General features: G+C 57.7%; 1 protein-coding gene across 1 annotated transcript; it reads left to right on the top strand.

Annotated features, from left to right (window-relative positions):
* The first annotated feature begins 8,261 nt into the window (after nt 1-8,261).
* On the top strand, nt 8,262-88,238 carry PKD1L1 (polycystin 1 like 1, transient receptor potential channel interacting). Its single transcript, XM_072775765.1, has 58 exons — nt 8,262-8,404; nt 8,494-8,554; nt 9,360-9,448; nt 12,186-12,274; nt 12,445-12,565; nt 13,044-13,240; nt 14,046-14,329; nt 17,178-17,351; nt 18,612-18,731; nt 19,213-19,381; nt 19,843-20,082; nt 21,251-21,383; nt 25,285-25,491; nt 28,348-28,529; nt 30,404-30,625; nt 33,049-33,551; nt 34,062-34,376; nt 34,978-35,050; nt 36,490-36,647; nt 37,530-37,607; nt 38,755-38,897; nt 39,468-39,588; nt 41,368-41,479; nt 43,682-43,877; nt 44,597-44,653; nt 49,102-49,314; nt 50,487-50,726; nt 52,434-52,544; nt 52,655-52,809; nt 53,884-53,984; nt 54,798-54,990; nt 56,146-56,229; nt 57,975-58,182; nt 59,101-59,207; nt 59,857-60,079; nt 60,809-61,071; nt 61,307-61,983; nt 62,220-62,266; nt 62,953-63,192; nt 63,595-63,876; nt 64,077-64,164; nt 64,395-64,779; nt 65,702-65,786; nt 66,172-66,324; nt 67,194-67,312; nt 70,533-70,643; nt 71,561-71,684; nt 72,780-72,863; nt 73,112-73,260; nt 73,783-74,017; nt 74,576-74,680; nt 74,918-75,184; nt 75,371-75,491; nt 75,656-76,071; nt 77,701-77,874; nt 81,589-81,750; nt 82,613-82,783; nt 86,571-88,238. The coding sequence occupies exons 7-57, from the start codon at nt 14,116-14,118 to the stop codon at nt 82,769-82,771; spliced, it is 9,498 nt and encodes a 3,165-aa protein (XP_072631866.1). The 5' UTR covers nt 8,262-8,404; nt 8,494-8,554; nt 9,360-9,448; nt 12,186-12,274; nt 12,445-12,565; nt 13,044-13,240; nt 14,046-14,115; the 3' UTR covers nt 82,772-82,783; nt 86,571-88,238.
* Nucleotides 88,239-109,195: the final 20,957 nt, after the last annotated feature.

Below are 109,195 nucleotides of genomic sequence, written 5' to 3'. Positions count from 1 at the left end.
ACCCCACTGTCGCACCTGCCGCCCCCCAGGGCGCTTTGAGGGTGAACGGGATCCCTGTCCTCAGCCGGAGCTCACCAGGAGCAGGCTGGGCCTCGGCTCCCTGAGCCTGTCTTGTTACCGCCTGTTTACGGGAGCAGCTGGTTCCGGGGGGCCAGTTCCTCGCTGTGTCCCCACGCTGCCCGCTGCGGCCATCACCTGGTTTTCTGGCTGTTATCACCTCACTCTGCTTTGATCCCAAATAGCTCCCATCAGCTCCCGGAGCCTTGCCGTTGGCACTTGGTGGTCCCTGTGTCACTCTGCAGGACCACCTCTTTGTCCCCAGAAGGATGGGAAACAGGGCTTGGGGATGTCACCGTCACTTTTTACCTACACCTCCGGATCTTGTGAGAAATTCCACCGACGCAGGGCCCCTTGGCACAGTACCGAGCCCTGTGTCCGAAGCAGTGGAGTCACAGCCGCGGCGGCTGTCCGTGGAGGCACGGGAGGTCTCCTGGCTGTTGTGCCCACCCCAGCGCCGAGCTGGCCTTCCACTGTGTGCCTGTCCTCAGTGTGTGTGCTGGCGTGTCTGCGAGTATGCAGAGGCGGGAGTGCCTGTGTCTGCGTGTGTGCGCGTGCGCTCCGTAAGTGCCTGTGTGAGCCCGCGGCGTGTGGACACGTCTGAGCCCCCTGGACCTGAGGTCCCCTTACAGCCACAGAGGCCCAGGCGTCCCCGGAGGGTCTGTGCTGCGTAGCCTTACCTGGGAGGTGGCGCAGGGGGAGCTGCTGCCCCCGGAGGACCTGAGTGGGGACATGCCCAGAGCACACGGTGGCAGTGGCCTCTAAGGACAAGCCCCAGGACAGAGAAGGCAGAACAGCTCCCCCTCCAGGCCTGCCAGGGGGATTCCTCTGCCCTCCCCTGCATCTGTTCACATGGGGGTCCCCACCCTCACCCTGGTGGGTCTGTTCACATGGGAGGTCCCTGCTTCCCCCTGATGCATATGTTCACATGGGGGTCCCCGCCCTCCCCTGCTGGGTCTGTTCACATGGGGGGTCCCCGCCCTCCCCCGATGCATCTGTTCACATGGGGGTCCCCGCCCTCCCCTGCTGGGTCTGTTCACATGGGAGGTCCCTGCTTCCCCCTGATGCATATGTTCACATGGGGGTCCCCACCCTCCCCTGCTGGGTCTGTTCACATGGGAGGTCCCTGCTTCCCCCTGATGCATATGTTCACATGGGGGTCCCCGCCCTCCCCTGCTGGGTCTGTTCACATGGGAGGTCCCTGCTTCCCCCTGATGCATATGTTCACATGGGGGTCCCCGCCCTCCCCTGCTGGGTCTGTTCACATGGGAGGTCCCTGCTTCCCCCTGATGCATATGTTCACATGGGGGTCCCCGCCCTCCCCTGCTGGGTCTGTTCACATGGGGGGTCCCTGCCTCCCCCCCTGATGAATCTGTTCACATGAGGGGTCGGTTCCTGCCCTCCCCTGGTGGGTCTCTTCACATGGCAGGTCCCCACCCTCCCCCTGGTGCATCTGTTCACATGGGGGTCCCTACCCTCCCCCTGGTGCGTCTGTTCACATGGGGGTCCCCACCCTCCCCCTGGTGCGTCTGTTCACATGGGGGTCCCCGCCCTCCCCCTGATGGGTCTGTTCACATGGGGGTCTTAGCGACTTAGGTGCAGGTTTCCCTTGATGGGGCTGAGCCCCAGGTAGTGCCCCCCATACCACCTACCATGAAGCCGTGGCCCTGAGGAGGGTGTCCTGAGTCCCTCCAGTGCTCTGCGTCCCCCAGTCTCAGGGAAAGAAGAAGGTGCCGGCAAGTGTGGGGGAGCATCGGGGTCCTTCCTGGGCTCAGCTGGGCCCACCTGGCCCTGGAGAGGAAAGTCTCGTTCTTGGTGCTGGAAATACTGAGGTGCCCGTCGGCACCCCCGGGTGCACAGGAACCCTGTCCCTCCCTGGAGTGTGAGCAGTGCCGTCCCACGGGGAGTGGGGGGCAGCTTCAGGAACACATCTTCTGGGAGCGTGGCCAGAGCCAGGTGGGGGCCCCCGGGCCGGGTGAGTCTCTCCCACGTTTACATCATCCTCTCTACACCCCACCCCATTGTTTGTTGTAGAAAGGGTTTTTGCCTCGTCGGGCACCTGCACCTGCGTGGTCTGCACCCTGAGAGCACTGCTCAGGAGGGCTGCTGCCGTCACACGTCGTCCAGGCGCAGCTCTTGGCTCTGGCCTCGGGTGGGGGCAGGCCTGGGGTCCCAGGGGCCTTGCCCATGTGACCTGCCCCTGGCCCTGCAGAAATGCCTGTAGCTGTGCCCTGTGATGTGTGCGATTCCAGCTGGTCTCTTGCCCGTGCTTTCACTCCTCATGGCCCTGGCCTGTGGGAGCCCGTGAGGCTGAGGCTGGGAGGGAGACGCTGGGATGGCTCACGGGGCGGCTGGCAGAGGCCCCAGCCCAGACTGTCCCCCCGTCAGCCCCCGTTCTGCAGAGGGTGCTCGGCGGCCCCGGGCGGCCCCGGCTGCGCCCTCGCCTCCAGAAGACAGTTTTGAGAAGACCGCGTCTCTCTCAGCAGGAGGCTGCCCGGCCTCACAGGCACACCCGGAGGTAGGAGACCCGCTGGCGAGCCTGCGTGTGTGCGTGCATCCTCGCGGGGAGGCGAGCCCAGCCTCGGGGCGCAGTTCACACCCGCCGGACACACCGCAGCCTGGTACCCTGAAGGGCGCCCCTCGTCTGCTCAAGACCCGGACTCCACACCTCGGTTCAGGCCTATTTGAGTCACTGCACATGGATCTTTCTGGGTGGCTGGCGGCCCCCTGGACACAGGCGTGGGTGCCCCTGGCCCCGAGAGGCCAGAGCGTGTAGGGGGGTGACCAGTGCCTCCCCCAGCCCCCACTGGGCAGCAGAGCAGAGGTCGGTGGGCCCAGAGAGCCCCGAGGGTCACGTACCACCGCTGTACGCAGGGCCCCAGAGCCACGTCCTGAGCTCGGTGGGCGCCCTCGGGGAATGTGGGAAGGCGCCGTGGACGGTTGGCGCTGGAAACATCACCTTCAAGGTCAAGCCAGGCCAAGCTGCTTGTTCTCCCCCGTCTCCCTGACCTGGCCTGGGGCGTAGCTGCACTGCCCCCGCCCTGCTCCGCGGTGGGGGCACACGGGAAAGACCCCTGGCACCGCGTCGCTGCTGGTCCGGCCTTTCCCTTCCCCGTGGGTCAGGTCCCCGGAGAGGTGAACGTGGCCGGGGGACGGGGGCATGACGGGGAGGGGGGCGCGAGCCTGACCTGCTCTGCTCCCCGAGCTGAATGAAGCCAGAGAGCTTACTTAACAGTCAGACGAGGAATCCGTTTCAAGTCATGATTTGAGAACTGGCCCCGTGCTTACGTCCGTGTGTGGCCCCGACGTGCTTGTCTACTGGATGCGGGGCACACAGACCCGGAGGGAAGAGTGGGCCTAGGGTGGCTGTGACTAAAACCATGGGACTTCCTGCGGCACCCGTGGCCGACTCCCACCCTGCAGGAGCCAGGGACGCAGGGGCTTCGGCCTCGGGCGGGGTGCTCCTTGAGGGCCTGGGAAGACAGCTGGCCCCCGAGGGCCCGGTGGCGCCACCTCCAGAGGGGCCATCCTAACCCTGTGGCCAGGTGAGGGCAGGGAATGAAAACACTCGGCAGCTGGCCCCAGGCTTGCCCGTCAGCGAGGCTTTCGGCTTTGGAAGCCCCGTGTGGCCCAGAGCCTTCCCACCACCCCTCCTGGAGTCTCCTCACTCCAGGGTATCGGCCCCCCGGGGGCTCACTGAGATCCTGGGGCCGCCCCAGCCATTATGCCTCAGGGGCCCTGGGGGCTGCTGCTTGTGCAGGGGCTGCACCTTGAGAACCCCCGAGTCTGGGGGCCACCCCGGAGCTAGGAGACAGGGTGCCCAGGTTACGGGGGCTGCTTCACGGCCACAGGGCTGAGGTTTCCTTGCACCAACGCAGGAAGGGATGTCCATTATTGATCCTAGAAAATAGAAATCCCACAGGGTTGCTTAATTTCCAGTGTTCCTTTGCAGGGGAGGCGTATCTGAGCTCCCACCCGGCTCCCACCCACCCGGTGCACCCGGCCTGCAGACGCCAGGAGGCGCACGTGTGGGGTGGGTTCTGCATCTGGACTGAACCCAAGGCCAAAGCAGCGCTCCCATTCCTCTGTGAAGGTCATGGGGAATGATGTCCCTCATCCAGCCCATTTCTCCCCTAGCGATTTCTGTTGATGTGATTCTGTGACCACGTGTCTTCAAGATTTTTTCATATAATTTTTGCTGCCCGGGACATTTCCACTGCGTTTCCTTCTCATAGCCTGAGCGCAGCAACTCTGGGACTCGCTTGCTTTCAGAGAACAGAAGTCGCTTTATCACCCTAGCTCATTCGCAGACATTTCCGGGGACATATTAGTTGGGGAGTCACCTCATACCCAGGTTGGCATATTGCTCCATGGGTGGCAGGTTGCCACACTCACAGCATTATTTTAAAGGACCCTCGGGAACATGGTTGTGGGTTAATTTGGGTCACCTTTTATTGGCATGATTCGAATCCAGTGGTGTTGACTCAAAATATTTAAATCAGGCTGGACGTTGTCCTGGGTTGGGGGAGGCGGAGGCCAGTGTCACGGGCTGGGCGGTGCTAGTCCTGGGGATCCTGGCTTCTGGCCTCCAGGAGAGGCTGCGGCAGCCCCTGGAGCAGAGCTGGGTATGGGAGGAGCCCGAGGGAATCCAACTAGAGCACCGCCTCTTCCTACCTGTGCATCTGGGCACCGCCCTGGGGACCTGCCCGGGGGCCGCACCTTTACCAGCATCTCCAGGACTAGAGAAAAGGGCATCACAAACACCCTCGAACCGGCACCAGCTTCTACGGCTTTAAACCGTGTGCAATTCTTAAAAATCAAACTTCCAGGGATGCCTGGGTGGCTTGGTTGTTGAGCGGCTGCCTTCGGCGCAGGGCGTGACCTCGGGGTCCCGGAATCGAGTCCCGCGTCGGGCTCCCCGCAGGGAGCCTGCTTCTCCCTCTGCCTGTGTTTCTGCCTCTCAGGAATAAATAAATAAAATCTTAAAAAAAAAAAAAAATCAAACTTCCAGGGCGCCTGGCTGTCTCGGTCAGTGGAGCGGCGACTCTTGGTATCGGGGTTGTGAGTTCGAGCCCTATGTTGGGCGTAGAGATCACTTAAAAAAAAATCCACTGAGTAAGTTCAATTCATGCTTCGGCAGGTAGAGTTACGCTCTCGGGAGTTGCGCAAAATGGAAGATTTTTACAGGAAGGCAGGACACGGAAATTATAGGAAGAGAAAAGAAAGGCTTGTTCCAGGCAAGGTCACCTTCCCTGAGGGGAAGAGCAGAGGTCTCACTAGTGGGTCTCCCCACCTCCCTTTCGGGGGGAAACAGAGTCCGTCACTGATGCTCACCCAGAAATTCCTCACTGGGGGTTTCTGGGCGAGGCTGGAAGATGGTCAGTTTACGTGCGGAGCCCTGGTTTGCCGACGTGGCGGAGGGTCCCCTTTGCGGCCTGTGGCTTTCCTTCGGATGCATGTTCCGTCTAACCCCCATCAGCCGAGGCAGGTGGAAGCTGGCCTGGCCGTGCCGGGGGCGGGGCGGGGGCCTCCGGAGGGAGGCTTTGTGTGGGAACGTCCTGGCTTTGAGACTTTGGCGCATCTTATTGGTCTTCACGTTTGCCCAGCAAATCCTCGCCCAGACTTTAGGGCTGGGGCTCCCCCGCTTTGTGTCCCATGTTCCTGATGGAGAAGCCCCGGAAGAGGGAGGACAGCCCTCCGGGCCAGGTGGGAGCGTGGGCTCCGTCCTCGGGGCTCCCGGCATCGCCTAGCGCGGACTTATCTCCGAGACACCTCACTAGTGAGTCAAAAGCCACACCAGGCGCAGACACGGCCCTCTCAGAGGCGGGTCCCACGGGCACCGGCGCCGTGACCCGCCCGGGAGGGCTGTTCACCTGGGTGGACTTCTGCTCACGGCTCCTAGGATCCCCTCTCTCCTGGTCTTCAGGCCTTATTTTTCCCTTTTTCCCTAGAGCTCCACGCTAATCCTGTGCCTTTTACGAGCCCCGCGAAGGTGAGCCATCCTCCAGGTGCATTGACATTTGGGGAAGAAGCCCAGGTTCTGGAGAACCCGCCCCCACTGGCGTCCTGGGACCAGGTACGTCCTGAGAGCAGCCACCCCCACGTGTCTGGGGAGCTCGAGCTTTGCTTCCAGAAGATGTAGGCATGGCCCGTGCAGCCCGGGAAAGCCTGCCTAGTCCGGCAGGAGCGGATCACACTTGCTTTCAGCCTGGTGCTGCGTCCCTGAGGCCCGGTTCACTTGCAAAGCCCGAATCTGCTGTGGGAAGCCGGGGTGCAGACCAGAGGCATGAGTGCGGGCGGCCTGCACCCCGGGGGCTCCCACGCCGGCAAGGCTTCCGGCGGCCCAGGGAACGGAAATCCTATTTTGGGGCATCGAGGAGCTCTTGGAAGGCCTTGGTTAATAAGACTGGACTGCCGGGCGTCGGAGCAAAGGCGTCTGTGTGTGGCCATCAGAACAGCCGACAGCGGGGGGGATGGAGGGGGGGGACAGGTGTCTCGGTGGCTCGAGGAGCAAGGCAGAGTGTTAGCGAGCTGCGGGGGTAATTGGGGGGCAGGGTCCCAAGAACAGAGCTGCCTGCGCGTGACACTGCTGCGAAGGAAGAGCTCCGACTCCGCGTGCACAAGTGCGGTCAGGCCAGATTGTGCGTCCTGGTCCTGATACGAAGGAGCCAGTCCTGTGGAGGCTTCTGGAACCTCTCCACCCCTGGCAGAAATTATCCTGCAGCTCAACTTCCAGTACTTGTGGGGGTCCTCAGTACTCCCCAGTACTCCCCATGGGGTTCTCAGTACTCCTCATGGGGTCCTCAGTACTCCTCATGGGATCCCCAGTACTCCTCATGGGGTCCTCAGTACTCCTCAGGGGGTCCTCAGTACTCCTCATGGGCTCCCCAGTACTCCTCATGGGGTCCTCAGTACTCCTCATAGGATCCCCAGGACTCCTCATGGGGTCCTCAGTACTCCCCATGGGGGTCCTCAGTACTCCTCATGGGCTCCCCAGTACTCCTCATGGGGTCCCCAGTACTCCTCATGGGGGTCCTCAGTACTCCTCATGGGGTCCTCAGTACTCATAGGATCCCCAGGACTCCTCATGGGGTCCTCAGTACTCCTTATAGGATCCCCAGTACTCCTCATGGGGTCCCCAGTACTCCTCATGGGGGTCCTCAGTACTCCTCATGGGGTCCTCAGTACTCCTCATAGGAACCCCAGGACTCCTCATGGGGTCCTCAGTACTCCTCATGGGCTCCCCAGTACTCCTCATGGGGTCCTCAGTACTCCTCATGGGCTCCCCAGTACTCCTCATGGGGTCCTCAGTACTCCTCATGGGCTCCCCAGTACTCCTCATGGGGTCCTCAGTACTCCTCATGGGCTCCCCAGTACTCCTCATGGGGTCCTCAGTACTCCTTCCTCATAGGGGTCCATAGTACTTGTCACGGGGGTCCCCAGTACTCCTCACAGGTGTTCCCATATTCCCCACAGACGTCCCCAGTTGTGCACACAGTACCTCAGGGCATTTGTGTCTGAGGATTAACGGGATCTCCCTGTCCAGCCTGCTCCTGTCGGAAGCTCTTTGAGGCTCACGCGCCACTTTAGGAAAGTTCAAAGTTGGGGGGGTTTCCAGGTTAACGAGAAAGGCTGTCAGCCAAGGTGCCCTTGTGATGATCTGGGAGCAGGGGTGGCCAGGGGTTCACGTGGGGCTGCATTCCCAGACCCCTGCTGCCCTGGGGCTGTGGGCTGCCCACCCCATCGGCACCTGCTCGGTGACCCATCCTCCTCAGGGGGCTCTGCGGTCTGCACAGGCGGAGGGTGTGTATTCAGCCTTGCGTCCCCGAGGCCTTGGACCTCCTGCCGCCCCCCAGGGCCCTGCTCCCTGGAGCCCCCCCGCCCCCCCCATGGCCACCTGGGGCTACAAACCAGGGCCCTGGCAGCTTCGATGAGGAGGCGTTTGTGTAGTATCGCGTTGGGCAAACTCCAGACTCTTCGTTTTGTAAAATGCTTTTGCTGCCCGGGAAGGAGGGCAGGCCTGACTTGAGGAGGATAGGCCGGTGGAGCCGACTACACCCCATTTGGTAAAAGTCACCTGCCACATTGGGATTTAGAAGAAATGCACATTTGGTTGTGGGGACGCCCACACTGAACTTCCCACGTGGGTGCGGTCATGGTCCAGGGCTAGTGGCGCACAGCTCTGGGGACCCTAGGACTTGCCGGCAGTAAAGGGCCAGGGGGTGTCTTTTGTTATGTTTTGTTATGGAGACTTTGGAACCCTCCCCAGGGCTGGGGGCGCCGGTTGCCAGGGGAACTGACCTGGGATCACAGAGCTCCTGGGGCAGGTGCTCACGTGCAGACTGGGGTCGGTGGGCCCCGTGGGGCGTGGGAGCTCCAGGCGCCGCTCCCTCCCGTCTGGCCCTAGACTCGCATCCTTTATCACATCCCTTCCAGGTGAAGGTGGCTGTGGGCTTCCTCCTAAGGAGGAGAGTGTTGGAACCTGCCGTCTGTAGTGGTAGGTAGGTCAGAAGCAGAGGGAACAGCCTGGGGCTCACGGCTAGGGCCTGAAGTGTGGGGGGACCCAAGGCCGTCACCTGCGGGGTCTGACGCTGCCTTGGGCAGAAGGTGCCAGAAGTCAGTTGAATTCTTGCTGGTATCTGAGAATTGCTTGGTGTTAAAACAAAAATTAAAAAAAAAAAAAAAAAAAAAAAACATTGCTTGATGTTGCAGGGAGGATCCCACCCCCCCATTCCAGAGTTGGGTCTGGGAGCCATAAAAGATCACAGTTGGTAGATTAAATGTTACATAAAAAGTTGATAACCAAATTGGTTTTCCTAGAACAAACACAAATGAGTAAGTACAGCTCCTTACCCCAAGTGAATCTTAGGGGTGGTTAAGATCATAAAACGCACTCCTGTAGTTCAGCTGGCAGATTGGGGGTGATTTTCGGCAAACAGACCTGGAGATCTTGAGTTTAGAGTGACAGGACGGGACGCGCTGGGGGGCTGAGCCGCGTCCTCACCCTGCCCCGACCCCTGGTGAATCCCGGGTCTTTGAGGAGGGGAAGGCACCCACTGTCTCGGCTCAGAACATAAGAGCTAGCTTGGCGCTTTCTGTTCTCAGGATGCCCCGTTCTCTGAAAAACTGTTCCCCGATGGGAATTATGTTTTTGTGACTGCCAGGTAAAATATTTGGGGCTTTTAGTAACGTCTGTCAGGTAGTCAGCACTGCCTCCTGCAGCCTTGGGGGCGCAGGTGCGGGCGGCCCTGGGGTCACGGGAGGAGGGTGGCCATCGCCCCCCACGTGGTCCCGTCTTGCAGGCCAGCCCCAGCAGCCGGAGGCCTCCCCATCTGCTTCCCTGTTGTTCTTCGCTGTCTCGGGCTCAGCATCAGCACGGCCGTTTGAACAGGTCATTGTGTCCCCAGCCCTAGTCCCCCCCAGAAAACCCTTCGGGTCCGGTAGAGAGCGTGGCGGGTGAATGATCGCCGTGACCCACGCTCTGGGGAGAGACGGGCAGCCGGGCCTTCTCGGGCGAGCCACGGTAGGAGGCCGCCCTGCCACACACCGGACGTTCCTGCGCATCTCACGCTGCTCAGAGGCGGGCAGCGTTCAGAGCTGCACCTGCTGGATTACTCTGTGGTCTGTCGGTACTTGCTCGAATGACGTATCTTCAGCAAGTTGACCACGTTTCTAGAATATCGCTTCCCAAATTTCCTTAGCTGCAGCTGCATTTTCCTGGGTCGGCTGTGGTTTCCTTTCGGCAGCGGCATCAGCTGCTGTGGGAGGACCCGAGGACAGCGGGTGGGGTTCTCCTGAATTCTCCGTCTGGAGGGTGCTTGAGAGCTGCCCCCCCGGCTGGATGCTAGGACGCCCGGCACTAGCGTCCCTGTGACCCTAGCATTGCCGACGCTCGCTGGGCATCCGTGGGCCTGGCCTTGCCCCCCCGGCCCGTGGGATACGCGTGTCCTGGGCTCCTGCTTGTCCTCAGTCCTGCTGGTTGAAGGTGAGCACTCCCTGCCCCAGCTGGGTGCCTGGGCCGTGAGGCCTGGCGGGGAGGGTAGGCCGCCTCCCGGGAGCAGCGATGCCGACCCAGATGCCAACCCAGGTGCCGGGGAGCTTGGGGGAGGCTTTATGGGCAAGACGTGAAGCTGCAGGGCTTTATGGGCAAGACGTGAAGCTGCAGGGCGCTGATAGAGGGCGGAATGGAATGTGCGTGGTGGTGGGCGGAGGGCAGAGGTGAGGAAGGAGCAGTGGGGTGTGCGGGGTGAGCGGTCTCCGCGACAGGAGTGCTCATGGGAGGGAGGCCCCGGGGCTGGTGGTCGCGGGGGATCCTTGGGGACAGGGCCCGGGGCTTCATCCCTGCCCCCGTCCCATTGCCTCTGGGTGCTCACGGCTCACAGCACCTGCCAGGGCTCAGGAGAGGGGCTGCCTTAGCGCGGGTTTCCTATCCTCCAGAGGGGATGGGGGCAGTGGAGGGCAGCGGGGCCAGGCGTCTGTCGGGCTGCTCTGCAGCCTTTTCAGGCCCTCGAGGGGCCTTCCTCTGGGGGGTGAGCGCCTAACCCGGCCCTCAGAGCAGGAGGGGGGTGCACGTGGGCAGTCCCACGAGTGCCCATGAGTGGGTCCCCCAGAGGGGATGGGCCCTTGTTCATCATTGGCTGAAACCACTGACGCTGAAATGGATGTCGAGCACCAGCTAACGCGTGGACCCTCCTCCACCCGAGGGTGCTGGCTCCTTTAAGGCACACACGCATAGGGGAGCACTGTTGGGGGCGCTGGGGGCTCGTGCATGTGGGACGAGGCGGTGGCCGCCCCGGAGAGTTGTGACGCACCCTCCACCTCCACTGCCAGCTGCTCCCTCCTGTTTGTCTCAGGGGCTGGATTTTGTCGCGGAAGCCACAGCTGTAGGGCACAGCCGAGGTGGGTGACGGCCTCAAGGTCGGGTCCCCTCCAGGCGCCCTGCCTGCACTCACCCAGGCCCTTGGCATTGTCCCCTGGTTCGCAGGCCCTGCCCCGCGGCTCCAGGAGGTAGGGGACTCCGTGGGGCCGACAGAGACCCTTGAATCCCTGAGCTCATCCTTCCTTTCCCCACTCTGTCCAGCACACTTAGGAGCAGCACGGTCTTGCACAGACAGTCCTGACTTGACGATCGCTCATCTTACAACTTTTCGACGGTGTCATGAAAATAATACACGTTCAGTAGAAAACGTACTTGGAGCTTTGAATGGAGATCCCTTCCCATTGCTGGCGACGTGCGGTTCATCCTCTTGCGGGTGCTGGGTAGCAGCTCCCAGGCAGGTTCGCGGTCGCAAGTGTCCGCAGCCGATGCCCCGACGGCCCTTCTGTGCCCACACAGCTACTCCGTTTCCTCCTGTCTGCACAGCATCCAATCCGTTACAGGAGGGAGTCAGCACTTTAGTTTAAAATAGGCTTCGTATGTGAGGGTTTTGCCCGGCGTAGGCTCCTGGAAGTGCCCTGCGCACATTTGAGGCAGGCCAAGCTGAGTTCTGACGTTCGGGAGGTTGGGAGTGTCAAATGCATTTGCCACTTAACAGTATTTTTGACTTACGATGGGTCCATCTGGACACAGCCCCGTCATAAATCAAGGGAGACGTGTGGTGTTCGGCTGGACAGAAACGTCCTACGGAGCCCTGCCTCTGTGCGGGTTCCCTCAGGGGTACCGGGGCTGCTCCGTGGCCACGGCAGTGCTGGAAACAGAGCTGCTCGAGTCGGTAGAGCCAATCCAGTGTCTGAATTGAGAGCCAGTTCAGAGTATCCACTTTGGGATCCTAGTCTCCTGCAGATGCTTCCAGTGTGGCAGCCAGGCCGGTGCTTCCAAAACAGTGGCCAGGCTGTGCCCTCTGGTGCCCACACCCCTGCGCCCTTCAGAGGGACATGCAAAGGCCCAGGTCGGAAGACCCTGACTGACCTCCCTGCCTCCCACCCACCCCCTGCCCTCCAGCTTGCCCCCCGTGGCCCCAAGGACGTGGCCCCGTGGGGACGGGAGGTTAGCCTGCTTTATCTGGTGCCGGGGCTCTGCGGCCCAGCGGGGCCAGCTGCCATCCTGTGAATGAAACAGTCTTACTTTCCCAAATGTACTGGGGTTTTGTGAGCAGCTCTCAAACTAGCACTGTTTGTCCCACTCGCAGGACATTGTGAAAGCCACCAGCAGAGCACCACTAAGTGCCGCCAGCAGGAGGTCGCAGGCCGCTTGGGACCCGGGCGACCACACCGACAGGTATGTCAGCGAGCCCCCACGGAGCCCCTGCATACGGGCCTCCGGGGACCTGCCTGGGCCGGGGTGCGCTCAGGAGTGCCGTCTGGGGAGGCAGTCCTGGGCCCACGGGCCACGTGAGCCGCGAGTGCCACCAGCCCCCCTGTCCTGCGCCTTTCCCCCTTCATCTTCAGAGAATCCTGGGGACCTTCCGTCACAATCACGAGCTTCTGGAACAGCAGTGGCCCGGACCCCTGTCACCCACGGAAATGTGCGGTCGGGCCAGGGAGCAGTGTGCCCTGTGGCCTTCTCCAGGTGGGTGCCCGCCCGGCACGGGTGAGCGTGGCCAGAGCGCCACTGGGGTCAGGTGGCCCTGGAGCCCATGGCTGAGGCCCGTTCCCAGGACGCTGCTTGGGCGGCCCGAGAGCAGGCCATGACTCGGGGCCTCCGTAAAGGACCAAGGACACCGAATCGTTGACGTCTGCAGGAGCACCACGGCCCGGCTGGGCGCTCTGGTGTGTAGCTGACCCTGTAAACGTGCTCATGCAGAGCAGCTGAGCCGGGGAGCAGTGTGATCGGGGAACGACGGCGGCCCCCAAGCTCCTGGTGCTGGCTGCTGATCTCCCTTGGCGCCCCCACAGCCCATCTGCAGCGCACAGGCCCCCTGCACCTGCAGCCCCGGAGGAGGGAGCCTCAGCCCCGCTGGGCCCCAGGGCTTCCTGACGGTGCAGAAACCAGTGCCGACCCTGGCCTCGGCCCTGTCGCAACCCCTCCTCCACTTCTTGAATTGCAGCGCAGCTGTCCCCCGGCAGGGCCCTGCCGCCTGAGGGTGCGGATCCCCTCCTGCCCGTCTGCAGATGATGTGCCCTCAGACGTGCTTCCAGGGACTGACGTCGCCTCGACCGCTGCGTCCCCGGGGGTCCCCGTGAGGCCGGCTGTGTCCGCCCCGACCAGCTCTCCGACTGCACATCCTCCCACCTTGCCCAGAAGGTAGGGTGAGGGTGGCGGGGAGGCCGGCTTCCACCCTGCACCCCGATCCCGGAGCCACGGCTGGTGAGCTGGCCACGTCACTCGTGGTGGTTGTGTGTGTGGCCAGTGCCTAGGCCCCTGGGAGCCCGACTGCGCAGCCGGCCACTGCTTCCCACCGGAGCCCACGCTACTGCGGGTGCTTTGTGTCTCGGATCAGTCCTCCAGCCGCCCAGCCTGGAGCTGTGATGACTGCGTGTTCCTGGCAGGCGCGCGGGGCGCACGGCAGGGCAGGGACACCACAGGGAGCGAGGACGTGGGCACTGGCACCTCGACATTTCCACGTTGTCAGAGTTTTCTCTCTGCACTTGGCGGGCTTTCTGCCCTGGTTTACGGGCCCAGTCACCGAGGCAAACGATGATCACCCAAGACGTCCTGCGAGCTGGCAGCCGCCGCCCCAGCTGTGGGAAGTGGCGCCATCCGTGTTGAGCGTTTCCTCAGAAACATCCGAGGGACACACGTGTGGGCCTCACTTCAGCGACGAGGCAGGGGCTTCCGCGGCTGCTGGGACTAAGGGCCAGAGCAGTGGCTCTGAGATGTTGGCGGCCGTCAGTGTCCCCGTGGGCTCCTGGCCTGCCTTGCACTTGGCGCCAGTGCCCACATGATGCTGGCGCCACGGGCCCCGGGACCCCACGTTGGGCACCAGGGAGAGTAGCCCCGCCATCAAGTCCTGCCACGCTTGCTTTTGGGGTGGGCAGCCCCGCTCCTGCCTCCGCCCCTGCGGGCCGCACCCCTGTACTCCCTGAAGCTGTCCTGCCTCTCCCCACAGCTCCCTCGGCCACGGTGGCTCAGCATCCTGGCCTCGTCCCCCCACTCGCTGTCACCCCGGGGCCGTGTCCATGCACAGTCCTCCTGATGCACTGGATGCCGCCGACCATGGCTTCCCCGACACGGACGCTCGGGCCCCTCTGAGTCTGGGCTTCCGGGTCCGGGCATCTCCCAAGGCAGCTCTGTGTCTACGGGTGGATTTCGGGGACAGCTCCGGGGTCCAGGTGACGATCTACAATGTGTCCCGGGGAATCGCAGTCACCGCCTACCACCAGTTCAGGAAAGGTAGGGGGCTCAGCGGGGAGGATCAGAACACGGGTGCGGGGCGCAGGGAGGCAGACCCCAGAGGGAGCGCCGGCCACCCTGGGGCGGGCAGGAGACCCCCCGCAGCCCCGCGGCGCCTGCCGGGTTGAGATGTCTCAGGAGCCTGCGCCGCACCGCTCCCCATATGCCCTTCCTCGCTCACTCCCACCAGGGGCCCTGGGGTGCACCCCCAGTCCGGGGGGCAGGGGGTGTGCTGAGGCCACGCGCCTGCGGAGCCACGTGACTCTGCCACAGGGAGGGCTTGAGCTCCGCTGAGAATCGCACGCACGCACCTTGCACGCTTCGTCACTTGCATGAAATGTCCAACGCTTGCGTTCCGGCCAAGTGGCGCCAAACGTCTTAGTCCGGGCATCTCGGTGCTGGAGCCACTTGCTTGGACAAGGCCCCGGGCCTAGGGCCGCCGGCGGGGGCGGGGGCGGGGGCGAATCCGGACCCTTCCCTGCTCTCCAGCCGCAGCTCACGGCTTTCCTTTCATTGTTTTACATCATGTTTTGAGCGTGGTTCGTTCTCAAAGGTGCGACTCCTACCTCGGGCGACGCCGCTTCTACCTCCGCGATGCCCCGTGCGCCCTACGAGCAGGATCCCGGCCGAGGGCAGCACCCGGCCCCGCTCCCCGCCGCCGCCCGCGTCCGCACACGGGGTCCTGGCGGCCGAGCCTGCCCTCCAGGTGCACGGCGGCCCTCAGCGCCACGGATCGGGACACGCCGTCACCAAGCCCCCACCTGCCACTGTCCTTTCCTTGTGTCCCTGCTCAGCGGGGCTGCGGCTGACCATGGTCGGCGGCGGCTTCGTCTTGAGACACTTCAGTGGCGCCCACTGCAGTTGGTACCAGCTTTGAGGTTGATAGAACTTGCCGGATGTTGAGGAACTTCTCATCTTTCCCCTTTTATCAGGACTGACTTTCTTACTTAATTGATTTGAAAGAGACAGAGAGGGAGCATGAGCAGGGGGAGGGACAGAGGGAGAGACTCTGTGACAGGCTCGACTCCAGGACCCTGAGGCCACGACGGGAGCTGACATCAAGAGCCAGGCACTCACACTCCATGTGTCCCAGGATTTTTTTTTTTTTTTTTTTTAAATATCCGGAGACATGGGGCACCTCGCTGGTTTATTCAGTGGAGCACGTGGTTCTTGACCATGGGGTCCTGAGTCAAGCCCCACATTGGGCTTAGAGCTGACTAATGATGTGCTTTCTCCACTTTTTTCATTGGTTTAGTTAAAGAACCGGTGTTTGGGGCACCTGGGGGCTCAGTGAGTGAAGTATCTGCCTTCAGCTCAGGTCAGGGTCCTGGGGTCCCGGGATCAAGTCCCTTGTCAGGCTCCCTGCTCCCTGCTCCCCGCGCTGTTGTCGGGGCTGATCCTGGCCGTCCGAGTCCTCGTGCCTGTGCTTCCCACACGCGCTCCCCGGATGCGTAACCTGAGCATCCCGCCGTGTGCTGCTCCCAGTCCCTGTTTCCCTGGGTGACGCGTGTCCGTGCCGTGACTAGTCAGGCCACCCGCTAGCGTGTGGGGTGAGTGCCAAGAGCCTTCCTGTGTTTGGGGCAGTTGTTACCAGATGGTCTTTTGTAACAAATGCATCAGGAAGATGCAGGGAATAAGATCGTCACTTCTCACGGTTCTCAGAGGTGCTGTCCTTCAACGACAGTTTCTGGCCGTGGTTGCGCGTTCCCATCTCGAGGAGCGGAGCTGCTCCGCTCTAGTGCGGCCCTGGTGCACCTTGCACGGCTCTCACCCACCTCTGACGTGTGGACCGAGTGCAGGTGCACGGCGGAGTCCTCCGTGCTTCGGGAGCCGTCCGCGCGATCCTCCACACGTCCCTGCTGGGGGGCCCTGCGGTCGCTTCCCTTTTCCTCCTTAGAGCTGACTTGATGCTTTTGTGTGGCTCAGAGTGATTATACTTGGGATCCCGTAGCTTTCCGGGCCTGAGCCTCAGTGCTGGTGGCCCCGAGTCCACTCTCTCCGGCCCGCGGTGCGCCTTTCCAGTAGGGAGACACGGTTCGTCTTCCTTCATTTCAGCAAAGATTTGTTTTTTTTTTAATTATGTCTTGAAATACGCGTCCTTGCTGGCATTTCCACTCTCTCTCTGGGAGACAGGCCACGCACGTGCTGGGGGCCTTTGTGTCTCGAGTCCGCTCATTTCATCTGCTCACGCCCCTCGCTTCGGCTCCAAATGCCTCCTGTCCTGCTCTGTCGCTTCTGCTTCCTGTGATTCTCTTTGCAATGTCGTCCTCCTTTCTTGCATTTCTGCCCTGTGGTCTTGTGTCATGGAAGCTCCTGATTCTTTCACATGAAATCCCAGAGATCTTTTCCCGTGGGTGGTGTCCTTCGTGGGTTATGACTTGGTACTGAACTTCCCGTCCTAAGCGTGGTGTGTTTCGCGAGCTGGGGTCTCCCTCGCTCCTGCCAGCCGGCTCACCCCACCCCTCGTGGCACCCCCCACGTCATAGAAGGGCGTTGTGTGCGCGTGTCGCATGCGTGTTGTGATGGTCACAGCCACGGCAGTCCGCCTCGCTGCGGCACGGCCAGGGTGTGTTCCAGCCTCGTGAGTGTGCACGACTGCATCCCCTCGGGCCCAGGGCAATGTCAGAACGCGGCGCCCTTTGTGAACAAGAATTATCAGACGCTCGGGACCGTGGAGCATCACAGAGATGCTGCACCCTGCCAGCGTCATGTGCCTGGCCCCGGCCCACAGAGTGGCCCCCCGCAAGACAGGGCCACCTCCGCCGTGTCGGTTCCCAGCAGCCTCACCCATCATCGTCCTCCCGCTGGTAACGGCTCACCACCCGGCCATTCTTGCTTCCTTTTCCAGAAGGAGTCTATGTGCTCAAGGCACTTATTTACAACGACCTTTGTGGACCCGGAAGGGAGCTCGGGCCTTATTACGTGGAGATGGGCCCCGCGACCATGTCAGTGTTCATGAATTCTAGCAGCATCCGCAGGGATGAGCTTCTGGTCTTTGCTGGCTCCCACGCGGATCAGAAAAGTAAGCGACCCATCCGGAGTCTGAGGGCCCACACCGGCCTGCTGGCGGTGAGCGTCCAGGCCGTAGCGATTCTCAGCTCAGATGCGCGCTCGCCTACCTGCCTCATCTGGGACACGATCATTGCCTGGTCCTGTGCCCTGAGGGGCATGTGAGGGTGAAGTCGTGTGACATCCTGGTCCTGGGATTGGCCGCCTAGCAAGGGCCTCGGGTGTGCATCTGAAGAGCAGGAGCTGGGGTGGCCTCTCCTGGGCGTGGCCAGGGCCCCGGGGATTCGGGGGGTGTGGCTGCAGGATGAGGAAGCTCTAAGGGGGTCCCCACGGACCCTGGGGACTGGGTCCAGACCAAGCACAGACCGCAGCTCGGCTGGCGGGCACCGGGGATGGAGGAGCACTCACGGGGCGCTGGGGGCTCCGCTCACGCATCGCTGCATCAGGCCCCACAGCAACCATGAGGGGCCCCCCTTGTGCTCAGCATCGTAGAGAGGAACCCGCCTCGGGGGCCGGTGGGGCTGACGGAGAACCCCAGCTGGATATCCGCAGCGGTGGAAGGAAAGAGCACCCAAGTGCTTGGTCTGAGGGACGGGGTTACGGGCTTCACTTCCCAGGACTGGGAGAGGGGAAGGCGCTGGGGGCCGTGTCCGGAGGCTCCCACGCAGCTCGTTCCACGCACTGACGCACACTTCGCAGGCAGTCGGTCTCCCGGAGCCTCCTGTCCGAGAAGTCAGAAAGCACGGCTGGGAGGGTATTTTAGCCGTTGCCCTTGGGTTCTGTGCCGGGAGTGGGAGGCGGAAGCTCGGGCACAGGCAGGAAAGCGGGGAGTCCCGTGCAAATCAAACACAAGCTTCCGCCCGCGGTCACTGCCGCATCGCAGCCACGATGAAGCTTCAGGTTCTCTTAGTGGGATGACATCACTGAGTCATGGGATACTTATTTTGCAGAAATTCCAAAGCACCAATGAACGAAACACCCACTGACTCTTATCACTGTTATAAATGAGCATTTTCTCGCTATAAATGGAGAAAGTGCACAGAACAGCAGTACTTGGGAAAGAAAAAAAAAAAAAGAGGAGATCCGCCTCCTTTCCCCATAAAGATGGGTGAGCTGTTGGGAGTCTTCCCTGCACGACAGCCCTCGGGGACCCAGCAGGACCTTGGGGTTCAGAGAGGGAACGCAACGGATGGGAGACACTGGTCACCCGCCGCGAGAGACGAAGGAGCGACTGCAGGGCCCTTGCACAGGTTTCGTTCTGTCTTCTGTTCAGGCACCGTTGTCACACATCACTTTGCAGCCGGTCCCCCATGTAACGTGTCCTTCACATGTCAGAGCTGTGCGGCCGGTGGCCAGGCTTGGCCCAGCGTGACTGTCCAGTATCGGATGCAGCGTACGTCTCCACTCTGACCCTGCACTGCTGGGTCCGTCGAGGTCACGGGGGCCCCGGCACGCCCCGGAATCTGTGACTCGCTCTGCTGAGATTCATATTTGCCCTTGAAGCAGCCCTGTGTTCACCTGCAGGTCGTTCTAGGGCTTTCTAGAAGCCACACGCGTGGCGCCTCCGACCTGAAGGCATGGGGTGGGTCCAGGAGCAGGACCCCTCTGCAAGCCCCCGGGCCTGTCCCATGGCCTTTCAAGGAGAAGTCACGGGGATGCTTGTGCATTGGCCCTGTCACTTGATGAGCTGTGGCTTTGGTGGCCTTTGGTCTGCAGCCAGAACCACCCAGCTGGGCTGTCATCGCAGCCGTACGTGCGGGTGGGCAGGCTGGGGATCCCGCTCCCGGCCCCAGGGCACGGGAGGTGAGGATGCTGCGTCCCTGGACGGCCCCCGCCCTCCGCGCCAAAGCTCTGTGCCTCCCCTGCTCTCACAGCCGTCTCTGTCTACACAAACGGAACCATGTTTGCCACTGACATCGACATCACTTTCCTGGCTGTCACGGAGGAAACGGCCCCCTTGGAGTTCGTGTGGTCCTTTGGAGAAGGTCCAGCCCTGAGGACAACATCCAGGAGCATTAAGAGAAGACTCAGCATCCCCCAGTGGTGAGTGAACGAGGGTGGTGACGGGCTGGCGGCCTAGTCATGTGTTGGTCCCCCGGCTGCCCTAGGATGATCTCTGGAGCGCTTTGGCGAGTGGGGGGGACTCACATTCAATGTTATAGGACGAGGAGGTCCCTCTGCCTGAACTAGGGGCGGGCCTGGGGCTTTGGAACCAAGCGGTCCTGGGTTCAGATCCAACCCCCTCCACCTAAATCAATCCCCATCCAAGCAGGGGTCACAGTGCTGACCCTGCTGCTCTGCCAGTGACTGACACGATGACAGGGGCGGGCCCAGCGTCCCTGCCACCTGTCCTGGTAAGTGGGAACCACGGGGTCGGGGAGGCCCTTTTCTGTGGACGAAAGGCACCCCCTGCCCTTCTCTGGGGTGAGAGGGCCGCTCCCTACCTCTGACCTCTCTGACCTGCTCTTGTCACCCCCCGGCCCTGTCCATGGTTCTCACTGCAGGTACAGCGTGACGGTGCAGGCGGCCAGCAGGCTGGGCAGGGTGGCCTCGGAGCCCCGCCGCATCAGGACGCAGAGGAGAATCGTCGCCAACCGGCTGGTGTCTCCCCTCTCAGCTCTGCTGAATGCCAGCGTCACCTTCACGTGCAGACTCAACTTTGGCACCAACGTGGCTTTCCTGTGGGACTTTGGGGATGGCACCGTGGGCCCGGGGGGCAGCTCTGCCCATCACACCTACCAAAGGTGAGCTGTGCAGGCGCAGGTGCAGGTGCAGCCCTGTGGGTGGTGCTGGAGACGTGAGCCCCAGCTCTGCACAGCCCACCTAGCAGCACATGCAGTTGATGGATACTGGGAAGACTCAGATGAACCCCCTGCTCTCCAGGAGCTCACGGCCTGGGGCCCGGGCATGGCAGGAAGGAAAACTGACCCCCTCAGTGCCAGATGCACGGGTAGGGCGGGGAGACAAGAGGTAGGACCACCAGGGGCTCACCATCCTCCCGAGAGTGTCCAGCATGAGTGAGCGCCTCCTGTTTGGAGAAGGACTGGAGCATTATGGACGCCCCGGCATAGCGGGACCGCTGGGGGGAGGCAGGCGTGCCCAAGGGAGGCCAGGGGTGTGCGCTACAGGGCTCGCCCTGGCACGGGTGCCCAGGTGCTGAGGCCAGGGAGGCCTCCGGGTGGAGCTGAGCCTCGGCTGGCACGACGCTGGGGCGCCAGCAGCAGCAGGGACAGGTTGCAGTCCTTCCTCCGGGCAGGACTTCCTCAAGAGCCCCTGGCCTTGCCGTGCGCAAGGACATACCCGAAGGGCCGCGTCACTAGCTCTCGATGTACCGGTGCCTTCTCCTCTGGAGGTGGGTGTTCACATAGCAAAGGAGTGGGCAACAGTGCCCAGGTGGGCCCGCCCGATGGGCACCCGGCCCAGGCTCCTGGCAGTGTGCTTCTGCCCCGCGCCCTACCTGTTGTCTAGCTCCCCAGGCTCCCCGACCCCCGGCACCCCGAGCAGGACCCCGAGCAGTGTTCCATACTGACACCGCGAAGGCAGGGGGCTCCGGCCCTGTGGGTCGGGGAGCTGGGTAGGAATACTGTGCCCAGACATCCCGGTCGGGGGCCCGCGGTGCCCATCGCATGGAGGTCAGCCCATGGCACGTAGAGGGGCCAGGCCGTGGCTGCCGGGGGTCCCCATGCGAACGGCTACTTCTCCGTCAGCGGGTGACGTCGGTCTGGGAGCCGGGCACCTGGCTCCCCCCCGCCCTGCACGGCAGGTGGCCCACGTGGACATTTGTCCTCACGGATGCGCTGTCAGTCCGTCGAGTCCTGTCCTCACGCGGGTGGAGGGTGTTCTGGAGGAAGAGGGAGCGGCAGACGTCTGCCAGGCCGCATGTGTTCACTCCCGTGGCTGCGGCCCTTCCAGGGAAGGACAGTTCACCGTCCAGGTCCGAGCCTTCAACGACGTCAGTGCTGTCTCCCTGGCAAAGCAGCTGTTCGTCGTGCGGGAGCCGTGCCAGCCGCCCCCCGTGAAGAACATGGGGCCGGGGAAGGTGCAGGTAGGGCCAGGCCTGGTGGTCATCGTGGCATGGGGAACCGGGGGCGGAGAGGAGCTCTGGCACCTGGAGCTGCTGCAGCGGACGTGGAGGGCGCGTCTCGGGGCTTCTGGGGCCTGGTGCCTCGGCCGAGGGAGGGCCCATCCTGGCCCCCGTGTGCCTGCTCTCAGGGGCTTGGAGAGGTTGCTTGTGCAGGGGTGTCTGCGGGGCTCAGTCAGTTGAGCCTGCCTTCTCAGGGTCCTGGGTTTGAGCTCCACGTGGGGCTCCCTGGGCAGTGGGGACTCTGTCTCCCAAATCAATCAATCACTAAGGCATGGCTGCGCGAAGATGTGAGCATTTTCAGGAGAAAGGGATGTTTGGATTCACGTGATGTCAACACCCAGGGACACGGTCGCTCCTTCCCAAGCGCTTACCAGGGCTTAGGAAGCACCGGGCAGCTTTCTGCTTCTTCTGTTCCTTCGAGCCTCCGGGTTGGAGCGGATTTCCCTCCCTGGGGCCGAAGTGCCCAGTGACACAGGCAACCCACGGCCCGAGGCGCTGCTGCATTCGCCCGTGAGTTCTGTGGCTCTCCGGCCCCAGAGACACCTGCTGGGCCTCTGACCGGGGTGTGGGGTCGGGCGTGGAGACCGGGGGGACACACAGAGCGTCCCTAGGGCAAGGCCCTGGTGGTCCTGGCACGTGGGTCCTGCGGGACGTGACGGCCACCCATGGGCGAGACGCAGGCGCCGCTAGGCCAGCACGCACCCACGCGGTCGGCATTCTGCATGGGCGGTGGGCTGAGTCGGGGAGAGGGACAAAGCGTTCAGGGGGACCCCAGTGTGGAGACTGGAAGCGGCCAGAGCCAGGGCGACAGGGGTCTGGGCCTAAATCCTGACCGTGGGTGCACCCAGGGCTCGGGGCTTCTCCCCCATGAGCCTGGTCCAGGGAGGCATCCGCAGCCCCAGGTCCACACGGTACTGGCTGTGCGACCCGGGTTCTGGTCTAAAAAGAGGTACTTAGGGGTTTTTCACATTTGAAGCAAAGGAAACAACACCGATGAGTCCATTTTTTTCTTTATTTTGTTTTTCTTGGACACATTTTCTAAAAGGATAAAGGAAAAGAGAGAATCACCTAAAATGCAGCAAGAGCGCGCTCCTGTGTCTCACACGGCAGGAAGGCCAAAGGTCGATTCCCACCTAGAAGGAATCGCGTATTTCTTAAAATCCCACTTCCCAACTCCTCCTAGAAGTTTACCCTTTTCTCCACTTTTGTGGGAGTTTTTCATTAACAAGTCCTGCAGGGGAGCTTGTGTGCTCACTGTCTACCCCGAGGGGGGTCCTGCCAGTGGGGCAAAGTCTTCATCCCTTGGTCCTCATCCCTCCTCCACCCTTATCTGTCACCCCTGGGCCTCAGCCCTCTTCCATCCTCCACCCTCCACCCTCATCCCTTCTGCACCCTCCTCCCTCATCCCTCTGCCCTCCTCCATCCTCCACCCTCCACCCTCGTTCCTCATCCCTCCTGCACCCTCCTCTCTCATCCCTGGGCCCTCAGTCCTCCTCCCTCCATCCCGCAGCCCTCAGTCCTCCTCCATCCTCCACCCTCCATCCTCCACCCTCCACCTTCCACCCTCACCCTTCATCCCTCAGCCCTCCTTCATCCTCCATGGTCATTCCTCATCCCCCCCTCCAACCTCATCCCACCTCCACCTTCATCCCTTACCCCTGGGCCCTCGGTCATCCTCCATCCTCCATCCTCCACCCTCTACCCTCCACCCTCCACACTCCTCCCTTCCGCACCTCCTCCCTCCTCCCTCCTCCATCCTCCACCCTCCACCTTCCACCCTGACCCCTCAGCCCTCAGCCCTCCTCCGCCCTCAGCCCTCATCCCTGGGCCCTCAGTCCTCCTCCCTCCATCCCGCAGCCCTCAGTCCTCCTCCATCCTCCACCCTCCATCCTGTTCCTGGAGAAAAAAAAGAGGCAGAGACACAGGCAGGGGAGAAGCAGGCTCCCTGCGGGGAGCCCGATGCGAGACTCGATCTCAGGACCCCGGGGTCATGCCCTGAGCTGAGTGGAAGGCAGATGCTCAACTGTTGAGCCCCCAGGTGCTCCGGCAGTGATCTCTAAAGGTAACCTAACCCTAGCTCATTATCCCACTGCTCTGTCTCCAGAATTTCTTAATGCAATTGTTTGATGTGGGATGCACAAAGATTTCTTATTTAAAAAAAATAGAGAGAGAATAGGGGAAAAAAAAGCTTTTCTTCATCAGCTAGATCTGTAATTTCCCTAAAATATTGTTAGTTCAAAAAAGCGAGAAAATAGCGCTGGAATCTTTCCCTTAATTCTCAGCCTTCGGAGAGGGAGGGTGAGCACCGGCCTCTTCTGATGGTGGTGCTCTTCTGATGGCTGAGCTGTGGGGGCTTCGTGGGAGGACGGGGGCAGGGGCCGCTGATTCTCCGCGTGATCGACGTCGTGTTAGCTCTTCCGTCATTGCAGACATGGTCTGTGAAAGGCTCGGGGTGGCCTGTCTGGGGCCCGTCGGGTTCGCTCTGGGCTCGGGCCTTCTGCCTCCCCGACTGGTCTTGGAAAGCTCCTGCCGTGCCCACGGGCAGCTGCCTTCGCCTGGAAGTGGCATCTCTCGACGGAGCCCCAGGCTTTCGCATAGGGTGACGGGGGGCGGAAATCTGGTGCAGGGGGTGCTCGGTGTTCCTGGGGCGTCATCGTGTGCCAGCTCCGTAGAGCACATGGCAGGGAGTCACACATTCAGCATAAAGTAGGCCATGATTTCACCTGCTGTTTCCCATCCAGAAACATTACGTATGCAGAATTTACATGTTTTTGAGACATTTTATGCTTGAATTCTCTCCTATTAAAAGCTCTGCGTCTATAACATCAACATCATTAATTATTAGCACTTTTCCTAATATATATGGGAAATGTTTTCAAAGTAACAATATCAGAAGTGAAACCTCTTTGTGAGTTTTCAGATTTATCTGTGGTTCGTTCTTTGGCCCTTAGAATATATCCTCAAGACGCTGTACATTGAAGTAACTTGAAACATTTCTCTTTTCTCTCTTGCTTCCTTGAAATATGGTTGCATTCCTTCGTTTGGGTTCCCGGTTAGCAAATAAATTTTTGGTTTCTTTTGGCTTTGTTTTTGCATTTTGACTTGATTTTTGAATATATACAACATTTATGTAATTTCATAGCCAAAAGCCTACAATGAAATGTAAGTGTAAATTTCATTTTGTGATTTGCCCACGTATGTCTTTGCCCATTTTTCTATTGGAGATGTTGAAAATGTCTTACTGACTTTAAACAAAATTAACTGTCATGTATTTTGCAAATGCTTTTCTTTTTTCTCTGTTGATTGCTTTTTAAAATGATTTTTTAAAAAAGAAAAAAAAAGATTTATTTTTTTAGGGAGGGAGACGAGAACACGAGCAGAGGAGGGGAAGAGGGGGAGACTCTCCGGCAGACTCCCCCGCTGAGTGGGGCTTGATGTGGGGCTCGGTCTCATGGTCTGAGCCAAAATCAAGAATTTGATTCAGTCACTCAACCCTCAACCCGTGAGCCACCCAGGCACCCCTAAAATGAGTTTTGACGTTCAAGTTATTTTTTAACGGAATCAAATCTCTTAACTCTCTCCTTTTGTATTTTCCCATTAACGTTATGCTTAGGATTTTTTCTCATGATCATTTAAGTATAAATAGTCACTTATTCTTCTTGTTTTTATATCAACTTGTTAACTTTTGTCTGTAGAAATGACATACATTTGTTTCCGTGCTTTATATTACAACTGTAAGGATCCCACCTGTGATGGTGCAAATGTGTATAATTTGCGTACCCTGCTGAGAGTAAGCGTTGGTGCTTCTCTGTGGCGTTAGACGTAATGGACGTTTCGAGATCTCTTTCTCCTTAACCCGCAGGTGTGGAGGTCTCAGCCTGTGACTCTGGGCGTCACGTTCGAGTCTGCGATCCTCTGTGACATCTCCCAAGGCCTCTCCTACACCTGGACCATCCGGACCTCCGAGGGGTGGCCAGTGCCCCTGCCCCCTGGTGTCAGCACACGCAGGCAGACCATCACTGTCCCCGGCTACTTCCTGGAGCTTGGGAACTACACCGCTCTCGCCAGGGTGCGTGACCGGCTCACAGGCTTCCCGCCAGCCTCAGAGCAAGAGCTCAGCCCCTGTCCCCCCAGCCTGCTCTATCCAAGACAAAGAGGGTTACACAAGTGTGGCTGGGCTCCTGAGAAATGCTTCAGTTCCCCTGAGAGAGCAAATTTCATGTCTGAACCCGGGCAAAGTAATTGTGAAAATCTTGTTCTTCTAACAAAAGCCTCCTGTGCATCCGCTTTGACGGTGTCTCTGAGGTAGTCCCGGGATGTCAGGGGAATAGCTGTGTCATCACAGAGCTTCTGCCTGGAAAGGGAGGGGATGTTGTCAGAGAACTGAGGTCATGAGGGCACCCTGGTGACAGGGCCGCTGTTGGCACTTGGTGTATTGTGGCTGGAAAAATGGTGAAAATGTGTCATGATCCCTTCTAGGAGAGTCGGCTTCATGGAACAGAGTCTGTTCGCAGGCAGACACTGGGGCTCGTGCCCGGGGTGCAGGCTGGCAAAGCAGGCAGGGAGCAGAGGCTGGAGGGGGCGTCCGGAACCCCCTGCCACGTGGGCTCTGCAGTGGCAGCGTGGGTGGACGTAGGTGGACTTGGCCTTAGCCACCTGCCCTGCTGACTGCTTGTAAAAAATGACCTGGGAAATTCAAAGGAAGTTCTGAGGCTGAGCGCGTGGAGCGGAGCAAGGCCACTCCCTGTTTTCCTGGTGACAAGAGGCTGTCTGCGCCTGGCTCTGCTCCAGGGAGATAAGGATGCAGGGAGGACCATGTAGCCTTAGCCCCCCGGAGCTCGACAGCTCCTGGGGAAGGGAGAGCATGAGACAGGGAGCCCGGGGTGGGCTGTGAGCCAGGTCAGGAGAGGACCCGGGGTGGCCCAGGCTGTGGATGGCCCCATGGAAGCTCTTGGGCTCTGAGAGGGTGGGCAACGGAATATGGGTCTGAGCACAAGAGTGTGGGTTTCTTCTGAAGACTAGGGGAAGGCAGAAATGAAGGGGTCGGGCTTCAGTGCTTAGTGGGCCATGTTGGAAATGGTGGAGGGAGTTCAGGTGGATGTGGGGGGCTAGGGGATTGTGCTGGGGTCCCTGAGCAGGAGGGCAGAGCAGTGGGGGAGGAGGGTAGATTGCAGCTGGGCTGCCGGGGCCCAGAGCAGACCCTGTGGCTGCAGTGGCCGCCCTCCCAGCCTGACTCCAGGTGTCCCTAGGGGGGCAGGAATGAGGTGCAGGCATAATCCCACACTGGGTGGCTGTCCCGCTCCTGAGAGGCCAGGTGTCTATGGTGGTTCTCCGGCCCGAGACTATGCAGACCACACATACTGTTGGAGGTTAGTGGGGGGTCATTGTGCAGGTCCTGGTTCCTACTGTGTAAGGACACAATGACGACCTGGCAAAGAGAGGAGGGGACAGGACAGTGTGCCCGCGAGGTCCCCTCTCCCTCCGTGGCTCTGAGCAAGTGCATAGCTGTGTAAGGTGCGCGGTGACAGGCACTGCAATGCTGAGGGGACCAAGCGCCGTGGGCTGGTGTGTCCGGGGCTGCGAGACGTCCTTTCCCCAGGCTCCGGCCGGCGGGGTCACGGCACCACTCCTGCCCACGAGGGACGGCTTAAGGGAGGGGTGAAGCCACCACGCTCAAGGGCCCCCGTTGCCTGGCACACTTACTCATGGGCCACTTCGTTGCCGGGGAGCAGGCTCCGGCCACGTCTCCCTCCAGGTCCTGCCTCGATGAGGTGCTTTGAGGTGCTTTCGTTCGAATCTGAGCTGCTCGTTGCATGGCTCGGGGGTCGCACCCTCAGAGGTCCCGCCATCCCACCATGCTGATGGGCAGCTCCCGCACCTGCACGTCCCCATCCTGGGACAGCGCAACACTCCTTGGGCGGGCCTGGCTGAGCCGGCAGACATGGGAGTGTGATCCCAGGGGGCTCGACGGCCGCCAGGTCGCCCTAGGGGAGCCACCAGCAGGGAGCCGCAGCGCCTCTGAAGGAGACTGAGGACCAGGCGCAGCCCACGAAGCGAGCAGCAAGTGTCATGCTCTCATTTGCTTTGGTTTCCAAATTGCGTCAAAGTCCTCAAAGAGCCCTTTGGGACGTCCTGTTTATCGAACGTTCCAGGATTCCCGAGGTTCCAAGTATGTGTCTTGAAGTTCATTTACGTTGCTTCAAGACCATCACGTGGAGGCCACAAGTGTAGGTTGATTTTTTAAGATTTCATTTATTTACTTATACATTTATTTGAGAGAATGAGAGGGTGGGAGGGTGGGAGAGGTAGGAAGCATCTCCAGCGGACTTTGCACTGAGCGCGGAGCCCCAAACGCGGCTGGATCTCATGACCCTGAGATCGTGAGCTGAGCGGAAACCGGGAGTTGAATGCTCACGCAGCCACCCTAGGAATGCAATTTAGGACAAGCCAGCTCTGCCAGCCAAGACTGTGGACAGGCTTCCCGTCGTAGGGCAGGCTCGGCTCAGGACCGTGTGCAGATGATGGGGAGCTGAGTCACGGAGGCGGGAGCTGTGCCCACTCGCCCCTGCCCTCCTGCACTCCGGCCACCGTGGCTCTACTCGGGGCACAGCTGGCTGTTCCTCTGACACAGGTGACGTGCTAGGTTCCCGGTACCCGGGCCGCTCTGGAGCTGCTGCGGGACCCGGTGGCACGTTTACACTCACCAGCTTCCTTCCAATTTTGTCTTATTTTTTAAAAACTTGATTTATCTAAGTCATCTCTGCACCCAAGGTGGGGCGTGAACTCATGCCCCAAGTTCAAGAGTCTCACATTCCACTCAGAGCCGGTGGGCACCCCAATGTCCTTCCAGCGGTAGAGGGCGGTCCGGCTCCAGCGAGCATGCTGCCCAGGCCCCGAGTGACGCCCCCTTGTCGTCACGTTGCAGGTTCAGGTGGATGGCAGCGTCGTGCACAGCAACTACAGCGTCGGGGTGGAGGTGCGGGCCAGGGCCCCCGTCAGCGTCATCTCCGAGGGCACGCAACTGTTCATCTCCAGGGCCCCCTCAGTCACCATCATCCTCAGTGGCTCCCAGTCCTATGACCCAGACAACCCCGGGGCCACCCTCAGGTGAGCACGGGAAGGCCGTGGGACCGCTGGCGAGGTGGGGGCAGCCTTTCTGCTCGCCCGTGGCCCCCTCCCAGCCAGGGCTCAGAACGCCGGCACGGGTGGCTGTAGAATCCCGCTGGCATCATCTGCACCCTATTGGGACCTCTGCCTTTATCTGTTGAGCTAACGTCTCACTCAGGACCCTCGCGTGGGGAGCGTGGGGGAGGGGCAGGAGGAAACCCGGAGCAGCATTGGAAGTTGGCATTTATGGCACATTTTGAAAAATGAAGCTTAAATATCGTCTCTGTCTGTGCAGGCTGCCTAACAAACCCCACAGCCTGTGAGCTTGTAAACAGTGGACACTTCTCTGTGTGGACGTGAGGCCGGAAGGCCAGATGGACGTGCCGGCCGCTTTGGTGTCTGGGGAGGACCTGGTTCCCAGCTGGTCCTCACAGGGCGGAAGGGGCTCGGGGGCTCTCGATGGGTTCTGCTATAGGAGCACCAGGTGTCCCTGCCTGAGACAGCCCCCTTCCCCTGCCGTCATCCTGGGCGTTAGGTTTCCCCATCTTATAGGGCATTCAGTGCTCAGCAAGTAGGCTCTTCTGGTATTCCTTGCTTTGGTGTCTGGGGAGGACCTGGTTCCTAGCTGGTCCTCACAGGGCGGAAGGGGTTCGCATGACCTGGAACACGCATCCTCCACGGATGCCACCCAATGCCCATGACCTAGAACACGCATCCTCCATGGACACCATCCATGTGCCGGTCACCTGGAGCATGCATCCTTTGTCCAGACGGCTCTTGGCCTTCAGGTTGGGTGTCCTGCCATCTCCTGGCCTGGTCCCTCTGCGGCCTTTCCATCTCTGCCGACGGAGGCATCCTTCCAGTCTTTCAGGCCAAAAACCTTAAGCAGTTCTCTTTTTCTCTCCCGCTTCCTGGCCAGTCTGTTGGGAAAACTCACTGGCCCCATCCGGGCCGAGTGGCATCTTGGGCTCCTTTCAGGGGTCTCCTCCCCAGCCCCCATGTTCCCTGTGACCATCATCAGACCATGCCTCACAGAGCAGGTGGACGGAGTCTTGTCAAGCTCTGCTCCAACCCTGTGGCTCTCAGCAAGAGCACAGAGGCTCCGTGCCTCAGCGTCCACCATCACCTGCGCCCCGAGTCCTCACCCTGCCCTGCGGTTCCCGCCTGCCCTCAGACGCCCAGCTATGCTTCTCCCTTGGTGCCTTGGCAGTGGGGTCGCCTTCTGCATCTTGCCTCAGTTTGCCCCTGAACTGTCACCACCCATCTCCTCCGTCAGACATCGTGTGCCCAGGGAGGCTTCCAATGACCTCATCCACAGGGATGACGGTCCCGTGTTGAGTCTGCGGTTTGTCCATAGCTCCTTCTGCCTGTGACATCCCATATTCACTCACTCGCTGCAGGCACCGTCAGTGCTCTGTCCCTGCTGCAATCCACTCCAGGAGGGCAGGGCTGTGGCTGGCACAGCGTGGGTCCTCCACGACTATTCCTGAACAGCTAGAAGAGTCACTTTGTCTCTTCACCCCGTGAGCGGGGACGTTTGCTGCGTCCCAAGTGTGGGCTTTGGTGGAGGCGAGAGGCGGCCACTGGGCTCCCCAATCACACGCTTGTGTTCTGGGTACGTCCGGCGCCCGGCCTCAGGAGACATGCTTCTTGTTCACTCTGTGCCCCCCCGTGTGAGCCCCGCGTGGTGCCCACGAGCTGGAGTCCAGCGTGCGTCTGCTCCCTGGGTGCGGGGACCACGCCCACCAGGCCTGGAGGAGGAGGAGCGCTCCCCCCAGGGCCTCCCCCCCCCCCCCCCCCCCCGCCTGCTCCCGGGCCCAGGGAAGCCCGTTTAGTGAGCCGGCGCGGTCGCCCCACGGCAGCTTCTCCCACAGGTACCACTGGACGTGCACCGCGGCCGGCGCCCCCGGGGAGCCCTGCTTCACCGCCTCCTCTCCGCACAGCCTGCGTGCCGGGGCCCCCTCCCTTTCTTTTCCTGCCAGCTCTCTCAGCAACAGCTACGACCAGTTTCTCGTGACGCTGACCGTGTCCAGCGCCGGCCGGAACTCTTCAGAGGCGCAGGTGTTCCTGTCCCCGCGCCCCGACACGGCACTCAGGTACTGTGTGCCCCGTGCCCCCTGTGTGCTGGGCCCGGGGGTGATGGGGGGTCGCCGGGACCTGGGGCCACACAGGACCCCTGTGCTGAGGGCCAAGGGGCCCGACTGACGAGGGCTGGGGCCTGGGGACGCGCGTACAGGCTACTGCTGACGTGGGGGGCTCCTAGGAGGAGGCGCCCCTCCAGCCCAGCAGCTGCCCCGAGACAGAGGCCTGTGCTGGGGCTCGGGGCTGAGGCACCCGGGGCCTCGCCTCAGGGCCTTGCAGGCATCACGGGGCTGGGCCACGTGTGACGTTGAGGCAGCACAGGGCGCAAGGGTAGGGAAGCGCTCCATCGGCAGCTGGGTCTGCAACGAGGAGGCCAGACCCCGGATGCATGAGCCGCAGCTGCTCCCGTCACCCCCGGGGGCCTGGGTCATCAGGGAGCGGGCCGGGGGCACGCAGGTCACCTGGACGGGCCCAGACGGGCAGGCCGCTTCCGTACACGGACCTGCGAGGGACCTGGGCAGTCACCACCTCGACGTGAAGACAGCCCGTAGTTAAAAGTGTGCAGAACTGGGTGGGTCCTGGGAGGCTTCCTGGAGGAGGAAGCAAATTAGCTGTGCTGGCAGGACCGACGCTAGGGAGAGGACGTGAGCTGTGGCACCGAGCTCAGACCGCTCTGAAGGAGATGCCCCCCAGGAGCTCAGGCCTGAGGCCATGAAAAATAAGGTGGACAAGATGGGGCACCTGCCCACGGTCCACACAGGCCAGGCCACCTGCCTTTCTCAGGAGTCCTGACGTGTAGTCAAACTGGGGGAATCAGGGCGCCCACTGGCGCGGTCGGTACAGGCTGTGACTCCTGATCTCACCGTCCTGAGTTCAAGCCCCACGTTGGGTATGGGACCTACTTAAAAAAAAAATTAGAGACAGAAGGTGAAGGGACGTACAGGGTCACAAGCCTCGGGCCGTAAATCGGAAGATCATATGTAATAAATAAGACACTTTTGTTCTAAAAAATACAAAGCACTATGTAATTCTGCTCCTTGCAAGATACCAAATGTACTAATTGTCAATATTTTATTTTTGTATTAGAGAGAGAGAGAGAGAGAGAGAGAGAGAACGCATGGGGGGAGGGGCAGGGGCGGAGGGAGCAATGGTCGCCCTGCTGAGCAGGGAGCCCATCGGGACTCGATCCCCGGACCCCGGGACCTGGACCTGAGCCGAGGCAGCCACCTGAGGGCCCTGAGACAAAGCGCTGACTCTGAAACCCTCCTGGACTGTGTTGTGAGGGAGGAGGGTGGACACTGCCAGCTGCGAGGCCCGGGCTGGGCCGGGTGGGCCCCTCCTGGCCCGACTACACCCCTGCGGGAGACGTGTGAGCACTTAGGGGCGGACGCACACACAGGGACGGGCCAGCCTGAGCCCCGGGGAGCCTGTGCACCGTGCTCTCCCCACGCCCCCACCCCTCCTGCGCCGGGAGCTGCACCTACGGGCTGCAGTCTGAGACCCGCGCGGACCGGCACCTTCACGTGGGAGATGCCGGCACCACGCACCCACTCGGGGGCCTCCCCCACCCTGACCTGCTGAGGGCCCCGCGTCCACAAGCAAACACCCCACTGGAGCGGGCCTGGGGGCCAGGGCACTGCATCATGTCCCGCAGGACGGCGAGTGAGCCTGGGTGGCAGCAGGGCCTGGAGGAGGGGAGGAGGCTCGGCCCGCAGGCCTGAGGGAGCTGGGGTACCACGTGTAGGGTAGGGGCAGCAGGCGGCCGAGAGTGGACGGGGCCGTGGGCATGAAGGATGCACCTGGCAATGGGGGCACCCAGGTCAGGCTCCGGGTGGCAGGGGGGGTCCGAGGTGAGGGGAGCAGGGGTGGGGGAAGGCAGCCTCCCTGGGTGGGGAGGGCGGGGTGCGTGGCCTGAGGGGGGTCAGGGTGTCATCCTGGCCCTGCCTGAGCTCTGTGCAGCGTGGGGAGGGGGACGTGCGGCCTCCCTGGCAGTGTGCATGGCCCTGGGTGGGGGTCAGGGTGCCGGCCCGGCCCTGCCTGAGCTCTGTGTAGCGTGGGGGGGGGGTTGCGCGGCCTCCCGGGCAGGGTGCACGGCCCAGGGTGGGGGTCAGGGTGCCGGCCCGGCCCTGCCTGAGCTCTGTGCAGCGTGGGGGGGGGGGTCGCGCGGCCTCCCGGGCAGGGTGCACGGCCCAGGGTGGGGGTCAGGGTGCCGGCCTGGCCCTGCCTGAGCTCCGTGCAGCATGGGGGGTCGCACGGCCACCCGGGCAGGGTGCGCGGCCTGAGGCGCGAGGCAGTCGGTGCTGGGGGAGTGTGTGCAGGCTCGGTCAGCCCGTAGGCTCCGTCGTGCCGGCCTTGCCGGTGCCACACGCCCCCGAGAGAGCGAGGCCGAAGCCCCCCGGCTGCCCCTAACGCCCCACCCGGGGTCTGCGCGGTGCAGGTTTGTCCACATCTCCCGGGGCAGCTTCAAGGACGCGCTTGTCAACTGGAACGAAGAGCTTTCCCTGCGTGCTGAGTGCGACGCGTGTGCCGCGGGGCCCCGCCTGTCTTACTCCTGGGACCTGTTCCTGGTCAATGCCACGGAAGGGACCCGAACAGACGGTACAGCCCCAGCCGCTTTGGCCTCGCCCACCCGGGGAGGCAGAGGCCTCAGGTCCCGGGGCAGACGCGGACTTGCCCAGACCCATGTTCCGGCTGTGCCCTCCGGCGGGCGTGACCACGCGGGCGCCCCTCCTGCAGGGCCCTTCCCACGCCCTGTGGGCTTTTCAGAACCAAAGTCGGGGGGACGCGGAGGGGCTGACGAGCAAATAGCCGGCGCACGGGTTGCAGCACAGCAGCGAGTATCTCCCTCTATCGCCCGACAGTCTCGCTGTGACGGCAGCGAGGAGTCCCGGAGCGACCCCGTAGAAATCCTTTCTCGTAACTCAAGGCAGCGCTGCTTAGATTGACCACACGGGGGGGGGGGGGGGGGGGCACAGGTGAGCGTGTCTAGAGGAGGCAGGACTAACCTGCGCCAGGTGTGCGAGGGAGGGCAGGTGCAGGCGGACCAACGCGAACACTAGCTCTGCTCCTCCACCTACCTCCCTGCTTCCCCCCGGGGAACCAAGCTCCCCGCCACTTCCTGCACGAGTCCTTCCCAGGTAGGGGTCACGTGTGTGAAGGTGGCATGCTGATGACGTCCGTACGCGGTTTTGTTTCTTTTTATTTGTTTGTTTAAAAAGATTTTCTATGTAATCATTTGAGAGAGAGCAAACGTGAGCAGGGGGAGGGGGAGGGAGAAGCAAACGCCCGCTGAGCACGGGGCCCCACACGGGACTCGATCCCAGGACCTGGGATCGCGACCCGAGACAGAATGAAGAGTCAGATGCTCAGGCCCCTGGGGCCCAGTGCCCGCAGGGTGACACGTGTACTGCTCCTGCCCCAATGTCTGACCCTGGTGCCCGTCTGGTCCAGGTCCCTTTTGCAGGGCGGTGGGGCTGCTGGGCGCTGCCGGCCTGGGGGCCGATTCCATGCAGCTGCCGTCCAGCGCACCGTCCACGGCGGCGAGCTGCCCGGAGCCCCGTGGGACGGGTGTGGCGTCCTCACAGAAGCAGTCACCACAGCCCCGGGTGCAGCCAGGACCGTCACTCCCGGGGACACCATCCTTGGGGCCCGTCGACACGCACCCGCTTCCTGATGCGGGCGACGCCGCGTTCCCTGGACTGGCTCGCCGGTTCGCGGGGTCCCCTGGGACTTGGTCGCCCTGGAGCCCGTCGCCGTCCCCCTCTGGTAAGTGCTGAGCTTGCAGGACGCTCGTGCTCAGGTCCCTTCTCCCCAGCGAGGCCGTGTCGGGCTCAGGGCCGTCCTGTCCCCCACTCCGTCCCGGTGCCCCGGCCCTTCCCTTTCCCCCCAGTTTCCAGGCTGCACCCGAACCATTTCTGTGCCTCCCAAGTGGAGAGGGGACCCTTTGTCGGGGAGCACCGTCCCCTCGTGATGTCACCGACGTGCACCTTCCTTGGGCAGCAGCCTGGCAGATGTCCCCGCCCCAGGGGCCCCGGGCCTCAGGCCAGCGGGTGGGGGGCCTCTGCACCCCCAGCCCCCGGGACAGGACAGCCGCGGGGATGTATCTACCTCTGTCCTGCTGAGGGGAAGGGGCACGAGGCTCTCTGAAGGGACAGGGGAGCCTGGGGGGAGCGAGAGCTTGGCTTCGGCCCTGTACCCACGGCGGCTCATCCCGGGGAGCCAGGCACCCAGCCGCCTGCCCCTCCACGGCCCCAGCAATGGGGTGACGCTGCCGAGCCGTGGGTGGACCCTGCACGAGGTCTGGGCGGCCGTGGGCGCCTCGGGAGGCCTGTGCACGTCACGGGCAGTGCTGTGCTCCTCCCCATAGACTTCGAAGCCGACTACGGGGACATCCAGGAGGCGGTGCCACCCACAGGGAGACAGCCGGCCCACTGTGAGTCGTCACCGTCACCGTGCTGGGGCTCTCCGTGTCCCCCTGTCCCCACGCCAGCCCAGGCACCAAGGTGTCTTCTCTCTCTGGGGCTCCCCGTGTCCCCACTCCAGCCCAGGCTCTGAAGTCTCTGAAGTCGAGAGCTCCCCTTCTGCCCCGGCATCACGAGCACTGAGAGCTCCCAGAGGCACAGGGAAAAGCTGAGACTCCTTTGCAGGGCACTGTCCACCCCGATCTTCTGGCTCAGCCTCCTCTGTACTCGGGGTCCCTTGCTCCAGAGCCCCAGGTAGCCCCAGGCCCCCAGAGGCGCCGTCCATGGCCCCCACCTTGGTCCACGGGTGTTGGCGGCCGGAGCCCCGAGGTGTCCCCGTGGAGCCCGGCCTCCTTCCCGCCGGTGCTTTCCTCCTGCTGGGCCGTCCCGCCTCCGTCTCCGCCAGCTCTGCTCCTGTGAGAGCCCCGTGTCCTTGCCGCTGCTGAAGCTCTCGGTGCTTGCCAGCTCTCCCCCCGTGGCCCTGCTCCTGCCCTCGGGCGCGCTTCCACGGCCAGCGTGGACCCTCGATCCAGATGATCACGGTGCCTGGACTCTGGCTCGAGGGACAGATAGTGCTTGGTGGAGGACGTATCCATCACTGGACGGGATGGCTGGAAGCTCAGGGGGCGACATGTCCCTCTGTGTCAGGACAGCCAGATGGTCATGGCGGATTTGTCCATCTGTCCAGCCTGGCGTCGTCGGCGCCCTCCTCCCCTGCCTCCACGGTGTCATTAGGCCTGTCCCGGCTCCACCCCGTGTCCACGCAGGTGTGTGAGGGCTCACCCGGGCTCACAGCAGGTGCCCCGTAAATAAGGCTGAATGAAGGGAAAGCACAGTATTGATGGAATCGCCTTCGTGCCTGTGAGTCGGTTCCGAGCCCCACGCGGGTCGTGTTCTCATGGCATCTCCTCCCGGCGACTGTGAGTCTGCAGTCAGTCTGTCCGTCCTCCGTGGCATCCTGGCACCGCCGCGTGCCCGGGCACCCGTGAGCTCTTCCTCCGTCTCCGCCTCCCTTCCCGCCGCCTGGACAGCCCGCGCCCGGGTGCTTTCAGGGTGCAGCCGGGCCCCCCGCAGGCCATCCTCAGTGGCTTTCTGGCACTTTCTCCCACCTCGTTTCCTGCTTCCTCACCCCCTCAAGTCGCATTTCCCCCCCTCCTCCGGGTGCTCACTGCAGAGCTGGCTCCGGCCTGTGTCTGCACCTGCCCCAGACGATGGCCTGGCCATGGCCCACCTGCTGGGTCCCCTCCACTCCCCGCCGTGTCTGTCCTCACTCGCCCTGGCTTGGCCTGTAGGACGGCAGTGGCCAGCGTTGTCTGCTCTGCTGGGCTCAGCTGGGGCACTGGCCTTCTGGGACGTCACTGGGACTTGTCCCTTGACCATCCGTCGCCTTGGCTTGTCTTCCTAGGGTCCGGCGCCAGCCTCCCGGGAGCAGACCCGAGTTCGAGTCCTGGTGGGGGCCAGGGGGATGGGGACAACCTGCTGGGCCCCCTGCGCCCCGCGGCCAGGCCGGCCCTCATGGTGGACTGGCCCAAGGCCCCGGTGGGCCGCGCCCTCTTCCGCAGCTACACGGCCTCTGGTAGGAGCACTCGCTTCACGTCTGGGGATTCGCAGCTGGTCAGGGGTTGGGGACCAGACCTCAGTTTCCTCTGCAAGTTTTCCTTTCAAGAGAGCAGCCCGAGGGCTCATTGTGCCTTTTCTCCTCGCGTGTCCCTCTGTGGACAGGGTGCAGAGGCTCCACTCCAAGGTGGGGGGCTCCTCTGTGGCCCACCGGGAGCCCTGTCTGCAGGCTGTGGGGTGCAGGGGCCACCAAGCCTGTGCCAGGCAGCCCCCCGAAGCCGGGGACCCGGATGTCCTCCCTGTGGGTGGCCAACACGTGACGTGGGCACGGGGGTTCTGCTGGCGGTGCTGCGCGTGGGACTGCACTCCCGCCCTGGAGCCCCGGGGTTCCCCTGACATCACATGGCTGTCTCCTCCCCATCCCCTGCCACATTTCGGGAAACCAGGGTTTCCCTGCTGAGACCACCAGCCCGTGCTTGGGGTCAGCCTCTGGCCGCTAAGGAGGGGACCCGTCACCAGTGGGCAGTAGTCATACCCAGATTTAAGAAATGCTTCCCAGTCGGTGCCCTTGGAGATGAGAACATCGCTTTGAAACGCCTTAATCATGCGCCGTGGGCAGACCCCATGTGTCCCGTGGGACCCCGTGGATGCCCCAGCTGGCACAAGTGTGATGTGGGCTCCCGCCAGGGTCCGCTCGCTGCCAGAGCCGAGTGCGATCCAGATGTGACCCCAGGCCCCCGCTCAGGGTGCTCGGGCAGGGGGGGCTGCAGGGGGCTCCCAGGCCCGCAGCCAGGCGGGTCGCACCCTGAGGGCGGTGGCGGAGGCAGCGATCACGCTCCGCAGGCGGCTCCGGGGCCGGGTTCTGTGTGTCCGCAGCCTGCTGACGCCCCCTTGTCCGCAGGCATCACGGGACACGCAGTGACAATAAAGCCGTTCTCGCTGAGCCCCGGGGAGACATACGTCGTGCAAGCCTCCGTGGGTACGTCCCACTGCCCGCCAGCCCTGCTGCGGGGACCATCAGGGTTTGCTTTTTCTTAAAGATTTTCGTATTAGAGCGAGAGAAAGCGAGCAGGAGCGGGGAGAGGCAGGTCGGGGAGACCTGAGCCCCCAGGCGCCCGGGGAAGCGGGTTGTCATGATTCATGGCGCTTCTGGAAGCTGCAGCCACGTCCATCCCCTCGCTCCGGAGCGCGCTGAGCTCCCTCCGCCCCTTGAACCTCCCCCCCGTGCTTCTGGGCCGTATGGGGTCAGCAGCGTGTTTAGGTCACGGTAAAGGTGGAGATGTTTGCCTCTAGGAAGACAGAAAATGACATGTGCATTAGGTTTTTTTCCCCCAAGACAACTGTGTAAATTGGTTCTCTCCCCGCAAATTGACTGATGACTTGTACGCCTGTTGAGCCCCGAGGAGGTGACGGTGGTTCTGCGCAGCCTGGGTTGTGAGCCGCCTGTTCGCACGGCGCCTGCTCTGCACCCTTCTGGCTGCTCCATAACCCGCTCTCACATCTCCCTTCAGGGGCAGTTTTACATTTTCTGCCACATTTCCCGAGGCTTTTGGTTCCATATGACCTGATGGCTTATGCGTGTGCACGGGTTAGAGTCACAGTCCGCCGCTTGGGCCGAGTCCCCAGCCCCGTAGCCCGATGGGCCTCCCTTCCCGAAGCCCGAGGGGTCCCCAGCCATCACTCCCATGCCCCGTCTCTGCCTGACGACTTTGCAAACGTCCTGCAGCCCCTCACTCGGTGCGTCCAGAAATGCACCCCCGGGTGCCTGCGTCAAGCACGTGGGAGACCTTTGCTTTTGCGGCCACGAAGGCGCCAAGCAAACCTGTGGGCACACCTCACTCCCACTGCCACTGCCATTTGTCCAAGTGCGGACACGGGGGCTGCTGGCTTTGGCCGGTCACTGCCTCGGGGTGGGGAGACTCAGAGCCTGAGCGCTGAGGCCTGGGTCGTCCCTGCTGTCCCGCTCGTGTCCCTGTGCGCCCCAGCAGCCCTCCCCCCGCCCCCCCCCCCGCTCCCACACTCGCCAGGCCGGCCTCGGCCTTGGGATGGGCTGCGAGGCTGTGTCTCTGCCCCTCACACACGGCACCATGGGGGGTGCGGCCCTCACGCCTCATCCTCCGCTGTAGCCTCCACGCGCGGCCTGCTGGGGAGGGCGCAGCTGTACCTGACCCTGCATCCAGCCCCGCGGGACGTGGCCTGCCAGGTGCAGCCACACCGCGGCCTCGAGGCTCACACCGTCTTCAGCATCTTCTGCATGGCGATGAGACCGGTACGCGTGGCCACGCGGGTCCGTCCCAGAGGCCGGGGTAGAGGAGGCGCTCGGGGAAGTGCTGTGGGTGTGAAGCTCGGCGCCGGGGTTGGCGCAGGGGTGCTGTGGGGATGCCCTCCAGCCTCTCGGGTGCCAGGCCTGCTCCTCCCACAAACCCACCACGCGCGGCCCCAGGGCTCAGATCCTGGCCTCCTGCAGGTCCCAAGTGCCCTGCTCTTCTTTTTTTTCCTTATTAAGTCCTATTTATTTTTAAGATTTTATTTATTCATTTGAAAGAGACAGAACTTACCCCCAGGAGGCCCAGATATCTGTGTCTCTGTGGCTTTTGGGGTTCCCAGGCTCGGGGAGCGCGCCGCCCTGAGTGACAGCACAGCATGGGGCCCTCTTGGCGCCAGGCAAGGGGCCCCGGAGGTTGGTGGTCACCCCCGTGCAAGCAGCCCCTGCCCGGCCCCAGACCGTCTACCAACAAGGGTCCTGGGTGGAGTGAGGGACTCAGGGCTGTATGTTTACTGGGGATCTAATTCGGTTTGTTCAACATTGTGTTTTGCCCCCGTATGGAACGGATCCTAGGACTTTCGTTACAAATTTAGTTACCGGATAGGAAATGCCTCCAAACACACTTTGTACCACGGGAGAGACACCCAGTATTACTTCGTGCTGCCGGCGGGCGAACCCTCGGACAATTACAAAGGTGAGTCGGGCGTGGGCCTGGACGGCTGGCGGTGCTCGTTGACGGCCCTAGACCTTCCCCTGCCTCCCTAACCTAGGAAGTCTTCAAACTATGTGTCTAGAAATTACCATTGTTAAAACATCTTGTGCTTCTTAGATTATCTGGATCCCCTATTTTTTTTTAGCTCGAAACAGAGCATTAGCAATATTAACTGTAAGTCGATTCATTTCTTGTACCTGGAGGTTGTAACTGAACTATATGCAAGGGCCACAATGCCCAAGAACACTTGCATTCATGAATTCAGCCTTTGAGACCAGCCGCCTGTACTCACGAAGCACAGGGCATGAGGTGGCCCTGCGTGGGACCCAGGTCAGTGACGCTGGGCAAGGGCGTTCCGACCGCAGGGGCCTCTGTGCGTGGCCTGGGTCATGAATTCCTCCACAGTGAAGCTGCGCACGCCCCGTGTCTCCTTGAAACGGTCCTGCATGCGGATGCTCCCCCGCCTCCCCCACCCGCTGGCGTTGGCCCTGCAGCCCTCGCTGGTCCGCAGCCCACAGGCCCCTCACCCACGCCCCCCTGTGGCCACATGGGACCCCATCTGAAGGCCTACAGACCCCAGGGCCGGGGAGACGCCCGCAGGATGTCGGGCAGGGCCTCGGCTCCGTGTCGGACGAAAGGGCTTCTTGATGTGAATCTGCAGACCTAGACTTCAGGCCACGGCCACTGAGCGGGTCGGGGGGGGGGTGGTGATGTCACTCAGCCCTCCCCCCCACCCTGAGGAGCACAGGAGGCTTGTGCACACCAGGGTGATGGATGCCTGTGAAGAGCTGACTTCCAGGGTCATGGGGGCAGGGGCACATGAGCGGAACAGGTGCAGCGCGTCTCTTGCGGGTGGCTTCCCCAGGCTGCGGGTTGGGTACAGCCTGCCCACCTGCCCGCTGGTGCTCTCACCTTCTCCACCTCCCGGGGGGCCCCGTGCTCTGCCCTGGAAGCCCCGCGTCCCTGTGGCACCAGCCCTCTCGCCGCGGGACCAGCCCCCTTGCCTGTGGGCTCAGTGTCCTGCTGGGCATGTGCCTGGACTGTTTGGGTGGCCCGGGGTCCAGGGGCCACGTCTGGAGAAACGCCGATGGTCAAAATCAAGTGCCAGACCCTTGGCTTTGTGTTTCCGGTTGCGAAGGCTTTTACGCGGCCACCTGCATCTGGTCTGTGCCTCGGTGAAGCTCCGGGCTGGCCCTGTGGCCTCCATGGCAGCAGCGCCCGCTCGGGTCCGCCCGCAAAGCCCTGGTCACGGGCCTGTAGCCGGGCCTGCTCAGCCGTTGGCCGGGCCGCTCCCAGGGCTGCGTAAGGAAGTCCCGGCTTTGCCCCCAGACCTGCCCTCTCCGTGCATTGCTCAGGAGCTGCTTCGAACGATCACTGTGCCCTTGATCCTCGAGGTCGGGTGGCCCCTGTCTCCCGGGGGGCCGGGCCCGTCACCGCTGTGTCGTGCTGCTGCTGGCGTGCCGGGCTTGCAGGCCGGACGAGGGAGTGCCTGGGTGCGTGAGTGACACTGCCGGGCTCCTGAGGCCCGTGGCGGCCACGTCTGTGGCTCCGGGCCCACGGCCAATCTTGCCGGACGCTCTCCAGTGCCCAGGGCCCCATACTGCCGCGTGGCACTGTTGGAACCCCTGCGGGGTGGCCCCCCGCTTAGGCCCAGGCCTGCTGTGTTGTGATGTCACCTCCTGGGCGCATGGATCTGCCCAGAGACTCTGGATGCTGGGCATGTGGTCTCCACAGTGACCCTCCTCCCACGTTCCCTTCCAGTCATGGTGTCCACGGAGATCACGGACGGCGTGGGCTCCCGGACGCTCCCATGCGCGGTGGCAGTGACCGTGCTGCCCCACTTCCACGGGAGCCTCTGCCTGGACGAGGACACGTGAGTGTGCTGTGCGGGGACACCCTCGGGCCGGCCCGCGCCTCCTCGGGAGCAGGGTGTCCCCCGATAGCCACAGGCGGGGTCTGTGGTGGCTCCCGGGGACCCGTCCTCTGGGGACGAGAACAGAAACAGCCAGGGCTCTGCCTCTGCGGCCCTGACTCAGGTGTGTGCGATGCGCCCAGGTGGCCGCGGCCTGCAGGGCGCCCACCGTGCCGGGATCCCACCTGCGTGCGCTTGGCCCCTTGGGTTCTGTGCACGACACAGCCGAGCGCCAGCATCACAACCCCTAGCTTTGGGGCTTTGCCATTGTCCCCTACACCCTCGGGCTTGCTCGCCGTCCCCCTCCTTCCCCGACCACGCGGCTCCCTCCTGCAGCCCCGACAGCTCCCCTACGTACGTCCTCCCACAGATTTGCCCGTCCTGGACGTGGCTGCAAGCAGGGTCACGCCCCGTGTGCTCCTTTGTGTCTGGCCCTTTGCTTGAGCGGCGTCTTTGAGGTCCATCCACGTTGCGGGGCTGTCGCGACCCCGCCTCTGTGAGGCCAGGTGGCGCTCGGCTGTGGGCCTGCCACCTGTTCATCTGTTCATCAGTTGGTGGACGTGTGATGTGTTTCTGCTTCTGACTGTTAGGAATAATGCTGTTAGGAACAGAGATGCGGGGTGTGGCGGATGCCTGAGGGGGAGCTGCTGGGCCGCAGGGCCGCCCGGTGATCCCCTCTGGGCCAGTGTGCGTGTGGCGTGAGGTAAGGCTCCAAGTTCATTTTTCTGCAGGTATATTTAGTTCTTTCGGCATCGTGCATCAGAAAGGCCAATCTCTCCCCATTAACCTGTCCCAGGCCCTTGGTCAAAATCAATTGGCCAGGAATGCCACGGAGCCTCAGTGCAGCTCCGTCTGCCGCGTCCCCCTCACCCCGAGCCACGCCGTCTTCCCTCCTGCAACTTCCTAGCGTATTTTGGAATTGGGAAACACGAACCCACCGGCCTTGTTCTTCTTGTTCAAGCCCATTCTGGTTATTCTGGGTCTCCTGGGGGTTATTTTGGCAACGTCAGCACAAAGCCCCCCGGGGATCTCGACAGGCACTGCCTGGAGTCTGTAGATCGCTCTGCGAAGATCGTCATCTTGAGAACATGAAGTCCACCCATCTGCGGTTTTCCCTTTATTAGATTTTAATTTCTTTCAGCAATGTTTCATAGTTTCCAGGGTACAGGTATCGAATTTTTTTGGTGGAGTGTAATTATAAGCATCCTATTATTTTTAATGCTATTGTAAATGGAGTTGTTTTTCCTAAATTCTGCTTTTGGATTCTTATTGCTACTGTGTAGCTATACAATCGGTGTTTATGTTATCGATCCTGTTTCCTGCGGCCTTGCACACTCATTTATTTGTTCTCATAGCTTCTTAGTGCGTTCTTGGGGATTTTTCACGTCGTTTTTCCATTCTGCAAACAGAGCTTTACTCCTTCCTTTCCAACCTGGATAACTTTTTCTTTTCCCCCTAGCTGACTCACCTGGGCTGGACTCTTCCAGTCAAAGGTGAATAGAAGTGGCCAGTATGGAGATGTGGGCGCTCTCTTCCAGTCTAAGCCGGGAAGCCTTTCATCGTTCACCACTTAGTGTCGTGTTCGCTGTAGGTTCTCCATAGGTGTGTTTGTTTTGAGGTTGAAGAAGTTCCCTTGCATTCCTAGATTTATGGTATTTTTTTATCATGAAAGGGTGTTGGATTTTGTCAGCGGTTCGCTGGCTCCATGGAGAGGATGATGTGGGTTGTGTCCCTCGGTCCGTTACCATGGGCTATCATCCTGACTGATTATCATACTTGGGCTGCTCTTGCGTTCCTGGCACAAACCCCACATAACCAGGGTGCGGGGTTCAGATGCTTGGGGACCTCCAGCCAGCTGTGGCCACGTTGCTGTCTCCGTCTAGTTCAGGCCGGTCCTGCGTTGTGCGCCGCAATGCAGCTCTGCCATTGTGCTTGGCACTGGGCCCGTTTCAGCTCTGCTCAGGGGTCTTTCGGAGTTCTGATGTTAGGCCTCACGGCCTTTTCTGAGTTTCTCTTGCACCGACTGCCTGTCCTCCGAGCCATTCCCCGTCTGCCCTGACCCCCCAAGGAGTTTTCTATACCAGGTAGAAGTCCTCCGGGCCGCAGGTGGGGCAGGCTTGCAGCAGGCTGGAGCAATCCCGACAAGTCTTCCGTTTCCTTCAGATATAACTCCAGCCTGAAGCACCTGTCCACCCTTCAGCTGATGGGCAGTTACACCGAGATCAGGAACTATATCACCACGATCACCAGGGTCCTGAGTCGCTGGGCCGCGGAGGACCGAAGTCCCTCGTGTGGCCAGTGGTCGCGGATACAGGATGCGCTGATTTCTTCTGCGTGTGGACTGCCTGTGGCAGATCAGGTGCGGTGGGAGCAGGGTGGGCTCCGTGTCCCCAGTGGCATCCCTGTGGCAGGCCCGTGGCCAGCGGGCTCACCAGCACACCGTCTAGCTTGTGAAACATGGTCAAGGAGGGAGGTCGGGAGGCCAGCCCGCCTGGCCCGGGTGTGCGCCCCAGTATCACTGCAGATCTCTCTGCTCGTGTTTCTCTAAGCCAAGGGGGGTGAATCCCGCCTGACTTGACTTGTCAACCACGAAATGACCGAGTCAAGTGTATGATGATCTGGGCTTGGAAGGAAATGGGCGCATGTGCAAATGCCTCTGGGCCCGATGAGCACACGTCTGCGTCTCCCGCCGCCGGCAGCCACCCGAGGGTGCTTGCGTCTCAGAACATGCCCAGGGCCCTGTGACGCTGAAGCCCCAACCCAAGAACCGCACAGTTCTGTTTCTCCCCCCTCGGCACCTCTCACCCTTTTCCCGAACTTCCCCAAGCTCCGGCCTTCTCTCTGGCCCTTCTGGTCACACCCCGCTGGGCTGGGGGAGGCCAGAGGCCAGGGGACGCCCGGAGGACACAGGGCCCTAGCCGGCCAGGTGGGTCCAGGGGACGGTGCCTCCACTGTCTCGGCTCAGAGACCAGGATGTGCTCTGCGTGCGGGAGGATGCTGGGAGCGACGCCACTTGGGACCGTGACGAACTTTCCTTCTCTCTCCGTCCCCGTGTGTTTGCTTGTTTGTCCCGGTCAGGAAGACATGACCCACTCCGTCCTCATGCTGAGGGGCCTCCTACGCTTCCCTCGTAAGGTGAGTCGTCTCCTCCCAAGTGTGCTTTCCTATGTTGTTGTTTGTTTTTGCATAATTGGGAGGCCCTCGGTCAGTTGTTAAAGGACCCACAGTGCAGGCTATGGTTTGACACTTAAACTAGATGCGGGACTTGCCCTGAGAATTCGCGTGAATAGGGCCACCCATCCCAGATCACCGGGGATGAGCTCGTTCCCCAATACAGAGGCCAGGAAACCCCAAGTAGAGAGGTTCCGGCGGTATCACCCGTGAGACACATGCTCCGGGTAAGGGGGTGGCTCTCTGTTACGAACCTGGGTACAGGGTTTCCAGCCTCCTCTTCTTTCTTTCAAGTTTTTATTTGAATTCCAGTGTAACCAGCCTGCAGGGTACTGTTAGCCTCAGGTGCTCCGTGCAGCGGCTCCGCCTCCCATACGGCCAGGTGATCCTCACGACAGGCACCCTTCGTCCCTGTCACCTGCGCCCTGCCCCCTGCTCACCAGCAGCCTGTTCTCTAGAGTGCAGAGTCTGTTCCTTGGTTCCTTCCCCTTCGCTTGCTTGCTCTGGTCCTTAAATTCCACACGGGGGCGCAACCACACGGTGCTAGTCTTCCTCTCACTGACTTACTTCGCTTCACGTAATAAGCTCTAGGCGCATCCGCACCGCTGCCCGTGGCAGGATTTCATTCCTTTTTATGGCTGAGTAACCTTCCACCGCGTGCACAGCACCGCTCCCCGACCCATTCCTTGGCCGGTGGACACCTGGGCTCCTTCCACGGTGGGGCTGTGGAGGACCTTGCTGCTGTGAGCACTGCCGTGCACGGGCCTTGGAATCAGTGTCCTGTATACCCTGGGTAAGCACCTGGCAGTGCTACTGCTGGGTCCTAGGGTAGCTCCAATGGAACTTTCCGAGGGCCGTCCACGCTGTTCTCCAGAGCGGCTGCGCCAGCTTGCGTCCCCGCCAGCAGTGGGGCGCCCCTTTCTCATCCTCACCAACACCTGTTGTTCCCGTGTTAATTTTAGCCATTTTGACAGGTGTCAGGTGGGACCTCATCGGGGTCTGCTCTGCATTTCCCTGATGACCAGTGATGTCGAGTATCTCTCCATGTCTCTGCTGTTTGAGTGGGTTTTTTTTTTTTTTTTGAGAAATGTCTTTGTGAGTGAGAGAGAGAGAGAGAGAGAGAGAGAGCGGGCATAGGGGAGCGCTGGAGGGAGAGAGAGAATGTCAGGCAGACTCCCCACTGAGCACAATGGGCTCGATCTCACAACCTCGAGATCATGACCTGAGCTGAAATCAAGAGTTTGAGGCTCAATCGACTGAGCTGAGCCACCCAGGCGCCCCTCTTCTGCCCATTTTTAACTTGATTATTTGTTTTATGGGTGTTCAGTTTTATAAGTTGTTTATAGATTTCTCCTTCCTCTCTTCCTCCCTCCCACCTTCCCTCCTTCCTCCTTCTTCCCTCCCTCCTTCTTCCTTCCTTCCTTCCTTCCTTCCTTCCTTCCTTCCTTCCTTCCTTCCTTCCTTCCTTCCTTCCTTCCTTCCTTCCAAGATTTTATTTATTTATTTGAAAGACAGAGCCCACAGTGGGAAGGGGGGAGAGCATCTCCAGCAGACTCCCTGCCAAGCTCAGACCCCAACATGGGGCTTGATTCCACAACCCCGAGATGTCGATCTGAGCCCACACTGACCCCCTACCCCCACCCTTCTTTCTTGTCAACCCTCCCAGCTCCAGGTCGGAGCTCTTGGCTGCCTTTCCCATTTCTCCCTCTCTGCGGGATGATCCCCTGCTTGCTCAGAATGTCACTTATTTACAATCCCTCTGGACGTCACCCCATTTCTGGCTCCTCTTCAGAGCCGGGCCTGCAGGAAGCTGGCTCTTGCCTGTGGCACCTGCACACTTTAGCTGAGGGGATCTGGCTGCTGTCCCGCCTTAGCAGGGAGCCTGTCCTGTCCCAGCGCTGGCCAACTCCCGTCCTGTCGGGAACCCCCCCCCCCCCCCGCCAGGACAGTCTCCTGGCTGTGACCGCTGTGGGCTCCTCCCTTCTTTGCTCGGTGCCCCATGCCCCAGGGCAGCGTCCCTGGCCCTATGCTCTCTGCACCTCCTCCCCGGGAGGGGGACGGGGGTCTCACCACCACCTTCTCCGTTATGTCTGCATGACGGTGACACTGACCTGGGGCCTCCACTCGGGCCTCCTCAGGGCTCAGGCGCGTCACTGCAGCCGCCCACTGGTTCCCACACCCGCACCTCCTCCCCCGCCCTCGCATCCACTTCCTGCCTGTCGTCCCTGCCCTGCGACTATGCTCCCTGCCCCTGACTGTGCTCCCTGTCCCTGACTGTACTCCCTGCCCCTGACTGTCCTCCTTTCCCCGCGACTGTCCTCCCTGCCCTCTACTGTGCTCCTTGACCCCTACTGTCCTCTCTGACCCCAACTGAGCTCCCTGCCCCCCAACTGTCCTCTCTGCCCTCAACTGTCCTCTCTGCCCCCGATTGTGCTCCCTTCTCCCTGACTATGCTCCCTGTCCCCTGACTGTCTCCCTGCCCTCTGTCTCCCTGCCTCCCGACTGTCTGCCTGACCCCTGACTGTGCTCCCTGCCTCCTGACTGTCCTCTCTGCCCCCAACTGTCCTCTCTGCCCCAATTGTGCTCCCTATCCCCCAAATGTGCTCTCTGCCCCCAACTGTGCTCTCTGCCCCTGACTGTGCTCCCTGCCTCCCGACTGTCCTCCTTTTCCCCGACTGTGCTCCCTGCCCCTGACTGTGCCCCGACAAACCTGACCGTGGCTCTCATTTCCAGAAACTGCTTCCGATAGTTTTGGTTGAAAAACATCCAGTATGACAAATGGTCGTAGTGTGTTCTTTAAAACACTGAAAACATGGATGATGAGTTCCTTCCTGTATGGTGCCGTTCATAGTGGTTTCTGGGTATTTCCAGACTAGCTAATTTTACTGCTGGTGAAAGAGTTTGATTTCAGGAAGTATTTCTGAAACATTAACATTTTGGTTAACCAAGCATGCTGTCAGAAAGGAGAATCTTAATTCCATTTCATCAATATGCATTTATTAGCAATTCCCGGGAGCTGCTAAGGCACAAGGCAGGAGGACATTTGGTTTTGTCTTTTAGGCCGGATGACCGAAGCTAAATGTGGGACCAGACTTGCTTCAGTAAACATGTGGGGTCCTTTAAGGAGGAGGGTGCCCAAGTGTCCCAGAAAGGCAGTGTGGAGAGCACTCTGCCCGGTGGGCATTTGAAATTGGCTCTAAAAGCTACGTGGGAAAGAACCATGATTCATCTTGTTCGGTGCGACCAGAGCGTCATGGACAGGTCTTTAGAAAGACTTCTCATCTCTCAGCAATGCACACTGATGTGTGGTGGATAAAAATGATGCTTGAGATTTCCTTTAAAACATTGTCCTAGAAATCCGAGGGGGGAAGGGCGCCTGGGTGGCTCATGGTTGAGCCCGTGACTCTTGGATTCGGCTCAAGTCATGATCTCAGGGTTGTGAGATCCAGCCCTGCGTTGGGCTCTGTGTTCAGCAAGGAGTCTGCCGAAGGTTTTCCCTCTCCCTCTGCCCCTCCTCCACCTCTCTCTCATATAAATGGATAAATCATTTAAAAAAAAAAAAAAAGAAATCCAAGGAGGGATAGAAAATCTGTTGCCAATGAGTAAGGGCCACAGCTGGGAGGGGGGCATGTTGGAACACTGTATTATTCTCTCTACTTTCACACGTGTTCGAAAATGGTCCCTCTTGTATTATGCTGAGTGAAGTAAGTCGGTCGGAGAAGGACAAACATTATATGTTCTCATTCATTTGGGGAATATAAATAATAGCGAAAGGGAATATAAGGGAAGGGAGAAGAAATGTGTGGGAAATATCAGAAAGGGAGACAGAACGTAAAGACTGCTAACTCTGGGAAACGAACTAGGGGTGGTGGAAGGGGAGGAGGGCGGGGGGTGGGAGTGAATGGGTGACGGGCACTGGGGGTTATTCTGTATGTTAGTAAATTGAACACCAATAAAAAAAAGAAAAGAAAAGAAAAGAAAATGGTCCCTCTTAAGTGCTTGGGAAGGACAGGAGTAGGATTTTGCCGGCAGACACAGGGCAAGGGCATTGCAGGAAGAGGCCTCGGTCCTTTGGGAGCCCTAAGAGTTCCGTGGGCTCGAGATGCCTGCAGCAGGTGGTGGGGGCCATTTCAGAAGGGTTTGTAAAGCAGCTGTTGGGTTCAAACCAAGTAGTGTCTTAGCATAAACGGCCATGGGACCTTTATTTTCTGTGGTTGTTTCATGGGTCAGGAGACTGAAGATGAGAGAGGACGTTGGCGCCAATGAAGTTGGCCAATAATGCGCTGGGCACCAAACCCAGGCTCGATCCCCAGTTCCTGGAGCCCTGGAGTGGCTTTATTTCCCATAGTGATGGAAGAAGCGGGGATGGGGAGATGGGGAGACCTCCCTTTACACCTTCTCTTTTCCCGCAGCTGAGCTTCAGGAGCGCGGCTCTCATCCTGAAGTCTGCCCGGGCACCCCTCGCTCAGAGCCCGCTGTCGGGGAGGCTGGCGGTGGACAAGGGGCTGATGCTTGAGCTCATCCTACTCATATCCGAAGTCTTGGAGGCCTCGGACTGGGAGAAACCCAGGAATTCGGGCTTCCTGCAAGAAGAGGGGACCAAGATCATCTCGGATCTCTTGTTGGTACATCAGACTTTTCTCTCCACGGGTAACAGCCATCCCCTCGTGTAGCTGCTTCTAGAAACCAAAAAGTAGAATTGGCTCTTCAAGTACTGTGTTGATTGTTCTGGGTGGTCGTGGGGCCCTTGGAAATTTTTGGTTTGAATTCCAAGTGCTGGGACGCCTGGGGGGCTCAGAGGTTGAACGTCTGCCTTCGGCCCAGGGAGTGACCCCGGGGTCCCAAGATCGAGTCCCTCGTCGGGCTCCCTGCATGGAGCCTGCTTCTCCCTGTGCCTGTGTCTCTGCCTCTCTCTGTGTGTCTCTCATGAATAAATAAATAAATAAAATCTTTTAAAAAATCAGTATTTCATGGGAATATTGTAATATTCCCATGAAAAGCTGCTTCTGCTCCATCCGTCCACGTTTTGGTAGCTTTCCTTCTGGGATGTCTGCGGTGCTACCAGCCTCAGAGACAGCATTTCTGAGCACACGTTCTTCTCGAGGAGCAAACTGAAGTAATGCAAAGGATTCCTAATGTGCATTCATGCAAAAAAGCATGTTATTCTGTTATTCAACTACAAAAAAATCCACTGACGTTTGTTTCTGCCGTAGTAACTGCCGTAGTAACTGCCGGATTTTTCCCCCGTAGAAAATGGCCCCAGGTTGTAAGGAGTTCATAGACAGGCTTCTTTTTCTCCTCTCCTACCCATTTATCCTCTTTCCTGCCCAGACTTACTGGTTTAGCATACATTTGGGAAATCCGAAAATAAACACGCTCCTGCTTGAATCTCGTAAGAGGAACCACGATTAGCGGTCACGCATTTGTGTGCTGTACACCTAACTCTCCCCTCGCTGAGCCCTGTGGCACCGTGCTGAGGTCAACTGCCAGGTCCACGCAATGTTCAGGCTGCTTCTGGGTGAGCTACAAAACCCCCAGAGGAATAATGAAAGTATAACACTTGTTGCAAAATGCATAAAATCACGGGAGGACGCGTCAGAAGCAAAGAAAACAGTTTGCGTGTTAGTATTGTCCTTCGGTGCTTAGGTCTTCATGTCACAGCGCTTGCTTGGGCCACCGAATCTCAAGCACCCTGAGATGGGCCACCTTTCCCCTTGTTCGCCGCCCCTCACCTGCTTCTGGCCCGAGATACCTGACCCACAGGCACGGCAGGCGCTGACCCTGGGCTTTGTTTCAGGACGGCCTCTCTGCAAGCACGGAGCACCAGCTCCACGTCAGCGCTGGGCAGATGGAGTTCCGCACGCGTCTTCACCACGACCTGCAGAGCTCCGTGCAGAGCCTGGGCTCTGTCCAGGTGCACCTGCCTGCAGACCTGGCCGCGCAGAGTCCTGTGGGGGCCGTGCAGGGCCCGTGCTACATTAGCCAGCTCATGCTCTTCAAGAAGAACCTGTATCCGTGGGGACGAGGTCCTGGGCAGGTACGAAATGGCAGGTGACCGGTCCCTTCCCACGACCACCTCCAACCCGCGGTAAGGAAGCTTTGGTGACGAGGAGAGGGTGCAGGTGACATGTGTTGCTCAGGGCCAAGAGAGGGCCCACGTGGAATGTGCCCTTGGCTCTATTGTTTTTGGAAGAAACTTTTAGCAGAACTAGGTCTCCCAGGATCCAGATGTCTGGGTCCCCTCAGTAGTGCCCGTGAGGCCATTTTAACCTGGTTTACTCGTTTCTGTGACCAAATAAAGACTTTAGCCCCGTGAAACTTAAGAAGGGGCTACCTCGGACCGCCCAGAGCGTACCTCTCTTCTTCCGTGCTCACTCACGAGCACGCCCGGGCTGGACCAGCGAGGGTGGCCGCTGGGTCCCCAGGAGGCTGTCAGAGGAGGGCAGCAGGGTCAGAGCGGGTGTCAGACCGGGGATGTTGGGGACGTGGTGCCTCCACACCCAGGACCCACGTGAAGGACCCCAGCCTGGCTCAAGTGCCCGATAATGCCTGATGAATGAATCCACCACTTACTGGCGGATTCCTTCTTTGGGTGAAAAACGCTCGTCTTACAAAACATTGACGTTTTATTATTGCTTTAGGGAAATAGAAATGCTTAATCAGCATATGAAAGCCATTCACATTAACAAGCAGTAAGGAAATAGAAATTAAAATGATTTTTTATTTATTTATTCATGAGAGACACAGAGAGAGGCAGAGACCCAGGCAGAAAGAGAAGCAGGCTCCACGCAGGGAGCCCGACGCGGGACTCGATCCCAGGACCCCAGGGTCACGCCCTAGGCCCAAGGCGGCGCTAAACCCCCGAGCCTCCCCAGGGATCCCAAAATAATTTTTTTTAAGGTGCAGCAGTGTAACGCTCCAAAGGGACTCCCCTCCAAGGAGCTGCGGCAAGCAGGTGTCCGTGGTGCATGGTCCCCGAGCAGAGCTCACGCGGAGCTTCAGATGCCGGACCTGCTGCTGTGCTTGCAGGAATCCAGAGGAAGCGAGGGAAGAGTCATTCAAAGCACGATTTTTTTTTTTATTCAAAACATTATTAGTGATAACCCCGGTAGAGTCGTTCCTAAACGTTCAACGGGGAGCTACAGCTCACCGACGATTTAAGTGAATTCCGATGATCCCTGTGTAGCCAAATAAAGTGACGTCAGCTGGGGAACTTTGGCGATTTTGGAAGATGTTGCACAAGACCCCAGGAGCCTGGGTGTACATGGCTGGCGCACGGACACGGCCTCCGACGTGGCTCCCCCGGTGGGGCCGGCGGGGCCTCCGAGCGCCGCCGTTCCGGGCCAGCCGCTCCACTCCGTCTGTGCATCCTTCTGTACCTTCCTGGCCGCCCGCAATCTGCCTTCCTGCTGCTCCTCAGGGAAGGAGCAGAAGCGCCGCGGTGCGTGGGTGGCTCAGCTCGGGAAGCGTCCGACCCTTGATTTTGGCTCAAGTCCTGATTTCGGGATCGTGGGACTGAGCTTCGCAGGGCGCTCCGCACGCGGCGGGGAGTCCGCCTGGGAGTCTCTCCCCCTCTGCCTCTCTCTCCTGTCGGGGCAAAAAACTGCTTTAAGGGCTTTGGAAATGATCAGTGTTGTGAGGGTCCTCGCCCGAGCGAAGCAGCGGCGCCGCAGCCCTGCCGTCTTGGCCGGTTCCCAGCGGGTGCACAGCGCGACCCCAGACGTCGGGGCTCTTGTCTCCGCAGATTGGCCAGGTGGTCTCCGCATCCCTGTTCGGCTGCTCCAGCAGGAGGCCCGTCGGCGGCTGGCGGCTGAGGGCGCCCGTGGCCGTGGAGTTTGGGGAGGAAGGCGGCCTGGTGAGGGCCCTGCAAGCCCCCGGGGTCGCGCCGGCCGCGCTGACCCGCTTCCCCTGCCTCTACTTTTGCAGAGGCCGATTTTGCTGACCGAGCTTTCCATTTGGTGACAGGACAACGGAAGAACCAGGACGGCGTTTGTGCTGCTTCGGGACAGAGTGAACGTTCATGAGTTCACGGGCGCTGCGACCCCCCGGGAGTCCCTGCACATAAGGATTGAGTTTTTTAGGCCCCCGTCAGGAGCTTTCCCGGTCATGGTGCTGGTGAGGTGCGTTGCCCGGGCCGGGGTGGGGGGACCCCGCCACCCCGGAGCCAGGCCGCAGCAAGAGCGTCTCCGAGAGCAGGGAGGGAAACCCACTCTGCACGCAGTCAAGACGCTGTCGTCCAATGGCCCTACGTGACGTGGTCACTGGCTCACGGAAGGAGCCGCACGCTGTCTCCTCTGAGATGTGGCTCCTGCCCGCTAAGCTTAGAAGAAGAAATACCTGAGCGTCTGTTACCGCACAGGCGGCCCCATGCGGAATCCGGTTCTCTCTCCAGTGTAGACCTGGGTCAGAATTCTACTTTTTATTTATTTTTTTTAATGAAAAAAAATGTGTTCAAACCGATGTATCTGAGAAGGAGGTTTGCTAATGAATCCCCTTCCCCACGATACTGAGCTTGCGAGGCTCAGGTAGGCCCAGTTCGTGAGTGGATCGAGAGGGGATGCTGAGCAGCTGGCCAGTGGGGAGGGTGTCCTGGGATCCCGCAGTCACAGGGCCGGGTCCCCGGGCCTCCGACAAAGCTTCCCTCCAGCGCCCCCCTGCCCGAGCGGGCCCCTCCGCCAGCTGCGCCTCCCACGGGGCGCCGTCCACACCGCCTGCCGCCTGGGCTCGGTGTGTGTTGTGGCTCCGCCCTCATCCTGCCACGTGAGCGGGGCCGCTACCTGGGGCAGGCCGCTTCTCTCCGTTTGCATTTTCACTTAATTCTTTAAGTCACACAGACACAGGTAGACGGACTGCAGCCAGGTTCCCAGCGGCCCTGTGGGGCTCGCCGTCCGCCGTCTGCCGTCTGCCGTCCCAGAGGCCGCGGCCACTGTCCCCAGCAGGGGAGGCTGCCTGGCCGCCACCTTCCTGAGCCCGCGGAGCTACCGTGTTCCTCCCAAGTCTGTGTTTCATTCAGAGGTTTTTATTCTGCGGCGCCACGAGGGGTGGTGCCCAGTGGTGCTGTGAAGTGAGCGCAGCTGCGTCCCCACCTGTGTCCTCGTCGTCAAAGGGATCTTTGCACAAAAGCGTCTGGTGGAGGTCTTTGAGGGGAGAAAGCAAAACACGACTGGACACTGGGGCTTTGTCTTCCCTTCCAGGTTCTCCGAGAAACCCACTCCTTCTGCTTTTCTTGTGAAAAAGGTCTACGTCTGGGATGAGCAGCCCGTGCACCTGCATATACCTGCTGGGCCTCTGAGAGGTCAGTGGGCGAGGTCTCCTCATTTTAATTTTAATTTTTACTTTAAAAATCTTTAAAGAGATTTTTTTATTTATTCGAGAGAGAGCGAGTGAGCATGCGCATAAGCTAGGAGGGAAGGGGGTGGAGAGAGTCTAAGCAGACTGCCTGCTGAGCACAGAGCCCGACAAGGGGCTCGATCCCATGACCAGGGGATCAGGACCTGAGCTGCAACCAGGAGCTGGGCGCCCAGCACACTGAGCCGTCCAGGGACCCAGTCCTGTCAGTCTGAGTTGCTCTCGTGGTGACAAGGGCTGTTCTAAGGTTCGTGTGGATGGCAGCGCCTTGCTTCAGTCGTGGCGGAGGCATCGAGCGGCAGGTGCACACCTGGGTGTGGCCCGAGCCCATTCACCTCCTCCCCCCCCCCCACCACCTTCCAGGTGCTGCTGCTGCCTCTCCTGTGGGGCCTCCCTGCCTCACCCTCCCCCATCAGGGTGGGGAGGGACCTGGGTGCACCCGGAAGAGAGGCACACGGATCCGACACCCTGCTGGCTGTGGGAGGGCAGGCGGGGGAGCTTGTCTGCACCGGTTTGCTGCACAGTTTAAATAATCTGGGAGAGGAAGTGGCCACATGACTCTTACCCCGCCCCGCTGCCCCCGCCCCCAGCACCCCCATGCCCTGCTCCCTGCCCCACGGCCCCTCTGCCCCTGCCCCCTGCCTCCCATGCCCTGCCCCACTGCTCTCCGCGGCACTGGCCACTCCTCCAGTGGCTTTTGGAACACATTACACCTTGAACCTTCAGGTTGTATTTATTACATTTTATTTTCTCCTTTTAGACCTCAGCTTGGGCTATTTATCCTTATTGGATGCTGACTATGACAGAAGCCCTCGGAACAGATACTCGGCCAAGGCCGTGAACTACACTGTGCGCTTCCACTGGCTGCAGTGCGTCGTCTGGGAAGCCGGAGAGTGGAGGCCAGCGAGCTCCTCCCCACAGCCAGGAGTGTCTCCAGGAAAAGTGAACTGCAGGTACAGACGTGCTGCTGCGGACAAACCCGAGGTTTTTAGAAGCCGACCGCGTTTTCCTCGGCGTGGGGCCGGGTCCCTGGAGCCTCCCTGGCCGTGGGTTCCTGGGAACCTGGTTCGTGCGCCCCTGCCAGTCCGCAAGCCTAGTGCCCTCGGTACAGGAGCCTCCAGGAGAGCCAGGTCTGGCTGTCCAGTGCTCTTGGGTGCCCCCTGCAAGGGGACGGCTGCGGCCCGCGTCCCCGAGTCTGTCGAAGCGCGCTGCTGGGTGGACGGTGGCGCCCGCCGTGGCTGCCCTCCAGCCATGCGGCCTCTGCCATCTCCACCGCTTGTCTGCGGAGAGCCCAGCTCACGTGTGATTGCCGGGGCAAACTCCATGTGCGCACGGTCCCCGTGGACCATGTCAGCCTCCGGCGAGTTGGGTGCATGGGTCACACGGCTGGAGCAGACGCTGTTCATCATCCAGCGGCCGAGCTGACCGTTCCGTCAGGGGCGCTGCCGTGACCCCTCCCCCAGATGCGGGTACAGTGACTGGGCACGTTTAGGAATGGAAATAGTCACTTCCTTCTTACGAAGAATAGGGGGCTGCGGCACCCGATAGGTCCAGGTCCTACCCCACATCGGCACGTCTCGCTGCTGCTCTTCTGTTGTGTTTTTTAATTTATCCGGTGTCCTGGCTAGTGACACATCGACCCTATTGGTCGTGGCTCAGAAGTTCAGTTTGATATCAAAGTAATCATGAGTGCGCTGACATATTTATTCCCTATTATGTCTTGCCGTCCGCGGGCACCGGTCTGTGGGCCGGAGGCCCAGGAGTGACCAGCGCATGGGCCCTGCTCCCAGGATAATGAGAGACAAGTAGGTTTTACTAAAACCTTAAGAATCGGCCTCCCAGCAGTTGTCACGGAAGGAGTGGCGGGACGGGGGCCTGTAGCCCGGGACTGGCGTTCGGGTGCTGGTGGGAGTCTTGTTGGTGGCCATGCATCTGCCCCCAGCGGGGCCGGGCTGGAGCCTGCGGGGTGTGGAGACTGAGGCATCTGCATGAAGTCGCGATTACCAGCCCCCGGCACCCCTTCTGGCCCTCCTTCCACCCACGTACATGATGCTGTAGACGCCACTCTCGGCCCGTGCTTGGTGCCCCAGCCCACGTCTCCCTCCTAGCCATGACCGCCTGGCGCCCGTGTCCATCTCGAGAAGAAGCCCGAATGCCACTTTCTCAGCGAGTGACATTTCCGAGCTGCAGAGGTGAGCTCCGTTTTCTGGAGAACAGTAAGTTTTACTTGCGCCGCTGCCCCCGCGGGAGCCCACGTGTCCTCCTGAGATGCCCGAAGCCCATGTCGCTGTCGCTGGTTTGCATCCTGGCCGGCCCACATGAGTAGATAATCTTCCATGAATATCATATGGCGTCTGTCCTTCCATCCACGGGCAGGAGACGCAGAAACGTGAGAATGTCCGCATCCTTTTTAGCCTGTGGGTCCACACTGACAGGGCTGTTCTTGTCGCCGGGGACACGGTGGTGCGCCCAGCCTGGTTTACGCATGTCCGTAGCTCCCTCTTTCTCTTCCAAACAGAAGGGAGCTGTCTTTATTATTTTTAAAGTTTATTTATTTTTAAAAATTTTTAAAAGACTTTATTTATTTGAGAGAGAGAGCGAGTGAGCACGAGCTGAGCGGGGAGCCCGACATGGGGCTCGGTCCCAGGACCCTGGGATCGTGACCTGAGCTGACGGCAGATGCTTCACCAACTGAGCCCCCCAGGCGCCTGTTTATTTACTGGAGTAATCGCTACACCCCATGCAGGACTCGAACTCACAACCCCAAGATCAGCAGACACACGCTCTTCCAACTTAGGAGCTGGGTGCCCCAAATGTGTCCCGTTTTAGATAATAGATTGCAACTCAAGCTCATTTCTTAGGCTATGGTTTTATACAGAACAAGCATATTTGGATTCTGAAGCATGAGTAAGTAGAGGGTGAGCTTGTGGGGGCAGGAGCCCTTGCTCGCCCCCCACATGGACCACGAATGGGCTTGGCTCAGGGCAGCACTGAGCGCTGTTTGCTGAGTGAATACAGATGGCAGAGGCTGCGTTTCCTGATGAGCGTTGGGTCAGGCTCCTCCCCCTTATGCTGACGTAATGGGGATCCCGCTGGACCATATTATTTAACCAGTCACCAAAGAGTAGATAACTCTGTAGACCAGTGAGTGGATCCCTGATACCACAGGTGTGGGGGCTGCGAGGTCACCAGGCATCCGGTGATGGGACTCGGGACAGCTGTTCAACGGTGTTTTGGGATATGACGAGGGGGGGGGGCAAGGAGAGGGGCAGCCCCGGGGACCCCCACGTAAAGGGCAACATCCCAAGTCAGGCAGGGGCAGCACAGCATCGGCCCAGCACCAGCCCTCTCCCGCCCTGCGAAGCCCCGTCAGAGGCCCGTGAGACTCCAGGTTAGGGTCCTGCACCAGGGACGCGAAGCGGACCCTGCTCCGTGGGTCTGGAGGGGTCGGTGACCCCCTGGCCAGCTGTGGCCCTGGGAGCAGGAGGCGAGGGCCTGTGTGTGGGGGGCAATCAGCCCGACCGTGGAAGGTGGGAGGGACGGGGCGGGTGGGCAGGGTCTGGCGGGAGGGAGGGGGTGTTCATCACATCCGATGTCCAAGCGCTTTATGGACGTCATACCCCTGAGTCTTCGTGTGGGCAGCGGGACCCATGCTCTGACTGTGTGTCATCAAGAAAGCGCCCAAGCACACAGGGATGCAGAGGCCACACCATGCCCTGCGCCCTCCCCTTCTTGGCCTCCTCCCCAGGCCAGAATCCACTGTCTTCTCCGGTTACAAAACGGACAACAATCTACAAACACTTTGGTGAAGACTCAGGGCCTCTGAGCACGCGTGTGTGGGTGTGCGAGTGCGAGCCGGTGTAGGGGGAGTTGCTTAGTCTTTGCCTGAATGTTTATTTTCATGATTCACTACTTATTCCTCTCCTTTCGTTCACAGACACCCGGAGAACCTGCTCCCCGGTGTTTTGATCGTAGTTTTTACAATTCTTTATGCGCTTCTGGTTACTAAAAGCAGACGGGTAGATTGTCATGAGAGAAAGAAAGCCGGTTACATTTTTCTGCAAGAAGATGCTCCACCCGGCCACCAGCTGTACGCGGTTGTCGTGGACACAGGCTTCCGCTCTCCCACCCGCTGTAGCGCCAAGGTGAGCCGGTCGCCCCGGGAGCCGCACGGTACGGGGTACAAGGCTGCGGATGGCGCGAGGGATGGCCCCAGACGTGCCCAGCGTGGACTGGCCCGACCGGCTGCTCCATTGTCCCCCTCCTCTCCCACTGTCCCACTCTCCCTCGCTCATGCCTGTGTGAGCCCTCTGCACCCGCGGGGCCACCCCGAACACCTGTCCCTCTCCATCTTCTCCGTGGAGAACAGCCCGGACATCCAGCCCGCACGCCCTGCCCCGTGTGAGGCAGGTGGACGGTGCACAGGGCGCATCCCGAGCTGAGCATGACGGGGGAGGTCCCATGGGAGGGGCAGGGACCATTTGCAAAAAGCCCTATTAAACCTCCACCTCACGTGCCCCAAAGCAGCTCCACGAGACTAGAGACTGTTGATTGAAACAAGATCTAGAAACTTCTCAAGGGAAGCTGTACTTTGCGATGGGGGAGGATTTTAAAAACTGGAAATAAGTAAGCAGCTTTCCTGGAGACAAGATTAATGAGCTGCAGGCCTCAGAATCGTGTCTCTGGGCCACAGAAGCTGCCCCGGTGTGCAATGGGCAGCCCCGGGGCTGGGATGCGAGGCTGCAGGGCCCGCGGCCACCCTGGTCCCAGCCACGGCCCCCGTGAGCCCGGGAGGGTGACGCGCCTGCACCCGCCCTCTCCCTCTGAGACCTGCACGTGCCCCCGTGAACCTGAGCGGCCGTCTCTGGCTTTTCTAGATCAAACATGTTGGAATCCGGCTGATGCGGGCAGGCGCTGCTTCCGGGGTCTGTCCCGGGAGAGTGCAGGGCAGTGGCCAGGGGCAGGGCTGTGCTGTGGTCCTCGGCCTTCCAGGAAGGTTCCGGAACAGCATAGTGTGGGGTGTCCAGGACCTCAAAGTCCTACCCTTGTGTCTCTGCTCTGAGGTTTACATCGTCTTATGTGGGGAGCATGGGCTTTCAGGACCCCGGGAGCTCTACTGTCCGGAGCAGCCCCTGTTTGAAAGGAATTCCAGGCACACCTTTGTCCTGAGGTGAGCGAGGCCCGTGAGGATGGGGTGGCCAAGGCAGGAGTCCGGGGGGAGCACCAGTGTGCACGTGGGTTTACGCGGTCGTTCCTGTGTGCTGACGCGGAGGGGAGCCCCCTGCGCACGGCAAGGGGGGGTGCCCAGCTCCTCACAGCCCTGACCCCGCTCTCCTGCCTTGGGGAGAGTGGACACGTGTCCGTGCGGAGCCCGAGCAGCTGGACAGGTGGGGCCACTGACCCAAGATCGGCCCCGCTGGGCCCCGAGGTGTGGAGGAGCCACCCTCGGCGCCCTTGCTCCTGGAGAGCTTGTGTCCCAGGTGCATCGGGCACCAGGGTCCTGTCCCCCCGAGGGGTCTCCTGCAGGCTCATCCACGCCGGGGGCAGGTGCACGAAGGCCCTGAAGCGACGGGGCTCAGGGGGGCCGGCAGGTACAGGAGCTGCATGTGCTCCCGCCCGGCGCAGCCAGGCACCTGCTTTGAGGGGCCCGGGGGCCTGCGGGGTTCCCTGTCCATGCCCCAGGCTCCGGAGGGGCCCCAGAGGTCCCTTGCGAGGCGCACGTGGGCTGACATGCCCGAGGCCCCCCGAGGGTGGGAATCACCATGCTCCAGGCCCCACCGCCCACACCCCGGCCTGACCTGGTGCCGCTGTGTCCTCAGCGTCCCCGCTCTGCTGGGCCCGCTGCGGAGGATCTGCCTCTGGCACGACAGCCGTGGGCCCGCCCCGGCCTGGTACGTGAGCCACATCATGGTGAAGGAGCTGGCATCCGGGCCCGGGCACAGCTGGCTCTTCCCCGCTGAGTGCTGGCTGGCGGCGAGCGGGCGGGACGGCCACACAGCGTGGGAGCTGGGCAGCCTGCGCCGGGGCCTCGGCTTCTGGAAGGTAGGTGGGGGGCTGCTGGCACGACACGAGGCTGGGCCGCATCCCCCTGCGGCGACGCTCTGACCCGCACTGCGGTTAGCGTGACGCGCCCAGCGAGCAGCCCACCGCCGAGGGACGGTCCTTGCCGCCGTCACTGAGCACGGTGCCGACCTTGCCCGTGAGGACATTTCACTGAACTCACGGCCGTGCATGGCCTGCGGCGCCCAGGGGGCCGCCTGTTAGGATGGGTGCCCTGTGTGTCCCGGGCCCCGGATGACCAGCAAGCAGCAAGGGTGGGACCGGGGGCAGAAGCACGAGGGGCCACAGCAACGCCACGTATGGAACTTGCTCTGCCCATGGCCCCATCCGCCCTGTACGCCAGTGTACTTTACACGGGTGTAACTGCACGTGCGCATTTTGCACATTCGCTGAGGCCTCTGAAGCCCGGGTGGCCGGCGCGCTCCCGGCCGTGGGGAGCGTGCTGGGAACGGGGGGGCCTGTGGGCACATGGACTGTGGACCCTCAGGGGTGGCACAAGAGCCAGCGACGGCTCATCCCGGAGCTCGGAGGCACCAGCCCACAGCAGGGCCCGGGCGCAGGGCGGGGGGGCCTGGGGGCCCGAGCACCCAGCACGGCCCAGCGTCCCGCCGGTGGGCTAGCAGCATCACCCCGGGATGGCTGCCCCCCGGAGTTCCCGCCGTCGGGGCGACCCCCCGTATCAGCGGACGTCCCTCTCGCGGTCTCTTGCAGCTCTTGTACTGCAAGTTCACAGAGTATCTGGAGGATTTCCACGTGTGGACCTCCGTGTACAGCCGGCCCTCCCCCAGCGGCTTCCTGCCCACGGCACGCCTCACCGTGGCCTTTGCCCTGCTGTGTGCCTACGCGTGTCTCACTGCCCTGGTCACGGCGGCAGGACAGGAGCAGGTGGGGGGCGCCACGTTTTCTGGAAGTGGCTTCCGACTCCCAGACTCACGGTGTGACTCCTGCTCAGCCCAGGGATCCGCGGGCTCACAGTCCTAGGAGGAGGGCCTAAGCGGGGTGGGGGGGCGGGGGGAGGCCGTGATTCGAGCGCCCAGAGGGGATGCACGGCCGCTGGCCTGGGTGCAGGCGGGGTGCTCTCTGGGCGGCGGGCCTCCTCCCCGACCACCGCAGCGCACAGCACGCCCTCCTGAGCCCCCGAGGGGCACAGCAGCCTGGGCTTCCCAGAGCGTGCTGCTAGGCTGTTTATAAGGCTGCCAGTTAATTCAGATTTTACAAATCCTCCGGCCAGAAGCAGCAAGGAGGAGTTCCGAAGGCCACACTTGCCCAGGGGATGCCCGCCTGCGGTTGGCAATGTGGCCTGACTGCGCCGCATGTGACGCAGACGCTGCTCAGAATCTGCATGGGCGGCTGGTGGCAGGCGGGGGGAGGAGGGGCTAGGGGTTCTGCTCTCCTGCAGAAGCGCAGCACGACTCTTGGGAGGTGGAAATACTCACACTCGCCTCTTATGCTGACCTCATGGCCATTCGCGGGCCCCCCCTTTGCTGGGACCCTGGTGAGGGATCCTCAGATAGGCGTCCGGCAGCGCATCCAGCAGAGAGCTCGGTGCGCTCACCTTAAAGCCCGTGCGATGACACCAACGCACTCTGGTGACCTGAGCACCTCGCTACAGCTGGCGTGGGCCCTCAGCGCCCCCGATGCTGCGTCCGCCGGGTCCCTGTGGACGGGCCTCCTGGGCACCCTGCTGGCTTCTCCCGGGGCACAGCTCTTGTCGCTGCTCTTCAGGCTCAGCCAGGTACGGCAGCCTGTGCACGCGCCCTGCTCCCCGGTCCTCCTGCGTCGTGGGGCGCCCGCCCTGACGGCCGCCTCCCTTGTGCAGGACGCTGGCGGACCTTCCCGCGTGAATGCCTGCCAGTCCCGCTCCCCGCTCGTGGGGGCAGCTCCGGGTGAGTGGATGTGGAGAGCAGCCGGGAAATCAGGCAACGGCAAGGGGAGAGGCTGCGACCCCGCCAAGCCCCAGCCGGGAAGCCACGGGGAAGGGCTCACGGGCCGCGTGTCCTGTGTCTCGGGGAGGCCCAGCTCGGCCCGGCGGGGCCGTGGGGAGGCTGTGTCCTGAAGGAGGCTCTCCCAGAGAACCTGGAGTCCCTGGGTGAACACCGCCATTGGACCCCTTTATCATCAGGCCCCAACCCCCGTGGAGGAACGACAGAGGCAGGGAAGAGGCGCGAGGTAAGCACAGGCGGCCGGCCTGGTCCTGTCGCCGTCCTGACGGGTCTCTCTGGACATGGCGGGCCAGGCCCGGGCGGGGATGGAGCTCGCGAACCGGGGTCAGGGCCCAGCAGGCCGGACCGCAGGGGAGCCCCGTGGAGGCCGCACCAGAGGGGCCGTGGGCCAGAGTCGGGAGGGCCACGCACCCACCGGCAGAGGCACTTTGGGGGTCGGGCTGGGGGTCGTGGGTCGGCAGGGCCAGGGCCGCGGGGGCTCAGCCCGGTACACGTGCCCACGAGCAGGTCCGGCTGGGCCCGGGGCGCCTCTGAGGCTGGGCGAGCGTCGCGTTGCTGTCCTTCGGGGCCTGCCTGGGCCGGGCGGGGCGCGTGGCTCCCTGTGCTCTGCAGCCCCCGCCTGCCTGCCGAGCGCCCCCTCCCTCCGGGTCGGGCCCCTGGGCCCTGCTCCCCCGCCTGGGGCTGTCAGCCGCACCGGACCCGCTCTGGCCGCTCCGTCTCTCCCTGTTGGCTGCCGCCACCCCGTACTGCCTGGGGCGCCGACCACCCCGGCAGACGCGGAGGAGCTGGTCCCGGGCTGCCCGTGCCTCGCCCACCCCCACCTTGGCCCCGTGGGCTGAGTCCCCGGGAGACGCCGGCCCAGCTCCGGAGAGAGCCCGCAAGCCCGGCCTCGTCCTCTTCCGTCCCTTGCAGGGCAGCCTTGTCTCCGGGAGCAGCGGGGCCTGCAGGAGGGCGGCCCGGGGTGACGGTGCAGGGTGTCCGCCCCCTGAGCGGGAGGACCTGGGAGCTGACGCCGCCCAGCGCGCTCGGAGGGAGAAGGGGAGCCCCGGGGCTCAAGGTGCAGACGGTGACGTCGGGGCCGGGGGTGGGGTTACATCGGGCCGGGCATGCAGTGACGTCAGGGCCGGGGGTCCAGTGTCGTCGGGGCCGGGGGTGGGGTTACATGGGGCCGCAGGCGCGTGATGTCAGGGCCAGGTGCGGTGACGTCGGGGCCGGGGGTGGGGTTACATCGGGCCCGGGGCGCGTGACGTCTGGGCCGGGGTGTGGTGACGTCGGGCCGGGGGCGCGGTGACGTCGGGGCCGGGGGTCCAGTGACGTCGGGCTGGGGTGCAGGGCCGGGCCCTCCTGCACCCGGGGCTCCTGGGAGACGCGGGGCCCCGCAGTGGGAGCTGGAGCCCAGGAGGCCGGATGCTCTGACCACACGCGAAGCTTTGGTTCCCGCGTCCCGGGCGTTCCCGGCCGGCGGGCGCTCACTTACGTGGGTTGGTCGCGTCTTTGGGTCAGGAGGGACTCTCCACTGCCCTTGGCTCTTCGGCCACCTTGGCTGTGCCGCAGGGTGACCCGCTACAGCTGCGGCAGGGAGCCGGGGGTGGGGAGGGGGCAGCCGGTCAGCGCTGGCACGGGGTGCCTGGGGCGGGGGCGGGTGCAGGTGCCTGCGGGGGGAGCAGCGAGCCCCCAGCTCCAGGTGCCCGAGGTCCTCGGCGCCAGCTTCGGGCGCGGGTGTGGACACGGGTCAGCCGGGGGGCGCAGGCGGCGGAGGCGCCGGGGTCTGCGGCCCGTCCCGGGGAGCGGGGAGGGCGACTGGCACCGACAGCCCAGCAGGCGCACTGGGCGCATGTGGGCGCAAAGGCCAGCAGGCCGTGGAGGTCGGGGGAAAGGACAACCGCTGAGCTCGGCCCCACCGCGCACACAGCAGCCTCCTGCCTGGAGCCTCCCCGCGGGTGCTCCTCGCTCCAGGCCGGCAGGCCTCCTCCTGCCCCACGCGTGCCCCAGGCTGCTCCCCTGAGTGGTGGGGCTCCCGCCGCCTCCTCTTGCAGACACGAGATGTTGGGGGGCCTGTGACCACGTGCTCCGCTCCCCAGAACGTGCCCCCCGGGCCCTGCAAGAGGCGGCTGCCTCCACACGGTCCTGCCTGCTCTGCGTGGCCCTGCTCTCCCCTCCCCTCCCCTGCTCCTCACTTCCCATCCTCCGCTCCTCTCCTGGTCCACCTCCTCCTCCCCATATCTTGCTCCCCCCCATCCTCCCCTCCATCCCTTCCCTCCCCCTTCTTCCCCTCCTCCCTCGCGGGCACAATGAAACCTGTAAAGGGGCGCAGACCGTGGCGGCATCCGAGGCGGAAATCCGGGTGTAAGAAGCACCGTGCCCTGAGAACGTGAGGCAGTGGGGCCGCGCTCACGCAGGCTGCCTGCCGCTGGCCACGGCCCACCCACGCCGGGCAGGCACCCCGCTTCACTCTGTCTGGCCAGTTAAGGGTCCGTATCTCTGGAAACCCTTCCGAGCCACTCAGGAACCGTTCATGTCCACGCCCATGGCCCTCCCGTGGACAGGGCGCCAGCCGCACGCGTGGCTGGAGGTGATGCCTCTTCCCTGCTCTCCTGCAGCAGCCAGCAGCGGGTTTGGAGGAGTCGCTGTGCTCCGCTGGCCGTGGGCCCTGCTGCCTTGGTCGGGCTCCGCGGCATGGGTCCTCTGCGGGACGGTGTCCGTGGCCTGTGGCCTAGGGACGGCGTTTCTAGGATACAGGTGAGCGTGCACGGCCTTCAGGTAGCCTCAGGTCCTTGGATGGAGAGTCTGGCGCTTAGTAAAAAAACCCCAGCATGTCTGGGGCGCAACGTGAGGGCCCCATGGCTGCTGCCAGTTCGGTTCCCGTGTTTCCCTCCCGCGGCCCTGGGTGGGGAATGTGTCGACAGGCCCCACGGGGCAGCTGGGCCATGGGCTCGCGGATGCAGCCCCTGTCACAAGAGACCGCAGGACCCTCACACCCAAGGAGCCGGGCTTGGGCCAGGCGTGCCGGCACCACGGTTCTGCTTCGGTCCCTCCGCACGGTGGCCTCTCCATCTGGTCCCCAGGCGGCTCGGCATGCCCTGGGGCCCCGGGAGGGGAGGGCAGCTGTAAAACCGGGACACGTCCTGCTCTCCCCGACTCTTTTCTTCAAATGCACAAAGTCATTCACGTGATGACAGGGGACTTAAAAAACAAACAGAAACCCTACTTCTCTGCAACTCGGTTTGCTCAGCTGTGAAATGGGGACATTCACAGGTCACAGGGTTTAGGAGAAGCAGATGAAATCCCGGGCTCGGGGCCTGGCACCTGCTCAGTGCTCCGCAGATGCAAGCCCTATCGGCCTCATTACCCTGGAGCCTCCCCCACAACCTCCCCCCCGCCCCGCCCTGCCCCTGCCCCCAGTGCCCGCCCCTCTGCTCTCCCGGTCCCTGTGTGGCTCAGCAGCCCCCCCGGGGTGACGTGCCCTCCTGCCCCTCCCCATAGAGCCTCCCCGGGGTGACGTGGCCTCCTGCCCCTCCCCATAGACCTCCGTCCGCTGCACAGAGGGACGGACAGCGGACAGGGCGCCCAGCTCCACGCCCCCCCCTCCCCGCAGCGCCCCCCCCCCACGCCACCCACGCACAGCCAGGCAGCGCTGACAGCTGCTCTCTCCCGCGGACAGGTTCAACCCGACGCAGTGTGTGCGCTGGCTGTACCTGCTGGCCGCCTCTGTGCTGTGCTGTGTGCTGGTCACGCAGCCGCTGCTGGTGAGCAGGGGGGCCGGGGGGGCTCCCACGGAGTGGCTGCATCAGCCGGGGTGGGGGCTGCGCGTGATGCATCCTTACATCCCTTCACATGTGACTGAGCATAAGGAGGAGCTCGGGGGGCAGGGCCTGCACCCTGCTGCCTGGGGCCTGCTCGTTGGTCCTCGCACACATCCCCGGACGGGGTGGGGGGCGGGGAGCGGGGGCATCTCCAACCCATTTTTCACCCAGGGACACAGGGCCACAGGGAGCGGAGGCTCTGGCCCAGCCTGGCCTGGGGAGTGGCCAGCTGGGGACTCCCAGGCAGACGACACTGGGTCGTGTAAGATCCCGGGGGGGCCGACTGGTCGAGGGAGATGGGATGCACTGTCGGGGTCTCTCCCTCCAGGTGAGCCTCCTGGCCTTGGGCTTTGCCTGGAGGAGGAGACACGACCCGCACTTCTTCACTGAGGCTCTGCATGCGGCCACCAAGGACCTGGGCCCTGAACTGGAAGCGCGTGCGAGGCCCCACCCGCCCCACTGTGCGAGCCAGAAGGAGGAGGTGAGGCCACCTTCCGCGTCGTGTCCGCGTCGCTTTCCAGCTTCACCCAGCCCCTTGGAATTGACTCTTCGGGCTCAGATTTGTTTGCTTCTTTGAGTGCATTTAGTTTCTGATGCTCCTTCACATGTGCCTCGCGATGGGGCCGCATGAGACCCACCTCCTCACCTCCATCCCCCCCACCAAGACACCAGAGTATCAAGAACATGAGCTTATTTTAAAATATGGAAGCAAATAAATGAGAAATAGAATTCTGGGCCATGATCTTAGAGAACTTCTAAGTCATTTACATTTCAGTGGACCCACAAGAAACTCACCCCCCCCACCTCCCCACCCCCCCGCTGTGGGGCATCAGCATTTCCTATTGTGTGTGTAGCCTTTTCTGGGTCACACCCCTGCTCTGACTTCCTCACACCTTCTGGGTCTTTCCTCCCCTTCCTGCCCCGTGGCTGGTGCAGGGGGTGGGGGCGGGGTCTGCTCCTTGCCCTCCGTGACCTCGCCTCAGGGGACAGGTCTCTCACAGGTCGCATCCTCAGGTCAGCAAGCCTGGGACGCCTGTGGCCCTGCGGCACCTTGCACCTTGCGACACCCAGCGTCACCCAGCAGGGTCCTGTCCCTATTGGACTCAGGGTGCTGCATGGGCTGCAAGGGAGGAGCGTCCTGGCCCAGGCTCCGCACCCGTGATTCCCGGGACACGGGCCTCTGACTCCTTAGGCGTGTGGGCCCCTGACCCAGCCTGGTACAGGCTGTCCTGTGCAGGGACACGGGCCGCAGGGCTGTCCCAGGGCAGGGGTTTGTACATGCCCCCACGACCTGGTTCAGGGGAGCAGCCCTGCCCACATCCACGCCGCTCACCGCACTGTTGTCCGCAGGTGTTGGCGGCCCGGCAGCGAGCGCGCCACCTGCGCCGGGCACGGCCACCGTCCGCTGCCCAGCTCAGCGCCGTCAGACAGAAGCTACGGCGACAGACCCGGACGCGGCGGGCGCTGAGGTGGGTGGCAGCCCCTGGGAGCTGGGCGCGCACATGGGGACCCAGGCACAGGGGAGGGGACACCAACGGACCAGCAGGGCTGGGTTGGCAGTGACAGCAGATCCGGCAGGAGGCGAAGCCACTCCCTGGCGCTCGGAACATCCCACCGAAGTGAAACGAGAAGAGCAGACCGACGCGGAACCTAGTAAGGTGACAGGTTGCGACCCTAAAATGCGAGACTTGGCGGCTTCGAGTGCGCGGAGAAGGCAGCAGAGGTTCCCTCGCGCGGGGGAGGAACGGCAGCACGAACACGCGGGCTCCCCAGGGGCTGTCACCCAGAGCTTGCGCGGGGAGCATGAGCGGCCCCGGGAGGCCCAGGGTCACCTGTGCGGGATGGCAGGATGCCGTGTCCTCTCAAGCTCTGAACTCCATGTGCAAGCTCACACTCGACCCCTCGCCTTTCCGCCCCCTGCTCGCCCTTGGCGGGGTCTGGTTGGTGCTGAGGCCCCTCGGCGGGGACGAGTGCGAGGGCCGGCCAGGAAGAGCCGGGAGGTGGAGCGAGGGGCCCCGCGTGACCTAGGCTGTGGGCGTCCCCGGGAGGGCGGCTCTGCACGCACGGGGGACTCAGCAGAAGACGAGCCCCGAGGCCGACCCAAACCCACACCCGAACGTCACAGCGCCATGAGCGAGGGAGGCGCCGTCTCGGCTTCTGGGGAAAGCATGGAGTTTTCCACGAGGAATCAGCAGACGGTCATGAGGGGAGTGGGGAAAACCCAACAAGTGCAGGCTTTTGTCACAAAATACTCAGGTTAATTGTGAATGAGAACCGTTTAGACGTGAAAACCAAACCATACAAGTCCTGGGAGGGAACAAACGCCTTGCGTCACAAAGGAGGCTGCACGTAGTGTAAGGAAACGGCTGCAGGACGGGGAACATATCGTAGCCGACGGTGCTTGTCTTCGGGTACAAAGAGGCTCAAAAAAAAAAATTGGAAAGAAAAAGACCAACAATGTCTTTAGAATGAAACTGGACTCAGGAAGCCAGTGGACGGCTCATAGAAAAAGTCCATGCGGACGTGATGAGGAATCGCTAATTGAAAGCCCTGGAATCTGGATGTTTGGCCCCGTGCCGGGGCGGGAGCTCACGGAGAAGAGGTGTCATACGTGGAGCGGGTGTGAGCGCCGCTGTTCCTGTGGGGACCTGGGGAGGCCCAGCACGGTCACAGGTGCACCTGTCCCAGGGAGCCAGCCGCAAACCTGCAACAGGCCCCGGGCGCCGGGCCTCCTGTGATAGAGACAGCCTAACACTGGGGCGCCTGGGGCTCTGTGCCATCAGCGCAGGTCTCCGTCTCAGGGTGGTGAGTCCAGCCCCATGCTCGGCCCCACGCGGGTGCAGCTGAGCCTACTGGGCCCCCGGTTACTGGGGCGGGTGAGGTCCGACCTGTCCTGGCTCAGGTCATGACCTCAGGGTCATGGGACCGAGCCCCGCGTCGGGCTCCAAGCTCAGCAGCATGGAGCCAGCTTCACACCCCTTCCCTCTGCCTCTGCCCCCGCCCCCTGCAAATGAATAAATAAAATTTTTTTTTTAATCTGAAAAAAATTGTTTTAAGATTAAAAGCTTTGACCTTACAAGCCCGGTCCCTAAGGACAGAGAAAAAGTCATAAAGCTGTTTCCACTAACGGTGTTTCCTGTTGGAAGCGTTGGTCATTGACATGGGAGGAAGCCAGTGAGGGTCTTTGCCTGCCATCCTCGTGCCCTCGGTACGGGACGGCGGAGGCGCAGACTCAAGTCCGAGAAAGTCAGAACCTGTAGTCCTGAGTGGGAATCAGAAGGATCGGTATGAAATCATGTTGGGTTTTTAAAAGTATTTTATTTTAAGAGAGAGAGAGAGTGTAAGCGGGGGATGGGGAAGGGTGAAGGGAGAGGGAGAAGCAGGCCCCCCCGCCCCCCGAGCAGGGAGCCTGACGCAGAACTTGATCCCAGGACCCTGAGATCCTGACCTGAGCCAGAGGCAGACACTGAACCATCTGAGCCCCCCAGGTGCCCCTGTTGTTTTGTTTTTAAGGGAAACCCATTATTTTCCTCCATCTATCCCCCAAGAAGAGGCCTAGAAAGAAACCCGGGGCCAGTTGGCTACCGTGGCACCTAGATTCTGGTCCACAAATATCATTTTCCACCAAAAAGAAACGGGCGCCGTTGGGCCTCTCAACTTCAGGTCTGTGGCAGGAAACGGACAAAGGGAGCCTAGGACACATCGTGAGCGAGGGAATAATGACCAGCTACACGGAGGCCCCTTTGGAGAGGCTCGCGGTCCAAACACTGACGATGCGACCTGAAATCGGGGACCGTGGTGACCGCGAGTTGGAGCTCATCTGACGTCCCCAAAGCCCTGAGTTTGCAGCGACACCGGAAATGTGGTCAGCGGGTGTCAGCAGACACGTGGGAACCGACTCTTACAAACTGGCGGCGAAGAACCGAGCCCCGTGAAATCACGTACCGAGAGAGGGAACGTTTCTCCTTACGGACGTGTTTAGTTACTGGAGGAAGAAACTGATGGAATTAGGCCCGGGCCATTTTTGCAGCCTTTGATGAACTAACGAGTGCAAGCCTTGATCCTAGACAAAGGCCAACGTAAAGAGAGAGAGAGGAAGAAGCGGATATTATGCCTCGGGCACACCCGACCCCAAGCGGCGTGGTCTTGCCTGCATGAGGGACGCCCGGGGGGCTCAGCGGTGGAGCATCTGCCTTTGGGGTCCCGGGATCGAGTCCTGCGTCGGGCTCCCCGCACGGAGCCTGCTTCTCCCTCTGCCTGCATCTCTCATGAATAAATTTAAAAAATCTTTTTTTTTTAAAGATTTTATTTTTTAAATTTTTATTTATTTATGATAGTCACAGAGAGAGAGAGAGAGAGAGGCAGAGACACAGGCAGAGGGAGAAGCAGGCTCCAGGCACCGGGAGCCCCACGTGGGATTCGATCCCGGGTCTTCAGGATCGCGCCCTGGGCCAAAGGCAGGCGCCAAACCGCTGCACCACCCAGGGATCCCAAATTTAAAAAATCTTAAAAAATAAATAAATAAAAATGGTGCTAGGGAACCTGGGCATTGATGCGCAGAAAAAAAAAAAAATGATCCTTTTACAAAAACTCGTGCGGGGATTTCGAAGGCGTTGAAAGGCCGGGTCTGAAACAGGTCCTGCTGTTTTGTCTGGCCGCACAGCTGATTTTAAAATTCGTTTCTCTCAGAGACATGTGCATGTTCACCCTCCTGCTGCTTCTGCATTTGCTTATCCTCTGCCGGACGGGCTCCCGGGATGCGCATTCCCTGCATCACGCCATCCGGACCGAGTTTACAAGGTAGGACGCTTGGCAGCTGCTCAGGCCAGGCCACTGCACTGGGAGAGGCCTGTGCGTGGCCGGCGGCGCAGACAGGTCCAGGGCGGGGGCCGCTTGGCCTGGAACAAACACCCCCCCCCATCCTCAGGGAGACTCGGGGACCCGCTGCTGTTTGCTGTGGGGACGTTAGGGGCACAGCGTCCTTGGCTCTACCACGGGTCCTTCCCAAGAGGCCGCGTGGGAGGGAGCGTGCCAGGAGGTGACACGGGTCCGCTCTCTAAAGATTTGCCTTCTCGTCCTCCCTTTGGCTGCGGCTTGGCGCTCCTGACGTGTGCGTGCAGCGCAGCCCGGGGCACGCGGCCCCAGCCTAACATCCCAGTGAGCAAAAATGATCCGTTTTACGAGTCTGAAATGGCTTCAGTGCTCCCGAAAGCAGCCCCCGGTTGGGAGGTGAAACGGGTATCTGACGGGAGCAACGGAAATGAGCTGGAGAGAAAGCGGCCGGCACCCACGGACTCCCAGCGCACGCGGCCCCCGCTTGGCCTGCGCCCCCTCGCCCGACGCTCGTGCCGTCTTGGCCGCGGGGTCGGCGGCTGTCCCGGGTGCTTGGCCGGGGAGAGGCAGGGCGATGCTGTGCCCGCAGGCGGTGGTGGACGAGCCGTGTCCCTGCTGAGGGTCCCGGCCCCCGCCCTCTGCTCCTGTCCCCGTGCCCGCCCTGCACTGGCCACCCCGTGCCTGCGCGGCGGAGGCGGTCGAGCGAGCAGGGCAAACGGCAGAGGCATCACACGGGGCGGCGCTCCCGCCCGCGGCCCGGGGGCGAAGGGCTCCCCGAGTCACGCCGGACCTCACGCTGCGCGTGGCTTCACTTTCACTCCTGCAGGGACTTCAAATCCATATGCGAGAAAAAATAATCGCTTTTTGTTTCTGCTCGTGCTCAGGGGTGCCAGCAGCGCCTCGGGCGGCCTGGGAAGTGTGGCAGACTGGTGGGGCTGGACTCTGACCACGCTGCTGGATGGCCTGCACGGAGGCGGCGCCCCCCCGGCCCGCCCGCCGGGCACTCAGGTGGGCTCCGCCTGCACCCGGGGCCGTAGAGGAGGGCGCGGCACAGACGGCCGAGGCTGCCAGACGCTTAGCGTGCAGTACCGGGTGCCCTCTGGTTTGGGGTGGTTGTTTTGTTTTTTTTGTTTTTGTTTTTCTTGTTTTTTTGGAAAGATCTATCTATTTGCTTTAGAGAGAGAGCACAGGGCGGGGCGAAGGGAAGAGAGAGAGGCTCCCCAGCAGATGCTGAGTCGAGACCTAGCACACCCTTGTCAGGTGCACACCTGCGGGGGCCAGGCCAGGCCGGGCGCAGGGCTCGGCGGGTCCCCAGGAGCTCTGGGGCCGCGGGGACAGAGGGCTGTATCCGCACACAGAGTGCTGTGGCACGGGGGTGCAGGGCAGCCCAGGACCGAGGGGGAGCATCCAGGAAGCTTCCACCAAGAGGCCAGGCTTGCCCTAAATTCTGAGAAAAAGTGACCAGTTACGCATTTCAGAGAATAGAGCCCTATTCCCTGCTTATCTTCCACTTTCTACCTTGTTTTAAGAAATAATAAAATGATTCTGTCCTGCATCCCCCAAACACCACGCAGCGACCTCTGGGGAGCGCAGGGTGCGGGTGCCGCCCTCCGTGGCACTTTCCGGTCCCCCCAGAACCGGGCTCTTCGCAGCTGGCGGGCGGGGGGGGACCCAAAGCCTCAGCAAGGACACGTCACTGGACACGCCGCGTCCAGACGGCCGTCTGTGTTAGACGTGCCATCTGCTGTGTTGTCCCGATGAAGGAAGCTGGAGACGAGACGTGTGATTAAGAGAATTCTAAGGGAGAGGAAACACGACTACAGTCCTGTCTGTATTTATCGGAAAAAAATGCACGTGCAAGTGGACCAGTGCTGCCCAAGGGCCCGCGGGCTTCCGGGCCCCCGTGTCGTCGCGTGGGACGGCGCTGGGCATGGTCTAGGGGAACAGGCCAGGTGGCCCTTCAGCTGTGATGCAAAGGCCGTAGGGGAGCTGAGATCCCACAGGGCGTCCTGTTGGTGGGGGTGACTGCTGACCCGGCGGCTGGCGGGGAGCGCCGTGGGGGCCGTGCGACATCCCACCAGCCCACCTCTGTTCTCCCTCCAGCCCCGGGCCCTTGGTGGCACGTGCTACCTGCTGGGCTCCCTGGTAATCAGACAGCTGCGGTGGCCTTCGGGAAGCGCGGGCCAGGTAAGCTGCTCCACTCGGGCCCTTCTCCCGGGCTCGCTTCTTGCTCAGGCGTCGGCTTCCTCAAAGTGCACTCAATGTGTCGTGTTGCACTGCGCGGCCCTCCCGACGTCTGAGCCCTGACCCGCTGGGCTCAGCAGAAGCCCAGGACAGGAGGGTGGGCTGTGTGGGAGCCGGCGCCGGGGCTCGGGCACCCCAGGCCACAGGGCCAAGCGTCTGGTTCTCCCTCCAACCAGTGGTTTCTCCCGCAGCTGCCCAGCCGGGCCCCGGCGCTCCCCGAAGACCCTCCCCCCGAAGTTGGCGGCCCCGACGGCGCCCCCGTGACGGAGCCTGCGACCCCTGGGGATTCCAGAGGCTGTGGGTCCAGGGAGCCATGGGAGCTCAGCCTGGGCAGCACAAGGTCAGTGGGCTCGGGTCGGCTCCGCCCCGTCCGTCCGTCCGTCGCGGCAGCAGTGGCAGGCCCATCGCAGGGCAAGGCAGGGTGGGGAGGCGGTGGCGGAGACGGTGCTGCCTGCTAACGGGGCCTCGGCCCTGAGCACGGAAGCAGCGAGCCACGTTCCTCCCGAATCCGCCCAAGGCCGGCGCTCAGGGAGCCTAATGGGAGTCGTCCTGTTGGCTTCGTGCCTCGCGGATGCTCACGGGCCTCCTGGTCCTCAGGGGCCTCGTGAGCAGGGCAGGCCTCTCCCACGTGGCTCTGATGAGCCACCCGCCTTGCAGCCGTGGTCCGCGGCCGGGTGCTGACAGGTCAGGGGGCTTCAGTCCGGCGCCACGGTGGGTGCAACCAGGACGGGAGGCAGAGGGCCAGGCCTCCCCAGACGTGCGTGTGCAGGGGAGGCCCCGGCCTCGGGCCGCGGCGGGAGGCGGGCACCCGCAGGGGCACGTGCGCAGCTGCGGCCGGGGCCCCTGATGCGCCACCTTGCAGGCCGGCAGCCCACGCAGTGCTGAGCGGCCTCAGGGCCGGCGGGTGGATCGACGGCGGCACCAGCGCCGTGTCCGTGCACTTCGTCCTCTACAACTGTCCTACACGGCTGCTGTCCAGCGTGGCCCTGCACGCTGAGCTGCTCCCCGCGGGTGGCCTGGCCCTCGCCCCGCTGGTGGAGTCGGTGGCGGCCTTCCACAGCGACTCGGGCCTGTGGCACCGCCTCGCGCTTCCCGAGGTGGGTCCTCTCGCCCCTTGCCGACCGGGGCTCACAGGTCTCCCCTGTAGCGCTGGGCACAGTGGGCGCCCAGATAGCGGGTTGGTTTACATAGACCTCAGCCCATGCCCCGCTGCTCCCCAGGAGGCAGACGGATGTCCTGAAGGGGTTTTTACCCCAGAGCTCCAGCTGGGGGTCCCGGGGAGCTCCCCGCCCCCACAGGACGGGCTCCCGGGTACCCCATGCCCCACCCCCGGCTCAGTGAATGGACACGGGAGAGGGAGGGCATAGCCCAACGGCGCGGAGGGGAGCATAGCTGGGCTCCGGGAGCCTCGAGGGCCCTACTTGGCCCAGGGCTGAGAAGCCACGGCTCGATCTCCGGAGCTGCTGGGGACAGGCCCTGGGGACCCTCCGGCTCACACTCTCAGGATTTGTGTGTGCACCCGGCCCAGACGCGCTCACACCTGGCAGGTCGCCCAGGGGTGACGGTTGGGGAGGCCGCGGGGAGTGCCGAGCGTGGGCGCCCCGCGAGTCCCGCCGCCCTCTCCTTCTCCCCCCGCGTCGCCGCTCCTCCAGCAGCTGGCCTTCCTGGTGCTCAGCCTGACCCAGTCGTGCCTGCAGCTGCACCGCGCGGCCCAGGAGGGCGTCCACAGCTACTGGGGCGAACCTGGGAGCTGGCTGGAGGTAGCAGTCCTGTCCCCTTCCCCAGGAGAAGCCAGACAGTAAAGCCCCACCCGGACATGCCACCTGCTGTGCCGGCTCCTTCCGGCCGTCAGGCAGTCCCCCGGTTGCGTGCTGACCCTCCGCACGGCATCGCTGTCCGTCCCCTCGCTGCCCCCGGCTCCCTTTGCCCGCTGAGCCTCGGGGGCCGTGGTGGGCCCCCCTGGGCACCCCCTGAGGCACCTTCTCCCGCCCTCGCAGCTCGCCATCGCCGGGGCCGGTCTCGCCCGCTATGCCGCCTCCTGCCACCTGGCCACCGTGGCGGGCGCAGTGACCGACCGCCTCCACAGAGGACACTTCCGAGGGTCCATGGACCTCAGCCTCGCGGCGTCATGGAGCCAGGTACGACGGGGCGTCCGGGGCCACTCGGTGGGCCGTGCTGACGCCGCCCGAGGGGACAGCTCATGCACATCCCTGAAGGTTCAGGGGGCAGTGCGGCCCCTCCCGGCCTTCCCGAGTCCCGCGAACGTCAGCCCGGCCTCGGGGGGCTCTCTCCTCAGGGCTGGAGGCTCCAGGGGGCAGGGAGGCGTATGCTCGGCTGCTCACCTGCCAGGAGGGCTCCCTCAGGCTCCTGCTCTGCCGCGCCCCCCCCCCCCCCCCCCCGCCACGGGTCTGGGCTCCGTGGCTCCTCCGCCTTCTTGGGCTCCACCCCAGAGCCGCAGCTGCGAGGCCAGGCTGAGTTCCGGGGACCACGGGCTGGTGGCCAACACCCATGCCCCCATGCAGAGAGGGGGCCTGGCCCCCAGGAAGGAGCCATACAAAGACCGGAGCGCTGGTCCGTGAGCGAACCCCCCCAACGTGGGCAGGGGCGTGAACAGCGTGGGGCCGACCGACAGGAGCGTGGTCCCACCTGCCGGCCCCCCACATGGTGCACAGTGCTCCCTGACTGTGGCCTGGGGACGTGAGGCCCTTCTTGTGGCTGCTTTTTCCCAGCCCGGTAAACTGAGGCCCAGACAGGGCAGCCGGCCAGGTCTGAGCCGTGCAGACCTGCATCAAGCTGGCCCAGTCAGGGTCCCGGGCTGGCAGCTGCGTCGCGACTTGTCCTTACTCCGCGTCCTGCTCCTGCTGTGCAGATGGTCGCCTCCCGTCCCGCAGACGTCACACCCAGTGGACACCCACCCGTGGGACGTGCCCCTGGAGCAGGGCTGGCAGGTGCTCGGGCGTCGTGCACCCTCGCTGGCCGGGGTGACCCGCTGACCGGCTCTGTCCTTCTGTCTCAGAGGGTGATGTGGCTGCAGGGGACCCTCTCCTTCCTCCTGACCCTGAAGTGCGTCCACCTTGTCAGCATCCGGGGCACCACGGCGTCCTGCTCCTTCCTGATGCGGCGCTCGCTCGCCAGTGCCTTCGCGGCAGCGGTAAGAGGTCTCCCCGGGAGGCGGGCGCAGGCCGTGCCCTCTCGGCACCTTCTCGAGGGGGACGCAGCCTACGCAGGGCTCTCTCGTGATTCCCCCCCCCCCGAATCATCACAACCCCGCATGGCAGGCCGGGTCCTTCCTCAGAGGCAGGAGTGGGGCACTAACGCCAGTGACACTCCCGACTCTGGCCCTGCACCTGGAGACGCCCCTGCGATTGCCCGAAGCCCACTTGCGAGCTGCTTACTCCCCCTTCCCCACAGAATCGTGCCTCAGTGGGCCTCTGAAGAAAACACACCTGTAGGTGTGGGTGCTCGGACAGCCTGGCTCCCATGCCCGGGGGGTCCAGGGCTCAGCCCCGCACTGGCAGGCTGCTGATACCCAGAATCAGGAGGGCCAGGGCCCCGCGTGGGATGCTGGCCACGTTCTGGGGTGCAGGTGGTTCCGACCTGGTCCCTGGCGATCCTGCCCCACAGCCAGGTTGTCAGGTGGACGAGGGTGCAGGCGAGCTGGCCTGATGTGGTGGTCTGGCTGTCAGCCTCCCAGGGCACCAAGCACAGGTCCCCAGACCCTGCTGGCCTTATGCTCGGTGGCCGGGGCAGGAGAAGCCGACACAGGAGTTGGAGACCTGGCTTCAAGCCCGGCTGCACCTCTCCTAAACCCACTGTCACACCCGCGGGCCGGTTCCCCAAGCTCTCTCTCCAGAAGCGCATGGAAGGTGTGTGCCTGGCGGCTGCCCAGGCCCAGAGGTTACGTGTGAGGAGCTTATCTATTAAATTCATCTGTATTATAGCCCTTAGCAATACAAGCAGTGCAAAAAAATTAAGAAAAAAAGCTCAGAACATCATGAATAAATTATGTCCAAATTAAGCAGAGAATCCAAACCGTCCAGAAATTACGGGCATGCAGGGAGAGCACCTGCTTGGTCCAGACGCTGGCGGTGCGCGATTCCACTGGGGGAGTAACGGCAAGTGAAGGGAGTGCCCACGTGTTCGTAGGGAGGCCCCGGATGCAGGGCTGGGACAGGGAGCCGGGAAATGGGAGCAGCAGGGGCTTGGGGGGTGCAGCCGAGGAGGGTGCTGCGATGGCCAGTCCGCCCACCGGGGCCGTCTCGTGCCGGTGCATTAGATACACACACGTGCGCACACACACTGGGCCCCGGGTTCAACCCCAGGCTCCCAGGCCAACAACCGACCATAAAATGTCACCTGAGCTAAACTGAACTCTCTTTGCTCCGTAAGTGGTTTATTTTACCGGGGCCTTGCTGGGCGCTGGGCCACGGGGCGGGTGACAGGGCCAGCCCCTGGGACAGCGCGGCTGCCAGCAGCAAGGGCACAGGGCAGGGAGAGGCAGGAGGGATAGGCACCCTTCCCCACTGAAGATGGAAGAGGAGCAGGGTGGGGGGCTCTGGGGGAGGGTCAGGGGAGGGGGGAAGGGGGCGGGGAGGAAGGGGCCGTGAGCAGGGCCTCAGAGGGCACGCACCAGGAGGAGCCAGGCCACGAGGGATGACATGACCAACACTCCAATAACTGCTTCTCCAACCTTCTTGTTACTGTAAAGCTCTGGAAGCCTGCAAGCCTGTCTTAGGCTCTGTGGGCCCAGGGCCCGGGGTCACGGTCTCTCTCCCTGCAGCTGGCAGGCGTCCTGGCGCTGGCCGCGCACAGCCACTTGCGTGCGGTGCCACCGGGCACCCTCACAGACTTCTCCCGAGGCCCGCGGTCCCGTCTTTCCAGGTCCGACCTGCAGGCCCCAGCCTGGTGCTGCGGGGCCCTCTTCATGGTGATGAGCACCGCATGGTTGGGAATGGTACGTGCCTGTTGCCCAGACTCTGAAGTCAGGGTGTGCCTGGGATCCACCTGCCGTCGGGCTGACCTTCTCCTTGGTCCGTGTGCACATTCCCACGTGGCCATGGCTCCCTGAGGCCACTGCCCTATGCTGGGCAGGGGCTGGACATGGCTGCAACCTGAACAGGTCCAGCAAGACCAAGCATTCCAGGGAGCTGCCTCCTCCAGGGAGCCCCCGGCCCTCTAGGCACCGAGCCACACCCTGTCTCTTTCCCAACCTCCTCTCACACTTGCTGCTAACTTGCCTTATTATTTCAATCTTCCCACCTTATAAGGGTTGCAGTCTATCGGCTAGCCTTCACTGGACAGGTTCTCTGGCCTCAGGGCTGAGTTAGGAATGGGGCTCCCTGTTTCCCAGCCTCCTATTGATCCGTCACTTGCAAATCTAGTCATGTACACACACACACACACACACACACACACACACACACACACACCATAAACTCAGACTTTGACAATGCTCAGACCTGAGCCCTTTGTTTCTTTCAGTGTTCCTAGCTTCCTACTCACTGCTCATCCATCTACCTAGTCTTCCATCCATCCATCCACCTACTTGTCCACCTACCATTCATCCATCCATCCATCTATACATCCATCCATCCATCCATAGACCTATTGATCCATCCACCCATCCATCTACCATCCATCCATCCATCATCTACCATCCATCCATCCATCCTTAGACCTATTCATTCATCTACCCATCCACCTACCATCCATCCATCCATCCATCTACCATCCATCCATCCATCCATTCTTCCGTCCATCCATCCAGTCATCCATCCACCCACCCACCCACCCACCTATCCTCCATCCGTCCACCTATCCATCTATCCATCCATCCATCATCTATCCATCCATCCATCTATCCATAGACTTATTCATCCATCCACCCATCCACCTATCATCCATCCATCCATCCATCCTTCCTTCCTTCCATCCATCCAGCCACCCATCCACCCACCCACCCACCCACCCACCTATCCTCCATCCATCCACCTATCCATCCATCCATCCATCCATCCATGATCCATCTACCATCCATCCATCCATCCACTCATTTGTTCAATCATGCGCCCATTCAACAATTACTTAAAGAACACCTATTCTATTCAGGCAATGGTGAAACAAACATAGGAAGACACGGTCCATAGAGGAAGACACGTGTATAAACAAAGAATTATAGCAATTTTTAGATTTTTGATACATTTCCTTTATTGGATATGTGATTTGGAAATATTTTTCCCATTCTGTGGCTTGTCATTGTCATTCTCCTAACAGGTTTTTTTGTAGAAGTTGTTAATATTTATAAAGGCCAATTTATCAATTTCTTCCTTTATAAATTCTACTAGTGTCCTATCTGAAAATGAATGGCAACCTCATGGTCACATGCGTTTTCTCCTATGTTTCTCTTGGAAGTTGTTTAGTTTCATTCTTTACTTTTTTAAGATTTTATTTATTTATTCATGAGAGACACAGAGAGAGGCAGAGACACAGGCAGAGGGAAAAGCAGGCTCCCTGTGGGGAGCCCAATGTGGGACTCGATCCCAGGACCCCGGGATCATGACCCAGGCCAAAGGCAGACACTCAACCACTGAGCCATCCAGGCATCCCTGTACCTCCATTTGTTTAGGTCTTTGTTGTTTTTCTTCAGTGTTTAGTAGTTTTTAGCAAATTGTATGCAATTTTACTTTATTTAAGATTTATTTATATTTATTTGAGAGAGAGAGTGTACATGCAGGGGATAAAGAGGGGGAGAGAATCTCAAGCAGGCTCCCTGCTGAGCGCAGAACCCCACATGGGGCTCAATCCCAGGACCCCAAGATCATGACCTGAGCTGAAACCAAGAGTTGGCTGCTTAACCAACTGAACCACTCAGGAGCTCCACAAATTATCTGTGGTTTTAGAACCTAACTAAAGCTTCCTCAAAGAGTAAGGGAAATAGCGACCACTTCGTCCTCCTGAGGAGACCAGGACATCCTCACACAGAAGAAGGGATAGTTGAGGTGGCCTTTGGCGGATGAGAGGGACCAGCCCATGGAGACGCCTGGGAGCGGCATCTGTAGGCTGGGGTGGAGGGCTGGGGGTGCAGCATAAGAACAAAGGTGGTGGTGAAGCCCATGATGGAGCTCAGGGTCAAGCAGATGTGGTTTGGGTAATGATGCTTGGAGCCAGGTGTGGCGGGCACTGAATGTCATGCTAATATCATGAGGTGCTTGGACTTTGTCATTAGGAGCAGGAGGGCGGTGGTGCCCGGCGTCTCTGAGTGCAGGAGCAGGGACGCATTACCACAGGCTCCTGTGGCTGGGAGGGCAGGAAGCCTGCTGCCCACATATGCTATCTGAACGGACAGTGTCCTGTGCTCAGCACCTAGGTGTCCCTGCGGGGTTCTGGCCCGTTGCTAGGGCTCAGGGATTTAGGGCTGATGCAGGAAAAAGATATGACCACGAGAGACAGTAACCCACACGAGCTCTATGTGGCCACATCTTGACAGGCGTCGTGGCAGGAGACCATCCAGAGGCTGTGTCTCAGGGCCACCATCAAGAAGGGGGAGGAGGGGGATCCCTGGGTGGGGCAGCGGTTTGGCGCCTGCCTTTGGCCCAGGGCACGATCCTGGGGACCCGGGATCGAATCCCACATCGGGCTCCCGGTGCATGGAGCCTGCTTCTCCCTCTGCCTATGTCTCTGCCTCTCTCTCTCTCTCTCTGTGACTATCATAAATAAATTAAAAAAAAAAAAAAAAGAAGAAGGGGGAGAAGGCCAGGGGGATGTGGAGGGGAGTGTGCGCGTCTTTCGTGGGTAGATGGCGCCCGGCAGCAAGTGGGAAGGCTGAGTCGGAGCGCCCAGGGGCAGCAGCGTCTTGGAGTCCTGGGAAACAGCTGTCCCTGAGGTTCTGCAGAGTATGCAAAGCAGGCTCAAAATGGCTCAAACTTTGCTTGTTTGGACTATTTTTACAACAGTTGAATGCATACAACTTTGAGTTTTGTGCCCACAGGCTTTTTGACCTAACAGGTCTCAGCCTGCAGTCGAGAAAGGAACAAGCTGGGCTGCTTTGCAGAGGCCCCGTGAGGTCGTTTCCCTGCCTTGCAGGGTAGGGGGCGGGGGTAGCTGCCCCCAGCCTGGCGGGGCTGCAGAGCACCTTGAAGCCAAGTTTGCATGTGGAGATGTCCACCCTGTTGACCATCTTTGTCCTCAACTGTTAGACACTGAAAACACCCTTTATAGAAAAATGCTTTTGCTTTCTTTTTTTTTTAAAGATTTTATTTATTTATTTGAGAGAGATTGAGAGTGAGAGAGATCACAAGGAAAAGGGAGAGGAAGAAGCAGGCTCCCCACGGAGCAGGGAGCCTGGCGTGCGGTTCGATCCCAGAAGCCTCGGATCATGATCTGAGCTGAAGGCAGAAGCCTAACCGACTGAGCCCCCCGGGTGCCCATAAGATCCATTTTCATTACTGAATTCATCTTGTTGCAATTTAGTTCAACGCATGAGAGATATTTCCTGACTTTTTTGCTAAGCAGTTACCATCTTATTAAAAGGTGATAGAATAGCATCATCAGTTATAATCTCCATTTTATAGTCTATCACATTAGGAAAGCCATGTTTTGGTTGATAACATGAAATTTGTCTGTTTTTTTTTCTTTTCTTTTTTTTTTTTTTTTTTTTTATTCTCCCCAGCTGAGAGGTTCCTTCACGACTCTTGCTCAAAGAAGGAAATCTTTTCAAAGCCAGTCTGTTGTGAGACTGGCAGACGTGACTGCCTATGTGCGGACAGAGGCCCTGGCCTGGCTGGGACTGGAAAGGCCACAGCAGGAAGAGGCCGAGATGGTCGAGAGTCATGTAAGCTGTGGGTCTTGGGCCGGCAAGCACGATGGCTCATCCAGATGATGCTTTCCTTGCACAGCGTTGCTTCTGGTTATTTAAGTGTGATTGTGCTTCTTTGCTAAGTGTTGTTGCAAAGCCGTGGCTTTTCCAGTTGAATTCTAAAGCACTTAGCAGATTAGAAGCACAGTCTCTTCCATTAGCTCATGATACCCTTGGATGACCCTGTAAGGTTAGAAATGGGGTTTAGGACTCTGGCCTCTGCTAACACAGACCCCACCCCCACCCCCCGCCCCACACTCTGTCCCTGCAGAGCAACCATTTGCTTTCGGTTTCTGCCACCAGGGCCAAACTTCTCCCCAAACATGAGGACTTAGCACAGGGTCTGAGCCTAGTCACCCCAACATGAATGTAAGCAAATCAAAGCAGACCGCGGCACACTGAAGGCCAGGCTACTCCTCCGTGACTGATACTTGGGCATCACTCAGTACAGGTCCAAAGCCAATCATGTGCGATTGTGATCTTGGGCATTTTTATAGGGCTTCACTCTTTATCATATATTTTACCATCCCTCATTGCCTTTAAATCCACGGTACAGTCCTCATATGGGCATTCTGAACCCCAACATTCATCTGCGTGTGACCTGGGGAGTCAGGGACTAGTGTGCACACCTGTATGTGCCTGGGGCATCAGGGAACAGAGAGCTTAGAATTCCGGCCCAGCACCCAGGCCTCTGACTCCAGGATCCAGTTAGCTTTCTAACAAAGCACAATGCCATCTAAAGTCAGTATCATAAAATACTTCAGAAAATGAGGGGAAAAGAAAAAAAAAAAAAACAGTTTCTTGAAGGCATTCACTAATCTGATTTTCTTTGCTTCAGAATTACTACCTGGATGACGTTTCTGATCTGCTGGATGAGCTTCTGTCAAAGATTCATGCTTTGTCTGACAGCCTACAGCTTCCTCTTCCAGAGCAGCAATTCTGTGATATGCGAGAGGCCAGGGCAAAAGGTCATTCCTCAGCGGGTATTTCTGCCTAACAAGCCACTGGGGTAAGCAAATGAGAAATTATTTTTATCACTCTTCTTTGTAGCAAGAATGTTTTTTTAAGTTCTAAGGAAGGTATGAACTGGTTGCTGTTCTAAATCATGAGGTTGATTTGCATAAATATTTCCTCTGGGGAGGTAAGCTGGTAGGCAGGTGTGCTCTGGCCAGAACTAAAGAACTACTTAATAATGGAAAAGGTGTCACATGACTTCCAGCTTATAATGGTGGCAGAAATATCTCTGTGCTCCCTTACCTCTGATTACAGCTGGGATCCACAAAAATACTGAGAAACAGAAGTGGGAATTCCATCTTCCCAGACACCAGGAAATATCCATGCCCCAGAACATGACCAAGAAGCCCCCAAGTGGTGGCCACTGCAGAGAAAATTAGACCAAAAGGAGAGAGGACCCTGCCATTTCCAAGAGCACACAGAGTTCTCCAATCTCAACAGCACACAAAGGCCCCTGGTTTGGAAGAAAAGAGAATACAACACAGAACAGCTAAAAGAACCCCTTGGAACACAAGTGTTGAGGACACAGGGCTGATGGGAAGCCATCTGTTGAAGAAACCATCTGTTGATGTGGTAGCCAGAGAAAGGCTGTTGGTGGCCCACAGACCTGGAGCCACACAGACACACATGCTGGGGTAGCCACACAGTGAAAAGACAGGTGAGCATGGGGCTCCAGTGTGTTCTCAGGGGGTTCCCTGAGATCCAGAGAGACTCTGTGGAGCCCAGACCAGCCACAGTCACAAAACCCAGTGTCATGGGCGTGCTCCCTGGCCACTGTGGGATGGACCCCTTCGTGCAGAAGTGGGCACTCATAACAAACTCAAATCATCATGGGATGATGTGTCATGCTACCCAAGAAGCAGTCGTTAAAGATGACCATGAGGAGGACCAGGCCTAAAAAGGATTGCCACACACAGGTCAGAGCATAGGCATGATGTTCTCCACACACAAGACTAAATGCAGGGATCCCTGGGTGGCGCAGAGGTTTGGCGCCTGCCTTTGGCCCAGAGCGTGATCCTGGAGACCCGGGATCGAATCCCACGTCGGGCTCCCGGTGCTTGGAGCCTGCTTCTCCCTCTGCCTATGTCTCTGCCTCTCTCTCTCTCTCTGTGACTATCATAAACAATAAAAAAAAAAAAAAAATTAAAAAAAAAAAAAAAAAGACTAAATGCACAGAGAAGTCACTTCTCTGAAATAAGAGTACAGAGCCAAGATGTCAGAGCTAAAGAGTGTTTGGGAGCACAAAGGGGAATTGACAGAGTCGAGGAAAGAACGGGAACAGATGCCAGAAACACAGGCTGAGCAAAAGGAAAACATAACCGAGTCACAAAACGGAGAGTGGAGGATATGGATGGCAAGTTTGAGAATATTCCACAAAATAGGATCTAAGAAACAAAAAGTTAAAATTGATTTTAGGGGAAATCATACACATAGAAGTCAGACAAAAAAGAAGTCAAAGAAAGGGCGTGTGTAACTAGTGTCTGCCTCTCCCTCACAGAGAAGGAAGTTTGAGCAGAAAAGAAAAATATTTAAAGATATAATTTACGAAAACTTTCCTGAACTAAAGATATAGATCTATATATTTAAAGAGTGATTGTATCCCAGGGAAGAAATGGATTCTGTGGATTCCAATCTATTAAAACAAGAACCAATCCTAATAAAGTAACTAAAGAAATATCTTACTGACATCCAAATGCCTTCCCTCCTCCCGAAAATCAAGTCACTTCCAAGTAGTTAAAATTTTTTAACGGTTATTTACTAATTACTATTTAAGTTATGAGAAACTACTTAAATGTATATGCCAGTAGAAAACTGGGCAAATGATAGGAAAAACAGAATTGTTACAGAATAGGAAATATGGCATCCATATTTGAACTTTGAAGAGAAAGAATCTATTAAAAAAAAAAAGCACAGGTGCCCCTTACTATCTTTGTAACATGAAATAATGGAAAGGCTCAATACAAAATTTCAGAAGAAAGATGATTCTGTGCATTTGTATTCATTCACACCGTGAGGTCAATGATATTATTTCTAGATTATAGAGTTAAAACAAAGGACAATGTATACCACTAACTTAGCGCTCAGAGGAAAATAGGGCATGTTATGGAGTAGCAGCCAATGAAAGTGAAGTAAATGTGTCTTCAACTGAAATCATCAGAAAAATGTGGACGTGCACAAATGCACATGCACACACATACACACATGCACACACGCGTGTACACGCACATTCGTACATACTCATGCACACGCATGCACACATATGTATACACGTGCATGCATGCACGCGTACACTAAGTAAAGCTAGAAGGAAGGAATTTGTAAGATGAAATGCAATTTAATTAAATCAGCTAAAAATAACCTGAGAGGAACCTTATAACAGTGGATAAATTCTCAGCTAATATATAGCTAAATATGATGGAAGAAAGTACAAGAAATGCACAGAATAAAAATGAGAAAGCAAAAGTTAGGGGAATTAAATGAACTATAAAATATTTGGAACATGAAAACAGCCCTCAATGCTCCGACGAGCTGACTCGTCGGACCAAAGCTGCAAGCCCTGTGTGAAGACTGTCCTTTCTAAGGCATCTTGGCTCAGATGGTCCCACAGGGGATGTAGGATCAAACTGTTCCGAGACACTTGAGTTCAAAATGTCCTTTGAACGGTCCCAGACTGCAGAGACAGAGAGAGCTTCCAGGTGTGCTTCTGCAGGACTAAGTGATGTGTTGACGTCAAAACCGGGCAGCAACATCTCTAATTCAGAAAGACAAAACAACCACATGCCAGGCCTTATTGATTTTGATACCAGAATACCTAAATCCATAAAATGAATGAGCCCTATTCATGAAACCAAGGATTCCAGGGAACCAGGCCCAAAATACGGAACCTCTTCTCTCGATTGGAGGAAGGTGGGCAGCGTGCAGCTCTGTGTTTTTAACCACATTTCACATCTCATTTCACACCCTGGATTGCCAGAGAATTGGATAGAACAGGTGGCTTTCTATCACAAAGTTGCTGAGTCACATCCAACTTCTTTATCATGAGAATCTTGAAAAGCATATAAATCGAGTTTATTTCTAAAATACATGGAGCAAGTTAAGGGTTGACTCAAGAGATCATTTTCATAAGATGAACAAGCAAGTATTCGACCAACATTTATGCTCAATAGGCTGAGCATCCTGCACGGTGAGTGGAGACGGTGGAGAGAGGACGTTCCTGCCCCTCCTCCTGGAGCTGGTGGCGTCCAGTGAACAGGGCAGTGAGGCTGCCTTCCAACGTGGTGCCAAGTGCATACTGATCCTGATTCCCTAGAAGCAGGTTTCTAGAAATCATAAAACAGGACTTTAGGAATTTAGCATTTTCTCAGAAGAATATCATCATGATTGGAGGTCATCCTCTTTATTAAGAATGTAATCTTGCTGAGATGCTGGCTCACTCAGTCAGCAACTGAGCGACTCTTGGTCTCAGGGTCACAAGTTCGAACCCCACAAGTTCAAACCCCACATTGGGTGTGGGAGCTTCCTGCACCCTGACCAGCTGGCCCAGAACAGGAGAGAACCAGGACGGTGGTCGGCATTGGAGCAGGCTGGGCCGGACCTCGCAGGACAGACCCCTTTTGTATGATGTGATCTCAGGAAACAACCCATTTGAATTTCCTAACTTCGGGGCAGCTGTTTTTCATCTTAGCCATTAATGATTAAGATTTGTATCATAAACTGGAAGAGTTGGATGCCTGGAGCTATCAGAACCACCTACAAATCACATTGTTCTTTGTCTTTTCCAGGTGAGTCAGTGCAGCGACATGCGGTGGGGCTGCCCCCCTCTGCACTCCTCTCGCCCCCCCCCTGCGTGGTGACCGCAGGGTGCCTCGGCTGCATTGATCCACCCACGGGGAGAGCCGCACCCCAGCGGTGCTTCTCGCTGAGCAGAAGGACTTTGCCCCCAAATTCTTAATTCTTAATTCTTCCTGATGTGCGAGCCCCGTTGCCACCCCACCCCACCCCACCCCGGGGACACGCTGCTTTGCAGGGATGGCCAGGCCACTGAAATTTCGATGCAAGTGAGAGATGCCAGAGCAGCTTTTCCTGCATATTTTCCTGTGGATTCACCTTTATGAATTTGGTTACGTAAGGCAGGAACATCCAGAAGGTCAGAAACACCCTGGCCTCAAGCTATAGTCTGCCCCAGAGGGTTTGGTCCTTTTTTACAAAGAAGTGTTAATTCCTTAGCACTCGCCTGCCAGGAGGGACACTGGGCGTTTGGTGTGACCGCGGAGGATCCACACTCACTTTCCACATCGGGGTCCTCGTGACTGTGGACGTGGGTCTGCCGAGGAGGCTGGCACGCCGGCGCCCGTGGCCCCTGCTTTCAGGGAGGTTTGTGTGTGCGTCCTGCGAGTCAGTGACAGGACACAGGGAGCCATCAAAAGGGTGGATTTTCTTCCTACTTCTTCCCTTAACTTTGCCAGTTTGCGGGCGAGCTTAGGAGATACTTAGAAGACCTGATTTTCCTTAATACGGACCGCCTACAAATGTCACAGAAACCTGTCCGGGAAGTTTGCTCAGCTCCCTTCTCCCACCCAGGACTTTTTGTGGTCATAACTGGGTTCTGTAAACCCAGCTTTCTGGGCTCATGAACACTCAATACTTGAATCCTTGAGAAGAAAACGGGTTATGAAGGGTTTGGTTTGCTTAAGGAAATATCCACTCAGCCTGAGCACACGGAAAGTTTGGGCCCCCCAGAGAGGCAGGCAGGACTGGTGGGGGAGCACCTGCTGAGTGAGGGTCAGAGGCCAGTGGCGGGGGGTGGGGGGCTTGGGTAGTGACTTCACTCCTGAGCCTCAGTGTCCTCCCGGTAAAGGAGGCTCTCCCGGTGCCTAAATGTGTGGTGCTCCTCACGGGCTTCACATATAATCACTCAACCTGGGTTTTCATTTGTTCACCAAGAGATGCAGCGGGCACAGCTCCAGGGGCTGCGGGTGGGGGTCCACTGATGTCTGTGTCCACCAAGAAGACACAGTGTTCCTGAACTTGGAAAATGCACATCTCAGAACTGGGGGCAAAGTTCTGAGCAACGGATCTGCAGGACGAGGCTGTGAGGGGCCACTCAGGATGCAAATGCTGGATTACAGTGAGGTCTTGGGGTGCCCGGCTGGCGGGGTTGGTGGAACACGTGACTTTGGATCTCACGGCTGTGAGTTCAAGCCCCACATTAGGTGTAGAGATCACTTAAGAATAAAATCTTTTTAAGGGAGAGTAAAGAATAAAATTAGGGGGCGCCTGGGAGGCCCAGTTGGTGAAGCATGTGCCTTCAGCTCAGGTCCTGATCTCGGGGTCCTGGGATTGAGCCCCATGTGGGCTCTGTGCTCAGCGGGGCGTCTGCTTCTCTCTCTGTCCCCACTCCCACCCTCTCTGTCCCAGATAAATAAATAAAATCTTTTTAAATAAATAAATGAATAAAATGAGGTGTCCTGGGAAGAACGTGCTCCCCTGTAACTCCCAAGATCCACTCGGTCTGGAAGCAGGAGATTTGTCCTGGATTTGACTGAAGTGACTCAGCATTCCTGCTGGGCAGCCGTGAGCTGTGTCTCCCCCTCTTCTCACAGTGTTTTCTACAGAACCGACTGCCCAGTAAATATGTAGCCATCAATTACTGGCAAAAAAGAAGCTACCGGAATGTGGATACGGGTAGAAAGAGGCAAAATAACCAGGGCAGGATGTTCATACATGATTCCAAGTAGATGTACAGGAGCGCTCCAGTGAACTATTCTTGTAATTTTTTTTTTTTTTTTTTTGTAATTTTTCTTATACGTCTGAGATGATTTCCAAATGAAAAGCTTCGGGGGCACCGGCCTGGCTTGATTGACGGAGTGACTCTTGATCTCACGGTTGTGGGTTCGAGCCTCACACTGAGTGCAGAGCTGACTTAAAAAAAATAAGAAAATAAACAAAAAGTCTCTGTTGACTCATTCAACGGCAAGATGACAACACTCTAGAGTCACAGCTACGGGTGTGATTAGTTGTGATGGTTCTTGTTTTTTTCCTAAACTTTTCTCCATGCCCAAGTATATTTTGGAATTTTTCCCTTCCATGGACACCACAAGAAAAGCTAATTAAATTCAAGAGAACTATTCAGATGTGATTTGCAAACACATACTACATTAGAGGTGGAAAGAACCAGACGGAAATGTTCGAGCAGACAGTCTTCAGAGATAAATGTCCTCTGCTCTCGGGATTATATTTAAGTCTGCCCGTGATAACTTCACAAGACGGAGCGTTGTTGTTGGGCTTGATTCATTCCTTCCGGGCAGACTGAGCTCCGGCAAGGTTGAAATATTATTGTTAATCCCTTTTTATTTAGATGTGCGCTAGAGTAGCATTTGAGACACGATGGATATAAACCAGGACTTCTGCGTTACTATGAAGACATAATTTATTTACTCGAACCAAATTATCTCGTAGGGGGAGCCAAGGAAGTTGAATTCCTCAAGACTGAACTACGCTGTCAGCTGGCTTCCTTCCGGAGAAGTTTCTGCTTTAGCTAAAGAGTCTTTCAAACCACAGTTATTTCCCAAAATAATAAGCAAAATGCTGCATTTGTCTGCTGGGGCGGCGGCAACAAAACCTCCGGAACATGAATGTACTGTGTCACGGTGGGGGGGGGGGGGCCGGATCCGAGACGCGGTGCCACTCGGCCTCGTGGCCTCTGAGGGCGCAGGGGTGGGGGTAAGGGTGGGGGAGGCCGGGTCTGCTCCAGGCCGCCCCCCGCCCCCCGCCCCAACGCCTCAACCAGGGACCCCGCAGCTCTGGTTTCCCTGGCGTGACCCCGAGCACATACCTCTATGTGTCTTAAAAGGACGCGGTTTCCCGGGGTTGGAGCCCACCCACGGGATCTCATCTTGATGTGATAATCTGCAGAGTGAGGTCCCATCCGTAGGCCCTGGGGTCGGCATCTGGATGTCACCCCCAGGTATGGAACCCATCACACATACCTTTGAATAGCTGCAGCCATTTGCAGACAAGGGCCCTGTCGTTTTAATTAATTTCAGCTTTTTGAGGAATTGCACTTGGGTGACAAAAGTAACACAAAAACTTCACAGACTTTCTATTTTTTCACTCTGCACAGATCCTCCTGTAGAGAGGCTTTCATAGAACGAACGTTTGCATGTTAGGACCCGTTGATTATCACAAAAACTACAGAAGAAATGAATCATCTGAGTTCTTTCACTCTGAAAAAGATCAGGTAATAACCAAAAGTGAATTCTTTTTTGCCCCTTGAAATGGCAGTTTAAGGGGCACCTAGGTGGCTCAGGCGGTTAAGCACCTGACTCTTGGTCTCATCTCAGATCATAATCCCAGGGCTGTGGGATCCAGCCCCAAACAGTTGGGCTCTGAGCTCAGGGGGGAGCCTGCTTCTCCCTCCCCCTGCATCCCTTTCCCTGGCCCACGCACTCTCTCTCTCTCTAAAATAAATACATCTTAAAACAATACAGGAGCATGACTGGGCCTCCCCGTGAAACCACACGGGTGTCTGTGCGCCACACCTTTAGCAAAGGACTGGCCCCATCCCCCAGTGGCTGGGAAGTAAGTGTCTACCCTGGTAGATTCTAGTGAACTGGCTGCCCTCGGGGTGCCCTCGGGGTGCTGCCTCAGGGATGGGTGCTGAGGAGCTCATCTCACATCATGAAGTCAAGGGGTGAGGCAGGAACTTTGAAGGGGGAGCCAAGGGGAGAGGAAGAGCAGAGGCTAGAGCTTCCCTGCCAGACCCCACTCTCCCCTCCTGGCATCTCCTACATCTTTCTTGAGTGGAACAGAAAGGGCCCTAATTACAGCAGGCGTGGTGGCTGTGCCAGGCCCAAGCGTGTCACCACTCACCGCCCAGTGTGGGGATTTACTGGACCAGATTTGTAGACTGGGGACCCCTGTCCCCGGCTGACCACCTTCTCCCCGATGTCTCCTGCTGTTGTGGATCGTCTACGTGCCAAACTGGCTGAATGGCACTAAAATACTGGCCTTCGGCCTCAGAAAGGTAGAGGCCCTAGGGAGGCTTTCTGTGCAGCAAGCAGAGCTCGGCCATTTTCCGGACATCTGTGCTGACTCTGGCAGCTTCACCTTACTGCTTGTCGTTTGCACCATCTTCCTGGCCCCGAGGTCGGGCAAGGAGCAAGGAAACTTGGTTGTCGAATTTCAGGAATGTGGGCTGACCTTCGAATGACCTCAGCAGGCCCAGGTTTTGCTCCTAAGGCTGTGGGTGCCAAAGTGCATAATCCTCACGGGTTGCTGGTTTCTTGGATGCTGAGTCAGCGGAGAGGGATGGCTGTGCCAGGTAGCGGCAATGGTCAGGACGGTGCGGTGGGCCAGAGCGACAGACACAGAGATCACAGGGACAGAACAGAGAATCCAGAAATAGAGCCACGCAAACAGGCCCAACCAGTTTTTGACGGGAGTGCAAGATAATTCAGCGGAGGAAGAACAGCTTTCTCAACAGCGGTGCTGGTGCAATTGGACAGTCAGAAGCAAGGAAAAAAAAGAGAAAAATAGTGCTTCAACCTGCAATTCACATCTTCTACAAAAATTAACTCAAAGTGGATCAGGGTCTTAAATGAAAAACATAAAGCCATAACATTCTTGAAAAAAGAGCCAAAGAAACACATCAGCACAATTCACAAGATCAAAACCAGAAGCTTTGCTTTCTACGCTACCCTGTTTAAAGGGCAAACGACCATAGATTGCAAACCGCAGTCAACAGAGGACTAGTATCTAGCATATATAAAGAACTCTCAGAACTCCATAATAAATTACAAGAAATCCAATTAGAAAACAGACCAAGGGACACCTGGGTGGCTCAGCAGTTGAGCACCTGCCCCTGGCTCAGGGTGTGATCCTTGGTCTCAGGATCGAGTCCCACATTGGGCTCCCTGCATGGAACCTGCTTCTCCCTCTGCCTAGGTCTCTGCCTCTCTCTCTGTGTCTTTCATGAACAAATAAAATCTTTAAAAAAAAAAAGAAGAAGAAGAAAGAAAGAAAGACCAAAACATGATTGGACAGTTCACTGAAGAGAACGCCCAGAAACTTGGGAGAAGCCTCAGCAGCCGCCAGGGAGATGCAGAGTGAGACCATGGTGAGGCATCACCCCACACCCATAACAGTGGCTCAGGGAAGAGCAGTGACTCTACACAGGGTGCGGATGCAGAGACCAGGTCTCTCATTCACTGCTGGTGGGAATGTAAAGTGGCACAGCCCCTCTGCAAAGTACTTAGGCAATTTCTTATAAAATGAAACATGAAAACTTAGGATCTGGGAATGGCACCAGAAACGATACATTTATCCCAGAGAAATGGAGACCAGTGTTCACACAAAGCCCTGTGCATGAATGCCCCTAGCTTTATTGTGATACCCCGAAGCAGGGAAACCTCCCCATAGCCGTCACCGATGGAACAGCTAAACCGTAGGGCCTTTGTCTGCGGAATACTACGCAGCACTGAGGAGGAACAGGCTCTCTGTGTGTGCAGCACCAGGGTGGGTCTCAGGGAATTCTGCTGCCTGCAAGGGCCAAGCTCAGGGTACGTCCTGTAGGATCACTCTTGAAGTGGCAACGTTATAGGGCTGGACAGCTGAGTCTGGAGGAGGAGGGAGAAGCCTGTGCTAGAATAAGGCAGCAGGAGGGACCCTGGCGATGGAATGTTCTGTATCTTTATCAGATGTGACATCCAAGTTGGGATTGTCCTCTGGTTGTGCAAGATGTTACCATTGAGGAAAGCCAGATAAAGGGCTCGTGGGATCTCTGTACAGGTTTTTACAACTGCATCTAACCCTACAATTCTCTTAAAGTAAAAAAAAAAAAAATTAATAATCTTATTATGACATTCAAGGCCAACATGATGGAAATGACACTTTAATAAGAAATGCAGTGTCTTTTTCTAGCAGACAGGAGAGTGGCTCGGCTCAGAAATGTGTATCACAACCTGAGCTGCTTCCCAGACCAACTTCCTCCAGCCCAGCCTGTGGTTTATCTTTTCCCTCAATTATCTTTCCAGGGTGAAAGTTCCAGAGCACGGAGGCATCTGAGATCCTCCAGGGGGTGGCCGTCCTGAGTGCTCTGATTTCTGCCTAATGAGGTCCAGCCCCGCCTTGGGCCCCACGCCATGTGTTTCCACTTCCTGACATACTGAGACTCAGATGGGGGAGATCCTGTGCCCTGGTGGATCCTATAGAGTCATTCCTGGAAGCTCAAAAGGTTGGGATTATTTGGGATCAGAGTAATATGTTTGTGTCAGTGACCAGGCCCCTCCAGAGAGAACACTGGCAGGAAATGTGGGTGGAAGAAAGATCAGAAAATCGGCCAAGCCTGAGAGATACAGAAGCTCTGCCCGCAACAGCAACCACCCTGCCTGACATTACAGCTCAGCGAGCTGACAGCTTGCTCCGGAAGAAGCAGTACATTTCAGCATGTTTCAGCCACAAAAGGCTCACCAGCATCTGAACAGCATCACAGCCCAGACCCAAATGGACCAAGGAAAGTGAGCCAGCCCAGGACCATGAGGGTTCGTAGTCAATAAGTCCTGCTCAAGAGCTTGGCCTCTGCCCTAGGGTGGGGGGCCCACCTCCCTGGCCATGCGGTCGCTGACCGGCTGGTGGGACACCTTTCAGCAGGGTCCAATTTCTTCTACTTCTGGGCCCATGTTTGCTGCCCTCGCCTAAGAAATAAATGGAAATCTTTGTGGTGCTGGGCAGGGCCGATGGTGTGCTTCAGGCGGGCCTCAGACTAGATCCGTTGTTCCACTGAGTTAAGGGTATGAGGGTATATTTTCAAAGACTGTTGAGATTCTCTACTGGACAAATGTCCTGATTGAATCACTAATACAACAGCTTGTTAGCTCAGCTCATGTCTAAAAAGATATGGTCACCCGTTTGTTCTATGGGCAAAACTCCTTCAGAGATAAATGGTCTTGCCTTGCATTCCGCATAGGTCTGGTTCAGGATCCCAGGTGCCTCTGAGGTAGCAGGAGGTCTGGGTCGCAGCCCCCACAGCCCCCGTGTGGGGGACGGCAGTCATGGGACAGAGGCCAGTACACATGGGCCTGAGACGTCAGTCGCCTCGAGGCCATGAAAGAGGAACTTTCAGGTCACTGATCTGGGTACAAGTGATACAGTTGCATTTCCAGCGCCGTTGTTGCTACTCAGGATTTAAATACCCTGGAAACTGGGGGGGAGGGGCAAGATGGCGGAAGAGTAGGGTCTCCAAATCACCTGTCTCCACCAAATTACCTAGAAAACCTTCAAATTATCCTGAAAATCTATGAATTCGGCCTGAGAATTAAAGAGAGAACACCTGGAATGCTACAGTGAGAAGAGTTCGCGCTTCTATCAAGTACAACTTGCTTTTGGCCACTCTGCACTGAGCAAAATGACTAGAAGGAAAACCTCACCTCAAAAGAAAGAATCAGAAACAGTCCTCTCTCCCACAGAGTTACAAAATCTGGATTACAATTCAATGTCAGAAAGCCAATTCAGAAGCACTATTATACAGCTACTAGTGGCTCTAGAGAAAAGCATAAAGGACTCAAGAGACTTCATGACTGCAGAATTTAGAGCTAATCAGGCAGAAATTAAAAATCAATTGAATGAGATGCAATCCAAACTAGAAGTCCTAACGACGAGGGTTAACGAGGTGGAAGAACGAGTGAGTGACATAGAAGACAAGTTGATAGCAAAGAGGGAAACTGAGGAAAAAAGAGACAAACAATTAAAAGACCATGAGGATAGATTAAGGGAAATAAACAACAGCCTGAGAAAGAAAAACCTACATTTAATTGGGGTTCCCGAGGGCGCCGAAAGGGACAGAGGGCCAGAATATGTATTTGAACAAATTCTAGCTGAAAACTTTCCTAACCTGGGAAGGGAAACAGGCATTCAGATCCAGGAAATAGAGAGATCCCCCCCTAAAATCAATAAAAACCGTTCAACACCTCGACATTTAATAGTGAAGCTTGCAAATTCCAAAGATAAAGAGAAGATCCTTAAAGCAGCAAGAGACAAGAAATCCCTGACTTTTATGGGGAGGAGTATTAGGGTAACAGCAGACCTCTCCACAGAGACCTGGCAGGCCAGAAAGGGCTGGCAGGATATATTCAGGGTCCTAAATGAGAAGAACATGCAACCAAGAATACTTTATCCAGCAAGGCTCTCATTCAAAATGGAAGAAGAGATAAAGAGCTTCCAAGACAGGCAGCAACTAAAAGAATATGTGACCTCCAAACCAGCTCTGCAAGAAATTTTAAGGGGGACTCTTAAAATTCCCCTTTAAGAAGAAGTTCAGTGGAACAATCGACAAAAACAAGGACTGAATAGATATCATGATGACACTAAACTCATATCTGTCAATAGTAACTCTGAACGTGAACGGGCTTAATGACCCCATCAAAAGGCGCAGGGGTTCAGACTGTATAAAAAAGCAGGACCCATCTATTTGCTGTCTACAAGAGACTCATTTTAGACAGAAGGAAACCTACAGCCTGAAAATAAAAGGTTGGAGAACCATTCACCATTCGAGTGGTCCTCAAAAGAAAGCAGGGGTAGCCATCCTTATATCAGATAAACTAAAATTTACCCCGAAGACTGTAGTGAGAGATGAAGAGGGACACTATATCATACTTAAAGGATCTATTCAACAAGAGGACTTAACAATCCTCAATATATATGCCCCGAATGTGGGAGCTGCCAAATATATAAATCAATTGTTAACCAAAGTGAAGAAATACTTAGATAATAATACACTTATACTTGGTGACTTCAATCTAGCTCTTTCTATACTCGATAGGTCTTCTAAGCACAACATCTCCAAAGAAACGAGAGCTTTAAATGATACACTGGACCAGATGGATTTCACAGATATCTACAGAACTTTACATCCAAACTCAACTGAATACACATTCTTCTCAAGTGCACATGGAACTTTCTCCAGAATAGACCACATACTGGGTCAAAAATCAGGTCTGAGCCGATACCAAAAGATTGGGATCGTCCCCTGCATATTCTCAGACCAGAATGCCTTGAAATTAGAACTAAATCACAACAAGAAGTTTGGAAGGACCTCAAACACGTGGAGGTTAAGGACCATCCTGCTAAAAGATGAAAGGGTCAACCAGGAAATTAAGGAAGAATTAAAAACATTCATGGAAACTAATGAGAATGAAGATACAACCATCCAAAATCTTTGGGATGCAGCAAAAGCAGTCCTAAGGGGGAAATACATCTCAATACAAGCGTCCATTCAAAAACTGGAAAGAACTCAAATACAAAAGCTAACCTTACACATAAAGGAGCTAGAGAAAAAACAGCAAATAGATCCTACACCCAAGAGAAGAAGGGAGTTAATAAAGATTCGAGCAGAACTCAATGAAATCGAGACCAGAAGAACTGTGGAACAGATCAACAGAACCAGGAGTTAGTTCTTTGAAAGAATTAATAAGATAGATAAACCATTATCCAGCCTTATTAAAAAGAAGACAGAGGAGACTCAAATTAATAAAATCATGAATGAGAAAGGAGAGATCACTACCAACACCAAGGAAATACAAACGATTTTAAAAACATATTATGAACAGCTATACGCCAATAAATTAGTCAATCTAGGAGAAATGGACGCATTCCTGGAAAGCCACAAACTACCAAAACTGGAACAGGAAGAAATAGAAAACCTGAACAGGCCAATAACCAGGGAGGAAATTGAAGCAGTCATCAAAAACCTCCCAAGACACAAGAGTCCAGGGCCAGATGGCTTCCCTGGGGAATTTTGTCAAACATTTAAAGAAGAAACCATACCTATTCTCCTAAAGCTGTTTGGAAAGATAGAAAGAGATGGAGTACTTCCAAATTCGTTCTATGAGGCCAGCATCACCTTAATTCCAAAACCAGACAAAGACCCCACCAAAAAGGAGAATTACAGACCAATATCCCTGATGAACATGGATGCAAAAATTCTCAACAAGATACTGGCCAATAGGATCCAACAGTACATTAAGAAAATTATTCACCATGACCAAGTAGGATTTATCCCTGGGACACAAGGCTGGTTCAACACCCGTAAAGCAATCAATGTGATTCATCATATCAGCAAGAGAAAAACCAAGAACCATATGATCCTCTCATTGGATGCAGAGAAAGCATTTGACAAAATACAGCATCCATTCCTGATCAAAACTCTTCAGAGTGTAGGGATAGAGGGAACATTCCTCGACATCTTAAAAGCCATCTATGAAAAGCCCACAGCAAATATCATTCTCAATGGGGAAGCACTGGGAGCCTTTCCCCTAAGATCAGGAACAAGACAGGGATGTCCACTCTCACCACTGCTGTTCAACATAGTACTGGAAGTCCTAGCCTCTGCAATCAGACAACGAATATACATTAAAGGCATTCAAATTGGCAAAGAAGAAGTCAAACTCTCCCTCTTCGCCGATGACATGATACTCTACATAGAAAACCCAAAAATCTCCACCCCAAGATTGCTAGAACTCATACAGCAATTCGGTAGTGTGGCAGGATACAAAATCAATGCCCAGAAATCAATGGCATTTCTATACACTAACAATGAGACTGAAGAAAGAGAAATTAAGGAGTCAATCCCATTTACAATTGCACCCAAAAGCATAAGATACCTAGGAATAAACCTAACCAAAGAGGTAAAGGATCTATACCCTCAAAAATATAGAACACTTCTGAAAGAAATTGAGGAAGACACAAAGAGATGGAAAAATATTCCATGCTCATGGATTGGCAGAATTAATATTGTGAAAATGTCAATGTTACCCAGGGCAATATACACGTTTAACACAATCCCCATCAAAATACCATGGACTTTCTTCAGAGAGTTGGAACAAATCATCTTAAGATTTGTGTGGAATCAGAAAAGACCCCGAATAGCCAGGGGAATTTTAAAAAAGAAAACCATATCTGGGGGCATCACAATGCCAGATTTCAGGTTGTACTACAAAGCTGTGGTCATCAAGACAGTGTGGTACTGGCACAAAAACAGACACATAGATCAGTGGAACAGAATAGAGAACCCAGAAGTGGACCCTGAACTTTATGGTCAACTAATATTCGATAAAGGAGGAAAGACTATCCAGTGGAAGAAAGTCTCTTCAATAAATGGTGCTGGGAAAATTGGACATCCACATGCAGAAGAATGAAACTAGACCACTCTCTTTCACCATACACAGAGATAAACTCAAAATGGATGAAAGATCTAAATGTGAGACAAGATTCCATCAAAATCCTAGAGGAGGACACAGGCAACACCCTTTTTGAACTCAGCCATAGTAACTTCTTGCAAGATACATCCACGAAGGCAAAAGAAACAAAAGCAAAAATGAACTATTGGGACTTCATCAAGATAAGAAGCTTTTGCACAGCAAAGGATACAGTCAACAAAACTAAAAGACAACCTACAGAATGGGGGAAGATATTTGCAAATGACATATCAGATAAAGGGCTAGTTTCCAAGATCTATAAAGAACTTATTAAACTCAACACCAAAGAAACAAACAATCCAATCATGAAATGGGCAAAAGACATGAAGAGAAATCTCACAGAGGAAGACATAGACATGGCCAACATGCATATGAGAAAATGCTCTGCATCACTTGCTATCAGGGAAATACAGATCAAAACCACAATGAGATACCACCTCACACCAGTGAGAATGGGGAAAATTAACAAGGCAGGAAACAACAAATGTTGGAGAGGATGCGGAGAAAAGGGAACCCTCATACACTGTTGGTGGGAATGTGAACTGGTGCAGCCACTCTGGAAAACTGTGTGGAGGTTCCTCAAAGAGTTAAAAATATACCTGCCCTACGACCCAGCAATTGCACTGTTGGGGATTTACCCCAAAGATACAAATGCAATGCAACGCTGGGACACCTGCACCCCGATGTTTATAGCAGCAATGGCCACGATAGCCAAACTGTGGAAGGAGCCTCGGTGTCTGACGAAAGATGAATGGATAAAGAAGATGTGGTTTATGTATACAATGGAATATTCCTCAGCTATTAGAAATGACAAATACCCACCATTTGCTTCAACGTGGATGGAACTGGAGGGTATTATGCTGAGTGAAGTAAGTCAGTCGGAGAAGGACAAACATTATATGTTCTCATTCATTTGGGGAATATAAATAATAGTGAAAGGGAATATAAGGGAAGGGAGAAGAAATGTGTGGGAAATATCAGAAAGGGAGACAGAACGTAAAGACTGCTAACTCTGGGAAACGAACTAGGGGTGGTGGAAGGGGAGAAGGGCGGGGGTGGGAGTGAATGGGTGACGGGCACTGGGGGTTATTCTGCATGTTGGTAAATTGAACACCAATAAAAAATAAATTAAAAAAAATGAAAAACTTCAAATAAAATAAAATAAAATATAAATACCCTGGAAACTGGTGAGTCTTAAGTCAAAGGCTGCGACACGTCAAAGAGCAGAAGTGGCTTCATTATTTGTACGAGGAATACTTTGTTCATTTTGCCCAACTGAAAACAGTACTTCTTTGATGATGCCCCCATGTCCATAGGATATTGCCCCTCCCCTTAATCCCACATACAATTGCACCCAAAAGCATGCGCTACCTAGGAATAAACCTAACCAAAGAGGTAAAGGATCTCTGCCCTAAAGATGACAGAACATGTCTGAAAGAGACTGAGGAAGACATAAAGAGATGAAAAAGTATTCCATGCTCATGGGTTGGAAGAATTAATATTGGGAAAATGTCAACGTGACCCAGGGCAATTGACACGTTTAATGCAATCATTCTCAAAATACCATGGACTTTCTTCATGGAGTTGGAACAAATCATCTTATAATTTGTGTGGAATCAGAAAGGACCCCAAATGGCCACGGGAATAGTAGCCAAGAAGACCACAGCGGGGGGGCAGCACAATGCCAGATTTCAGGTTGCGCTGCAAAGCTGTGCTCAGCAAGACAGTGTGGTACAGGCACAAAAACAGACACATCCATCAACGGAACAGAAGAGGAATCCAGAAGTGGACCCTCAACTTGACGGTCAAGACCATATATTCGATCAAGCAGGAGAAACCATCCACTGGAACAAAGACAAGTCTCTTCCATAAATGCCTCAGGGAACTCCAGACAGCCACATGCAGAGGAGTGAACCTGGACCACTGTCTCACACCAGACACAAAGATAAACTCAAAATTGATGAAAGATGTAAATGTGAGACGAGATTCCGTCAAAACCCTGGGGGAGAACACAGGCAACGCCCTTCCCGAACTTGGCCACAGCAACTTCTTGCAAGATACACCCATGAAGGCCAGAGAAACAAAAGCAGAGATGAACTATTGGGACTTCACCAGGATGAGAAGCTTCCGCACAGCCAAAGAGACACTCAACAAAACCGACGGACAACCTCCAGAATGGGAGCAGCTACGTGCAAATGACCCGTCGGATAAAGGGTCAGCATCCAAGATCTCTAAAGAACCTATTCAACTCCACAGCAGAGAAACCAACCATCCAATCCAGAAATGGGCAAAAGACATGAAGAGAAATCTCACAGAGGAAGACATAGACATGGCCAACATGCACATGAGAAAATGCTCTGCATCACTTGCCGTCAGGGAAATACAAATGAAAACCACAATGAGATCCCACCTCACACCAGTGAGAATAGGGAACATTAACAAGACAGGAAACCACAAATGTTGGAGAGGATGTGGAGAAAGGGGAACCCTCTTACACTGTTGGTGGGAATGTGACCTGGTGCAGCCACTCTGGAAAACTGTGTGGAGGTTCCTCAAAGAGTTAAAAATAGATCTGCCCTACGACCCAGCAATTCCACTGCTGGGGATTTACCCCAAAGATTCAGATGCAGGGAAACGCCGGGACACCTGCACCCCGATGTTTCTAGCAGCAATGTCCACAATAGCCACACTGTGGAAGGGGCCTCGGTGTCCATCGACAGGTGATGGATAAAGATGTGGTCTATGTGTACAATGGGATATTCCTCAGCCAATAGAAATGACAAATACCCACCATTTGCTTCGCCGTGGAGGGACCTGGATGGTATGATGCTGAGGGAAGTAAGCTGGTTGGAGAAGGACAAACATTATATGGTCTCACTCAAACGGGGAATAGAAGAAATAGTGAAAGGGATTATAGGGGAGAGGAGGAGAACTGAGTGGGAAATATCAGAAAGGGAGACAGAACATGAGAGACTCCTAACTCTGGGAAACAAACAAGGGGTAGTGGAAGGGGAGTGGGGGTGGGGGTGGGGGTGACTGGGTGACGGGCACTGAGGGGGGCACTTGACGGGATGAACACTGGGTGTTATACTATGTGTGGGCAAAACGAACTTCAATAAAAAATATATGTATATTTTTAAAAAAAGATATTGCCCCTCTTCCACCACCCCATCTTCCATGCCCCGCCCCCGCCATCCCGTCTGACATGGCCCTGCTCACCCCCCCCAAAGGACATGGCCCTGCACCCACCATCCCATCTGACATTTCTGCGTCCCTCACTTGCCTAGTGACTCCTGGCGAGTCTCCTGCATGAACTTTCTTTGTGTCCAGAATGACTAACAAGAGTCCAGGAACAGGACTGCGAATTGTATTGTATTTGTTTATTTGTTTTACCGAATCTGTCCTAGCAACAAGAGTATAATCTTATGTTGTGAAATTTCTAGTTTAGCTGCTGAGTCTCTGTTCCTATAAGTTAGCACATAAATCTAATAAATGCAGTGAACTGTCCCAGGACAGGGGTGCTTGGTGGCTCAGTCGTTGAGCATCTGACTCTTGATTTCAGCTCAGGTCATGACCTCAGGGTCATGAGATTGAGCCCAGCATCGAGCCCCCTGCTCAGTGGGGCTTTGCTTGGGATTCTCTCTCTCCATCTCCCGCTGCCCCTCCCCGCCTGCTCCTTCTCAAAAGAAAAGAAATGGACCAAGATGGGGTTTTGATTTTTTTTTAAAGATTTTATTTATTCATGAGACAGAGAGAGAGAGAGAGAGAGAGAGAGGCAGAGACACAGGCAGAGGGAGAAGCAGGCTCCGTGCAGTGAGCCAATGTGGGACTCAATCCCGGGACTCCAGGATCAAGCTCTGGGCTGCAGGCGGCGCTAAACCACTGAGCCACCTGGGCTGCCCGGGGTTTTGATTTTTAAATAGAGTTTTTGAAATAAAGTCCTCATTCTATAAAGTTAGCAATTGATTGTAAAGTTGGCTTTCATTTTTTTCCCTTACTAATTCAGTACTAAATGGTCAAACTGAAGCCTTGCGGTTGACTGGGCTGCTATTTTTGATCCATTTAAAAACCTACGTGCAAAAAAAAATAAAAAATAAAAAAAATAAAAATAAAAACCTACGTGCTCTTTTGCCGCTTCTTGGAGTACCAAAAAACAAAAAAACCTTACCTGCTCAGATCAGATTTAAGGAGATTGTTGAATTTGGAGGGCATGCTCATATTTTTGGATTCTAATAGTTTCCAAGTACCTAGTTTAGAGTGCATTAAAAAAGAGAAGATGGGGCAGGTGGGTGGCACGGATGTGCGCCGTGGCTTCCCAGCAGCGGGCTGGCGCCCGGCGGACAGGGGAGGTTTTCAGCGCTGCCTCGTGGTGTGGAGAACCCCGGGCAAGGCTCATCTCGAAGCGTCGTCACCTTGTGGGCAAAATGGGAGTAAACTGGAACCTGCCTCGAAGAGTGTTAAGAGAATTGGTGGTAATTTCTGTGCGTTTATATATTTGGGGACAGGGAGGGCTCCTCCGAGAGGACAGTGTGTCTCTGGACTCTGCAGGGGTGCCGGTGCGGGGAGACCCGTGTGGCCCCGTGCTGCTGGCGTGGCGGGCGCAATGTCTGCTTCAGGACGTGGCAGGGCCAGCCGCAACCTGGGCCGTGGTGTGCGTGATGCAGGTGAGCACAGGTAGGCACGGGAGTGGGCTGCTGGCTCGTCTCTGTTGCTCTGCAGCTTGCAAGAGTGACACGTCCGTGGGGACCCGGTGGTCTTACGTGAGGGTGGGTTAGAGGATGAGCCGCTTTAGCTTCTGGGGGCCCGAGGCCACGTGACGAGGACGCAGGTGATGGCACCAAGCAAGGCAGCGTCTCTGGGCGCAGCCCCTGCCAGACACCTGCCAGGAGTACCTTGGTCCACAAGCTAGGTGGCTTACAACCACAAAATTCATTATCTCACAGTTCTGGAGGCCAGAACACTGACATGGGTCTCACTGGGCAAAAGTCTTAGAGTTGGCCGAGGCCTGGCCTGGGACCAAATCTACGTCTCTGGCCCTTCCGGCTTCCAGGGGCCCTGATGGGTGGCTGCTGCGCCTTCCTCCATCTTCACAGCAGGCAGCCCGGGGCGTCTTTCTTGGGGCCACGGCTCTGACTCCCCCACTGCCTCTGCCGCTAAGGAGCCTGAGATTCCACTGGGCCACCAGCCAATCCTGAATTATCTCCCCATTTTAGGGTACAGTGACTGGCAACCATAATTCGATCCACAGCCAGAAGCCCCTTACCATGCACAGGCTCCAGGTTTGGCCTGGGGACGCCTCCGGGAGGGCCATTCTGTACCCACCGTGGTGTCTCCATCCACCTGCACACACACCTGACCAGGCCCTGCAGGAAACGGGGTGGAGAGGGTGCGGGGTTCCCGCAGGGAGGGGAGTCACACATCGTCCAGGGGCTACAGCTTGACTTCCTGGGGTCTCACGACTCCGCAGCAGACGCTGTCACCATCGCCCACTGTACAGCTGAGTAAACGAGGGCCCTCGGGTGGTCAAGTACCTGGGCTAGTGAGTGGCAGGGCCAGCTCTCCAAACCACAGTCCCCATCACTCCTCTGTGGGCTCTGACAGCCACTGGGCAAATGGACTCGGGAGAAGGTTCTGTTTGGGAAAACCAATGGGGAAATAACCACTAGGGAAGGTGCTAAGGGACCTTCACCCCCAACCTTGAGCACGGACGGTGGTGCAGCGCCGAGGCGCCGTGTGGGCCCCACAGCCGGCGGCTGGGACTCCCCAGTCAGGCAGCAGCCCCGGAACCCCAGAACGCTGCACAGTCGGCAGGTAGCGTTGCTCCAGTCGGGCTGGAGCGTGCAGAGGCTATGGGGTCACTGGCCAAGGCCACAGCCCTCCTCCTCCTTTATCCGCTTTGAGCATTTCCCGGTTTCCGAGAGACACGGCTTCTTCATTTGCAAAATGTGGCTGCGTCTCCTGCCTCCCATGGTAGCAGAGGGAGCTGGCTTATGATTTTTATTGAGCTTCAGGCTCATACTTGGCCCCAGAAAGCTATGGGGTCATGCACAGCTCCATCAAATACGACGGAAACGCTCTCCCAGGCTGTCGGGGGAGGACGTGATGCTGTCGTGTGCACAGAGCCGATTCGCTACCCGAAAGCTGCACACACAGGACCATTTCGTTTTCCCCAGAGCCACGGAGGTCCCGACTGTCCTTGCTGTCGGACAGAGCGGCTCGGAGGCGAGTGGCCCGGCCCCGTGGCCAGATGCCAGGGACCCTCTGGAGGTGGCTCTGAGGGGGCATCTCCTCACTTCCATGGAGAACAGAGCTGCTTCAAGGGGCCCGTGCATCCCACTATGGGGGGGCAGCCCATCGCATTGGCCTCCTGCTGCACTCCGGGTGCTGGGGCCCCTCCCGGTGCAGCCTGCCCAGGCCGGGTTCCCGCCCCCGTGGTTCTCGCCCTCGCCCTGAGAGCCCCCGTCACACACAGGGTGGGGACCTCACAGCGGGGCAGGCAGCTGGCTGGAAGGGAGGGAGGAACACAGGGCATTTTCTATGAATCTGTGTGCAGGTGAGAAAGCCAGAAACACGCATGCAGGGCTAATTTCTGTTTTTATAAAATTGCTTTCCTAAGTGAAATAGAGAAAGACAAATACCGTATGTCTTCCTTTAGGTGTGGAATCTAAAGCCACAAACTCTTAGATGCACAGAGTGGTTTGGTGGATGCCAGAGGCAGCAGGTAAGAAAGGGGCAGTGGGTGACAGGCTCAAAGGTACAAACTTGCAGGTGCAAAGTGAATGAGCAAGTCCTGGCATCTAACGGGGGGCACGGCGACAGCAGTGCACAAAACAGTGCTGTGTGTTTGAAGTCTGCCAAGAGTGTAGACCTTAAAAGCCCTTCCCATAAAGATGTCATGGTGACCATTTGCAACGCACACAGGTATCAACTCATCACACTGTCCACCTGCCACGAACAAAATGTTACACGGAGATTATGTCAATAAAAACATTAAAGCATATTTTACGAAAAAATTCTTTTTAGAAGTATTTTTATTGCAAACAATGAATTGTACATATTTCTGTTTTTCACACCTGCCTCTTTCTAAATAAATAAATGCATAAATAAAATCTTGAGACAAGGTATAAACAAGGATGTCAATCCTTCAAGGTAGTCAATAAACTAGATGGGGAATAAAAACCATGAAGGAGAAAGCAAATGACAGCAAGGATGAAAATTTGGGGCCGAAACCAGCCACAGGCGACCAGGATAAAGAGGAAACTCGGCCGGTCCACAGCCTTGAAAGGCAAGGCATTGTTGAAAGGCATTGAGCGATGCTCCTCCAGCCCTGGTTTTGAGCAGTTCCTCGTGAAGGACGCGGAGGTACTTTTCAGGACTTGTCCCGTCAGTTCACTTCAAGGCTTGTCCCGAAACACTCAGGAAGCCTTCTTGCTCTTCTACTCAATGTGCCATTAGGCGTGGGCTCCCGGATGCACCCACCTGCTCCGACGCAAAGCACTGACGAGTGGAAGGCCAGATGCACCACCCCCACGGGCCAGGAGCAGCCAGGCTCCAGGGAGCAGAGGAGGAATGAGAGCCCCCAGGCTCTGCGTCCCGCAGTGACTCCCAGGAGATACTCGGACAAAGTGCAACCTGCCCTGGGGCTGGACGCTGGCCTGGGGACACCACATCTGCCCGTTAGCCCGGCTCCTCAAAGCTCCGGCGCCTCCGTGCACGGAGACAGAAAGTGGGCTTGGACAGCACCACCAGGATCCGTGGCCGTGAGGCTGGGTCTGAGTTCCCTACACTGACTCCATGGTCAGCACCTCAAAACAGCACCAGAGGAACTGGTGGTTTTGCCCTGGTCTGGGTGGGGCACCCACAGAGTCAGCAGCAAGAGAGCTGTAGGTGAGACGAAGAATAAGATGAAACAATATCCAAGCAAAATGAGATGATTTCCACTCAAAATGAGATGATACTAAAAATTCAAAACCCCTGAAGTTTTTCGAAACTCAGGAGGAAAGTCAATAAAAGCAGTGATCAATACAAGAACTTAAAAGCAGATAGAACATGTTTTTAAAGATTTTATTCATTTATTCATTTTAGAGAGAGAAAGTGCACACGTGCACACAAGCGTGGAGGGGCAGAGGCAGAGGGAGAGGGACAAGCAGACTCTGTGCTGAGCACAAAGCCCAACGCAGGGCTCGATCCTAGGACCCCAAGATCACGACCCCAGCCAAAACCAAGAGTTGGATGCCCCACTGACTGAACCATCCAAGGGCCCCCAGATGAATTTAAAAAAAAAAAAAAACAAAGAGTGTGAAATAGAACTGTCGTAAGGTAAAACGAGAGAATGATGAAAAGTTTTAATCTAAGAAATTGAACTGTAGTGCTGACATTACAATCAGAAAAGCGGTAGAAAAAAAAAAAAGAAAAGCAGTAGGAAAGATGGACTTTAGAGACAGTTGAAGGTAAAGGTGGATCAAGGGCCCCGTTCCCCGGGATCCACAGAGAGCAGAGGAGACCACACCTCAATGAGGGGCCCCGCAGCAGACAACGGACTTCCAGAAAAAAAGGAATGCAGAGAATGGAAGAAAACCCATTTTGAAGATAAAGTACCTAAGACATTTTAGGCTCTGAAGAAATGCAGAAGTCCTCAAACCAGAAGTGCCCCCTGCAACAGGCGTCCTGCTCAACGGCCAGTCCACAGCGAGACACCTGTACAGGGACTCTGGGCGTCACAACGCTGACGCTACCAGGGAAGATGGTGCAAAACAGGGGTCAGCTAGACCACAGAAGAGTCCTCTGCAGGGAAAGCAGAGGCAAGAGGCACCAGAATGGTGTTTTCAGAGCACGGAGGGTGAGCGTTCATCACGTGGAATCCTATGCCTTGTAAACTCGCCTTCCAGCATGAGGTCGAGAGGCTTGAGAGCTATGTCCTGCCTGCAGACAGTTGCACACGAGAGAGAAGACAAGCACACCCGGAGTGAAGTCGTGTGTACAAGGTCAAGGGCCAGGACAGGACTTGATACGTTATAATAAAATAAAAAAATGATTATTAATTTTTTCGTTAAGATGATAAATTACAAATCTGAACGACAGAAACTGTATGGGGTGGATGATGTTCAGCAGGTAGTTAGAAGATGTGCCGCTCTCTTAGGCGAAGAGGCGGGAATGCAATGTTGTGATATAACACTGAGGGTAATGAACGACAGTTCAGCTCCGTGTGCGTGTGAATCTGTGTATTAACGTAACGTACTGGCTATATAATACGTTAATACATACATGCGTGTTGATCTACATGCCACATATATACCATGTTGCATCCGAGGTGAGGATAACCCCCAGCAGACCCTGTGTGTTCTTCAGAACCAGGAAAATGAGGCACCGAATATAAACAGTATACAAAACATTTACAATAGAACGGAGGCACAAAGGAAGTGTTATTTTATTTCATTATTTTATTTTATTTTATTTTATTATTTTATTTATTTTTACAAAGGAAGTTTTAAAAGGAAAAGCGGAGAAAAAAATGATAAAAACAAAAGAGAAGAAAGGTAGATACGCCCAAACATGGTCACCTATAACAAGAAATACGATGAGTTAAACTTGTTATTAACAAAAATGATGAGGCTGGGTTTTAAAATAAAATTCAGCTATGTGTTGTATAAAGCATATCTTGGGGTGCCTGGGTGGCATTGTCAGTTGAGCGTCTAAATTGTGATTTCGGCTCAGGTCATGATTTCAGGGCCATGAGGACGAGTCGCGTGACAAGCTCCGTGCTCAGTGGGGAGTCTGCTTGAGATTATCTCTCCCCTGTGCCCCTTCCCCCATGTACACACACTCTGTCTCTAAAATAAATAAATAAGTCTCTTTTTTAAAAAAAGGCATTATCTTTTTTATTTTTATTTATTTATTTAATAATAAATTTATTTTTATTGGTGTTCAATTTGCCAACATACAGAATAACACCCAGTGCTCATCCCGTCAAGTGCCCCCCTCAGTGCCCGTCACCCAGTCACCCCCCCCCCCCCGCCCTCCTCCCCTTCCACCACCCCTAGTTCGTTTCCCAGAGTTAGGAGTCTTCATGTTCTGTCTCCCTTTCTGATATTTTCTACCCATTTCTTCTCCCTTCCCTTCTACTCCCTTTCACTATTATTTATATTCCCCAAATGAATGAGACCATATAATGTTTGTCCTTCTCCAATTGACTTCCTTCACTCAGCATCATACCCTCCAGTTCCATCCACGTTGAAGCAAATGGTGGGTATGTACACACACTCTGTCTCTAAAATAAATAAATGAGTCTCTTTTTTAAAAAAAGGCATTATCTTTTTTTAAAAAGGGATTTATTTTTTAAGTAATCTCTACCCCCAGTGAGGAGCTAAACCCAGCATCAAGAGTCACATGCTCCACTGACTGAGCCAGCCAGGCGCCCCTATAAAAGGCATACCTAAAACAAAACAATGTAGAAATATTGAAAACACTTAGAATTAAAACCATACAAATTAAATCAAAGGACAGCAATAATAATATCAAAAGATAGAATTTGAGGCAAAGAGGTTTAAAAGGGGTAAATATAAAAGGAATGATCAATGATGAAGATGTAATCATCACAAGATAGTTTGTACCTAACAACGTAGTCTTGAAGCAAAGGTGGACAGAGTTACAATAAAATGACAACTTGACCTCCATCTGGAAAAGGATCAAGTATACACAAAATAGTAGTAAAAACAGACAATTTTTTATAAACTTATTAATTTTGATCTGATGGCTCTTTATGAACTCAACAAAAAGGAACTATACATTATTTTTGAAGTCACGTGAGTTATTTACAAAAGTTTGTTGTGCAATATGCCACAAAAGAAGTCTCTACAAATTTTCAAGAACTTAATGTTACTTAGAACCCCTTCTTTGACCACAATGCAACCATTTGCTTAGAGCAAAAAATAAAAAGATTATTTGGAAACAGCCATATGACTGGAAACTTAAAATAACTCTGAAATAACTCATGACTTAAATATAAAATCACAATGCAAATTACCTTGAATGATTCATCTCAAGCAGTATTAGAAGAAAACATATCTTAAATATATTTATTATAAAGCAGGAAGGTTTAAAAATAATCTTAATGTTCAACTCAAGAACCTAGAGAAAGATAAATAAACATGTAGAAA

This window comes from Canis lupus, chromosome 15 (genome assembly GCF_048164855.1).
Source record: "Canis lupus baileyi chromosome 15, mCanLup2.hap1, whole genome shotgun sequence".
Classification (NCBI taxonomy): Eukaryota; Metazoa; Chordata; class Mammalia; order Carnivora; family Canidae; genus Canis; species Canis lupus.
This window is presented reverse-complemented; position numbering and strand designations above follow the sequence as displayed.

What these genes read in the sequence shown, in the direction of transcription:
- PKD1L1 (XM_072775765.1), top strand. Translation starts at nt 14,116, where the DNA reads ATGCACAGTCCTCCTGATGCACTGGATGCCGCCGACCATGGCTTCCCC. An exon ending in AGACTCAGCATCCCCCAGTG is followed by an intron (nt 19,382 to 19,842) that starts GTGAGTGAACGA and finishes TTCTCACTGCAG; the next exon opens with GTACAGCGTGACGGTGCAGG. An exon ending in GCTCGTGGGGGCAGCTCCGG is followed by an intron (nt 61,984 to 62,219) that starts GTGAGTGGATGT and finishes CTTTATCATCAG; the next exon opens with GCCCCAACCCCCGTGGAGGA.